This window comes from Drosophila sulfurigaster, chromosome X (assembly GCF_023558435.1).
Source record: "Drosophila sulfurigaster albostrigata strain 15112-1811.04 chromosome X, ASM2355843v2, whole genome shotgun sequence".
Lineage (NCBI taxonomy): Eukaryota > Metazoa > Arthropoda > Insecta > Diptera > Drosophilidae > Drosophila > Drosophila sulfurigaster.
Window position 1 is genome coordinate 20,031,159 of NC_084885.1, and position 144,179 is coordinate 20,175,337.

The 144,179-nt window shown below is 35.7% G+C and overlaps 7 protein-coding genes across 9 annotated transcripts; 1 reads left to right on the top strand and 6 right to left on the bottom strand.

Moving 5' to 3' along the window:
- Positions 1 to 546: 546 nt before the first annotated feature.
- LOC133847761 (regulator of G-protein signaling 7) lies at positions 547 to 7,014 on the bottom strand. Its single transcript, XM_062282969.1, has 9 exons — positions 5,961 to 7,014; positions 5,830 to 5,871; positions 4,836 to 5,799; positions 4,274 to 4,521; positions 4,028 to 4,211; positions 3,678 to 3,964; positions 3,289 to 3,402; positions 3,101 to 3,226; positions 547 to 3,036 (listed from the first exon to the last, which is right to left on the bottom strand). Exons 3-9 carry the CDS (start codon positions 5,718 to 5,720, stop codon positions 2,709 to 2,711), a joined length of 2,172 nt encoding a protein of 723 aa, XP_062138953.1. The 5' UTR covers positions 5,721 to 5,799; positions 5,830 to 5,871; positions 5,961 to 7,014; the 3' UTR covers positions 547 to 2,708.
- Positions 7,015 to 8,265: 1,251 nt separating this feature from the next.
- Positions 8,266 to 64,271, bottom strand: LOC133847758 (protein PRRC2A). Of its 3 annotated transcripts, none has more exons than XM_062282965.1 (5): positions 63,355 to 64,271; positions 44,324 to 44,366; positions 26,614 to 27,125; positions 12,389 to 13,095; positions 8,266 to 11,451 (listed from the first exon to the last, which is right to left on the bottom strand). In XM_062282965.1, the coding sequence occupies exons 4-5, from the start codon at positions 13,093 to 13,095 to the stop codon at positions 8,481 to 8,483; spliced, it is 3,678 nt and encodes a 1,225-aa protein (XP_062138949.1). In that variant the 5' UTR covers positions 26,614 to 27,125; positions 44,324 to 44,366; positions 63,355 to 64,271; the 3' UTR covers positions 8,266 to 8,480. The 3 variants fall into 3 exon arrangements, with proteins under 3 accessions (XP_062138949.1, XP_062138950.1, XP_062138951.1); XM_062282966.1 differs by lacking the exon at positions 63,355 to 64,271 and adding an exon at positions 60,764 to 61,056; XM_062282967.1 differs by lacking the exon at positions 63,355 to 64,271 and adding an exon at positions 60,760 to 61,056.
- On the bottom strand, positions 35,288 to 35,728 carry LOC133847858 (S-phase kinase-associated protein 1). Its single transcript, XM_062283123.1, has one exon. The coding sequence runs from the start codon at positions 35,726 to 35,728 to the stop codon at positions 35,288 to 35,290; it is 441 nt and encodes a 146-aa protein (XP_062139107.1).
- Positions 64,272 to 70,382: 6,111 nt separating the features above from the next.
- LOC133847764 (ketimine reductase mu-crystallin) lies at positions 70,383 to 75,664 on the top strand. The gene is made up of 5 exons (XM_062282974.1): positions 70,383 to 71,390; positions 71,457 to 71,654; positions 71,711 to 71,884; positions 75,421 to 75,567; positions 75,635 to 75,664. The coding sequence occupies exons 1-3, from the start codon at positions 70,598 to 70,600 to the stop codon at positions 71,776 to 71,778; spliced, it is 1,059 nt and encodes a 352-aa protein (XP_062138958.1). The 5' UTR covers positions 70,383 to 70,597; the 3' UTR covers positions 71,779 to 71,884; positions 75,421 to 75,567; positions 75,635 to 75,664.
- LOC133847763 (serine/threonine-protein kinase tousled-like 2) lies at positions 72,614 to 76,241 on the bottom strand. Its single transcript, XM_062282973.1, has 6 exons — positions 75,430 to 76,241; positions 75,080 to 75,258; positions 74,277 to 74,469; positions 73,377 to 73,582; positions 73,088 to 73,307; positions 72,614 to 73,037 (listed from the first exon to the last, which is right to left on the bottom strand). Exons 1-6 carry the CDS (start codon positions 76,144 to 76,146, stop codon positions 72,903 to 72,905), a joined length of 1,650 nt encoding a protein of 549 aa, XP_062138957.1. The 5' UTR covers positions 76,147 to 76,241; the 3' UTR covers positions 72,614 to 72,902.
- A 3,663-nt stretch (positions 76,242 to 79,904) lies between these two features.
- Positions 79,905 to 83,675, bottom strand: LOC133847769 (signal transducer and activator of transcription B-like). The gene has a single exon (XM_062282987.1). The coding sequence runs from the start codon at positions 83,673 to 83,675 to the stop codon at positions 83,121 to 83,123; it is 555 nt and encodes a 184-aa protein (XP_062138971.1). The 3' UTR covers positions 79,905 to 83,120.
- A 16-nt stretch (positions 83,676 to 83,691) lies between these two features.
- Positions 83,692 to 140,266, bottom strand: LOC133847757 (neurogenic protein mastermind). Its single transcript, XM_062282964.1, has 7 exons — positions 139,679 to 140,266; positions 86,519 to 89,524; positions 86,271 to 86,449; positions 85,577 to 85,769; positions 84,441 to 84,646; positions 84,145 to 84,364; positions 83,692 to 84,074 (listed from the first exon to the last, which is right to left on the bottom strand). Exons 1-7 carry the CDS (start codon positions 140,174 to 140,176, stop codon positions 83,814 to 83,816), a joined length of 4,563 nt encoding a protein of 1,520 aa, XP_062138948.1. The 5' UTR covers positions 140,177 to 140,266; the 3' UTR covers positions 83,692 to 83,813.
- Positions 140,267 to 144,179: the final 3,913 nt, after the last annotated feature.

A 144,179-nucleotide genomic window follows, 5' to 3' on the forward strand; every position in this document is an offset into this window, starting at 1 on the left:
TGTTCTTGTTTTGTTTTTTTCAGTTTTGTATATTTTTTTTATAAGATTTCTCTTTCCATCTCTTTTACACTGAACGGTGGGCAATAAAGGAAACGACAACAAAATTAGTTGAAAATAGTTTAACAATATTTTGAGAATCGAAATTAGCATAACATTAACAATGAATTAGCCAATTCAACAGTTGAAAGTTGCTGTAGTTTCTGCTCTATCTTGGCATTTTTAGTGTTGCATCTTTCTTTCATTATTCGCACTGCATTTTGCCTTTGTATTGTTATTTGTTTGTTTTTGATTTGTTTTTATTGCATTCCATTCGCATGAAAATAGATTTAAATTTGACTACCAACATGCGGTTGCTTCTTTGCTACATTGAGATTGTATTTTTGAATACAATATTTATGTTAATATTTAATAATTATGTTTTGTTCGGTTTTCCATTTTTGTATACGTTTAAAATTAGACACCATTTACAATTACAAACATACAATAAGTACAATACAATTACATACACAAAGAGATTTAATTTTATTTTGGTTTTCATTTGCTTGCTTTTGCTTATTTCTTTGGTTTTCTTTGATCGCAGCCTAAAAGCAGGCAACACTTTTTTTCTTTGATCGCGTCATGTGTGAAAGAGGTGTGCACATATGTGTGGGAGTGTGTGTGTGTGTGTGATTGTGTGTGTGTGCGTATACTAGTACGTTTTAGCTGGCTTACGAATAAACTAAATGTATATATGTTGTTGTAACTAGTTCCTAAACCGATTTCGCCTCGACAACAATTGAGAGATATTCGGCGATGCAAATGTATTTTTGCATTTTGTTGTAGTTGTAGTTGTATATATGTATACGTATGCATAAATACATGTTATGCATGTGTGTGTGCGTATCTTGTCGTATTTCATATTTCTTAGCCCTTGTTTTATGTTAAGCGTAGTCAACAGCTGTCGCATTTGTCGAGCTCAGAAGCCGCACTTCAGATTCATGATGCAACTTTAACTACGTCTCTCTCTCTCTGTCTCTTAAAATGTTTTGTCAGTACGAGAGAATTGATTGATTGCCCTGACACATTTTGAATAGCTCCGCTACTCTATCTTTCTCTTTCTCTTTCTGTTCTTCTGCATAGCTGTTGCTCTCTTTTTTGTCTGTGTTACGTCATGGTAAAGCTCTCTTTTGACGATTTTCTCGAAAAATTTGAAATTTTTTGTGTTTCGTCGTCATTCTAACATTTTCCCTGTCCTCTATTGTCTATAGTTCAGTTAACTCTTTCAACTTCCTTATTTCATTACCCTCATTCGCCGTATCCCTATCTCTCTCTCTCTCTCTTATTAGCATTTAATCTGTGTCTGAATGCCGCTTTCTGATCTCAACAAAGCGTGCAACTTGTCAGCAACAGTTTATAATACTTGTATAATGTATATATATAAATATATTTAGTTATACATATATAGACAAAGACACAACAAAATTTGAAAATATTTCATAGCTTTTTAAGTTTAAGAATTTCAAGTTTATCATTGTTGCGTTTAGCGATATGTGAATGTGTGTGTGTGGTAGAAAAATGTTATAACAAAAGTATAAAATATTGTAATAAGCGTCATATTATGAGGAATAATAAGAAGTAAGCGTGTGTGAAACGAGAACGATAATGTTGTGGCAAATGGCGACGAGTTGCGATATAGCGAGTAGCGAGTAACGAGTTAACGGTTAACTGTATATAACGAATAACGTGTGAGAGAATATGAATGTCAGCTTTCGATTTTGTCTGATTCGATTGTTCGTTTGTTTCCTTCTTTGTCTTCATTTGTTTGGTTTTCTTCTTTTGTTTTGTTTTGTTAGTTGTTGTAACATGGCTAATACAATTATATAGTAAGTACTCGTTAGTTAATTTGCTAAGTTGCTTTGCTGCTTGCTTTGACAGTTGCTTGTTGTGGTTAATTTTGTTTGTTAATCGTTTTTTTTTTACTATCATATTTATGCTAATTACCTAAGTAAGTGATTATTTCATATACGTTTGTTGTTTGGTGTTTTCGGTTGCATTTTGACAATTGCATGGTATGGCTTTTGTAACATTTTTTCTGCTTTGTTTTTTCTTTTTGTTATCGATTCATCATCTCAGCTGCATCCTTTTTGCTACACATCCTTTTCGTTTTCACTTCCACTTCCACTTTGTGCATTTGTGCTTCCGTTTCTGATTGCATTCCATGTCGAGAAGCACTTGGCAGTTGTTTTTAATTTAATATTTGTTTTGGTTTCTTTAAATATTTAATATATATATATATAGCTTTTTGTTATATACTTTTTTCAGTGGTGTTTTCGTTACGTTTTGAGTTAGTTAGTTGGAAAAAAGAGTTCTTCGCTTCGTGTCGAATGGGGGGAAAAACGTTTGAGTCAAGGACAGAAGGTTTGTGCGCTTCGTTGCGCTGGGCACATAAGGTTAACGATAAAAACAAAAACACAAAACAATAAACAAAATGACGTTCAGAACACACACGCGACCTAATGGCAATGGGCAAATAGGCAAGTTACGGTAGTATGCATATATAATAATAATAAGTTAACAACGTTAAACACATCGAACACACACACTCAATTTTCTGACTGTTCGATCTCCTCCCCATACATATGTGTGAAGTCTGCCTCAATCCGTAATCCGCAATCCTCAAATCCTCAACCGGAGCCGAGAGCAGCGACCGGCAAATGGCGCAACGTATCTCAACGTTTCACCCCAAACAAATTGGGTATGGACTTGATCTTTTTGCGCGAACAGTTGAGATAATCCTTGTACATTTCGGAGCGTAGATAACGCGAATACGAATCGCTCTTCATCAGGTGATACACATGAGAGGCGGCCACATCGAAGCACCAGCGATTGGGTCCGCTTGGCGAATTGACCGCCTCGCGTGCCAATTCCACCGACTTGGAGTCAACGTTCACCGGACACGGTGCATCTGGAGCGAGAAACTCTTGCCAGATCTTCTGAATGGCTTCCTTAATTTCAGACTGTGGCAGCGCTTTCATCTCCTGCACCGATTCCCAGAATCTGCAAAGGCAAATCGAATGTAATCAATTGAATTTGTTATGTGTTATGTGCAAATTGAGCTCACTTCAGATTCTCGCCGCTGTATTCCTTTTCCAAGAATTTGGTAAACTGATCACGTCCAATGGCATCGTTGAGCAGCTCACGCAAACTAAATGCCCATCGCTTGACGCGACGAACAGGAACTTCTTTGCTGCTTTCAAACATACATTTTGCGTTATTAAAGAATAGTTTACTATTTCATGATGAGCTTACCTATTCTTTTCGGTATCCCACATCTCGGTGCTGTCCGTTTGCCAGGGATTGGGCAGCTCCGGCGAGGTTATAAAGTAATCAAACTCATTGTACTGATCGTAGTAGGCGACCAAACTGAAATGAAGAATGCGAGTTTAATAAACATATTTCATTCAAGTAATTACTCATATTTAACCATCCCAAGAGTGTTACTCATATAATTTGTATTAACTGGTATACGAAAGGTTTTTCATTTGAATAATAGTTGTCAGTTAGCAACAATCAAATACCAACTGACAAATATAATTCAATTGAAAAGCTTTTCGTTTTTTAGATAATACAAATTATATGATGAGCACCTTTAAGAGAACTCTGAATACTCTTGGGCTTATCTTTGGGCTGTTACTCACGCTTCGGCCGCCTTGGACACTTTGATTGTACGCCGCTCGAGCTTCTGCTTGCGCAGGGCAATGATGCGGGTCAGTTGCTCGACGGGATTCTTGGACACGGAGGCGCCAGCGGAGCCAGTGCCGTGACTGGAGCCGCCGCGTCGATACGCCTTCTTGATATCTATTTCGGTGGTATTTACGCAGCCCGGCATCGGTCGATGCACATCCCAAAAGGCCCGCTCCTGCGAGTCCAGCACCTTGCGCTCCAGTTTGTCCCGCTTCTTGGCCACCTTGCTCTGTGATTCGGCCTGTCACAGTAATAGGTTATCAACATTAAAGTGTGTACAATGTGATTGTGCAGTATTTACTACCTGCATGAATATGAATTCCCATTTGCGTGAAAACATCTTCTGCAGCTTGGCCAGATTCTCGGCCTCGTAGTCGGCCAGCTCGAGACGCGTTTTATTCTGCATCGTTCGCTTGCACAGGTACACCGCATAGTCCGTGTTCTCCGGCTCCCAGCAGTTCGATGGCCAAAAGTATGGTGTCTGAAATCTACACAGAGAGAAAGTCAATTTTCGCCTAAATCAAATCTGTGCAACACTTTGGCAACGCACCTGTAAAATGTGCCATCGTTTTTAACGGTCAGCGCATGATCATCGATGGGAAATATGTAGCCATGGGAGCTAAGCAGATGGGCAAAATGCAGCGCCTCGGTCACATCCTCCACATCAAAGTTCTTCAGTATCCAGGCAACCAAATCGGCGCCGGTAAACACCGATGGCACTTTGCTCATAAACGCCTTCACAGTGCGCACAGCGACGCCGCTCGACTCTGCCTGCATCTTCTCGATGATTGCTTCCATCTGAAATGGAGAAATGCATAAAAGTTGATTAAATGAATATATTATACAAGTTTATAGAAAACTACATTCCTATTGCTAACTATTTCAATTGGCTTAAGGGTCGAAAATACAGCTTAAAGTGTGTTTAGTTTGCAAAGTAAATATAAATATAATATAAGCTCATGTTAATCTACACTGTTAAGCTCATGATAATCTACAGACTTATCGATAGGGAATGATTATCTGATCTGAATTCTTAGAAACTGATCAAAGTACAAGATCACTTTGTTACTTAGTTAAATTGAATAATATTTGATTTGTCATGTGTGTTTTACCTTTTTGTAGACAAGAATGTTGGGGGCATCTTCGTTTTTGCTGCCGCGCTGCTGATGATGCGTCTGCTGCGACGCCGACTGCACTGGCGCCGGCTGCTGCGACTGCGACTGAGACGTTGACTGCGACTGCGAGGAATGATGGTGATGATGATGATGATTGCTGCCCACACTGAGCAAAGCACTTGATGATGTTTTAGCTGGCGCTGCTGATGACGATGCTGCCGACGCCGACGCCGCTGCCGATCCGCTGCCACTGCCGCTTCCACTACCGCTGCCGCTGCCACTCGGCGCTGTTGCATCGCGTATGCTGACGCTTCTGCCCGACAGCTGCGGCGTTACGGCTGCAATGGTTGTGTTGCAGTTGCTGCCGCTGCTTTCAACTGTCGTCGGACTAGCGCTGGTTATTGTTGTGATGACTGCGCTGCTGTTGCTTGTTGTTGTTGCTGTCGTTGCTGCAGCAGCTGTTGCCGTTGTTGTTGTTGCTGCTGTTGTGACGGCATTCAATTCACTGTTGCTGCTGCTGCTGCCGCCATTGACATTGACATTGTGCAGCGATGCAGTCTCCGCTGCTGCGTCGCTTGCACTTCCTGCATTGCTGTTGCCATTGGCCAGCGCTGCTGGCGTCGCTGTCGGCGATGCGGCTGGCGTCGCTGCTGCTGTGTCTGCTGCAGTTGCTGCTGCTGCTGCTGGTGACGCTGGGCTGCTATTGTCCGCTGCTGTTGTTGTTATTGTTACAGCTGCCACTATTGGTGTTGTTGCTGTAGTTGCAGCTGCAGCTTCTGTTGCTGTCGCTGGTGGCGATTTGGGCGCGCTGCTCATCGCCAGCGCATTGGTTGCTTGCGTGCTGCTCTGTGTTTTGTCCGCTTCCGAGTTCATTGTTACCATTGTTCACCCAACACGCTGGACACTCGCTTCGCTGCTCGCTGCTCCGCCGCACTGCGAGCTATTTATAAACGCTGTCGCAGTCGCAGTCGCTGCCGCTGTTGACGTAGACGTCGCTGCCTGCTGCCGGCTCCACTCTCAGCACCGTTATATCCTTTTATAAATACACATAGATATTTTATATATAGCAGAAAATATATTAATATAAAGTCGTTCACTGTGTTTTAACGATTCGCTGCCCACCTTCGTCGTCGCAGTCGCCGTCACTGCCTGCTCCTTTGCGTGGGTGTATGCGTATGGGTATGTGTGTGAGTGTGTGTGTGTTTGTATGTATGCTGGCAAAAGTTGCAGCGCTCGTATCTCGCCCTCTCGCTCGCACGCACGCACTCACAGTCCTCTCAGTCGCCTCGCACTTGAGTGTGTTTTATTTCCAAATTGTGTTGTGTCATTTATCCAGCTCCATTTTGTTTCTTCTTTCGCTTTTGCCGCTTTACTTGCTGCACAACAGTGGGCAGGGGGGGTGATGTTGGTGGCGGGGGGCTGCGGCGGAGTTGTCGTTTTGCGCTTTTCGCTGCGTCTCGCGTTATCACAATTTTTTCGCTTGCAGAAAAAAAAAGCGCAGCAGCAATAGCGCTCAATACATTCGCACTCACACACACACGGTCAGGCACACGCACACGCACACAGCGACACTTTTCGTTGCTCCTCCTGCACACAATTTGTTTCGCTCTCAATTAAACTACACAATTGATTACTAATTTTGCCAGGTTTTTTTTTCTACCTTTTTTATATTATTAATAATTGATATTATTTATCTGGCAATTTTTTCCTGCCTGCTGCACGCCGCGCTGCTGCTATTGCTACTGGCTTCGTTGCTACTGCTGTTGCTGCTGTTTCTGCTTCTTCTTCAGCTTTAGCTTGTGCTTCTTCTTCTGCGTTTGCCTTTAGCTTCTTCCTCTTTTTGGCGTTAGCCTGTAATCATTTTAAGGCTACGTAGGGCGCCACGTTAGCGGGTGGATGATGATGGGGAGGGATGAGCCCAAAGTCAATTCAAGTGCCACTGTCCCTCTCCCTCTGACTCTGCCCCCGTCGTCGTCGTCGTCGTTGCCGCTGCTGCTGCCTTCTGCTTGCTTTTTTGTGCCTTAGCTTTGCGCGATGCCGAGTGCGTTGTTCACGTTCTCGTTCTCGTCGCGGATTCGTGTGCCTTATTATAAGGCGCTTCCTGAAGTCGATTTGCTGTTGCAATCGATTTTTGTTTGCCCACCGCCCCACATTCCCTTCAACCTGTGTACAAGAATGTTTCTCGCGCTCTCTCTCTCTCGCTCTCTCTCAGCACACGCACAAACACGAAGAGCGCACCCACATAAACGCACCCACACAATATGTATGACGCGAGCGCTCTCACAGTTGTCATGAAGTGCTCTCGTTCTCTCTCTCGCTCTTTGGCTCTGTTGCTCCCCTTTGGTCACTGTCAAATGCACCAGCTGTTGTTGTGAAAGCATCAGCGTTGCCAATTGTCAAATAAACGATTTATGCACAAATCTGGCCACATTGCGCGCAACAGCAAAGCTTTTTCAAAATTGTAATTGCTTTATTTAAACGAAATACAATATTCAGCTAAGCTTATTAATTAAAACAATATTACATCTACAAAAAAAAAAGAATTTTATATAGGTATAGAGTTGATATACGTAATATATATATGATTATATATGATTATTTGTGCATAAGAGGAATATGCATGATGCATTTAATTCCCTTTACATTTTTATATCGATTTTTTGAAACTTTGTTCCGTTTTCTTAATGTTTGTTTTTTGGTTTTACTAATATATAGTGAACTTATTTTTATGGCTTTTATACAAATTTGCTTTTCAATTTTGTTGACGTGTCGGAAATGGAATTTTCCAATAAATTAAAAAATGATGCATATAATAATATTAAGTAAACCTTAAATGTAGTTTGAATATTTAAATGCTATGCATTTTGCAGCACAGCTAGCTTAAATGATACATACAATATATAAAATAAAAGGTTTATTCTTTTTTTTCTTTTTTTAACTAAGAGTAAAGTAAGTGTAGCACTCCAATAATTCTGCACTCGATTATTTGGCGCACACCTTTATCGTTATCGTAATTGTTGTCGTATCCTTAACGTATTTACACAATTTTTTTGTTGCTTTCAATGTATGTAGTTGTAGTTGTAGTTGTATGTGATGTCTATCTTTTCTTTTTTTTGTTTTATAAATATATGGTATAAATGTGCTGTGAAGAACATTTCGTTATTAGGGAATTTCGAATATTTGATTGGCATTCGAAAATGATAAACTAGGCAGATCTCTGACCAGTTGTATATATAGTACATTCGTGTATTAATTATATTATGTAGTTGAGTCCAGGGCTGATGAAACCGAACAAAAAAACAGATTATTCTTCGACTCAAAACAATGTAGCAATCAATTTCGTTCAATTGTAACTGACTTTTTGTTCCATTCCTAGTCACATTTTTAACATTTAAGGTTTTTTTAATCCAGAAAGCAGATGAAACACTTGAAATTGGAACACTGAATTTTTAACCGGAAAGTAGTTGTCTCGTTGTTCCACTTTCAGCTAATGCCATGAATGATATTTAATATTGCTGTGGTCTTGGACCAAATGGAAATGGAACATTATATTTTATAATCCGAATTTTCAGTTTTTCGCCCTTGGATCACATTTTGCGTTTGTTGACATAGAAACCAAGGATGATCCCTGGGGGCTGGAGATTAAACCTGCTCCTGCAGCTGGGCACGCGACTGTCGCACCGGTCTATCGGACCACAGCGGACCTCCATTCTGCGCCTGGTAGGACAAGGGAGGTGGACCTAGTTGCGCCTGAGGCACCAGCTCCGCTTGGGGATTGAACTGATTGTTGCTGTTGTAGTTAACCAGAATATCACTGGCCAAACTGTGGCCAATGTTCACGCCACGATCCGGATAATATTGCTGCTGTTGCTGTTGCGGTTGGTGTTGCTGTGGTTGCACCTGAATCTGCTGCGATTGCTTGTTCCCATTGCCGTTGCCACTCGGCCGCCAGTGTTTGTGCTGTGGCACGGGCACCAGACGGTACAAGGGCTCCGGACCCGGTGCACTCGGATAACTGGGCACAAAGTACGGTGGATATGAATGCTTGGCGTTGCTGTGTCGTAAACGCTTGAATTGCTGTTGTTGTTGCTGCTGTTGCTGTTGCTGCGGTGGAGGTGGCGCCGCTGGACGTTGCCAGTATTGAAGCGGCGCCGGAGCTGGGGGACGTAACTGATACTTTGCAGGGCGCGACTGCAGCTGATTGTCCAAATAGGCGGCAGGGAGCGGCAGTGGCGTGCTGTAGACCACTTGTGGGGCATCGTAGGGCGATGGTGATTGCAGTTGGAGTTGCAGCTGCAGCTGCTGTTTGCCCACACGTAGTTGGCGCTGACGTTGCAGCAACAACGCATCGGGCAGATAGGAGTCCTGTTCTTGTCCCTGACCCTGTTCCGGAACGGACTCTAGCGCTGGCTCTAGTTGTAGTTGCTGATGCTTGCCCACTCGCAACTGACGTTGTCTCTGAACTGGCTGAGGACTTGGGGATTGCGGCTGATAGACGATCGCCTTGAAAGCGTTCGTATCCTGCTCGTCGGCACTGTAATTGACCATCGGCAGGAATGGCTGACGATCAAAGTCCGGCGCCTGAAAGCGACTTCCTTTCCCCGCTGGCGGTGCAATCAGATTGCTGCGTATAAACTGACCCAAGGCTGCATCGTATTCCGAGTGCAGCTGAACGCGTGGCTTGGGCGTAATGCTGACCACAGCGACATCGTTGACGGGACTCGGGGGCGACTTGTAATGTGTTCGTTTGCCCGGCGGCTTGGTGGCCAGGAAGTCATCGATGACATTGGACTTGTGCGACGATGGCTGCCGCTTGGCCTCGAAGTATTCGTAGTAAATGGGATTGGACTTGGACAATGGTGCCTCCCTGTCTCGCTCACGTTCTCGCTCCCGCTCACGATCCCTGGGACGCTCCACGAGATTGCGTTCGGTGCTGGGCACAAAAACGAGCTGAGCTGGCGGCGGCGGCGGTGATCGTGGCGTCGTTGGCTGATAGTTCACCGGATATATGGGAATCGGCACTGCAACTGGGACTGGGACTCGCTCCACATACTTGGGTGGCGTTGGCTGGCGTGGAGCGGGCGGTGAGGTTGGAGAAGGCGGCACATAGGCAATTGCGTTGTACTTGAGCGAGAGACGCGATGCTGGACGTGTTGTGGTGGAGGAGGAGGAGGAAGAAGAGCTGCTGGGACTGCTGGTAGAGCTGCTTGGACTGCTGCTGCTCGTGGTGGGAATGTAGGGACGTCGAGTGGTTGTCGTCGTTGTTGTTGTTGTGGTTGTGCTCGCTGTTGTCGTTGTCGATGCTTGCTTGAGCTTTGTCTTCGCTGACGGTTCCTCGAGGCGACTAAAGTGATCCGGTGGCGGAGGCAACACTATGCCAGGCACCAAAGGTCCTGGCGGCACAGGATTCGAGTAGTTGCTGCGATACACAAAACTATACGCAGGCGGATAGTAGAGCGAGGGATCATCCTCATCGAAATCACTGAAATTGCCAGGCAAGGAGCCAGGTGCCGTTGCGTTCAGTCCGTTGATCAACCAGGGTCCGAGCAGCGGAGTTCTTAGCAGAGCATTGGCCGGAGGTGCGTGATGCGTATTCGGCTGGGACGGCGTTGGCTGTTGGGATAGCGTCGTTTCGTTGGGATAGAGCAGCCAGGGAGCATAGGGCGCCGGGTAGACGTAACTGGGCTGCGGGTCAGCTGTCTTAGGCGACGCAAACGCTCCCGTCCGGGTAGCAGAATGCGTCCCCTGGCCGTTGGCAGCGTTTGGGTTATGTTGCTTGCTGTGGCCGTTGTGGATGTGCGTTCCATTGCCTTGGCCATTGCCTGACGCCGTATGGATGCTCTCGATTTGATTATCTCGGATAAGCTGCAGTGGCCCATGCGGTTCGAGCTGCACGGGAAATGGAGGCGGCACCACCGGATGGCTTGGCAATTTAATTTGCCTCGCCGGCGCATCATAATCATCAATTGCCGGCCAGCCATCATCATTGCTTCCAATACCGCCACCGCCGCCGGCTTCGTTTTCTGCCTCATTTAAACTGCCACCCTTGATCACGAGCAGATGATCCTCGGCCAGCCAAATATCCTGTTCGTTGAGACCGCCAAAGTTGCGTTCATTGTCCAGCGGCACCTCCGAGTTGCGTGCATAACTCAGGACACCGGGACGCTTCGGTACACGACGGAAGAGTTCCTTCTCGATGAGACCGTATTTGCCATCGCGCACCTGATCCGACAGCGTCTTCTTGGACTCCTCCTTGCTCTGCTTGCCCTTGGCATTGGATGCTTCCGACTCCTTGCCAGAACCGGCGCTCAGCCGCAGTATGCCATTGTCCCAGTTGTCAAAGTCATCCGGCTCATTGAGCAGCGCCTCGTCATCATCATCGTCGCGTGTTGGCGTTGCCGTTGTCGCTATCGATGCTGGCCGGGCTAAGCGATACGAGCTGCTTGCCTTGCGACGTCGGTCTTGTGGAGAAGCTGTCGTTGTCGATGGCGTCGTCGTTGGAGTGAGGCTGCTACTCCGGCTGCTGTTGGCGCTCACGGCGGACACCTCATAAGTGGAGTGGCTCTGTGCGTTGTGAATGTGTCCGGCCACCAGACGCTGGATCATGCGCGGCCTGAAAAGACACCCAAAGCAAAAACAAAACGAGAATGAAGAGTGAGAAGTGAGGAGGCGGGAGGAGAACGTCAGACGTCAGACATCAGACATTAATCAATGGCGGCGCCCAAAATGGGCAGAGTCGCCAAAAGGTAACAACAAATGGTAAAATGCACACGAAATGACAGCATTGCAGCTAGAGATGAGTGCGTGACACGATCACAACAAAATGCGAGAATATATAAAGGTCTTCCGAAACCTAATTTTAGCTTTGACCTGAGTGAACTTGACTAATTGCACACATTCCAAATTGGTTGGGCTAAAAAGTTGGCAGTTGAGGTTGATTTGAGAAAGCATTCTAATAAATGCACTAACTTTAATAAGAATTGAACTGGATTGAGTTCCTATAACAAAAGTTATTTAAAAACGGATGTCAAACTATTTTTAAATTTTCATCTAATTAAAAATATCAAACTGTGATTGAATTTGATTGAACCCGTTTAAAATAAGCTATTTAAAAATGAATTTCATAATACTCTTTGCTAAACTATTTGTTAATTTTCTCCTAAATATCAAATGCAGTGTTCAATGTACTTAATTGTGTTTGAATTGGAATGAATCCGTTTAAAGTAAAAGTAATGTTAAAAAGGGCATTTTCATAATACTAAATATCAAATAGACTGTTTAATGTGCTTAACTGTGATAGAATAGAAACGGGGTCAGTTTAAAATAAGTTATTTAAAAACGAATTTCATAATACTCTTAAACTTAACTTAAAATATCAAATGCAGTGTTCAATGTCCTTAATGGTTTCCTATTCCTTTGTCATCCAAAAGTAATAAAATCAAATAACTAAAAACACATTCCATTGCTTGCGATATTTTAGTTGTTCTCGTGTGTTCATCGTGTCACGCGACCATTTTTAAAAGTCGTAAGTGCAAAAAAAAAAAACTCACGTTTTGAGTGCGCCTGCGCTGCTGCGTGTTGTGGCAGAAGAAGCAGAGAAGGTTGAAGAGGAAGAGGAAGAGGAGGCGGCGGCAACTGGATTGGAGGACGCCGCCGATGACAGCGACTGATGTGGCTGCTGGCGCCGGTTGTTGGCGCTCCCAGCGATGTTGCTGCCACCGCTGCCGCTGCTGCTGCTGGCGTCGAAGTCAACGCTTTGCGTTGGCGTGTCGCGTGGCTGGCGGGCGGCTCTGATGCTGAAGCGATTGCTGCCACGTCCAATGCTGTTGCCTCCAGACTGCAACGCTGGCCTCGTTGTCGTCGTCGTCGGTGTTGTTGTTGTTGTGCTACCACGACGACGTTGCAGACGTTGCGTTGTTGCTGGCAGCGGTGTTGTGCTGCCACTGAAGCTGCCTCGACTGCGAACGCTGCTGGCGTCAATGGGCAGCGTTGTCGTTGGCAGCGGACGTCGCTGACGCGGTGCGCGCAACGTTGGCGCCTGCGTGCTTGTTGTTGTCACTGACGATGTTGTTGTTGCTGCTCCTCTGCCGCGTTGTCCAAAGACACGCGACGCCGTTGACGTTCCTTCTCCCGTTCCCTCTCGCGTTCCCTTTCCAGTTGCCGTTCCAGTTCCGGTTGTCGCCGCTGTGTTTGTGGCTGCCACCGCTGCCGCCGCCAGCAGCGTTATCACTATCAAGTGCAAGGTTAACGATGTCATCTGCAACAAAACGGTAAAGGCATAAATAAGCTTAAGTATCGAAAACGTAATTGCAATAGAGATGCATCAACTGCAGCAACTCGACTAGTCCATACCCTGTATGTAAATCAGTGAAAGTCTCTACGTATTGAAGCGTTATTCTTAATTATTAGTGAATAAGTCATTTGCTACTTAAGGATCCTATATTAATTATCTGTGTTGTCACATTTTAATTAAATGTTCATTAATATTTCATAGTTTATTTTTCAAAGTAGGAAAAAGAACAAATTAATAATACACCTTAATAATTTATAGCTTTTTCAAAGTAAAAAAAAGTAACTAATATGTCTATTCTTATATATCTATTCTTAATTATTAGTGAATAAGGATCCTATTTTAATTTTTGTGTTGTAACATTTAAATTAAATGTTCATAACTTTAATACAGTTTAATATTTAATAGTTTTTGGTCCAAACTAAGAAATAAAACAGTTTAATAATACAGTTTAGTATTTCAAAGTTTTTTCAAAGTAAAAAAAAATAACCAATATGTCTATATATGAACTTTTAAATTCGTACTAAAACTTAAAGGAAAAAATCTATTTAATCAAAGTTTTGCTTTAATTTGTCTAGCACAATGCATATAGAACATTATTTAATTTCAGCAATTTAGCAGCAATTAAATTAAAACGTTCATTATTAAACCTATTTATAACACCCCTTCGGGCTTTTCAATACAGGGTATCGTTATGCAATTATGAAAACAAACAACGTTTCGGTTCGCTGCGATGGCACACAGCGTTCACCTGCCTCTGCCTCTGCCTCAGTCATATTTCATTCCATTTCATTCCACTTAACCCCAGTCCTCTCACACTTGCTCTCTCTCTCTCTTCTTCTGTTTCTTGCTGTGTGAATGCAAGTTGCGCTCAAGCGCATCGCGCATCCAACACAAACAAATTTGTCCATCTGGTTTTTCGTCTTCGTCGTCGTTGTTGTTGTTGTTGTTGCTGTTTGCTGTTTGTTGTTGATTTGCGCACGCGCCAAGCTTCAACTAACAATTGTTGCTCGCTGTTCATGTTAATTATCTTCGCTCAATTGATAAATGGCCAAATGCGCGTCTTTGTTGCCTCCGCTCTTTGTGGCTGATGATTTGTGGGCGACTTTTCAGTTACGTTTTCTGTCTCATTTTCAGTTACTCCTACCTCCCGTCCTCCCCTCCACCTCCCTCTCTCACTCACTCTCTTTATGGGGCTATTAACGAGCAGCGTGGATCGTTGGTGCAATTGATATGGGACTTGACTTGAGTGTTTTGTTTGGAGACCTGTTTCAGTTTGTTTACCTTATGCTTTTATTGGCATGATGAGTGGATTTTTGTCAACAAAACTGTGTCTACGCCTTTTCGGGTTTTTACACTTCAAATCAACAGAGGAAGTTAAATTTTGATAATATTATTAATTGAACCGAAACTTCAATCCAATTTTAAATTGTCACTAGTGAAATAATTTAAATAACAGTAGTCAATAAAGTTTGGTTGGAATAGAAATATTGCGATAACTATTGTTAATAAATTTGTTAAATCCATTCAATAACTTTCCGGGTTTCTACACTTCATATTAATATTAATCATATTATTAATTGAGTGGAAAAAATGTCGCAAGCGAAAAATCTAAAATATAATCAGGCAATTAAGAATGAAGTTGATTTTAATTATCTGAATAATGGGGTCAACGATTGTAAAAGATTATTATTTGAAATGCTATAATAATCAGTGACTAATTCCATTCAATTTTTATTGTGCTCAATTGATGAATAAGAATAAAATGTATTCCAAGAATAAAACAAATTGCTTATAATTTCAGTTGGTAAAAAAACCAAAAAACATGATCAACAATTTCACTCAAATTGCAATTGGAATTGCAATTGGAATTGAAATTGCAATTGCAGTTGAAGTTGATTTAGTGTCTCAAGTCAATCGAGTTAGCAAAACACAATTCAATGCGAATTCCAATTTCGATTCCGCAATAGAAACATTTCGAATGCCTTTTTGTGTGCTGCACACAAAGAACAATTAAATAATAATACTGATACAAACTGAAAGCAACAAAATAGAAAAAAAAAAAAAAATATATCGAACAAAAAAAAAAAATAAATAAAAAATGAATTGAGTTCAATTTAATCTATGACACCATCGCCCGAACTGCTTTCAAATAAACTAATTAAATTGAAGTAAAGCAGCAAAGCAGCAAACAAAAAAGGCGCAGGCCAAGCTACAAAAAAAAAAGAAACGAACAAAAAAAAACAAGCGACTACAAAGAATTATTTATTGCCAATAGACGACGCCGCAGTCGACGTCAACGTCGCTGTCGCCAGTTTGCCTTTCATTCAAAATGCAAAGCGCAGCAACTGCGAGCAAAGCTCTATGGCGAGGCTTGGTCTGGAACGTGGAACGTGGAATATGGAAAATGGAACGTGAAGCGTGCGACTGAGGCGGTCTCTATGACGAATCTGACGCGACTGCGCAGTCACTACAAACACCGTTAGGCTGTGGCGCGCGCGCGCACGCGAATCGTTTCGTTTGGTTTCATGTTTTACGCTACCCTGTACACTTGTTCAAAACGGGGCGTTTGAAAATTAACTTTAGTAACTTCATATTTTTCACTAGCATTTTGAGCATGAAAATGGTGATAAATATTACATCTCATTTAATTAGAATACTACTACTACTACTCATTATAATTTTTCTCATTTCATAAATTTTAATACAAAATTAATCAAAACAAAATAGAAATTTAATTTAAAAAAAAAAATATATATACATAAAAATTTCAAGTTATTAAATGAAATCAAATGGAATTTATATGAATATAATAATAAATGTTAGGTAATAATTTATAATTTATAATTAATTTAAATCAAAAATAATAATCAAGAAACCTACTTCAAAATTTCAAGTTGTGAGTATAATAATTATAACAATAATTAAATAGTATTTGCAAAATAGTTTTAGCAAAATGAAAGAGAAATTTAATTTAAATTAAAAATAATAATCAAGAAACCTACATCAAAATTTCAAGTTATTTACTAAATGAAATAAAATGTAATTTAGAAAAATATTATGTTATGTAGTACATATTTTGAAATTTTAGCTAAATGATATGTACAAAATGTAACTTCAATAAATACAGTTAAAAATATACGTAAATTAATATATGATCCAACAAAATAGAAAATGAGTTTAATTGAATTAGATATACACGTAATAATTTAAGATTTTTACTAAAATGAAAATTAAATTTTATTTAAAACAAACTTGAATTTGCTTTGATAAAAAAATTTTTTATTCCTAATCTTTTAATTATAAGTAAAAAAGAATCTTAATGTTGGTGTCGTTAGTTTTTTTTAATTTAAATACAAATTACATATTATGATATTTTGTATTTCTTTATAAGGAAAGGTGAAACTATTGTGTTCAGCACTAGGTGTTAATTATTGCAGAGTATCTGTAAATCGAGTAACAATCGTTCAAAGCACTTTTACTTGTTGCTTGCTGCCTTGTTTTTGTTTTATCAACTTTGGGTTAAGTTTTGTTATTTATTTCTTTTTTTTTTTTTTTTTTTTGGTGGTGTTTTGGTTTTACTTTTGATTGCCAAACAACAATTTGGTGTTTGCTGTTGTTGTTGTTGTTATTGTTTGTTGTTGTCGCTGGTTCTACGTATTAAAAATTTGGGGCGCTGGACAGAGACTTGGAGGGGGTTGTTGTTGGAGCTGAAACTGAAACTGAAGCTGGATTTGCGGCTGGAGTTGAGGCATTTTTGTGTGCCGCCAATCCAGTTACGAATCACGTTCCATTTGATTGTTTCAGTTTTTCGGTTTTTGGGTTTTACTTTGTTTTTTTCTCGGTTTTATAGCATAATTTTTGTTATTGTTTTTACTTTAGCTATTTGGGTGCACTTTGCATCGTTCGCTTTTAAAAGCGATTACTCTTGCTGCTGCTGCTGCTGTTGTTGTTGTTGTCTTTTTTCTGTTATTATTGGGCTTGGCAACTGCGCCCACAATGCGACGACGCCGGCGCCTGCACTTGGAAACGCTCCAAATCCAACTCCAACTCCAACTCCAAAAATCAACTTAAAGTCGACAGAAAAAACGAAAAACGAAAAATAAAAACTTCAACCTGTCGCTTGAAGTTGGCCAATTAGACACGTACATAGCGCGTATGACTAATCAACAACAACAACAACAACAACAACGACAACAACATCGACAACAACAACGAAAAATTTGACAACAAAAGTAAAATGTGTTATTTATGATTTTGGTTTTCAATTCGTTGTCCTTGATTTGGGTTTCTTGCCATGTTTTTCTGAAGGCGTTAATGATTTGGGCATCAAATGGAGGCCAATTCAGGGGATTGCCAGAAGAGAAGAGAAGAGTGGGGAGGAAAGCAACACACAACATTTAGTTTTTCTTTGAACCTGCCTTCGAATGCATTTAATTCACTTATTCATAGTTCACTCTTAATAGATTTTTCTTTGGCACACTGTTCGCACTGAAACTCAATTGAAGACTGTCCAGATTTACGCAAATGTTTTTCAATTTTACTCAAATATGTTAGAAATAAACATAATTTTGGAAAGCCAAATGAACGATCTGCTCTAATTAGTTTCCATCTGAACAATTGTAATTGTAAAAATACATTTTGTTTTTCGTTGCAGGAAATCGCGCGACATAATATGAAAATTAAGTCAGATTATGAAAACAATATTTGAATTTAAACGCACGCATTTTGTATTGTGTGCAACATTTGGAGCAGATCAAACCAGAAAAAAATTCAAATGTGACACGCAAAATCACATTTGGAGATATCAAATGTCGCTGCTCGATATGGAAAGTTTCGAGTGTTCCCCCAAAAGCGTCAAAAACTATTGTTTTATGAAAGTGGCCCAAAATTAATTGGCTGGAAATTAAAAAGCTGTAGCCACTGATTAAAACTGTTTTAAAAATGTATGTGTATAGTGCAAAGCAAAATCATAATGAAATTTGATAATTCAATTTGATTTTGTAACTATAAGTGTTATGAAAGTTGTAGAACCAAAAAACTGGAAACCTCTAACAATAACAGAAATCTGTATGATTTATGATATTTCGTTTTGTAAGTAAGGAAATGTATGAAAAGAAATAAAAATATAAAACAGGCAAGAAAGTGACAGTCAAGTGTGCCCGCTATACCAAAATTTACCAGAAGAAATACTAAATATAGCTAAGACTATATTTGATATTTTAATATAGTACTACATTGAAAATATAAAATAAAATATACAAATTTAAATTGATTATAATATAAATATATTTCAATTTAGCAATTCTTATATTTTGTGGTGTATTTAGAATGTAATAATACATAAATATACCAAATATATACAATATAAATTTTTTTTGAAGGTAATAGTATATTAATATGCCAAATATATTCATTGGTATATTTTAGTATATTTGTTTTATAACGTAATATAATATAAGAAAATATAAATTTAATTGAATTGAATTTCACTAATAAAATTAAATAATATACTAAAATATAAAATACTGTGAAACATAGTATATTTTGATTGTAATAGTATATTTGTATACCAAATATAGCCTTTGGTATATTTTTATGTTTTTATTATAATGGAATAATATATAAGACACTATGAATATAATCGAATAACTTTTTATATTTCTCTACTTTAATAAAATATATGTAGTATGAAATACTCTAAGCCATGGTATATTTTGAATGTGTTGGTATACCAATTATAGCCTTTGGTATAAGTATTTTTTTTATAAAGTAATCTAATAGAAGATAATATTATATAAATATTGTCGAGAATTACTTCTTATCTTTCTCTCATATACTTTCTAGCTCGCTTTAAGTATCTACAAATGTTATCAAATGTTATACACCGTAGACAAAATATCTTTAAATATCGTGTGTCAATTTCCCATTCAAAATATGTTAAAGAATAACGTCATTTGAAAATTTACAAGCCAATTGCATGTTGTATAACAAACATAACAGACAAAAGAGACAACGCAACGGCCTTTCTAACACAATTATTTATTTCTTTATTGGCTTACTCAAATTACATTTACGAATATAAATATGTTTTCGAGCTGAGTTTGGGAGTTTGTGGGGACTTATTCAATCGTGAATCAACTGCCAACTCGGCTCGTTTCAATAATTTTTGACAAAACCCAGGGCAATATTATTATTGCCACACACACACACATTTGAGAAATGCAATTCGATAGCTTTAACACTTGATCGCGTTTTTGGCGTGTAACTTATGGGCGCATAAACTAAAATTAAAGAGCCAACGAAACGAAATTTCAAATGCAAAATACGATATACAAAATATAAAATGAAAAATAAATTCAATAACAGCAAACACAGAAAGCCAAAAGTAAGTCACTTGCTTATCGAGCTGCCAACATCAGCAGCAGCCAAAGCAGCAGCCACGAGGCGTCGCTGTGGGGGCGAAACTCCCTCCTGGGTTCCCTCTTGGGTTCCCAGCAGTTCCCCTTTTCTCAGTCCCCACTCCCTCCCTCCCCCTTCTCACCACCCACACAATAAGCGACCCACTGCGGTGTCCAACTGTTGAGCTTGAGACATGCCGCGCAGGTTTTGTCCGCGGTTTGCATATATACAATTTTTTTTTTTTTTTTTTTTTTGTAATTTTTTTCTTTGCCGCCAAACGAATTTCTGTTAAATATTTGTGCTCTCGTTGCTGTTGTTATTTTATTGTTGCTGCTGCTGCCGCTGCTCGCAATGGTCTGGAATTTTAAATAAATGCGATTTAGTTGTGCAACATTTTTTTCTTTTCGTGCCCGTCGACGACGACGACGACGACGTGGACGCCACTTGCACCGCAAATTTATGGTAAATAATTAAAGAAACAAAGCAGCAGCAATAACAACGACTAGCACAAAATACAACAAAACACTTGAACGCACTTTAAATACGCTTACAGTAAAATACTTTTGAAAGCATTACTTTCAAATTTGCATTCTTCGATCATACTTAAAATTGTTATTAAAAATAAGTATGGATTTTAAGTATTCGATTATTGCATTGAAATTCATGCAAAGAATTCGAACTGGATTCGTTATTTTTCTTAGTTGCGTTAGAAATTGAAGAAAATCCAATGTCATGTCAAATTTAGAACTATTTGTATGGTATGATAATATTTTGAAACATTTCTTGGTTAGAATTTTGTATTGCTCTTTATTTATGTTCGCTTTATAAGCTGCAGCAAACTCTAAAAATTATTTCGATGGTTTTTTGAAATAATATTTGCTAATACATTCGCTTAATTATCTGACATTATTTTTGGAAGATATGTTTCTTTAAAATAAAAAAAAAATTGCTTCACTGGCTGTAAATTCGAATTAATTATTCTTCAGATTATTCTGCGTTATACTCAAAATTATATTATTTTATTCTAACATTTTCTCAATGTGCGCAACATCAAAAATATGAAAAATAATTGCTCTGGCTATATATAAAAGTTATTTAAATATTATTTTATTTTAGTTCTTTTTCATTAATTGGTATATTAATACCATATATTCTGCGTTTTTGGTATATTTTGGTATATTTTAGTATTTCTGCAGTATATTAATTTGATATATTAGCTTAAATTACTCTCGCTAATCTAAATGGTATATCGTTTTACAGGGTATTTTTGCAGTCTGGTATTCTGCGTTTTTCCTTGTTTTCAGTTGGTATATTTCAGTATTTTTTGCAGTATATTAAGTTGGTATATTGGCTAAAATTACTCTCGCTAATCTAAGTATAATATTATTCTGTTTTACAGGGTATATTTGCAGTCTGGTATTCTGTAGTAGAGCATTTTTCCTTGTTGTCAGTTTTGTTGCTTTGGGTTTTTATTAGTTGCTGCAAAAGCCACGAAAAATCAACGTCGATCAAAAATGCAGCCTTCCACAAAATGCGAGTGCATATGCTCGCATATATGTATATATATATATTTATATTGTATATATATATAGAAATCATAGAGGTATGAGTATGGAGTATATTCTGTGTTCGATTGCTTTGACGTGAAAGCGAGAGTGTTGCCGTGATTGTTGCTTTAGTTGTTGCTGTTGTTGTTGTTGCTGTTGTTGGTGTCCCAGTTACGCGCCAAGCATAACTTAAGGCAACAACAAGCGAAGAGCGAAGAGCAACCGCCAATGGTAGCAACAAAATATTTACAAAATATATATTCATTGATTTCTCGAGCGTCGTAATTTTTTTATAGGTTTTCTTTGTTGTTCGCTTGCTGTTGTGTGGTTTTTCATTTTAGATCATTTCTTTGTGTTGCGTTGTGTCTGTTGTGTGTTGTGTTGTGTTGTGTTGTAATCGAGCCCAGTGATTAATCAATGGCATTATATAACGTGCAACATGTGGCATGTGGCATGTGGCATGCAATAAACAAACAGTCGATGAGCATTAACAAAATGTACAACAGCAACACACACCAAAAATGTTCTCTGCTTGCGTTCTCACTTGAATCATGCGAAGGAAATGCAGCAGCCAAGAGGAGGGAAGGAGAGGGGGGAAGAGAGGGGGCGGGGGAGGGAACATAATTATATATGACTGCGGTTGAGATTCTGTGCGATTCGAATGCGATTGTAATTGCGCAGCTTGCGACGTCAATGGAATGTCGACTGCGGCCAATGCGTCGTATGCGTAATCTTGTTGGATATTCAATATTACGTATGCGCCGCGTTGTTCCGCAGTGCACAGCCCACAATTATGTGGGCTGAAACTGTGTCACTCACAGACACACACACACACAAACCGAGTTGATACCACACAGCAGCCACAGACAGAGCCACAGCCGCAGCTGGAGCTGAAGCCAGGCTGCTGTTGGCCACAATTTCCGCTAACCAAATCCCAAAATCGATTGGCAGCAACAAGCATTAAATGCAAGGCGCACGCGAAACGAGCGAGCAATAAAAAATCACTTGATTTGCATTCGAAGCATTCGACCGCCCGCCCCCTCCAATAACTTCAAACTCTGGGCTCTGGGCGTGGGAATTTGTGCTGTTGAGATTCCAGCTAAATAAAGGGTAAAATCCTCTCCTCCCCCTCCCCTTCCCCTCTTCTTCTTTCTCCTCTCATCTAGTAGACCTCTTCCTCTTCCTCCTTGAATCGATTCAAGTCGAGCGCGCAAACAACTTTATTATGCAAAAAAGCGCAGCGATTTTTTGATGCTCGATTTCGAGGAGGCGGTCGCCTTCCATCATGATTTGCCCCTAATGACAAAGTATTTAACTGCTTAACGTCGCCCTCTTTAGCAAAAGGGCAGCAGCTGTAGCTCTGGCTGTGACTCTTGCTGTGGCTCTGACTGTGGCAAAAGCGTAACAGCATTCCAGCAGCTGGAACCAAACAACACACCCAAAACACTAGAACAGCGTTTAAAGTTGGGCCAATTCAATTCGTTTCAAATTCAACTGAATTCACTTTAAGTCTCTGGAACTAAATCAAACAACATCCAGCTGCTTAAGACAGTGTTGACAAAACTTCAAACGAACTAATTGCAAATATTTAAACAACATTAATTCAAAATACGCTGCTCATAAATCGTTCGACTAATCATTTTACTTGAAGATGATTTAAATTAAAAAATTTAATTCAAAATTATAAATATTGACAATGTTCCAACATTAATTAAAGAATTGAATTCAAATTTATAAACATCAATTTGAAATTATTTCCAATACTGAAAATCGCCAAGAGCAAAATCAAAAGTTTCTTTTAATATCTTCCTAATGTATAAAATATTTTCAATTACGTTGAATCGAATCTAAAAACTTTTGAAAAATATATGAAGTATGTATTTCAAATATAAATTTCTCTAAATAAAGCAAATTAAAATGTGAATAGCCATATTTTTAAAACTACTTTGCAATTATATAGTTGTCTTCCCAAATAATCACTAATGATTTTAAAAATTAAAACTGTATGCATTTAAATTGCTTAGAAATTCTTTGGGAACAAACTAAGAAAACTAAACTTAAAGTTTTGAGAAGGAGAACTTAAGCAAGTCAATGAAAATAAGTTTTCAATCACAAAAAACATTACCAAAAACAAAAAATTATATATAAAAACTTCAAAATAATAATTTTTCTTTTCTACTGCAAAAAGGAACTTGAGTTTTCTTTAAGCTGTCAAAAAAAGTGTCATAAAATTAATCTAAGCTAAAATCCAAAGCTGTTAACTAATTTCTCTTTCTGCCTTTCAACACTAGAAATTGAATATTGAACAAATATCTTTTCATTGTAGTTGCCTTTAAGCTTAGCTTCTTTGGCAGCCACATTTGGCTATAAAAAGGCTAATTGCGTCGCTCTGTCGCTGCCGTCGAACCCGTTAAGCGTTGCTCTGCAAGAGTTGACTGCTCTGGCTCTAGCTGTGGCTCTGGCTGTGGCTCTGGTTATGCGGCTGTAAGTCTGTAAGCCAATAGGTTGCATGTTGGTCAGCCGCTTGATTGACACCTTTTAACTACCGTGGCGCAATTGAAGTCGACGACTTTTGCGACGCTTGTGTTAAATTATTCACTTTGACTGAGACAAAAACACAAGAAAATAACTAAGAAAGCTGCGGTCGAGTATGCTCGAAAAGTGAGATACCCGTAACCCATTCTGAAGAAAATTATTCTTAAAATATACTGAAAAATATACTACAAAAATACTTAAATATACCAATGACTATATTTGGTATATTAATATAAAACTATATGGGGTGACTTCTGTCTAAAAATACTGAAATATACTGAGGGCTATAATTGGTATATTCACATAATACTACATTGATATAATACTATATACTCTACGGGGTTGACTTCTTTTGCCTAAAAATACTAAAATATATCGAAGGCTTTATTTGGTATATTGATATAATACTACATTATTGGAATACTATATACTTCATGTACATCCATGTACATGTATATACCGAAGGCTATATTTGGTATATTGATATATTTCAATGTAGTACATTGAAATAATATATAATTAATGGGGTGACTTCTTTTGCCTAAAAATACTAAAATATACCGAATACTATAATTTCTATATTGATAGTATTATATCAATATTAGAATACTATATACTTCATGGATATATTGAAGGATATAATTGGTATATTGATATACTACAACATTGATATATTACTATATACTCTATGGAATGACTTTAGCTTAAAAATACTGAAATATACCGATGGCTATATTTAGTATATAGATAAAATACTATATACTTAATGGGGTTGGATGATGACTTTATCTGCCTGTTACACAAAGTTATAATACCCTTCTATCCTATGGTTAGCGGGTATAAAAAAAAAACAGGCAACGCAACCCAAAAGCCAAACCCCAAACCCCGTGACATATTTTGTTGTTGTTTCGTTTGCCACACACACACACACACACACACAAACACACAAGAAAAACCTTTCGCAACAGAAACATTTAGCAAAGGATTCAAACTGAGTTGAGAGCTGGCAATTTTCAATTGGCACTTTTGGCCCTTGTGGGTGGCGCTGTCGAAATTGAAAATTGGAAATTGAAATTGCTGTTGATAATCTATAAAACAGCAAAAAAAATATATATATATAATTATAATCATAATTATGCTTGGCCTCTTGCCTCTCGCTTATGCAACAGGAGAAGAAAATGGAAGCTGTCTCTTTGTGGCAGTTGCAGTTGTTGTTGTTGCAGTTGTTGTTGTTGCTCGATGGCTGCCACGCCCAGCTGACGGTTGCCATTAATAGTTTGTGCGATTGAAATATTTGCACGTCGCATATTTAGTTAGCATAATTTGCTCTCTAATTGTCACTGACAACTTAAGAATGCGACTGGTTGTCGTTGTTGTTGTTGTTGTTCGTCATTGTCAACACTCTTTGGCTGCTGCTGCTGCTGCTGTTGTTGCTGTCGATTGCATATTTATTTATTAGCACAACAAGTTGTTGCAATTACACCCACCTCACTTGCCCTGCGAATGCGAAGGAAACGCTAATTAACGGTTACGCTTAAAGACTGAATGTTGTCACATGTTAATCGAATGCATTCGATTCATCTAGTATCTAGTTTATCTATCTATCCAGTCTTCTACTCTGTCTGGGAACCAAAACCTATACTTAAGATCATTTACAAGCGGTCAATTGCGAACCTCTGCGAACCTCAGCGAACCGAACTCAACTCAACCCAACCCAAAAGCCCAGCCCAACCCAACCCAACACAATTAATCTAACTGAAAGCTGAATGTGTTTCACTTCCAGACTCAACTCAACTGGCAATTAATTTTATTAGGTGTCCGATGTACACACACATACACAGACACGCATACACTAATAAGTTGACTCTCTAATTTCCTCCTTCGGTAACCTTTGAGAACTCTGTTCTCGCATTATTATCGCATTAAATTTGCCAATTGATCACCTCATTGATTAGCTAATTACAATCAAACTGCCAATTGATTGCCTCGAATCGAATGAATGTCGAGTAATGATTAAATTGGAAAGAACAGCAGTTTTTTCCTCTTCGAGATTATTGATTAATTAGCCATCGAATGATATGATTTGCTTTGAGTGTAACAAATAATTTCATATTATTCACTTTCACGTCAATTCATTTTCAATGTTTCAGCTCAAGATTTATACAATTTAAAGGTTAGTTTTAAATCGAAAATAAAGTAAAATCAAATAATATTTGCCTCAATAAATGAAAATAAATAATAGAAGGAATTAAAATTTTAGAAAATCAATCAAAAGTTGCTAAATAAACTACAACAAAAAATAAAATGGAATATTATAAATTCAAAACTATTGAGTAACTAATGTATAAATAATATTCATAACCATCTATTTAATAATTTTGAAACTTTAACATAGCAAATTTCAATTCAAAGATAATTTACTTAAAAAAATGAATGTATAAAAGAATCTATTTTTTATTATAAGTTATACTTAGGCAATATTTTTTTTCTAACTTATTTCTCTGATCATTCAACATGACACTTTCCAAGCAAATATGTAAAGAAGAAACTAGCTTTTCTTTTTACTTTTTTCTTTAAAAATTCTTTTCATTACATTATGTTTCCTTAATTGAAACTGTTTCAAAGATTTATTTTTTATATTTCACTTATGTTCATTTGCAAAATTTCTTTTCTTTCGTAGTTGATCTCTAATTTATAAAAATACTTGGAACAAGTAGAAACCCCATTTCACTAACAAAACTTGATGAAAATTTGTTGAAATGAACTGCAATTAAAAGCGTTGTCAAGCTGTTTTCTTCTGTTTTCTGCCTTTCAAATTCTCAGAGAATGGCCAAGAATGGCGACAAGTGTTTGAGGTTCAAAGTAAAGTAAAGTAAAGTAAAGTAAAGTGAAGCAAAAGTGAAGCAAAGTAAATGCATTTCCGTTCCACTGCACTGAATTGGGTTTGGCAGTGGTTATTTTGTTGTTGTTTTGTTTTGTTGTTTTGTTTTATGCAACTCACCTTTGGATCTTAAGATATCACAGAATGGTTGTTTTGCATTAAGAAACGGCGACACTTGTTGTTGTTGTTGTTGTTCTTTTTGTTGTTGTTGGTATTATTATTGTTGTTGTTGCTTCAGCAATTTGCTTGCTACTTTTTCGGTCGGTTCAAAAGTTCCCTCGATGTTGTTTGTTGCTTTAAATTTGCGTTTGTTCGTTCTACTTGCTTCTGGCTATTAACGTGTCTCTCTCGCTCTCTTTCGTTCGCTCTCTCTCTCTCTCTTTTTATATATATATAATTCTCTGTATTGAAAATGTCTTTCTGAGTTTCGTTGTCGAGTTTCTCGCTTTAGTTTGTTTTTAATGTTATTATTGCTCTTGGCCAATTCTCGCAGCCAGATAATTGTTTATGTGCTTCTTGTTGCCGTTGTGGTTGTTGTTGTTGTTGTTGTTGTTTTGATTGTTGTGGTTGTTCTACATGTTGCACAGACAGCGACAACAACATGACGCAGCCCCCAAAGTCGATTTGTAGCACTGCAAAAAAGCAAAACAGGAAGAACATTATTAAATTAATAAACAAAACTTCAATGCGATATATGAAATTATTTTGAAAAATCATTCGCCTCGGGGGAAGTAAAATAAAGTTCTTTATTCGTATCGATGTGTGGAAATCATTAGCCGGAAAAGTCACAAATGCAATTACGTTCAGAACGGACACATCTAATGAAGCATAACATAGAGTTTTGTTTCTGTTTCTGTATCTGTTTCTGCTTTTTATGGCTGGCAATTTACATTAGTCCAAACCCGATTGCCATTGAAATGGAACGCAGACAGAGAGAGAAAGAGAGAGAGAGAGAGAGACAATTAAAATAGTTGAAAATGTTGAAATTAAATTGCTTAAAATGTGTAATTAACATTTTTAATGAGCGTTTAATTAAGAGATTTATAAACGGTAGCAGCACTCGAGGGCTGGGCACCAACTCTCTGCAGCTCTTAATGTGACTTATCAAGGTCTGTCTCTGACTCTGTCTCTGAATCTGAGTCTGAGTCTGAACCTGGGTCTCAATCTCAGACTGAGTCTAGGTCTAGGTCTGATACTGAGACTGGGAGTTGTGACTGTGACACTGACATCGACTCCGAGGCGAAGAAGAGTCAACGTCTTTGACATCAACGTTGTTCGGTATATTTTTGAGTACTGAAATGCGCTTAATGGCTTCAATTCGTTTGACCCAACGAAGCTGAGCAGTTATACTAACTTATAATTGGAAATTGGTATAGTTTATGATAAAATATGAATGAAATATGACATATATTATAAGTAAATAAAGAAAAGAAATGAAAAAGAGCATGGATCATGTTGGCATTTTCAATTTAAGCAGTACGGAATATAATAATGAATTCTTAGAGAAAAAAAAGTATTTATGAAAACTTAAGATAAATGAACTGTATAATGCATCATATACATAATTCAAATACAAATAATAAGAACAAGAAAGAGACACAGTCTATTTTGTTTGGCCCCATTTTGTATAATAGTAAAACAGTGCAGTATTATATTATCTTGAAATACAGTTAATATACCACAAAAATACTAATATACACACCAACGGCTATATAAAGTATCCCGATATAGTATAACATGGAAAATATACCATAGAATATAAAAATATACCATACTGTCAGACAAAGAAGTTATCGTAAATGAACACTTAAGAATTGAGGCTTAAGAATTAAGACTAAATATAATTAGATACTGTTTTACTTGGGGTAATTTGTTTTTCGAAAAATGTTTGATTACTATAAAAATTATTAATGTACATATATTTTTAAGGGTATTATTAATGTGTAAATTAGGATTTTCATCATGTTTTATATATATTTAATTGAGTTGCAAGAAATGTTTGATCAGTGAATAATCACATTTCGGATAGCATAGATTAAAAAGTTGCCTTTTTCCATGAAATTCACTTTTGGTTGTCACAATCATTTTGTCTGTGCTTTAAGAAGTTTTTTTTCCTAATTTTTTTTTTAAGCAAAATTTGTGCAATTTAAGCAAAAGAAAATAGCGAGATGCAGCTAATTTATGCGGGACCTCAATCTGATAATTTACAGAAACAACTAAAGATCTCCTAGTCAAGAGAAATCAATGACAAACTGCGGCAATCAATTTCAACACCAAGTTAAATGCAAATGTGTTCTTTTGTGTCGGTCTGAAACTTCTAAAGCTCAGAGTCAGCGTCAGTATTGATCTTGTCCAGACGTCAACGTCAAAGTCATCGACATCGACATCGTCATCGGCATTGTTATCGTTATCGTGATGCAACTGCAAGCGAAAGGCGGAAATTGCTCGATTCAGTGAGCGCACGCCGCAGGAATTAAGTAAAAGAAACAAAACAGTAAACGTGAACAAAAACAAAACAAAACAAAACAAAAACAAAGAAAAGAAAAGAAAAAACACTTTTCAGGTGGCAAAAGAAAAGCTGAATGGAGAAGAATGTCACAATGTAGCACACAGCACACAAGTGTGTGTAAAAGTGTGAGTGTACTTTTTGATGATTTCTTATTGCCAAGTTGCCAACAGTTGGTCAACACTTGACGCCCAGTTAATTGCTTGCAACACACACACACACACACACACACACAAACTCGCATTTTTCTGCCAGCTGTTTGCTCAACTGTGCGTGCACAGTACATACATCAAAATTACATTAGTTCGCATCGTATCGCATTGGATCGTATCGGGTAACTGAACTATATAGGCATAGGCATAGGCATAGTCATAGAGAGAGAAACATTACCAACAACTATCCAACTATCCAACTAACCAAGTGACCCATTTTTATTAAGTACAACAAACGCGACGTCGCGTCGGCATCGAGTTTCGGTCTCGATGTGTTAATTAGTCGCCTCTTTGCTTTACTTTTGTATTTTTATTTTGCCTCTTTGCCTTTTATTTGCTTTGATGTTTGCCAACTGTTTTCTTAATGATCAACCCGGTGTATGCACACCTCGAGATCGCTTTGCGAGTGCTACCTATTACGATCTCAAAGTTTCACACAGAACTCGAACAACTTTGCTTCAATGGGCAGTGTGTCAACTCAGGTTAAGTCGAGTACTTAATTCTCTTTATTTCCTTCTTTGAATACCGTATCACTAACCTTTCAACTCACCCAAAAACACACAAAATACGGCAAAGGAAGGAAGCGAGCTTACTTGACTGTGAGATACTAGCCATATATGTTGAAAAGGTCAAAACATTGCAGTATTATTCTTAAAATAAACCAAATCGGTATTATCCTTAAATTATCCCTTAAATAATATACCACAAAAATTCTAAAAATATACAAACCGATGTATTATTTTTTTAATATACTGAATTAATATATCACATAATACTAAAATATACCAAAATCGTTATTATCCTCGTTTTATACCATATTATATACCAAAAGACGTATTACTTTTATGGTGTATGAAATAAATATGCTATAAAATTAAAGTACACCAAATAAATGTATCCCAAAAATACTAAAATATATCGAACGCTATTCTTGGTATATAGATATAGTCTATCGCTAAAAAAATGTTCACACAGACAGACAGACAGACATATTTTTTTGCCTATTGACGATGAACAAAAATACTAAAATATATCGAACGTTATTTTTGGTATATTGATAAAATACTACACACTTTATATACCATAGAGTACGAAATATACCAGACTGTCAGCTTTTGAGATAATAATTAAGGTTACAAGAGCTTCTCTAAAACTACAGTTTTTTTTCTTGCTTCTGGCAAATATCTTAAGCGCTAATGAAGTTACAAATCAATATAACAATATTCTCAGTGAAATTGGTAAGACCTTCTTAATGTATTCGTTAAACTTACAACATAATTATGAATTTGTAAGCCGAAGGCTAAGTTAGTGCTAATTTTAATTATATTTAACTTTAATAAATAAAATAAATAAATTATATGTTTTGTCTTTATCAAAATTAATTTAATTAGTTCATTATATGTTCATTAAATACAAAGTATTAATTATTTGTAATTTTGGCATACAACTTTTAATAAACAATGCGTCGGCAGTTCACCTTAAATGCATGTAAATCGGATGAAACTGTTTCTCACTTATGCAATTTCGTATAGTAAAACTGTTATTCTATTAGGTTCAAGCTAAACTCAAAAATCGATCATCATTTTCTCTTACTTAATTAGAAAAGTTATGAACAAATTAAGTAAGAGCAAATGATAATCGAATTTTGAGTTTGATCTGAGCCTTATAGAATAAGTGTTTGAATAAACGAAAATCAAAATCTAGTATATTAGATCTATCAACCTTTAAATTCTGATTAAAATTGTAAGAGTGTTAAAATTAAGTTGAGATAAAGAATTTCATATAATAAAATATAAATGCAGCAATTTATTTATTATTATATTTTACTTGTGCTGAAACCAATTGAACTAACAATTGCATAACAAAGAAATATAACGCATACGCCGCATAGACCAACAGAGAAAACACATGCAAATAAATTAAACACAGGCGCCATCTAGTGTTCAAGTGTGTTTCAATGTTCAAGAGTTCTTTCAAGTTCTTCAACGTTTTGTCATGATTTTGTCAAATGCATTTGTCAAACATGAAGCGTTAAACATCAGAGGCGATGTCACAAAAAAAACCGCATAATAAGAATTGTGTGTGGAAGCCACAAATTGCACTTGAGGACAACTGTCAAATGGTGTAAATACAACAAACAAAAAAAAAACAAAATGAACAAAAAACAACAACAAGAGAAGCAATAAGCGATACAAAGCGATACATTTGCCGCCCTTGAAACATTTGCTGAATAACCGAAACCTTGAAACTGAAACTTCAAATTGAAACCGTAACAGCAAACGGAGACTGAAACTGAAACTCAAACTCAAACTCGAGACTGAATGAATACTGCTGTAAATGTGGATCAGAAAAACGCTGCACGTCGTTGTTGGAGCCGACAAATTTGCTGTCGATTCACGAGAGTCACGAGACCAAAGAGAGACCAAGAAACCAAATTCGAATGCCTTCCGCTGGTGGCAAGTGCTACACATCAACAGCAACAGCAACAACAACTCTATTATGCATGGAACGCCGGCGAAATCAAAGCGCCAAAGACATCAACTAAATGATTGCAGAGGCAGAGGCAGCAGCAGCAGCCCCCAAGCAGCAGCCAAAAGTTGTCGGTGATTAAACAATGCTCGTAAAAAAGAAACAATTATTGAGCGAGAGCAAGAGCGAGACGGAGGAGCGTGAGTTTGGTTAAATGTTTGGCGAGATGCTCGCTTCGTCGCTTAATGAATGAATGAATCGAATGATCAAGCGAACGATCGAAACGATCAAACGAATGCAGTCAAAAGCAAATGAATCGCTGCAGAGACTTGAAGCGTGAGATTGTGCGAGCGGAACTCGTAAATCAACGAGTTGTTGTTGTTGTTGTTATCGATGTTGTTGCTGCCGATTGTCGTCAGCATCTTCCACAGTTGCCACTGTGCAACACTCTTCGCTGATCATCATCAACGGGAGGCGTTAAAATGTTCGATAAGCAGTACACAACAATTTAGTGTACTTTTTGATTAATCGTCTTGGGGTGTGGAGTGTTTGCTTGTTGTTGTTGTTTTTTTTCTTTTGCTTTTTATGCCATTTATCGGGGGCATTAATTGGACGCAAGCTGCAAAAATTCCGACTGCCGTTTAATTGAGGAATCAGCCCGTCAGATCGTGCCACACGCATCTGGCCAAAAACAGTTGCAACATGCAACAACAACAACAACAACAACAACTTAGGGAAATTGCAAAACATTTGGCCAACTCTCGCGACTTCGATATCCGGTTGACTTAGACAACGACTTCGACTTCGACTTCGAGTTCGACTTCGAGTTGTTCAACAACTTATTAAATCATTTTTGTGTATATGTTTTCTTGCACTTTTCGTGGCTGCAAAATACAAAAAAAAAGCGGCACGCAAAATGCATTTTCCAAAGCAACAGCACAACAACAAAATCTGCATAAAAATCATAATATTCAACACACTTGGCTCATATGGAAAAGAGTTGCAAGCACAGCGCAAAAAGGAAATGATAACTCAACTCAGACTTGGGTTGTAGAATTTACAAATAAGAGAACCTGGGATCAACTCCAGAAATGAGTCACTCTGAATTATGGACGACATAATTAATGCTTCCTTATTTGCCAAGTTATGAAACTTTAGAAATTTGCTAAATGTAAAATGTAAAGCTATTTAAGCTTAGAGAGTTGATAACTAAGAACTTATATAATATAGAACTATATAACTATGGAGTGCGTGAAAACACTGTCTATTCAATCACACTCAATTATAAGTAATGGGTGGATTTATAAAGAAGGAGTCATCTCAGACTTCACACAGTGTTAACAGCCAAGACGATATCGAATAATAAGCGTAAAGTTAGAGCGGTGATTTTTGGTACACACAATATTCACTCAAGTATTTAAGATTGCTGAAAACTTGGGTGCGATCAGATAAAAATTGTAGAAGTTATTAAAGAAATGCTTTTGTATGAGCAAAAAGCGGCTACTGAAATCTGAACTTAATTAGTTTGGCTGATAATCTAGTTTATTTTACACTCTATGGTATATTTTGAATGTAGTTCTAGCTCAGCCTTTGGTATATTCTTAGTATCTGTGCGGTATATTAATTTAGTATATTTTCAAATTAATACCGCACAGGGTAGGGGTTAGCCTTTGATATATTCTTAGTATCTGTGCGGTATATTAATTCAGTATATTTTCAAATTAATAGCACAATGTTTCACTTTTATTTACAACGAGTAGCGGGTATCTCACAACTTTCTTGTATTTTATTGATTTTTTTTTTGCAAACTTGTAACTGTTCAATTTTTATGTTATTTATTATGAATAGGTTCATTAATAGGGAAATCATTTATTTTAATTTTAATTATTTTGCCAAGTTCCATCAACGTTGATATTTGCATACATAATTGAATTTAATAATTTGTTCAGTCAATTTTCAAGCCGCCTTTGCTTGAGAAAAGTTTTGGTTATACAAAAGTGAATTAGAAATTTGGAAAACAATATCAACAACATCCTGTGTTTAGCTGATCACAATATTGTGTGATGATCGTCTCTCTCTCTCTCTCTCTCTCTCTCTCTCTCTATCTCTCTCTTGCTGATGATCTACAATATTTATGCCACTCATAATCAAGCATTTGAATTGTCGGTTGCATTTGGCGAACGTTATTTCCCAACAGTTTCACCTGCTGCAACTCTAATGTTATTTCCCATGCTCTTTTTTTTTATTTGTTGCGCGCGCGCACTTGAAAAAAGCTGTGTAAAAGTGTGGCATATGTGAAAAGCAAAACACACGCCCACCAACCAATGCGACCACCATTGTGTTTGATGGCGAGAAAGTTTTCTTTTTGCTGTTTTTATTTGCCACACTCTGCGCAATTGAGGTTGAGGTTGAGGTTCACCACTTGCCACTTGTCACAACAACACTCGCGTTGCATGGCAGCCACATAAATTGCACAGACAAATAAATTGTCATGACACTGAGTGGCACTTTACAACACTGGCTGCCAGAATTTTGAAAGCCAACACACAAGTGGTGAAAATGGCTTTGAAAGTAAATATATTTATACATTATTTTTTGTTGTACCCTAGAAAGTCATTCTAATAATAAATAAATATAATTTTAATAATAGTAAAAGTCTGAAATAAAATCATTTCCAGCCAAATAATGTTTAAATGTTAAATAAAACGCTTGATACGAAAATATTATTAGAATTTCAAAAGTAAAATGCTAAAGAAAACTGAACTGAAAATGTGATATTATTTTTCCATTTCCTAGAAAGTAATTCTAATAATCAAATATATTTTTTTTATGAAAGTAAAAATCAGAAAGAAAATGTTTTCGCAAAAAATTATGCTCAAATGTTAAAATTCAGAATTAACATGTTTTCCGCGAAAAATTATGTTAAATTTATAAAAAATAAAAATAGCAAATTAATGCTAAAGAGGACCGAAAAGTATCTAAATTTTAGACATTATTTTTTCCAGTCATAGAAGAGTAATTTCAACAATAAATATCTTTTTTATGATAGTAAATGTCAACAACAAAATGTTTTCCAACAAAAATGTTTAAATAATCAGAAAAAAACAAATTATAATTGCTAAGAAAAAAGGCTAACTTTGTAACGTGACAACACTGCTCGAAAGTCCATCAAAAGAAGAATGAAAAAAGGCTAACTTTGTAACTGCTAGCTAACACTAAAATTCGCCAAATCTAGCCAAAAGTGACAACACTACTCAAAAGTCATGCAAAAGACGAACGAAAAAATGGCTAACTTTGTAAATAATAGCTAACACTAATAGTCGCTAAATCTAGTCAAAAGTGATAACACTGTTCGAAAGTCCAGCAAAAGACGAACAATTTCTATTTATTTTGGCGAGTTTTATAGCACTGAGCCAACGTGCGTCCACAAAAAGCTGACAGCTACGTCAAACGAGCAGCTGCAATAACAAACAAGAAGAAAATCAACACAAACACAAAAATCAAGGGCTAGAGCAATGTTTTCCTTAGGAAAAAGGATGCCAGATGCGGTAAGGTAAATAAATAAAGCATGTCGCTTAAAACAAAAACAAATGTGTGTACGACAAAATTAATCTAACGGCGAAATGGTTCCCATAACATGCAGATACAGTTCGCTTGAGCCACGAATGCGCAATTTGCGAGCACAGAGCTTGAGCAACCAACGTATTTCGAGATAATCGGCGCCCTGCATTATCGATCGCACAACCGGCAGCTTCTCCCTGAGGAACTCCTTGTCCCAGTCATCGATCTGGTATTCAACGTCTTCGGGTTCTATTTTGGACTGCACCCACTGTGGCTCCTCGTCGTCCTTGTGAAACTCCAGCCACAGTAGAATCTTGAGGAGCTCTTCGGAATTGATGCCATGCATGGCAAGCTTCAGTTCGTTTCCCTCATCGAGGTCGCAGTATTTCAGCATGTTTTGTATCACCATCGATCGCTGCAGCACCTTGAGATCGATGGCGATTACACGTCGATCTCTGGTCTCCAATCGTATGAAGTTCTTCTCCATTTGGTATAATTAATTGTTGAGTTTACCAAATATATTTTTACTATTGATTCTCACTTTATTAACACTACAATTTGACATGGAAATCAGGGAATACTATATAGAAAGTCAAAATTACTTGTATTTCTCATTGTGTTAGGAAGTTAGGAAATATTTGTTTATTTCCAATTGTTGGGATTAACTTGTCTATGTTAATATTTATGAGTTTCTTGCAGTCACTTTCAATTTCGCCTTTTACTCGTAAGTACCGCAAGTTATTTATTTTATTATGTTCAATAAATTTTTAAGTATTACCATCTCTAAAGCACTGCTAATCACTTTGGTGTAATACAAAACATGAAGTAATTTTAACAAATTAACGTAAATGAAGACAAAAAAAAAAGAGTGAGAGAGAGAGAGAGAAGTCAGTCAATCAAGTGATTGTTAAAATATACCGAACTAATATACCCAAAAACATATTTGTTATAACTATATACTGCTGCATTCCAAATATACCATAGTAAGCAAATTATACCACAAATGGCCAACCCAAGCATCTATGAGACTTTTGTTGATGATACCAAATAAATATACTGAAAAACATATTCGGCTTAACAATATACTACTACATAATGAATATACCAAAATATACTGCAAATGTTCAACATAAACAATTAAGCAATGAAATTAGGAAATCATTTCTTGATACTAAATTGAAATACCCCAAAAACATATACGGTATAACTATATACGAGGGTTGCTATTTATATTTCTGGCCTAATAATGAAAATGCGAATATTTATAAAAAAAAATGGATTTATTGTTTGTCACAGTATTCTCCAGCAAGATTTATATACTTTTGAATGCCCTAAAATCAATTTTCGAAGCACTTTTTCCACTCTGATTGAGGCACCTCCAAAACATGGTTTTTGAACGCTTTAACAGCATCTTCTGACATCGAAAATCGATGACCACGCTTTTTTTCGATGATGTGCGGGTATAAAAAGAAGTCATTGGGTGCCAAGTCAGGGCTGTACGGCGGATGACCCATGAATTCCACGTTTGGACCGCAAAAAAAGGCGCGGGATTGAGCTGGTGTGTGAGAGTTCGCGTTGTCATGGTGCGGAATGATCCATCTTTTCTTGTTCGTTTTTCGAATTTCTACGAGGACTTCAGGCTTACAAATTATGGTGTACCACTCAGAATTGACCGTCCTACATTGCTCAAGCGAAACAGTCGCCACATGACCAGTTTTACCGAAGAAACAGGCGACCATTTGCTGAATAGTGCTTCCTCCACGAACAAGGTTCGTTGGATTTGGCTCACCTTCAAAGACCCACACGGTCGATTGCTGTTTTGTTTTGGGCTCATAACCATAGATCCATGATTCGTCACCTGTGACTATCTTATAAATGTCTTTTGAAGCACAGGGAATGTATTTTTTCAAAATTTCTTTGAACCAATCCACACAAGCCTTTTTTTGAGCAAACGTCAAATTGTGCGGGATCCAACGAGAACAATCCTTTTTTACGACCAGGTGTTTATCCAATATCGAATGTATTCTGGTGGAAGAAATGTCAAAGGATGCCTCTATCTCACGATATGTCACATGACGATCTAGCATTATCAGTTCACGCACGGCATCAATGTTTTCTGGCCCAACGTCTGTTTTTGGACGACCTTCACAACCTTCGTCTTCCACCGAGCATCGGCCACGATAGAATCCATTAAACCAGTATTTCACAGGGCTATAGGATGGCACTTCATCGCCTTATAAAGATTTAAGTTCATCGGTGCACTCGTGTCGTAATAATCCAAGTCGAAAGTTGTGAAAAATGTTGGCTCAAAAGTGTTCACGAGTTAATTCGATTTTTCTGCCGAGGTAAGTTTTTGATTAATCGTTTATCGATATCAAACGTGCTCGTACATGAACAAGTTGTATGGAGCTTTTATTGATAAAAGTCCAAACTTTTTTTGGGAAATAGCCAATTGGTCCTAATATGGCTAGAAGTGACCTAGGCCAGAAACTTAAATAGCAACCCTCGTACTACTACATTCTAAATATACTATAGTATACAAAATATACCACAGATAGACAACCAAATATACTTAAATATATTCAAAAACACATTTGACTCAACAATATACTACTACATAATGAATATACCACATTGAGCACAAATTATAGTATACAAAATATACCGCAAATTTTGAACACAAACAATTAAGCAATGAAATTAGGAAATTATTTCTTGATACTAAATTGAAATACCCCAAAAACATATACGGTATAACTATATACTACTACATTCTAAATATATCATAGTATACAAAATATACCGCAGATTGCCAACCAAAGCAATTAAGCTATGAAATTGTGAAATTATTTCTTGATTTTCTACAAAAAAAAACCAAACTTGATCTGCGTGCACTAATAAAGCGAAAAACAAAATTGTTGTCTCTACAGTGTTCATTCGGACTCTAATCACGAATATATTCTTTATGGCGTCGAAGATTTCTTCTACTGCCAGTTGCATGGATTTCCTGTTCGCACAGAGTTATAAAAATGTCAAATACCATTCACTTAAATTACTTGTTGCCCAAGAGTTGCATAGTTTTTAGTTTCAAAGTCGATTCAAATGGGTTCTCTTATTATTATTTTATGTGCAAGAGGGGACAATCTCAAATATGCCAATTGAAATCGAAGTCGCTTGCAAATAGTTTTGAATTATTTCATATTTGAGCGCAGGCATAAATGGGCATATTTATTGGGCATTTACGAGCACAATGGAGAGTTGCAAACGCGACTTCAATCACTTCTACTCCGCCTCACTCTCTGATTGGCTCCACCTGCTGAGCTGAGCTAAGCTGAGCTAAGTTCAGACCCTCGCTTGGTTTGCTTGCTTGGTATTTGTGCACATTTAATGCATTTTTCGCGTGCTCCGCATAAATTTCCATTCAATTTCATTTCGATGTTGCGGCAGTTTTACTTTTGCTTTTGTTTCTTGTCGTTGCCTTTTGTCGCCGCTGCTCAAAACAATTGCAACAAGTGCAACTCAACGCCTCGAACAATTATTTGCTATTGAAGAAGCAGAAATCAACAAGTTGCCTACGATCTGCATTTCCATTTTTATGGTTGTTTTTTTGCTTTTTTGGCCAACTGAATACGCTACACAATCGACACATTCGTCATTCGAATAATTCAGTTGGTTCAGTGGTATAATTAAATCGCATTAATTGCAGCAGACACATTGCATTAATCGTATGTATGTGGCAATTGTGAGAACGAATCAAAAGCAGTTGCAAACTTTGGAATACGGAATACGGAACACGACGGCGCATGGAAAAAGGTGGAATACGGAATTCGGAATGGCTGTGAAACGAGACCGAGGCGAAAACAAATCGCATCGACCAACTATTTGTCGACCTCTCTGATTGCGTATTGTGAGTTATGAGAGTCTCGATGCGAACCTGAATCTCGATCTCAGTATCTCAGTCTGTATCTGCATCTGCATCCCAATGAGCTGACTGACAAATTGCTTGCATTTGTTAGTTATGACAGGTGCTGAGAGGCCCTTAAACCCGTTATCTGCTTACTAACTTAACTTAACGGTTACCTGCTTGTTAACCTCTTGGCCAGCGGCTGACAACAAACAAACAACAAACTGAACTGAACTGGACAGCGTTCGAAAAACATATTTGCAATGTGATTTTCATTTTAATGATCCCACATTAATTCGAGTTCTCCATTTTTAACCCTTTTTTGGAACAGCATTTTTGCATTTGTAATGCACACTTTCATTATTTAGTAATTTAATATGTTATATGTGCATTTTGAACTGTGTTATTGTACTATATTAATATAAGAAAATCTGTCATTTTAATTTTAATTTCTACTTTTTCTGTACACCGAAATATATGACTAAGACTAACTAAATTTTTAGCTGTATTAATGCAGCTCTTATTTCTAAAAAAAAAATTAATTAAAACATCACTAGAAATGTATGATAAACTTAATTAAACTATATCACATGCAAATCGCAAATGTGTTCATAGTTTTATCATAATAACAAGAAAGAAAACTACAGTCGAGAGTACTTGGCTGCGAAATACCCACTACCCAATTTCAATGAAACCATGTTCTAAAAATATACCATATAAATATACCGAAAACACCAAAAATATACCAAACCCAATTCAATGAAACCATATTCTAATAATATACCAAATTAATATACCAAATAATAGTACCAAATTTTAAATATACCGATAAAAATCTGAAATATGCCGAATGCAGCATATATATAGGTACTACATTTTAGATATACCAAATTTATATATAAAAATATACTGAGATATACCGAAGACAATATATAGTACTACATTTAAAATATACCAAATTAATATACAGAATAAAACAAAAAATATTCCAAAGTCAGTTCATAATACTAGATTTAAAATATACTAAATCAATATATCGAAAGTATACTAAAATATACCGAAGAAGAAGAAAAAATCATTAAATTTAAAACAAATCTAATTAATATACCGAAAAACACTAAAATATACTCAAGGCAGTATATAGTACTACATCTAAAATATACCACAAAATATAAAATATACCAAATTGACAGCCAACGCAATTAACACTCGATTGCAGTAAGCGTTTTTTTGGCCATAGAAAAATATTTCAAAAAAAAAGTTCAAATACTTCAATAACAGGAATCATAAATACTGCAGTTATTAATGAAAATTACACTTGCCATTCAATTTTGTTTGCTTTCAATTCAATTTTGTGTGTGATTACTAATTAATATTCGCAGCAAATTGAAAGTACTCTTAAAAACTTAACCCTCTAGAAATAGTTTCTATTCAAATTCGATAAACAAATTGGGAGATAAATTGCATGCACTTGAACGGAAACTAGATGAAGTTCACGTTTATTGCATGCACATAAATGCCATAAAGTTTTGCTATGCAAATTGAGTTTGTTAAACATTTCAATGAACTGAAATTAATCGGCACTAAAACCGAAGAAGAAATAAACCTCAAATGTGTTTTATTGCAGTTTATTCATCTTTTATGACTCGACTTGACTCTTTTTTCAACGGTTGCTTCTCATTGTAGCCAAAGTAAATTGAACAGCGGCAGCAGCAGCTAAGATTGCGCCTTTTTATTTTGGCAGGCGTAATTGAAAAGCCGACAACCGCAGCACGAAGCACGAAAAAAGCGAAAAGGAAAATGAATTTGCTGCAGATGATGATGATAATGATGATGATTAAATGCTGATGATGATGCGCGTGCCGTGGCGCCATTTGGCCATTTGGCGATTTGGCCAAAAAGCGAAACGATCTTTGTGCAAATTTGTTAACGCTTCCGGCCAGGCCAACAAGATGAAGCTAAAGTTGGAGTTGGAGTTGGAGTTGAAGTTGGACAGGTTCACTGGCTGCCCAGCTGAAGCCTTGCTACTGTTAATAGCAACAACAATGGCAATAATAATAATAACAATAATAACAGCAACAGCAACAGCTGCAACTTTGCCTTTTGATAGCTGTCCGACATTCACTTTGCCTTCTCGCTCAATGCCAAGGAAAAACGCGTCATAATTTCCGCGCTGCTTTTCACATTGGAATTCCACGTTTCAAACTCAAACTCTAACTCGACTTGATTTGAATTTGAATTTGAATGGGCAGCGGGTGAAAGATGAGATTGCACTTTTTGCATAAATAATTATGTCTCTTCATTGGCGCTCTATCGAAATAATTGTTACAAAGAATTGCTGCTGCTGTTGATGTTGGTTTTTCCGACAATTTTCAAGTGCCTTTGGCACTTTGAAGCAATTAAAAAAATTAAAAATACAAAATAAAAACAACTTGGCCCGGAAGCCGTACCCAAAACTGAACATTGCTTGGGTTAATGGGCAAATGGTCAAGACATCGAGATCGTGTTATATGTGGTCACAGCTAGAACAGCAGCAGCGGAGACCCGTTAATTATGGCTAATAAATATTAACTGCCAAAAGAGCAATAAACTAAAAGCTAAACTACCGATAAAGACAACCACTGGCAAAACCTAAAAAGACAAAACTGTAACTAAGTTGAAACTCAGTTTAACAGTCGCCAGTCTCTCTCTCTCTCTGGTGTCTGGTGTCTGGTGTCTAATGTCTGATGTCTGATGTCTTTTTGTGGCAGTATCTGTCTGGGATTGGTCGTATTTCATGCCACTTAATTGCAGGCCCACATTGTAGTTCGCTGCAAAGGAGGCACACGCACCACTGTGCACAGTGGTCCACGAGTCAAACAAACTTCGACAGCTTAATCCACTTATTATTCTAAACTTGTTTCTACAACTCATTCGTGTATACATTTCTATTAAATTCATTAAAAATCACTAAACAAAAAAACAAACTCCAAAACTAATAAATTATTCCGAATTGAATTGATTTCTATAGTTTAATTAATACTATTTCTTATGCAACACTATTTTTAACCACTTTTCAGAGAATTTACTAAATTTATGCATCTTTTTTAAATACGTTGAAAGTGAAATTCAATAAAATGTTTAAGCAAAAGTAATATATTATTGTAGTTTCATTTTTTTAAATGGTTTCTTAAGATTTATTTCTACTACTAAAACTGTTTCAATTATTACTTATTAATATTACAATTCAGCAAACAGTAATTTAAGTTTTTAGTTGCAGGAGACTAAAATGAAGAATTCTTTAAATTTAATAAATGGAAAATGTTGAATATAGAAATACAAACTTTTTACTTTGAAATAAAAATTCTAGCATTTAAATGCTTAGTGAAAGATCAGTATTATTTAAAGTATCAAAATTTTATGAAACTTGAACTATTTATTTAAAAGTTAGAACTTTTATCTTGAAGAAATAAAAATACTACAGTTTTAATAAAACTCTTTTTCTATCAATTGTGTGCTTAAATACTTTTACATCTTATTGACTCTATAAGCTATCTTAACACTCTAAGATGCTATTACTTTTTCTGTAATATCATAATATTGAATTTATTTACATCCAATGAATCTGTAAGTTGCCAATAATTTTACTGTTTTTATTATACATAACAATACTAAAATATGTATATAATATAAATATAAAATATACCATATTGTAGCATATTCCATTCTGATGGAGAACGATTCAAATAAAGATTTGAGTTATATTTTTAATTTAATGAATTCAGAATTATATATAAACTTTCTTTCAAGCCAAAGTCACCTTTATAACCTAACATATTTCTAGATTAGCCGTTTAACTAAAAGGAATTTATTTTGCTGTCATGCAAATCGTAGTTGGTTGCACTGTGCCTGTGCTAGTGTACGAGTATGTGTGTGTGTGTGTGTGTGTGTGTGTGCTTGTGCCTGTTACTCGCAACTGGTCATTAAACAACGTTTAAACAAACGCCCCTCTCGCAGTGTCTCGATTATGCTATATAGCCTCTAGCTTGGAATCATGTTATATGCTAGATAACTGAGATTATTTTGCAGCAGTCGCAGCTTGTCTCCTCTATTGGTTGAAGTATTTTTCAGATTCAGTTTCAGTTTGAGTTTGAGTTTGGGTTGCGATTTCCTCGTATGCAAATCGCAGACAATGCTGGCAATTATTTAACAAATATTATAATGGAGTAGTTATCAGCACGTTATAAAGCAATAGAGCTCCAATTAGAACGCTTGACACTCACAGAAAGAGACAGAGACAGCCAGAGAAAAGAGAGGGGGACAGAGAGAGAGAGAGGTGTTGCATGTAGCTGCAATTTGGTCGCATTACAAAATATTTCGTAATAATTGAATAACATTTGTTGTTGTCGATCAGTCGATCGATTGAACGGTCGATCGGTCAGGCCAATCAATATGTTGTGTTGTGTTGTGTGTAGTTGAGTTTGAAATTTGAAATTGAAATTGAATTTAATTAAAGTTGATTATTATGACAAAATGATTAATTAAGCCAATGTGAGACGCCCACTTGGGCCAGGCCAAGCGCAAAAGGCCTAGATAAATGCAACACTGATCGTACTACTATATATATGTATGTATATATGTCTAGCGTACAGTCAGCGACAACAAGCAGCGGCCACAAGTGTCGTTGTTAATGATTATTGAAGCTGGCGACATGTCTGCTCGCTAAATTGTTGCTAATGTCGTGCTATAATTCAATGCAAGCGCCTCATAAACAAACAACTTTGTTAACGACGAACACAATGAGAGGGGGAGGGAGAAGGGGGGGGGGGTCTCCTATCAGTTGCAAGTGTTGAAGTCATAAATCTGCATAACGATCATGCGTGTTTGTGAATGTGTTGCGATCACAATTGTTGGGCTTTAAAGTGCGTGTGTGGGTTTTGTTAACAGTTTTGTTTTTTTCCAGCATTCATTTAACTTGCGAGTCACTCACGTTTGTTGTTACGTTGTGTTGGCCTTTCACCCACTCGGAAAACACAGACAGACAGACGGACAGAGAGACAATTACTGTGATTTAAGAATCGCTTAGTTTCGTGTTGTGGGTTTTCAGAAACTGCATTCGAGTGGGCAACGCACTCATCTTCTGGTTTATGTTCTCTCAAATTATCGCTATTAATATGGTAATCCAAATGTGCTACTTACATTTACATCAATGGTCACAAATATTTGACAAATTGATCAGCGACTGCAATGAAAGAAATAATTGTAAGGAATTCAATAATTGTAAATTGTTAATTAAATCGAATACAAAAATGTATTCGAAATTGTACTGAATAAAATTTGAAAATTCCAAATTTGAAAGGCAATACTTATTCCACTAAAAAAGGCTTATCTTATGTTTTAAACCAATATTCATTAATAAGAAATCATAGAAGAATATGTGTAATTCTCTGGCGGTATTTGTACGACACTTTTAACAATGAAAAAACGTCAACTGAATCAATTTATTAGAACTAATTCTGGAAATTTTTCTGTTTTACGATAATATACTAAATAAAATGTTATTTTTTTTGGTTTGCATACGAATTTGTTCATTTTTGCAATTATATTAAAACAGAAAAATAATTACAAAATCATTCTTACTTCCAATTAAAGTGCTTATCAAGAGCTCCAAGATTCTATAGTCACTTATATATTTATGAAATATTCTTTTTGTATAGGTTTTGGAAACTCAAAATAAAAAAAATAAATAAAATAAAAGAAATTGAAATATATTATGAAGTTCTTAAAATAAATAATAAAATAACTATAAATAATAAAACTAAATTTAATTCTAAAATTCATTAAACATATCTTTAGCATAATAGTTGACTTAGAATGTTAATATGCAGCTAGATTGAAAGTTTCTTTTGGCGAAATAAAGAATTCAATTCAAAATATGTTAATTTTACATTTATTGCAGTTCAACATTTGCTTTGAATTAAGTTAAAAGTGATTTAAATGTACACAAAAATATTTGCTCTAACATTAAAACTTGCGCTGTAAACTAAAAATTCATTAGCGAAATAACTTTTATGCTGCTGTTGCTGCTGCCACAAAATTGAATCGTTTCAATAAATGCGTCTAACCAAATGAGTTTTCTATGGCCAAAGCTCAGTTTCAGTTACACTTCAAGATTTAAAGACTTAAAATTTGGCCAAAAGAAATTAACACTCGGTTTCATAGGCAAAAAAAAAAAGAAGAAAAAATAACGCTCACTTATCGCATTTAATTGCAATTATAATTTGTCTGAGCTGCAATTAAAGCTTATGCTGTCTGGGAGCTGCTTTCCCCCCTCCTCTCTGCTTCTCCACTCCCTCGAGCGACAGAAGCTGAAATTGTGTCTCAGTCTCAGTTTCAGTTTCAGTTTCGAGTCTCGGTCTTCGTCTCAGTTTCGAGTCTCGAGCCGGAGTCTGGTTTGTCTGCTAGCACAAGTTGATTAGCAATAATAACGCTGTGAATGACTTTAAAATGCCATAAAAGACGTTAACACAGATGCCGGCTCGTGGGACACCTCACTCTCGAGCCACGCCCATTTTAGGGGGGATCGAAGAATGCGCAGAGGACCAAATTTAGGCAGCTAAGTAGTTGGCAGCAGCTCAGCACCAAAAGTGGTAAAGAAGCGTGTCACTTGCAACGTGCAACGTGCCACATACTGTGTACTATGTGCAACAGGATGTGCATCAACAACATCGACAATCGAGTGCAAATATAATTAAATTTTTGTGTCTCGTTAGAATTCCACGAAACGTTGACGCTGTTTGCACAAATGTGCGCAAATACTTGGAAATTGGCAAATTGATTGCACAGGAAGCGCATAAATTGAGAACATAAAGCAGCTACAGATATAGATACAGATACAGATACATTTACAGATACGGATACAATTGCCTCTAGAGAGCAAGAACAAATGACAGCAATTTGGCGAATTGAGCTCAGAGCTGTGTTGCTGTTGAATCAATCCCGCGAATCGATGACAAATTTATTGCAGCAATTTAAACAGCTGTAGAACTGCAGCTAAAGATACAGATCAAGATTAAGATAAAGATACATTTGCCGATATAGAGACATATATGTGTTGCATCTGTTAAGTGATTCAACTGTGATCGATGGCGAATGCAGAAGGAAACACAAATTAGCTCAGAACTTGAAATATGAAAATACTTCATCAGACTGCAAATTAATCCATTTGACAAATTGATAGCATCGCTAAACAGCAGCCAATTGAAAACGGAGGCTGGCGATCTTATCGCTCTGACATGTGACAATGACAATGTGATCGGTGGAGTGAGCAGATCGATGGGACCACCAACAGCCCAAAGGCGGCGATTGGCAGCCAACACGACACGAACACGGACACGACACTTTTGGCTTGGAACTTGGCCAACTTAAAGTCCAAAAACACAAACAAGAAGGAAAATTACATTTGAGTGTGATCGACTGTGAGATATACGCTGTACAATTTCAATAAGCACAAAGCAATGCGGTATTATTTTTAAAATATACCAAATTAATATACTGAAATATATGGGACACCGATATACCGTTTGATTTGTCCAAAAAATGTGGTATTGTTCAAAAAATATACTAACCTAATATACTGGAATATATGGGACACCAATATACTTATTCATTTTGCCGAGAAATGTTCTTAAAATATACTGAAGAAATATACTAGAAAAAATACTGAAGTATACCAAAGGCTATATATGGTATATTAATGTATTATTACATTTAAAATATACCGCAGAATACTTAATATACCAGATTGTTAAAATAATGCGGTATTATTCTTGAGGTATACCAAATTAAAAATACTGAAAAATACTAGAGTATACCGAAGGTCTATTAATGTATCAAAATATACCATAAAATACAAAATATATCAGATTATTAAAATAATACGGTATCATTCTTAAAATATACCAAATTAGTATACTGGAAAATATTAAAATATACAGAGGTATGGTATATCGATATTCTGCTACGTTCAAAATATACCATACACTACAGTATATACCACATTGTTAATCGACTGCAGCAACCGTTTTTTTGCCACATAAAATGATTTTGAAATAACTTCTACAATTTTCATCCGATCGCAACCAAATTTTCAGGAACGCTAAAGACTGTTGTTATTTATTGTATGCACCAAAAATCGTTATGGTTTCTGAAATGTAGGAGTTCATACGAACATACAAGCAGATGGACAGACAGATAGACATGATTATATTGACTCAGCTGTTGATGCTGATCAAGAATATACATATTATATATGTGTTACTGAAAGCATAAACTTATAATACCCATCTATCCCACAAGTAGTGGGTATAATAAACACTCACTGACAGCCAACACTGGAATTATGTTGCAAAAAAAAAGAGTCGATGACAAGTGCAACACACACACACACATAAATTCGATTAAAATAACTCAAGTCTTTCTCTCTCTCTCTCTCTCTCTCTCGTGCAATAAACAATTTCCTCATTTGTGCTTTGAGCTCAAATAAATTAAATAATGTTAACATAATTGTAATCTGCAAATTGTTTGGCCCACAGCAAAATGTGTGCCACGCCCCAACTTCAGCCCCAGCCCCAGCCTCAGCACCACAAACGATCCAAATGCGAAGATAAATTTTCAAATAATGTGAGCAAAATTATGCCACATGTTGTCGAACAACGCGACTTTTATTGTGTTGCATCATTGTCGAATTGTGTTGTTCGATAGTTGATTGTTTATTTTCGTTATTGTTGTTGCTATTGCTGCTATTTTGCAAATCAAACAATTGCATAAATTCAACAACAAATTGCCCCCTCCCCCAAAACAAAATAGAGAATGCCAAATATGGGCCAAGCAAACAGTGCGTATACGCAATTACCAGCTCAACCCAATGCCATAAATGTTCGATCGATCAATATGCAAATATTGGCTGTAGAATGAGCTAACATAACAAACGTAATCTGAACTCCTTAAGAACGCACAAACTTCAAAACAGATGATAGACGATCTTTAGTGAAAGGTTTGTTGAGTTCTTAAAGCATCACGAAAACGATATTTGTTCGGAGTGGAATATTGTCCTACTTTCAGACACAAAATGATAACAAATAAAAGTATTGAGATTATAAAATGGTGATTTGTGTTTAATTCTGTTTTACTTTCAAGAAATTTATTCAAAATTTAACAAAAAAGCAACTTGATGCAAATGATTAGAAAGGAAAACAGTAATGTCTAAGTAGAAACTTATTGTAGTACTTTAAAGCAAAATAATAAAAATAATATAATAATACTTTGAGCTGAAGTTAAAATTTCTGTTTCAGCATTCTCATTAATGCTGTTCTAATTTAAAAAGTAGATAGAAGCAACGATTAGAAAGGAAACATGAGATGGCAAATAAAAACTTTTTGAAAAAATATAAAATAAATATGAATAAAATAACACAAAATAACATAATAAATAACATAATGCAAATAATTTAATAGTAATTTGAGTTGAAGATAGAAGTTCTTTTTAAACGATCTCATTAATGCTGTTCTGCTTTTAAAGAGTAGATAGAATTTAACATAAAAGCATGAATTGAAAAGGAGGTTGCCAAAAATTGGCAAATAAAGACAAAATATGAAAAATGCTAATCTTATCATAGAAGCTTAAAAAATCAAATATGAAATGCTACCCTTGCAAATTTGTATTAATAAGTTAATATGTTTTTTTCTAATTTAATCATCTAATCACTTCATAAACTTTATATTATTAATAAGTTAATATACGTTTTTTCTCGAATCTTTCTATTAATTGAATTCAAATTGTGTTAAAAATGATTTGCTATGATTTATCTAAGCTTCACTTTAAAAAAACTTTATATTATTAATATCTTAATATGTTTTTTCTTAAATCTTTCTTTTTATTGAGTTATAATTGTGTTAAAAATGTTTTGCTATGGTTTATCTAAGCTTCACTTCAAGAAACTTTATGTTAATATATTTTTTCTTGAATCTTTATTTTTATTGAATTATAATTGTGTTTAGAATGATTGGCTTTGGTTGTTCATCTAAGCTTTACTTAAACAAAATTTTTATATTATATTATATTATATTAATATGTTAATATGTTTTGTTTTTTAATCTTTCTTTTAATTGAATTATAATTGTGTTTAGAATGCTTGGCTTTGGTTCATCTAAGCACTTCATAAACTTAATATTCCACGCAGTGGGCTGGGTAAACAGTTTAGAGATCTGTGTATTAATTTCAAATAAATTTCAATAAGCTTTTCGATGTTGTCGATGGCAACCCGCTGAGTGTTGTTGCTGATTGGCTGACAACGGGGTGCGCTGACACTCACTACAGATCGGAGAATTGGAATTGGAATTGTAATCGGAATCGAAGAAGGAGAAGGAGATGGAGATGGAGATGGAGATGGAGACCGAGACGAAGTAGTTGCTCGAGTTAGAGTTCGAGTTGGAGTTGGAGTTGAAGTTGAAGTCGGAGAGTTAACCTTGGGTTAGCTTGGAACCCGTTATGACCGGATAGGCATTATCTTAGTGCATATTTTCCAAGACATGCCTACGGTCATAATTGGGTTTTAATTGATACAGCCAAGCGACAAATGGACACAGAAAATAAAATTGAAAATCCGAAACTGAAAACTGAAAACTGAATGCAAGTTGCGATAAACGAAACGAAAAAAGTCAACATGCAAATTCTAGTAAAAGGGAAGTAATTAATCTTTTTTTTTCTTGTCTTGTATTTCGAGTGCCCGTCTAACGGTGTTTACAACACAGGGTGTGTGTGTGTGTGAGTGTGAGTGTGTGTTTGAGTGTGTGTGTGTGCACATATATCATATCGAATTACGAACGGCCTTAACAACACAATTATGACTCGTTTCGATTGGCGGCCAAAAAGCCAAGCGGCCAATTGAATTGCTCTAATGAGTGCAACGAATCTGACAGCACAACCGCAAAAGTATGTGTGTGTGTGTGTGAGTGTGTGTGTGCGAGTGTGTGTGCCCATTTATTGTGTGTGTGGATTGGAGTTAAGAGGCCAATCTATAAGGCAGCTAATCGAAGCGATTGTCAACGATTCGTACTCAAATTCAAATTGCGAGTTACAATTGAATGAAAGGGCCGCCGGGCAGACACATTGTCAACATTCATGAATACTATTCATATTTGCATCCACATATGTATTCATATTCACCTTCTACAATCGACAACGATTTATGTGCGACTGCAAATCACAGAGTCACGCCTATAAAATTTACATAAATATGACCATAAAAACAAACCAAAACTCAACAACAAATGATATCTATTGCCTCGCAGCAGTCTCATGCTCATGCTCATGCTCATGCTCCCAAACGATTTATTCGCATTACAAACAGCAGCGTTTATGCAAATACATACTCTATGCCAGAGAGCACTCTTCACATTTGCTCACAAGCGATTGCAATTCTCTTGAATGCAAATGAAAATCAAATAAAACTTAAGCAAACTAAATAAAATACAATTACAATTACTTTCAGAATGATTTATTATTAAGAAGAGAGAGCAATATGAATGCAAACGAAAGAAATATAATTCAAAAGTAACAAATACATAATTCCAAAAATATTAACATAATAATAATCAATATAAATAATACTATAAATATAAATTAACATAGCAAACACCATACATAAATTATAAAAAATAAAGAAATTTATATAAAATTAAATTAAGTTCCACAAAAAATAAAATAAACTAAGACAAAGTAATAACAAATTTAAAAAGAAGACAAAATCGAATAAAATAAAAATGATACGATATTCAATATAATATTAAAATGAATGACAATAAATAAATAAAAATATAAAAAAGTAAAATTAAATAATAATAAAAAATAATATAATAATATGGAACCCATAATACACAACGAATGTAAGTAATATTCAAATAAATAAAACTAAAATGAATAAAGTAATTTTAAAAATGAAATATTATAAAATAAACAAAATAAAATACAACGAAAGTCAGAAATATTCAAATAAGTGAAATAAAAATAGAATAATAAAAAATAAAATGCAATAAAATAAACTAAAAATAAACTATAAAAGTAAAAAGTGAAATAAAAATAATAATATAATAAAAAACAAGCAAATAGGGTAACGTAGAAAAATAAAATGAAATAAAATACTTTCGAAGATATTTAAATTTTAGTCTTTACATGAATTTAAAAAAATGTAATAAAATATTTAAGCTAGCTAATGGACTCGCCTTTGCAGTAAGGCAGCGGCCACATAATAATGCAATTCATCAGCTGGCAATTAGCATAGAGACATCGAGCAATATACAACGTCTGACTTAATGGAGTCATTTTTGGTCTTTTGCGAGCGACAAATGTTCAACGGCATTCCCAACGCTCCCCCTTCCCTCTCCCCTTCTACCCCTCTCCTCAGTGGACCCTACGAAAAAACTTTAGCCATGCCCCATGGAATGGAATGGGGCGCAGCTCGATGTGTGCAAAGAGAGAGAGAGAGACAGAGAGAGAGACGGAGAGAAAAAATGCTAAAGTTCGTTTCTTAAGTCATTCGTTTTATCGGCGTCAAATTGCGCAAAAATGGGCAAAACAGAAACTTTTACTTTTATTTGGCGTTTCGTGCAGCAGCAGCGAATGCAATGCTTATACTTAATTTAGTATATCAAAATATTAACAGAAAAGTCGAGCAAAATATCTCTAGCCGGAGGATAATTGTTTGCTATCTAAAAAAAACAGAAATATTTTGCCATGTTGCCACACATTTTTGTGTTGTTGAATTTTCTTTGCTTTTGGGCAACTAATAAAGTGCAACAGCAACAGCAGCAGGCAGCAAGCAAGCATGTAGCAAAAATTTCAGGTGGGTGGCTGTTGTTGCAACGAACGCAATTGTTGATTAACGTTAATTGAGGGCCGCCGCAAGCCGAGAGTCCCAATTGTTGTGGATGACGATGGGTGTGGCCTGCCTGCCCACTAGAATGGGGCCATGGCATGGAGAAAGCCAAACCAAAAACATACCCAAACGAAAACCAAATTCCAAATAAAGACGAAAATCGGTGCCAAGGTTGGCGCGAGACACAAATAAAGAAAAAAAAAAAATGAAGAAAAAAACAGTCATAATTAGATCAACAGTCATAATTTTTATAGTTGTAATTGTTGTTACTGCGCTCAGCTCGTTACAGTAGGGCGCCAACAACAACAACAACAGCAACAACAACAAACAAGAGCAAACACCAAAAAGCCGCCTTTAAATTTGAAGCAATAACGAACGAAAAAAAAAACAAGTAAGAAAGCTACAATTGAGTGTGCTCGACTGTGAGATACCCGCTAACCATTGTGAATAGAAGCCAAACAGTGTGGTATTAATTTTAAAATATACCATATTAATATAGCGGAAAAATACTAAAAATATACAAAAGTGTATTCATATATTGATAAATATACTAGATTGTAAACCAAAGAATAATATACCGCAAAAATACTAAAAAATCTACCAACGAGTATATATAGTATATTGTTATACTTCATTCGAAACATACCATAGAGGGCAAAAGATACCATATTGTCAACCAAAACAACTAAGACTAATATACCTCAAAAATACTAAAAAATATACCAAATGCTATATTTGACACACACACACACACAATATACCGTAGGGTGCAAAATATACCAGATTTTCAGCCAAAGCTGCTGAGGTTAATATACCGCAAAAATACCGAAATTATATTGAATACTATCTTTTGTATATTTACATAGTACTGCATTCAAAATATACCAAAGAGTACAAAATATACCGAATTGTCAGTCAAAACAACGAAGACCCGATTGCAGTAGCCACTTTTTGCTTATGCAAAAGTATTTATTAATTAACTTCCACCATTTTTCGAAACCAAATTTTCAGGAATCATAAAAACTATAAAGAAAATCTTTAACTTCAAAATTACGCTTGTAGGAATTATATCACTATCTCTTACAATCTCTGAGATCCAGACGGATGGACAGAAAGACGGACAGAATATTTATACTTTATAGAGTGGGATATTCCTCCTTCTGCCTGTTAAATACTTTTCCTGGAGGCACAAAGTTATAATACCCTACTACCCAATGGGTAGCGGGTATAAAAGAAACAAACCACGAAAAAAAATCACTTTAATTTGAGCGCATTTCATTTTGTCAAGTCGCTTGGCCCGTCGGCTTTTCATTGTTAGCCGCACAGTTGTAGTTGTTGTAGTAGTTGTTTTTGTTGTTGTTGTTGCCAGTTGTTGTTTTAAAAACAAACAGTTACAACCAGCGGCAAACAACAATGGGGGGCACGTTTTTGTAGGGCGGGCGCAATGATTTTTTTTCTCCTTCGTTTTGTTTTTTTTTTGTTGTTGTATTTGCTTCGCTTCTAGCTGCAAATTCGTAGCCAATTTAAATGTCATTGCGCCATTTTGATTTCGATTTCGATTTCATTTGCTTTCCCGCATTTAATTCGAAATTGAATCGACACAGAGCAAACACAAAATGAAACCAGCAACAACAACACAAAAACGGAAGAAAAAAAACTGAACATTGAAAGCAAAGCTTATCAATCGCCATCAATTTATCTATAAACAAGAGCGTTGCAATGTCTGTCAAATTGGAATGGAGCGAATGACTGACTGACTGACTGACTGACTGACTGACTGAATGACTTACTGAGGGCAGGTACAGGAGAGGTCAGTGGCGGGTTCACGAAAGGCGTCAACTGGCCACTCACAAAGCGATTGCCGATCGAATTGCTCAGATAAAGAAAAACAAAAGCCACAACACAAAAGTGAAAGCATCACTAAGTGTTCTCGACACGGACTTTTGTTGCACTGTCGCAACCTTTGACCCAGCGCAAAAAAAAATCAAAAAAACAACAAATGTTTAACAATATTAATTGCACTTTTAATTTAATTTTAGCCCTGCTCAATTTGCTTTAGTAGCTCATTCTTTGGAGCTTTGTCTTTCCCCAATTTGCAATCTCTTTTCTCTTTGTGTCATTTCATGCGCGCTTAAACAAATTTTTAATTTTCAACAACTTTCGCATTTCATTCTCCATGCTTACTTAAGTGATCAATGGTCTACGGACAGATATTTAATATACATTCTAAAAACCACAGCAAAAAAGGCAAATTCTCTCTTTTTTAATGTCACTGAAAAAGTTAAAAAAAATTTGAAATTTCAAAATGTATTTCGTTTTCTATATTTGAAATTTATTTCTACATTTTTAAATTTCCAATTTATTTCTATATTTTGAAATTTATTGATAACTATTAAAATTTGAAATTGTGTTAAATTTAAAATTTTTATAATTTGAAATTTATTTAAAAATGTTAAATATTTTAAAATTTGAAATTTGTTTTCGAAATTATGCAATTGGAATATTTATAGATTTGGAATTTTATTAATAACTAGTGAAATTTTACATTTATTTGTCAATTTTGAAATTTGAAATTTATTTCTCAATTTTGAAATTAATTTAAAAGTTTTGAAATTTGAAATTTATTTCTTGATTTTGAAATTTCATTATAAATTTTGAACTTTACTTTGAAATTTACAAATAAATTTGGAACTTTAAAATTCATTTGTAAATTCTTTGCTTTGAAATTTGTTTTAAAAAGTTATCTTTTGAAATTCTGTTATAAATTTTGAAGTTTGATGTTAATTTATAAATATTGAAATTGGAGAATTATTTCAACATTTTGAAATTTGAATTTTTTTATAATTTTTTGCTTTAGATACTTTCTCACATTATTTTGCATAATTTTTTAATGTGTTTTCAATAATTGCTGCCACACTTTTGTTTTGATTTTATTCCACATTTCACTGCTAATAAAATGTACTAATTAGTTTATAATTTTGTAATGAGACTATTAACAATTTATGGCTGAACTTATGTCATTGCACTGCCAACGATTGACTTCCTCAATTTGTGTCTTTCACAAGCTGAAGCTGAGCTCCTTCAACAATTGTTGTACTTTGGCGAACGAACAAAATCAACTCTTGAAGCTTAACTTGGTCAATGGCCATCGACAGTTGGCAATTGGTAATTTGGTAAGTTGGCAAGAAGAACAACAACCGAATCGAATCGAATTGAATCGAATCGACAGCAAATAGAGCGTGTCCATGCCAGACGCTTGACCAACTGTATCTTTGGCAATTTGAAAGTCGCAAGACAATGCAACAATGTGAGTGCAACAATGTATCAATACGTCATTTGAGACACATGCCCCCGAAAAAATAAGTGTGTGTGTGTGCTTTGTGTGTGTGTGTGTTCTTATGATCGCATTGGGAATTCTCACATTGGATATTCCTTGATGGCCTGTGGTGCGGCGGCTAACATTGCGTATACTGAATGAATGTGGCGCGAGGTCTTGACATTGCACCTTGAAGCGCATTGCTCGCATTTGTATTGTTTTAGTTTTGCCAGTTGCAAGTTGTTGTCATCGGCAAAACGCAAATGAAACGCTGCCACAGCAAATCAAATCTAATTGTTGGCAATCTATATATAGTATATACTATATATAACATATATAATATGCAGCATGTCAAGGCATGGCCAGGCATCAACGACAACCTCACAACACACCCAGTGGGCGTTGCTGTTGCTGTTGCTGTGGCTGTTGCTCCACTTTGAGCGGCAACAACTGCTTCGACTGTGCGGTTGACTCATCGAGGCTGGGAGAAGGCGCTTTTTTCCGGGGCAAAAATACTTTACTTTACTTTACTTCACTTTGTTCAAATATGTATTCAAAGCAAAGTTGTTGCCCAACAGTCGTCGAAACTATTGATAAACCATATGTGATGCGCTTCAGTGGCTGCTGTTGCTGCTGTTGCTGTTGCTGTTGCAACATCTGCCACATTCTCAACTATGAATTGCAAAAGGTGTTGTTGCCAAGTGAGAAAGCCAAGTGTGCTTCGACTGACAAATACCCGATACACATTATATTAGAGCATACGAAACAAATTAGTTAACAATGTTAAAGCTACAAAGTTTACATCAATTTATAATGTTGACAATCTGTTAACTTGTGATAGCATTCAAAAGTTGCACTAATTAGTAATAAAGAATTAAGCGTTTAGCTTGTCAATAATTTTTTATTTTTATTTTTGAATCATTTTTTATTTATGTGATAAATAATCATCATTAATCATAACATTGAAATTTAACCAATCAATCAAGTGCTTGGCTCTTTATAATAATTTATGTTCTTCTTTAATTAGTATTTTTTATGAATATTCTTTGCTTTGTTTCCTAATTAATGTATTATTATTATTATGTTATGCATAATGAAGCAATTAATTCCTATGAATTAGAACTTACTTTAAAGTATTATTATTAATTTATAAATGAAATATAGTTTAGAGAGAAGCTCTTTATAGTAATGCAACTTCTTTTCTAATTATGATTTATTTATTTAGCTCTTTAAAATCTTTTATTTTATTTATGTTGTTTAACTATTTTAGGTCTTTATAACGAGGAATCAAACAATTCTAATAATATATTATAAATCGCTTATTATTATTTATTCAAGTATTTTCAGTTAATTTACAAATCAAAGCAAACTTCATTGGAAAACAATTTAAAAAGCTGTCAACTTAAGGATATCAAATACTTTGCCACTCACTTATTATACCCCTTTTTTATTGATTGACTAACGAGTATATTTACCAATGGAATCGTGAATGTAATTAGCTCGACGCCCTCAACGCATCCCCATATAAGAGAAGAACAAGCAAGCTTCTCGCATTTGCGGCACCTTTGAACAACGAAAGACAGCAGAGAGCACTGGAGAGGGAGTTGACAATTAAACCAGGGACGCACCATATACAGGGTTGCATATTCGTTGCGTTGTTGCCAATTTGCATTGGCATTTGAATGCGATTCAAATAGGGTCCGATGACATGATATATATAGAATTTGTAGCTATTTCACATTCGCAAACACTATTTATAGTCTGTTTGTGTTAGAAAGTAACTGCGATACGATCTAAGAATTCGATTGTTATTAATCATTGCGATTCCGATCGATATCAACAGCTGAAAGCGAGGCTTAAATCTGCGAAAGTATTTGACGTATGTTGAATGCGCAAATTGGGTTTCTGATCTGGAACACATATATATATAGAATGTGATAAATGTATTAGCCACAAGAATCTTTGATTAACGGCCAGCTAACGGAAAAAGTTCAGATCTGATAAACATTCAGTTGATGGCTGATTGATAGAACTTCGAACAACAACAACAACAACAACAAAAATACCAGCTATAAACATGAATAATGCAGCAATATGCTAATAAATAACAGCACAAATACTTTGCACTGATTTTTTGAAATTTTTTGGTCAATGCACTCATTCATATTACGCATACGCACAGTTGCTTGCTTGATTAACAACTGCTGCTGAAGGTCTTTGATGGAAAACTTTCGTCACTTTGACGATTCCCCACCTTGCATTCCCCGTTCCTTTCAAGATCAGCTCGCGCTGCAGTTGTTGTTGTTGTTGCATGCCACACAGTTGCTCAATCAGCTGCCAGTTGCTGAGTTGCAGCAATCTGCTCTTTTTTTCTTGGTACTTTGTCAGCGCGCTGGCATTTGTGCAAAGTCAACAGCAGCCAGGAGTTTTGAGTACAGTGAGTACATTCATACTCGCACTCACACTCATATTCATATTGTGTGTGTGTGTGTGTGTGTGTGTGTGGGCGTCTGACAGTCCAAGTGGACGACAACTGCGATGCATTTCATGGCACGTCTCATGTTACAAGCTTCATGCCCCATGCCTCATGTCGCTTGTCGCCTGTCATATGCTTTGCGGCAGCTCGTCATTTGCCATTTTTCACACTGCTGGTAGCAAAGTACAAAAATCAACATTTGAAACATTTTGCTCGCATAATTACTTCAGTCGAAAAAAACACAAAAAACAAAAGCAAAAGCAAAAGCAAAACTTCAACTGCAACTGCAACTGCACAAAAAGTGCTTACAAATTTGCCAAACAATGCAGATCGCTGGCCACGAAGCAAACGTCGCATTGATGAAACTGTTTTTTTGTCTCTCGTCTCTCGTCTTTTGTCCGTTTCTGCTGCCCACAGCTGCACATTGACTTTCCAACTACCAACTTCCAACTATATAGTAGTTTAGTATATAATAGCCTAGTACACAAATTCAATTCAACGTGTGGCAATTGTGGCCTGGACTCGTGCCACGCGATCAGCAAATTACAACGACGACGACGATCTGCGACAAGAGTTCGTTTTTTCTTTTCTTTCTTGGCCACATCTGCATATAATCTATGCTATAAATTCAACTTTATCTTGCAACAATCACAGCAACCAAATAGTTGAATCCTTATTCAGAGCAACAACCACCAACAATACTTTAGAGCAGAGCACAAATTAGCTTAAAGTATTTCCAATCAAGTCTAGCATTAAGATAAGATATAGACAAATAAAAAAGCTGGCCGCTTACTTCACTCTTAAGTTTTTTGTATAGAATTAAAATTAATATAGAATAGAAACTATTATAATTAAGGATGGAAACAAGCTGAGCGCTATTTACAAATTGAAAATATCACCAGGCTAGAAATATCTTCAAGTTAAAACTATATCTATATAATTAACTAAACTTTGACTGACATTCCTAATGTTAATAATCATAAACTCTTCAGTCTCTGTACATTATTAATTTACAATATTACTGTTTAATAAAAATACTTAATAATAACATAAGTCACTTCGAATTATTCGCCTTTTTTATAGTGTAGGATTATTTTTAAATTATTTCTATGTTGAAGAAATGTCATTCATTCACATTTTTTTTTTGTGTAGGATTGTTTTTTATTATTTCTATGTTGAAGAAATATAATTCTTTTTTATATCTATGTTTAAGATATAATACTAATTTACTTCATGACGTATTATACAATTTATAAGATTATAGAAAGTATGCCAATCGTTGTAATTTAACTTTTACCTTATGAAGGTTTAACCAAATTTAATACACAACATTAGTTTTCAAAAATGTCCAACTATATCAAATATGAAATTTAAAGTTCCAATATCCTCTTTAATTGTTTGTAAAGAGATGAAGTTGCCGAAGTTTCGGAAATTTATTTATAAGAATTATTCTTGTTAAATATTATAAGATGGATTGAAAAATTTAAATGTACGTAAAGTAATTTTAAATCTATCTATAGGAATTATTCTTCCTAAATATTATAAGAAAAATGGAAGAATTAAAATATAAAATTTATTTCTTTTCCTATATGCATATATGTATATATCCTAATATAGATAGCTGTCAAATTTTAAGAAGAAAATGTATTTACAGCTCTTTTGAAAGTGGGAGATGAAATCTCGACTCGATAAATTAATGTCCTCGCAGTGAATTATATGTTGAAGGCACAATGGATACTTTAGTGTAAGGAAAGTGGCTAGTTCCATAAGTAGTTGTGTTAAACAAAAATAAAATCGGACATATTCCGCATGTGTGACAAAGAGAAAAAGGCAACTGCGAAATGGGGCAACTTTGAGGCTGTTACAGTTACAGTTACAGTTACTGTTACAGTTACATTTAAAACTGCGACTGGCGATTTTTAGTCGTTTATTTTTTTTTTTTTTTTTTTTTTGTGTTTTTTTCACTTTTTTGGGGCAGCAGGTTCACAACGAACGCGGCATGCGCTGCACTTGAGATTGGGCAAATGGCCGAGGCAGCTAACTGTGCAACGGTGCAACTGGGCAACTGTGCAGCATGCCACATGGAGCTGCCAAAAAATCGAGTTGTCCATGTGCCGCACGCAGCCGAAAGCAGCGCAATGGAAACGAGAGCAAAAGCTGTTTGTTGTTGTTGTTATTGTTGTTGTTTGTTTGTTGTTGTCGTTTTTACGTTGTTTTTGTTTTCTTAGCAGTTTAGCGCCCGTTGTCGTGCCAATGTTGCCAGTGTCCACGTACCAACAAGCAACAGTGGCCTAATGTTGCACATTGTGTGCTGATCTTGTTTATTATGCAAGAAAGCTGCCAAAGTAAGTCAACGACAACGCCAACAGCAACAACAACAACAGCAACAACAACAAAGCATTAAAGAAAAGTAAAGCAAAGCCGTAACTTTTATTTATGCCCTGCAATAAGAATGAACTCTGCAAAAAACTACATTTTTTATTTTAAATTCGATATTTGAGTATCGTAAGTTATTCTGGGCAATTTTTGATTTTCAACGAACCTTCACTATAAAATATGTCCCTTTCCAGATGGAAATACTTTTAAAAAAACAAACCCCCCTAAACATATTCAAGTATGATAACAACTCTTTCTTGACTACATATATCATTATTATCTTTTTTCATTATATTTTCATCCATTATTGCGTACAACAAAATATTTGTGCACAGTTTTCAGTTAACTGCTGGAAATGCCCGAATTTTGAAAGCTCAATCTCAGCACTTTCACAAGTTCCACTTCCAATTCCAATTCCATGTCGCATATCACATACAAATGCCTAATTTCAGTTACTTTTCATATGCATGCGTGAAGAAGAGGACAACAACAACAACAACGAATATAAAATTAGCGCTGCTTGCACTACTCACCCACCTTTCGTTCGCTTGTCCACTGTATTTCACTTCATTTGATGCACACACACACACACTCGCACTCGCACACAACAAAAACAAAACAAAGGCAAAATGCACACCGAAAATTCACATTCAAGCAGCAGCAAACGAATGGCAACGCGTGCCAAGACGAACGAACGAACGATCGAACGATCGTTGGAAAAGAACCGTCGCGACGCCGCCGCCAAAATCCGCGAAAAGAAATACAGAAACAGAAACAACAACAAATTACACAAACAAAAATAACTGGGCGCCAGGCAAGCTTCAGCTTCAGCTACAGCTACAGCTACAGCTACTGTCTATTGTCTACTGTGCACTGTGCACTGTCGACTGCTACTGGACTCTGCCAAGCGACACTCAGCTGCTGCTGCTGCTGTTGGAAACGAAACGAAATGGAAGCGAAACACCGCACAAAGCACAATACGAAATACGCGCAAGCGTCGCGACGCAGAGCAGAGCAGCGCAGCGCAACGCGACAGCCGAAAAGTGGGCGGCGTGTTTGGCTTAGGTCGCGTGCATGATACAATTATACAAGGTAGTCTCGTCGGAAAAAGCTGTCCGACTTTAAACATAACAATGAGTGCGAGTGAAAGAGTCTCAGCACAGCAGTGTGAGCGAGACGACAATGAAATGCGCATTAACCCTTATACGATGATATTAATATTTACATATTTTGAAGCTAATATTAATGTATTTTTGACATATTTCTAAAATGTAAATTGTTTACGAACAATATTAATAATATATATGAGAATTCTCTAATTCTCGAAATGTTTTAATTCTATCCGTGTCTACGGCATACATTGCAAAATGTCGTTTTCCACAAGGGTTAATTGCAGAAAAAAATTCGTCCGCAGACAACCTCTTGCGTCGAAAAACGAATGCGTACTGACGAAAGCTTTTTCCGACGAGACTACCTTGTATAATTGTATCATGGTCGCGTGTGTGTAGGCCTAGTGCAAATTGAGACAAACTGGAATTGGTCTGCGACAAGAATATGGAACTGGGTCGGGTCAAAGGGTAGCATTTAAGCATTAAGCTTTAAGCCACAACCCAGCACACATTTTCTTTAGACAACTGTCAAGCCCTTCTCATGAGTATGCAGTTTAAGATAGATTAAATAATTTCTTTTATATTTATCAAGTTTAGACTACTGAAAATTTGACTATAAAAGCCTTAAATAACATATTGTGCTTTCTATTGCACTTTTCTCAAATATTAGCAGAACAGGTTAAAAATTTCGAAAACTAGTTGGAAGAATATAATTCATTAATTTAATGATTAATTCTTAATCAAACACAAAATAAAACAACACTACTTTTTTTAAAGATTGAAATATCAGCAAATAAATAAATAAATCACTTTAAACATATTCTACTTTCTAGTATACTTTTCTCAGATGCTGTCGGAACAGGTTAAAACTCATAATATTCGCAACAAGAATATAAATATTTAATTTGCTTCAACTACAAAATGATGTTTAGCTAATTATGAACTTTTAATCGAATTTGAATGAAAACAAATAGCAAAATATAAAATCATTTGTTTTAGGAATAATAAACAAATTTATCAAATAAGAGATTTTAAACATATTTTATATTTAGGACAGACAAAAAATTCATAATGCTCCAAAGAAAAAATACAAAAATTGAACTCAGACCACCTACAAAATGATGCTAACAAATTATTAAATTTTAACTGCTTATTTTAATTCTTATATTCATTCAGAGATCGTAAAAGTACCATGAATGACTTAGTCAAAGCGTCGGCATAGTTATTTAAACAATTATTATATTTTGGAAAGTGTTAATTAAAGAAACTTTCCAAAGCTAAACTAGAGTTCATCAATGCCATGCCAATTTAAAATAGTCAGTTAGTTAGTGTATTATTTGTTGTCTAATTTGAATAGTTATGAAATGTGATATTAAAAAAAAAAAAAAACAATATAACTAGCTAATTTCTAAGTTCAAGATTTAAAGAGCAACTTATGTTAAACGTTTTTTTCTTTTGTGGATTTGCATAAAGAATAAAACGAATTGTGTACTCTGGGACTAGATCTTATCGATCACTCGAAAACAAATTCTATGCTTAGTTGAAAAGAGTCTTTTGCGAGTTCTTAAGCTAACCTTGAGTCATTGCCACACATATGCGATTTTATCATTCACATGACCACGAATTCAATGCACTTCCTGCCCCCCCAAAAGCTGCGACTCTTCTTCCTCACTGAATATACAATTTTGCGGCATGGCATTTGTTTTGGGGCAAGGTCAGTCTCAAGTTGACACCACAAAGTGGCCAGTGGTCAGTGGGCAAAGTGGCCACCATGTGAGGATCGCCTTGATTGTTGCGGTTCAGTGCAAATGGCTCGGAAGTCTTTGTTTTGAGCGCTTCTTTTGTTTTGCACCAACTGTGAGGTTCTTCCTCTGCTGTGCAGCGTTGCAGAAACTTGAGACTTGAAGCAACATTTATCGTAGCGCAACTTGCTCGTAAATTAGCTGAGCTCAATCAATAAGTTAATCGATGAAAAGAATTTCGCGTGTGTTGATTTCGATAAGAATTAATCAGGCTTACCTCAGTTTGAATGGTTTCTCCCGTCCAGAATAGCGCAGTTGTTGTCCAAAACAAAAAAAACAGGTTGCGATCAATTATTTGTTGTACCGATATCGAAATAAGAATAAAACACACTGTATAGCGAGAACAAACAAAGCACTCGAAATGAAATGCGCAAAATTCGAATTATTCGATTTGCATTATCATTCTATTGTATTTCATAATTGATGATCGGGTGCGGTTTAAACGAAAACAACAACAACAAAAATGCAAAAAAATAATATATATAAAACACCAGAACAAAAATGTTTCAAAAATGCACAGCGAACGAAAAAAGTGATGAAAAGATCTTGAACAAGGTAGAAAAAAAAGTTGTCATCGACAAGAAATTAACAACAAATTAGCACTTGACCATTCATTTAACAAATAACTGTTTGGCTGGCGTTTAACTTAAATCATTTTGCCAACGAACAAAAATGCTACACGACCATTAAAAAATTGACAAATTAGCATTTCGTATAGCAAATTCACTTGTTTCTTTTTCAGCTACCGGGCAAACATTCGATTGATTCACTTTCTGTGAATATATATATTTGCTCTTTTAATTTATATTTTTCTATTTTTTATCACATAAATTCTGCGATATTTCACTTCACTCAAGTTCAATGATTGCACTTCGCGCGGGATTTTTTAATTATTATTATTATTATTTTCGAATATCTTTTCAGATTTGAATCGATTCGTCAGTTAGTGTCGGTTTGGTTTTGATTTGTATTTTGTTTTTAGGATCTTTTATTTTGCGGCTTGTCTCAATGCGAGTTCACGTCAGCTCTGGCCAAATGCGCAACACCGACTAACGCGAACGGCGTCCATGTGATAAAGCCAAAGCCAAAGCTCTGAAGCAACTGGCACTTGGAACGAGCGCATGCGACTTAAGCCCCGTTCACACCGCCGCAGCTCAGTTCTCACTTTGCAGTCAGCCCGGTGAGTTAGCTTGGATAAAGTATTGGACTTTCTAAAATGGTCTGCAATAAAACAAATATTTTATTCAATGATTATTAGTTGTATAAAAGTAGGAAATAAGTAAGAGAATCCATTAATTTATTTGACAAATTCTTTAAAGAATCTTGTAACACATTTATCCCACGTTTTTAAGTAAATTTCTTTGCCAAATTCTTTTTTAAGGAATAGATGAATTTTTTAACATATTTAACAGTCGTTTTTAAGTAAATTTCTTTGCAAAATTCTTGTGTAAAGTAAAATATAAATAATGTGACTTATTTAACTGTCGCATTAAAGCATAATTTTGTCACTCCCATATTTATATTTTGCATAAATTTTATTCTTACCCTATACTAAATTTTTATAAATTCTTTGCTCCTACATAACTTTATCTAAATATTTTTACATACATAACTTATCTAAATGTAAACTATAGTATAAAAACTTTTTTATATTAATTATAGTTATGCTACGTTTTAGTTTTTTTTTTTTTCTATTTGTTGCTTTTTTTTAATTATCAAAGAGCATAGTTTTTACATTGAATATGGAACAATAAAGACTATGTCAACCTATGAAATATATGTTATAAAAACCATTTTATAATAATAATAATAATATCGTAGTATTAAAAATATTTCAAGTAACCATAAAGTGTAGTGTGAACGCAGCATTAGCCTTACCCCACGCAACAAGTGGAAACGAAACGAATGTAAAGCGATTAGTACGTTTGCTTTATTGCATTGCATTGTTGCGGGCAATGGGAGGAAAAAAAACGATGGGCGATGGAACGAGGGAACTAGGGAAGGTCGGGGGAGGTGAGAAGTGTGTGGAAGATATATCTGAAATATGCTAATGATAAACATGCAGCATTTAAATACATTTGGTAAACTCTTTTTCCGTGGGCGAAAGGACTCACAAATTGGCAACAACTTTGCACACAATTTATGCAAATCTCATTGTGTGGGCTGCGCTGCGTTGTGGCCAAGCAGTTCTCGCAATACTTGTGTTTGCTGCGTATTGGCCAAGTGCAAAAGCGATTTTTGGGGAAGTCTACTAAAGTACACTTGCATTTACTGCATTAAGTAAAAGTATATTTTTGCTTCAAGTGTAAGCCGAAGGAGATGTAACCGAAGGAGTCTTATGATTATATCCAATAATACTTTATTTTCTAGAATATGAAAGTATTCGCTATTTATTTAATTCGCCAAAAAAAAAACATTTGTTAAATATGAGGATTCTATTAGTTTTCGTTTAATATAATTAACATATTTTTTCATTACCGATTTATTTAATTTATTGAGGTTATAACGATTTTTTTGTATTATCCACAGTGTTAGGTCGATTTAGCAAATTTTAAATGTTTTTAAATTTATGTGTGATATAAGGATTTTATTACTTTTTGTTTTACATAACTAAAATATTTGTTCATTATCGAAATGTGTTAATTTATTTACTATATAACGATTTTTTTTCAATATCCATTAGTCATCATTATCATTAGTCGAGTTTTCAATTATATAAATAAAAAAACTTTTATTTTTCTGACTTTATTTAAAAAATTGTATTTTGCAAGGCTCTAAAAATGAAAGTAGTTTGATAAATACATACATCTTTGTAGTAAAACAGATTTAAAAAAAAATCCGTATATTATTTAAGAAATTCACTTTTCGGAACCGATTTCAAATATGTACTATATTATCAATTTACTATACAGCAATTTGTTAATACTTAAATATAGTTTTGACTAAACAATAAAATGAAAGTAAGAAAAAATAATAAGCCAAAAGATATTCAACAATATAATTGCGACTCGATTATGAATGAATTAATTCAAAATATTCTCATGTGCTATACTTTTCAAATGTTTTTTACTAAATTCAAGCAAAGGCTTTGAGGATGCGAAGCGAGGGAGTGAGACTGTGAAATAAAAGTGCGCAGACGGAAGTCGCGGCAAAATCGAACAATAAACAACTACAAGTATAATCGAGACAATTAAACAAAAGCAAATTGTAAAGCAAATCTATAATAGCAACAACAGTAACAGCAACAGCAATAACAATAACAATAATAATAGCAACAATAACAAAATTGATGAATATGACGGCAACGATTGTGAGTCGATCTAAATCTGACGTTTGGCATGGGCCAAGGAATGGTTTCAATGACCGGGGCGGAACGGGGGCGGAGCAAGGGAAAGGGGCTGGTCAGCTGGGACAGTGGGACAGTGGAACGGACAAAGTTGGGTGCGGCGGCATAAACGCAAAACCTAACGGCACAATTACGCTGATACATGGGCATCCATAAATGTGAGTGTGTAGAATATACACATGCATACATACACACACACACATACATATCGCATAAGTCTAGTGTTTGCATTTGTGCTTTTTTTTCCGCCACATTCTCCAAGGACAAACAACATTTTAGTGAGCGCTGCCGCTGCCGCTGCCGACGCTGACGTCGACGCCGCCGGCGGCTAACGGCAAAAGGCAGTCCGAAGTTAAGTTAAACTCGAGTTCGCGATTGATCTACAAAGCTCACCTCTCAGAGCTCTGGTCGCAAGTCTCCACCACTCTCCACTATTCTCCGCTCACCAAGCCACAAGTCTCCAGCGTTGCCAACTTTCCTTTTTTATGTATGTAGTGCAAGCGTGGCTGTTTCACAGTGTGAGTGTGTGCGAATATATGTATGTGTGTGTGTGTGTATGCACATGGTGTGCGGGCGCACATTAAAACAATAACAATAGTATAAACAGAAACAACAACAACAACAACAACTGCAGCAACAGACAACTGAAAACCCCAACACAGCAAACAGGCAATGCCAATGAGGGCAGCACATTAAAAAGGTGTGGCAACGTTCTGCTGTGTGTGCAACAACAACAGCAACAGCAAAAGCAAAAGCAACTGAAATCACAGCAATAGCAACAACTGCACACCATACGCCAACATTTGCTGCTCAAGTTAAAGTTACAGTTACAAATTCAAAAGCCGCCAGCACCAGACCACCAAAAAAACCAAAAAAAAAAACAAAAAATGGCATAAATAAAAATTGTGTTGGCTTTTCAGCAACTTGAAACAAAACTTCAAGTCTCTTACACACACACACACACACAATGCACACACGCACACTTACTCAGAGAACAAAAACAGAACTAAAACCCCGAAATGGCCAATACCCTTCCACCTTAATCCAATCCAAACAAGTATTTCGCTATCAACATTAATTCATATTCATACTTTTTTAATAAACTGATCAACTAAAAAAAAATTGTCTAATTGGTAATTAATTTAAAGTCATTAGTGAAATGAAAAAAAAATTTTAGTTTTATGTGTCTTTCACTTTCTTAAAAATAAAATAAAATAAATTCTGAAAAGAAAATTTGTAATTTAATGAAAATAAACCTTAAGCACTCATCTCAATAATACATTAAAGCCCACAAAACTGATTTTAAAATGTAAATTCAAAATTTCAATTGTATTTTTCCAAAAATTATCATTTATATGGAAAATAAGTCAAATTTATGATTCAATTTAATGAAAATAATCCTGAAGCACTCATTTCAATAAAAAATTACAAAAAAAGAAAACAAAACTGATTCAAAAATGTAAATTCTTAATTTCAATTATATTTTTCAAAATATGTAAATTTAATATATGGAAAATAAGTCAAATTTATGATTCAATTTAATGAATATAATTCTTAAGCATTCATTTCAATAAAAATTAAAAAAAAGAAAACAAAACTGATTTAAAAACGTCAATTCTAAATATGAACTGTATTTTTCGAAAAATGTTAATTTCTTATATGGAAAATAAATCACCCAAGTTACAAATACACTGTCAAAGTGATTGCAACCTAATAATGTTTATAATACAAGTCGTCTTTTGTAGTAACTGTTATTGGCTGTAAATATAATAACGATTGCATCGCTTTTCATTTTTCGCGTTTTCGCGTTTTCGTTGAAACGTTTTTCAGCAATTTGTGCTCGTGTGTACTCTGAGATATTATTTGGATTTCTTGGGTGTTTGGTTTAAATTAAATTTTGGTATTTCTTTTGGCGCTTGCCAAATCGCTTAACAATTTATTCAAAGTGTTGGCGACAATTCACTTTTCGATTTCGTTTTCAATTTTCGATTCTGATTTTGGGGGGGGGGAAGAGACTCGGATTTGGGGCGCAACGGATTTTGCGCAACGGCAGCGCCAAAATTTATGGCTCGCCACTTACCACAACACAAGGTCAAAGCATTTAGAACCAACAGTGTGGCAAGGAGAGGGAGAGGCGGGAGAGGAGTGTCCTGGACAGCAGGCCAGCAACAGGTCTTAGAGCTCCAGGCTGCCACAGCTCCCAGGGCACAGCCTGAATGGTGTTTGGCTGTAAAGTTAAGTTGGTGGTGAGTCAGCAGCGGCATGCAATTGACTTTGATTTGTGGTGCCCCCCAAGTTGCACAAATAAATCAAGAGGCAAAATGCCATTCCCAAGGCCGTCGACAAGTCACAATGGTTGCTGCCACATTAAGGAGGCGGCTGCTGATGATGATGGGGAGGCTGCAACAAAGGTCAACTCAAGTGAAATTGCACTCACTACTATAGACAAAAGTGAGAAAGCTACAAAAATTATGTCAAAATTTGAATTTGTGGCTGGGAAGAAAAGTGCGGCTAGAGGCTTGAGGCTTGAGGCTAGAGGCTGAGGCTGTCTAAACAATGCAGTCGCATAAATTAATTCTCGTATCAGCGGAAAACGATTTTCACTTTCGCAAATGTGACACACAGAGCTTGGTTTCGTTTCGATATCAAGATGTTGCGCTCTTCAGACGTTCAGATGAACATGTCACTCAACTGAACACCGAGAATTATCTATTGCAACAGCAAACTGTATACGATGCCACCGCATACTCGAACACATGCCTACATACATTATACATACATCATACATACATACAACATTCATAATTTCCCTTTTGTGGTATAATTTCGTGTCGTTTCTTTTGAGTTTTATGAACGCCCTTTTCTGTGGTTCATCATGCAAGCGCACAAAGCACAAGTGAAAATGCTTTCACGCCCCAAACCCCCCATAGCGAAATGTACTGAGAAAATGTTTAGGCAATGAGGAAAAGTGCAGCAATCAAATGAAAGTATTCGCATCACTTGCGCAAATTTTAATGTTCTTGAGCAATTACATTTTTAAATTGAGCTTAAGTATCGCCCATTTGCGGTAGCGTTTATCACTGCTATCGATTGATTTATCGAACTGCACGGCACACGGACATAACAGTAATAACAAATAATAAATCGAACAAAATTGATACCTTCGTTTTATTAGTTATCCCAATAATTAATAAAATAAATAAAAAAAAAAATTCAAAATAAAAGTTATTCAAATATAAACCGATTTGCAGTGACAGCGGCAAGCGTACGCAAATATCGATATATTCGATTTTTTCGAGCGAAACCATGTTAGCAGAATGTTGAAACCAATAATGCAAATAAATTATGTATCGAAAAAGTTCATGTCCATTGATATTGTTGATGTTTTCAAAATAATTGAATAATAATAAACAAAACAAATATTTCATATATTAAATAGGGCAAAGTGAGAACGCCAGCATCAAATGTACTTAATGCTTTAAAAATACTATAAAGTAAACGGCTCTTTTTCAGGTAATTTTCGCGCATAAAAATGCTGTCACTTACCAATCTTATTTTCACCGTTATTTGAGTGAAGAAATGCAGTACTTGTTTTTAAATTGTGTATTTATCCAAAAGCTGTTATTTTTACGTAAATATGAGCAGTGGCAACAGAAGAACTGAATGATGAGAAAGAATCTTCACAATTTTTTAAATACACCGGAATAAAAAACGGCTTTAAGTGACGCGCACAACCGTTCACAATTGAAAAAATACTAAAGAGTTTAATGCAGTGTAACCAGCTGGAACTCTTAAGTGTATTGTTGTGTTAGTATAGTTCCACGCCGAAACCAGTATATTTTTCGATTTTTAACTTATTGGTCACATCCCAACAACAGGTGCGCAATAAAAAAGCTTTTTTCAAGCAATAAAGTGATAATTCATCTTAAGTGATAAAAATGTATTTAATTATAAATACATTTATGTGTAGTGATATGTTACTGATAAGATATGTTGTTAAAGGTCAATTTCAAAATCAATCTGTTGATAATAGCTGGCTGGGCTCCTAGCGTCAAATTGGAATGAAAGCTCTGTTTGCTTCTCTTCTCCATTCGCATCGCATTCATCACATAAAATGAGCGGTCCCATTTACTATGGCGCAGAATTGGTGCGTCGTGTGCTAACCTGGCATCTGGTCAACGAGGCCGTCGAGGAGGCTTTAAAAGCGGTTGCTGCGCAATCAAGGAATGCGCCACAATTGCCGTATGTCGTCAGTCAACCGATGCGCAGTGTGACCATTGCCGGCACAGAGAGTAGCCAACTACTGTTCACCATGCCCGCCTACGTGGGCAACTACCGTTTGACTGCGGCAGGCGCAGCTGGTGATGCCGGCAATGCAACACGCTCGACACTGGCATGCAAGCTGGTCACGTCGTTCCGTGGTAATCGAGAGCTGCAGCCGCCGTTGCCAAGCATTGCGGCCAACATACTGCTGTTCAATGCAGGAACAGGGGAACTGGATGCCATCATGAGCGGCACCGATATCACCACTTGGCGCACTGCAGCCGCCTCTGTGGTGGCCACCAAGTATCTGTACTTTGCTCGCTTCAACGCAGCGATCAGTGAGTTGCCTATCAAGGTGGCCATCATCGGTTGTGGAACTCAGGGCGAGATACACGCTGTGGCCATGTGCGCCAACTTTAAGGTCGAGCAGCTGCTGCTCTACAATCGCACCGCAACGCGTGCCCAGCAATTGGCCGACAAGCTGCGCAACATGACGAACTTGCAGCACACGCCGGAGATTGTTGTTTGCAACTCAGCGCGCGACGCTGTGCGAGATGCGAATGTCATTTGTGTGGCCACGTTCAGTCGGGAGCCGCTCTTCAATGTCTGCGATCTAGGCTCAAAGCGTGGACTACACATCAACGGTAAGATTAATAAGATTCCAATCAGTAATGAATCCCAAACTTATTGTTTTCCTTCTTCGATTGCAGCTGTTGGAGCTGGCGAAGTGGCTTTCGGTGAAGTGGCCACAGATGTCTACCAGCAATCAGAAGTGTTTGTCGATAGTCTGGCCAATGCCGAGCACGAGCTAAAGGGATTCCCCGTGTCCATTGCTGGCGAAGTTGGCGGCGTTATCAATAGAGACTATAAACCGGAGCCAACGTCGACGACACTTTTCCAATCGATGGGTAAATAAATTTTCCTGCGCCTCCTTCAATTGTCTAAACATGTTTCTTTTTTTCAGGAATGGCATCTGAGGATGCCTGCGTAGCCGAAGCCGTTCGCTCAGCTCTTCTAACGATCGACTCCTAATGGAATAAAGCATCTACTTGAATTAACGTTGCTATAACAATGGAATTCGTTAATTGGAAATTTAAAAGCAAGCGTACTTCGCATTATATTGAACTTATTAAAAACGGTAACGATTTTCATTACAATTTCTTGTTGTTTTATCATTTTGGTTTTTCTATGTTATAATTTTCTTTAGTTCTTTGTTTTTGGTTTAGTTTTTTATATTACAATTTTATTTTTCTTTAATAATTTGGTTTTGGTTTAGTTTTTTTGTTGTAAAATTCTTTGAGTTAAATCCGATTATTCAATTTTGTAGAAAATTTCCATTTACATTCTATGGCTACAGAAACTGAGTTCTTCGGGCGGTTTTTTGTTTAATTAACTATCTTAAATTAAACTTTGGAAAGTTTGGTCATTTATATCTGAGTAATGATAATTACAATTTCTTGTTGTTTTGTCATTTTTATTTACAAAAGTTTGAAAAACCAATAATTTGTAAATTTGTAATTTTTATATTATATTGAGAAAGTTTGATGATTACGGCCCCTAGAAAAAACGTGTATTATTATCTCTTGGTTAGTTGAAGAATTGAAAAAGAATAATTTGTTATACCAGTTAGAAATTTCAACTTTTAGTTTAATTTGTCGCTCAATTCAATTTGATTACTACTTAACTTTTAAAAGCAATAATCACATTACTTTTTCGTAAATAAAAAAAACGTTAAGAAATTATTATTATCCCAAATTTGTATTATAAAAATTGCAAACGTCGAGCTCTTGGTTAGGCAAACAGATTTAAATATATAAAATTATGATTAAACTAAAAGTTTTCAGTTTGGAATAAAGTCAGTTTAGAATACTAATTACATTGAAATTTATAATTTAAATAAAAGTTATTACATTAGTTATAATTAGATCTAAAAGAACAATTTCAACAGCATGTTTCTAGCTTTTCTTCTACTCAAGTATAAGAGTATTTATAAGACTTGATAAAACTTGTTGAAAATTCAGCAAACATTATTGTTGTCGTCGTCGATTCCTTTAGTTGATTCTTTCACTGTTTAATTTAGAAACATTCGCATATATTCATAAAAGATTCTGGTTCAAGTTCGTATAATATTTTGCGTTATTGCTTTAGCTGTTGTGTTACTGCTTTGCAGATAAATCAAGTTTCTGCTGTTGCTCTTTCGCAACTCGCGGCTGAATATATTCATGCTGAGCCAGCTCAAACACATTCATGCGATCCTCTTTGCAATGCGTCAGGCAGCAGCGAATGAAATTCTACAATTATCAACAAATGATTAACAATACTATAGAAATTGGAAACTAACCTTTGCCTCGTTGGAGACAGTTGGCTCGTTGGGAAACTGCACTTCGGTGGCATTCAGTATGAGTTTCTCTTTAACGATCACAGCCGGCGATATATTGTGTGCGAATGGCTTCTTGCCGTACAAACAATGATAGAACACAACACCCAAGCTCCAAACATCGACTTTCGAACAGATCTTCGGCGGATCGTCGCCAACAACAAAACATTCGGGGGGCAAATACCTACAAAACAGAATGAAATCTGAATTATTTTTACATATTTCAAACGCAATTTCAATTGTAATCACTCACCATAAGGTGCCAGCTCCTTGGGATGTCAGATCCATGCCGTCATCTGGTTCGTAGTTCTCAATGTCCATAACTTTCGACAGCCCGAAGTCGGTCAATTTGATCGCACCGCAGACATTTCCCTCGCTTAACAATATGTTTCCCGGTTTGATATCGTAGTGAATGACAGGCGGCTTAATCTCATTTAGATACTTCAGAGCAGAGGCAATCTGAGTTGTGAATAAATTAAAGAAAAAACATTAATTAAATGCGGAAATAATTATTGAAGAAGTGTGTTAAATTTGAAAATGTAGCCAAATCTCGTTTAAAGGTCACACATTATAGGCGCTTAAGTGAAAATACTTGTAATGAAGCAACATCTTTGTCGTCTGCTTTCTATAATATTCTTAGTTTTGCAATCCTTGCATTCTCGTGTTTATTAATTGAGTATTATGAAAAATGATACACAAAAAGAAATTCAATCTTTATTTAAATGAAATCTTTTTCTTAAATAAAACATGTTTATTTAAGGGCAACATCATTGTTCTCTGCTTTCTATAATTTTTCCTTAAGTTTGCAATTCTTACATTCTTGTGTTAATTAGTTAAATATTAAGTAAATTTGAAAACAAACATAAATTCAGTTTTCATCTAACTTAAAACTCATTTTTCATATGTTTACTTAAGTGTTTAAAAATATTTCAGATATTCAAGCAGAATATCAAAGTAAAAATAGCTCCAATTATATTATTATTTTATTGAAATAACAAATAGAATTCCTTATTGCATTGAAATCTCCAAAATATAACATAAATTTAACAAAAGTTTGAAAGTGTGAGTGAAAGAGAACAAATTGTTTGATCAGCTTTAAAGTAATCCGATCTTTCCGAGAGTATTGTTCACCTTATTGTAGTTGTTAACTCACCTGCATTATTATTGAGCGAGCCTGACGCTCGGGTATAGTTTTATGCTGTTGCAGATAATGGGAGAGATCGGGTCCATCGCAATACTCCATGACAGTGCAAAATGAATTGGCATCGATCTCAAACACATCGTAGAGCTTTACTATCAGCGGACTATCCATCGACATGTGAATGTTATACTCACGCAATGCGTGTCTAAAGATTGAAATAATACATGAGATATTAACAGTGAATCAAAGATGAAGTTGTTTTTTTAAAAATGAAATGAACACTAACTTATTCCTAAAGATACAATTTAATTTTTTTTTTTTTTAAGCAATACAATCCAAATTTGATAAATTAGAAACTCTTCTAAATATTTTAAATGCAACTAAGTTGTATGTGGCATATATTTTCAATATTTAAATTACATTATCATGGACAATTTATATGGCAAATTCTCCTTCGGAATTTGTCGCTTACGACACTATTTACAGTGAAAAGAACAAAACTACCCAAATTTAAAAAAATAAGTAAACATTTTTCTCTAAGATTCAATTTTAGAAACGTTACTTGTTTTACGATAAAACATATAAATTCGGTCATCTTTTGTTTTTCGAATCAATTCGTTAATTTTTCTCAATTTACCCAATTCATTGAAAGCTCTAATTAAAGTGCTAATCCTATTGATTATATCTTTACTAAAGATTCAACTTTACTCAAATTAAAAACATGTATTGGTATATGTTTTTTCTTGTCAATTTCGCCAGAGAATTAATTATATCTAACTTTAATTTATTCTTTCTGTTTCTTGCTTGTTGCTCACCTGAAATAATTCGCTTTCTTAACCTCCGACCAATTGTTGTTCAATTGATGAATTTTGCATGCTGCATAGCGTTGCTCCTTGAGATCGAATGCTTTGTACACCTCTGAGTAGCCGCCCTTGCCAAGCAGTATTAAGAGTAGATAGCGATCATTTAGCACAGGATTATTGTTATAGATGGACTGCAAAGCAAAGAATAGTTGATGGCAGACATTTATGCTGATATTAATATTTAGTAAAGGAACCGTTTAATTATTTACTTAATGATTATTTGCCGAGTATTAATAATTCCTTAGCGAATTAATAACAGTAATTCAAAATAATTCTATTCTCTATGCTTGCAGTCACCTCACCTGATCTTCGTTTTGAATGCGCTTGACTTCGCGAATATGGATACCACGTTGACACACGAGACTTTCCAACTCGCGCTGCAGATCGGCGTCCTCCTTTTCGAGTGCATTCTGTCGCAGTTTGAGCATCTCATCGTGTTGGTAATACTCTTGTGCTGTATATTCATTTGATTTGCGATCTGGTTTAACAAATTTCACTACTTTGCAGAGATTGCCGCTGTCAAAGCTGGCGAAGCCATCGTTGCCAAAATATCCTGTGCTGCCAGGACCAACGGTCGTGATTGGAAGCCCCTTCTCAGACAATTGCGAGGACTCATTCAAATTGGAATTCTGTTGTTCGTGCTGCTGTTGATGATATTCCTCAGTGCACTGCTGATTGCGATCAAACTCAGATGATCGATGCTTTAACAGCAACTGCTTCAGACGTTCGATCTCTTCACGTTCAGCAACAATCGCTTCACGTCGTCGACCGATCTCCTGGAATGCAGAACCATTTGTCCAGTGTTCATTCAATGTTTTGCCTTTGCGCTGTACAACAAACTGTCCCAGGCGCAAACGATTCTCCATGGATCTCACTCGCACCTCCTTCTTCTCGATGCTGCAACGCTCCGTGAGCAGCCGCTTGATCACATCGATGCACTTGGCAATGTGCGACTTTTGCTGTTCGATTAACGCTAACGTCTGATGGTGGCAACGCTTCGAAAGGAAATTAACCAACATAACTTTGAGTTTCAACAGAATGTTGTCAGATTTGTTGTTATTTATTTGTTGCTTATCAATGTCATTATTCTGTTCAGATTTTATATTCAAGTTGGCTGCGATTTCAACCTCAAAGTAACAATGTTAAATATAACTATAACAGCCTCATATGAATATAATTATTTATATCACATTTTATCGACCAAGCCATAAAAAGTCAAATTGTATTTCACCATTTAAGTACTCCAAAAATTAAAGACATATTTACAGCTGTAAACTTTGAAATAGCAGTGCTTACGAGCTACATGTTCAATATTAAAAAATACTATTATAAACGCAACTTCCACGCAAAGTTTGGTTATAATAACTTCATGTATTTATTTTTAAGTAATTCAACATTTGTTTCGTTTTTGAATATTGTAGAGAGACTATCAAATTAATTTACATAAACTTAAAAACAAAATATAATAAAAAGCTTTGTATTTAGTTAAGCACTTAAATATAAACTTAAAATTATTAGCCAATTGTCCAAAAGACGTTCTGTTGTAGATTAGCACAGATCCTTGCCATCCCAACAACGTATCCTTTGACAAAGCGACAGGATATGACTGAGAAATAGCTTAATTTCGCCAAAAGGACAATCGCTTTTTAGCTATAACACGGTTATATTATTAAGAATCTAACCTTTTTGTAAGCAAAGTAACTAGCTCTAGAATTTTAAGGATGTTTCTAAAAAAAGGACGAACATAATGTTCTCTTACACAAATATAACGCTAAGGACGAAAATCCTTAGAAGAGACGAAAAAAACACTTTTTTGTATACAGAAAAAAGGCTCGCGAATGTCCTAGCATATCCTGCAAGCAATATGTATTAATAAGTCCTATCGCCTGGCCAAAGAACATTTCAATTGTCCTTTCGATTCTCGACAAATTCCAAATGTTGGTTTCTTTTTTGATACTGGATACTTTTTTGATGGGCATCGATAGAGAAGGTCCTTGCAATCCTATAAATACGAGTCCTTTGAAAGTGCTGCAGGATATGACCAAGTTTTAGCTTGTTTCTTAAAAAGGATATTCATTTTCTTGCCATAACTCAGGAAAATCCTTAAGGATCTCGCGAGGACTTACCGTTTACTAGTCAGGGTAACTAGTATTATCGATTTGCATTCAAGGATTTTTATTATCCCCACAAAAAATTCATCTCAAATTTTTTCAAGGGGGTGGCATAGAAAAATTGCTGAAATTTCCAAAAATCCGCCTTATCTCCGCCGTTTGAAGGACGATTGGAATGTCCTTTGGCACAAATATAGTACTAATGTATACAAACCGAATGGCATACCAATAAGGACGAATGTCCTGCAAAAAGCCAAGTTACAAGGACTTTTTTGTGTAGCGAAAATAGCTTATATCTCGGCCATATCCTGTCTGATCCTTGCAAGTTGTATGTCAAACGGCACCTATTAAAGAGCACTATTATCCTGCCAAAGGACTTTCTAATCGTCCTTGTGGCTCTCGAGTTATCCTGGAATTTGTTATTTTGGTCACTTTTATTTGGCTCTGGCACTGAAAAATTTCAAGTGTTGGATTCTTAGATGACCCCATAATTTTTTGATGCCAATCGATAGAGTTCGTTTCCACGAATCGAACGCAGCAAGTCCGGTGAAAATGTGCCAGGATATGGCCGAGCTAGGATCATTTGAATAATGGCTAAACAAGCAAGCAGTGCCCAGCAAATATTTTTTGTAGCATACTTTGCGGGTGCAGAAATGTAAAACGTCAATGCGCTAGCAAGCCATAGATGGCGCCACTAAATCAATGCTGAAATACAAACATTCTCAATGAATTCAATTAGACTAATTGAAAACAGCAAGTGTTTTTTTTTTTTTGTATTTTTTTTTTGTTTTGTAATCATTTTAGTATTTTTTTTATTTTCAATGTTTTGTTGTTGTCTTTTGTTTTTGTTATTTTTGTTTTTTGTTGTTTTTTTTTTTTTTTTTTTTTTTTCATCTTTTTGTGTTGTGTTTTGAAATTAATTTATTTATTAATTTTTATGTTTACTTATTAATTTAGTATCTGGTTTTGCATCGTCATTAAACTGCATCTGCATTTTGCATCTCTCTCTCTCTCTCTGTGTGCTTAATCGCCAGCCCCAACTATCTTTCCTTCTCCTTCTCTCCTTCCATGCAGCTCTTCTCTCCAATTTGCACTCATCCAATTTGGAATATATCGTATCGTATATTCATTATATTCATACATATATCGTATCGTATCATAGACGCTGTTAAGACTTTTGAAACGCGGCCTAGAACCCAGTGGGAAGTATTTTTTTTGGTTTTCTCTCTTTTTGTTGGCTGTGGGATCCACAGAGGTTGCTGATGCCACATGGTTTTTCGTTTCGTTTTCGGTTTCGGGTTGGTTTAAATAATTTTTTAGCATAACTATTAAATAATTTGTTTATATCATATATATATATATATATATATCATCATATATCTTACACACGCATAGAATATGCATATGCTATTCAGTTTTGCTTTTTTCGTTTTTTTTTTTGTTTTTTTCGCTTCTCAATTTAAATATTATAATTATTAATAAAATACTCAACAAATAATTTAATTGGGCTTTTTCATCGTGCGACTTCCGCTGCAAATGAGACAGTTTCTCTTCTTCTTCCTCTTCTTCTTCTCGTTATCAATGTTGTTTTTTTGGTTTTTGATTTTGTTATGTTTATGCTTTAGGTTGTTATCATTGTTGTTATTGCTGTTACTGTGGTTGGTTTTTGTTTATTAAATATTTATATTTTGATTTCTTGGGTTTCGTTTCTTTCGTTTCCATTTCATTTAGTTAGTACTATTTAAACACTTAATAGTTATTACGTTTTTTATAATGCCTTTCCCATTTCTTTTCTTGTGTTGTGTGTGTAAGAAAACAAATAAGAAATAAGAAAAAATTTAAGAAATAATAATTCTAAGAAGAAAAAAAAAAACAATTCACGTTTTTTGAAACATTTTTGCTTGTTTATTTTCTTGTTGATGTTTTTTTCTCAGTTCGCTTTCGCTGTTTTGGAGCGAACCGAAGCCGTGATTTTTTTTAAAAAAATAATAATAAAATTAATAGGTTTCTCATTATGTTTAAATATATACGGATTAATGTATATATATATATATATATTTTAGGTATATATATATAATTTAAAATGTGCATATTACATATAGATTCGCTCTTGCTGTTTCGTTAAAATTAAATCAACACACGCATACAATCGATAGAAGTACAAAAAAAAAAGAATAGAATAGATAATCATAATCATAATTATATGTATCATAGTAATATATGTATATATATATATAAGTATAAGTTTTAAATTACATAATTTATTGACGTCGACATTAATCAAAGGATCAGATAAGTTTACACAAAAAAAAAACACACTTATAACTGTTTCACTAAAATTAAAGGAAAGTACGCACGGTTTTCTTTTTGTTTTTATTTTTTAGCCCGTGTCTCTTGAAATGGTTTTCGATTTTTTATTTTTTATTTTGTTGCTTTTTGCTTTGCTTTGCTAAGCGTTGCGTTCTTCTTCTTCTTCTTCTATATATCATATCATTGTTATTTTCTTTTTTTATCCTGCTCAAAATCTGTTTCATCTTTTGTGGCATATTTCATCGAAATTCATCATTAAATTTTAATTAGGCATAAATTAATAATTATAATTATTATTTTTTATTACATATATGTATATTAATATTTACAATTTCTTTGCTACTTGTTGTGTTCTGTTTTTTGTTTTTTTATGTTTTAATGGGGTTCTTTCTTGTGTTGTTCTGTTTCTCATCCGCATGCTATATTTATTTATTTATTCGTATTCTCTGAATCTGAATCTGAATCGGAATCTGTTCTGTATCTCTGTCTTTGTCTCTGTCGCTAGTTCGGTCTCTGTCTCATTCTTATGCGGGTTTCTCGCTTTGCAATATTTCATATTTATTTGTTTGTTTTTTTTTAGCGCACACTAAAGTCTAATTTATTTATTTTTGTATAGTCTAAAGAAAAAAAGGTTTTGCTTGATTCTTTTTATTTAGCATTATTACTTTTAATTTTTGTTTTTTTCTTTCTGTTTTTTTTTAGCAATCGCTTTATCTCTTTCATTGCCAATCTCTTGCTACCTATCTCGTTCTTTCATGCTGTCTATCTCCCTCTTTCTGTGTTTTGTTTTTTGTTTTTTTGAAGCGCTGTTTACAAATTTTATTTTTAGTAGTTAATTTTAATATATATTTTTTTTTTTTTATTTTTGACTTGCGGCTTGGAAAAAAGCTGTGGAATTTCATGACGAAGACTACGCCCCCCTGCCCCGCCCCGCCCCGAACTTATATATCGATTTGTTGCTTGCAGAAGAGTACGAAGAAGAAGAAGAGTTCTTCTTCGACCTTTTTTTTTCTCAACATCTTTTTTAGTATTTCCTTTTTTTTTGTTTTTCGTTTACTTTATAGCTTTAGGCAGATGTTATATATGGGTTTTACATACATATAGATCTCTATATATTATTGAAACATTTAGCATGGTAGTGTTTTTTTTTTTTCGTTTTCGGTTTTGTTTTTGTTTTTGTTATCCTTTTCCTTTTTCAAATGTTGTGTTTTTCTTCTTGTTTTTAATATATTTCTATTAATATGCCTTTGATATTAATATTTAATACATTGTTACGCAGTAGTTCATTACAATTATGGTTTAAAATTAAAAAAAAAAAAAAACATTACGTAATATATGTATTATATATGTGGTGTGCACATATATATATATATCATTATTATTATTATTAATATTATTATTATTTTTAATAAAAACTATTACATTAGTTATTATTTAATCTGAAGTAATATTTTCTCAGATGTGTGTGTGTGTGTTTTTTTTTTCTTTTGCTGCATATATTTAAATGTATTTCTTTTGTTTTTGTTTTCCTTTTAAGAGATGATACAACTTGTTGAAAATTTTGCATACATTATTATTGTTGTTGTTGGTTTTTTAACTGTTGTTTTGTTGTATTATTATTTCTTCTTTTTCTTTGTTGCTGTTGATAAACCATTTTTTGTTTGTTTTTTTAAACTATTTCCTCCGCATTTTTGATGAAATGATTTTTTGCCAAACTTTTGGGTTCTTGACGTTGTTGTTCGCTGTTATGTGTGTGTGTGTGTAGGGTGTGTGTGTGTGTGGGTATCGCTGCCAAAATAAAAACTATTTCGGAGGAGGGGCGTTGATCAATGTAACTGAATTTTGATACAAAATAAACATGATTTAAATGCAAAACAACGTTTTTCGTCGCAGCGGTTTTCATTTAAAATTTTCTTTCCATTTCTTGAAATTAAAACGTCTAAGCGTGTGTGTGTGTGTGTGTGTGTAGGTGTAGGGGTGTGTGTGTGTGTGTGTGTGTTGCTCTTACAAAATGAAAATATTATTATATTTATGTTTTGTTGTTTTTAATATAGTATATATAAATATATGCATATATATTTAATGTATATACATTGAATGATGCATGTCTAATAATCTATGTATTTATGTGTATTTTGTTATTAAGGCAAAAATATTTATGTACGTATGTGTGTGTGTGTGTGTGTGTGTGTGTGAAGAACAACAAACAAACAAGTCCCAAATTTGTTAAGTTAACATCCAAGTGTGTTAACAACAAAGGCAACGTTTTTTTAATGCTTTTACTTTACGGTTAGCGTTTCTCTTCTTTTGCTTTCTCTTTTATCCTTCCTTCTGCTTTTTGCTTTTTACGCTGTTTTCTACGCTAATTTTTGCTATATTTTCTTTTACTGTTTGCCTGGCTGTTGTTTGTTTTGTTTTGCTTTTTTTAACATTATTATTATCAATTATGAATTACATTTTTCTGCTTACGGCTGCTGTTTTTTTTGTTTTGTTTTGTTTTATATTTAATACAAAGAAAAAACTGATTTTGTATCGTGTTTTTTTTTTTTGCTTGCTTGATTGGTTAACTAGTCACTAATTTACATGTAGCATTTATTATTTTTATTTTTTCTTGTTTTTTGTTGGGTTTTTTTTTCTCGTTTTTGTATTTTGTTGTATTAATTATATATTATAATTATTATTTGTAATATTAACTTTATGCTGCTTTCTCTCTCTCTCTCTCTCTCGCTCTCTTTTTCTCTGTTCTGTTCAATATAGTTAACAAAAAAAAAAAATACACTTTTTGTTTTCTTCTTTTTTTTTAGCAGCCTTTTAAACAACTATGTAGCTCATCATCTTCCTCTTGCTCTTGCTCCTTCTTCTCCTCCGTTTTGCTTCCTGTTTCTGCTTCTGCTCTTCTGCCTTTTGCTTGCGCTTCTTCTCTTGCTCTCGCTTTACTTGCATGCTGCTATTTTATGTGTTTTTCGTTTTTCTGGCATTTCTACAATCTACTACTTATCATTTTCTTATTAATCATTACTTATATTTCTTTTGTTGTTTTTCCTCTCCTCGCGTACAGCATAATCCGTGTCTTCTCTCTCTCTCTTTCTCGGTCTTCCTCTTCTCTTCTCTGTGCTTACCAAATTCTCTCTTCTTTCGCTGTTTTTTCTCGCTTTCAACATCAATGTTTCTTGTTTTTCATCAGCATTTTGCTTGTGTGATTTTCTTCTTCTGTTTATGCTTAGATTTCGTTTTTGTTTTGTTTTTTTTTTTTTTTTTTTGCTTTACGCTTGTTTATCACATTTAATATAATATATATGTATATATATACTATATACATATACATATTCATATATATAGATATATAAATATTGTTTTATATATGCATATAGTTTGTTGTTTGTTTAATTTAAGTTTCATTTTCTTTTTGCGATGCGCTTTTCCTTAAGCAAGTTGCGCTGGAAATTCTTCGGGTTGTTCTTGTGTTTGTTATTGGTTGCTGGCTGGCTGGCTGGCTGGTTGCTGGCAGCAGCAACAGCAGCAACAGTTGTCGATAAACTTGGCAGTGGTGTTGTTTGACAACGCTCAACAAACTACAGCAACTCCTGTTGCAGCAACAACAGCTGCTGTTGCTGTTGCAGTTGCGCCTGTTGCTGCAGCTGCTGTTGCTGCCAACGTTTGTACATGCCCAGATAGGTGCGTGTTGTTGTTGTTCCTCCTCCTCCTCCTCCTCCTCCAGCTGCTGCTGCTGTTCCAGTTCCAGTTGTTGTTGTCGTGCTGTTGCTGTTGCTTGTGGCTGCTATCGTCGTGGCTGTTGCTGCAGTTCCTACGACTGTTGCTGCTGCTGGTGGCTGTTGTTGTTGCAACTGCAGCTGCAGCTGCAGCTGATGCTGTTGCGAGTGTTGCATTGTGGCTGGCGGCGTGGCAACCAACACCGATGGCGGCAGCTTGTAATGCGAGCCATCCATCACAGTCTCGTAGCAAAAGGGTTCGGCATCAAGTAAAGTGGCAGCATAGAAGCTGTTGTTGCTATGCCTGCGATGGTTGTTGTTGTTTTGGTTGTTGTTGTGGTTGTTGTTGTTACTGTTGCTACTATTGTGATTATTATTGTTGATATAATAATTGTTATTGTTGATGTTGATGTTCATGTTGTTGCTGCTGCTGTTGTTGTTATTATTGTTGTTGTTGTTGTTGCTTATCAGTTGCTGCTGCTGCTGCTGCTGCTGTGCTGCTTGACCAGCTGCTGTGGCGGCGAATTATGAATTGGAATTGCGTTTAGTTGGCAGCTAGGATGAGCTGGACTGATTCATATTGCCAAACATGTGGGCTGAGAACGATGTCTGTCCCGCCGAATTCGCTTGCGACGTGGACGACTGTTGTTGCTGCTGTTGTTGCTGCTGCTGTTGCTGCTGCTGTTGCGCCTGCTGTTGATTCAGCGACCCACGGCCATGCTTCGGCACCGGCGGCTGTATATACTCATGCCTTGCCAACGCAAACACATCCATGCGATCTTCCTTGCGATACGCCAAACAGCCACGAATGAAGCTCTAAAGAATGTTCATCGAAAGACGAAAATAAGCAAATGAAATTCCAAATTGAATTGATTTCTAGACTTACCTTTGCTTCGTTGGACACGGTTGGTTTGTTCGAGAACTGCACTTCGGTGGCCTTCAGTATGGTGTTCTCTTCGAGGATCGTGGCCTGCGATTGATTGTGACCAAATGGCTTCTTGCCGTACAAACACTGATAGAATATCACGCCCACACTCCACACATCCACTTTCGATGAGATTTTCGGTGGATTTTTGCCAACGACAAAGCACTCGGGTGGCAGATACCTTCAAGAATAGAATACAATCAAAATTATTGCGAAATCACAATCACTATTATTATTCAATCATCATTCACACTTACCAATAGGTGCCCGCTCCTTGAGATGTCAGATCCATGCCATGATCCGGATTGTAGTTCTCATCGTCCATCACTTTGGATAAACCGAAATCGGTGATCTTGATCTCGCCGCAGACATTGCCCTCGGTTAACAGTATGTTGCCCGGCTTCAGATCGTAGTGGATGACGGGCGGTTTAATCTCATTTAGATACTTCAGTGCAGACACAACCTGATGAGTGTTTGGAATAGATTCATTCATTATTTCAATCCACATTTATTCATTACATATCTTCTTCGATAGAATGGAATATGAACACTAAAATGTTTAGTGCACATTTTAGTTACTTTATTTATATTATTTTTTGAATAGCTTTCAAAATTCGTAGACATGGTATTTTTATGATATAACCTTTTAAAACCACAATAAATTATTTATTTTGGGTAGAGGTTTTTACTAAGCCCAAAAAGCTACTCATTTAAGCCGAAATTATAATCACAGCGTTGAATATGTTTTCAAAAATATGTTGAAATGTTTGTGCTTGTTTTTGAAAAGGAAATCGCAAGCAAGCTTCACAAAATATTCGCAAATTTACATTCACGATTATTGATTCTAAAATCTAAGAAACTTTCAAGGGTACAGCACATTAAGAACTTAATAATCCTACATTGAAAATGTAATTTTACCTTGACAAATTTTGCTCTATTTGCTAAACTTTTTCACTAATTTTCATCATAATCATAATAATCATATCATATTTTTATTTCGATTGGCGAGACAACTTAATAAAAGCTGTACTAAGACATTCAAAAATATAAATAAATTGGACAAGACAAAATAAAAGAAGTATTTTAACATTTCAAATGAATTAAAATAACCGATTTTAGTCAGTGAAACGTTGAATAATAATACGCAAGAAACTAAACTAAATCTTTCATTAGCACGAAAGCATAATGAATGTAATCATTGGTTTAAATTGAAAAAGGAATTTCAGAGATCTTTCTCAAAAAACTGTTGATGGTTTAAACAGATTAAAGCTTGCAAAATTTGCCATCATTATTATGAAGAGCGACTAAATCCTTCAGGCTATACTTTTCATCATATTGATTTCATATATTTAATTCCCTAGAAAAGGTTTTTTTAAATGTAACTGTCACTCACCTGCATTATTATTGAGCGCGCCTCACGCTCGGGAATAGTCTTATGCTGCTTCAGATAAAAGTCCAGATCGTGTCCATCACAATACTCGAGCACGGTGCAGAATGAGTTCGCATCGATCTCAAAGACATCGTAGAGCTTCACGACGCGCGGATGATCCAGCGCCTTGTGTATGTTATACTCCCTCAAGGCGTGTCTGAAGATTGCAATACATCGAAGGAAGGAACATTAGCAAAGTGAATTTAAATCGAAGATGTATCCCACACATTTTTCAAACTAACACACTTCTAGGTCTCTAACACTGTATCTTCAATCTTCAAGTTCAACTATAGCTAATCACAAAACTAATCTAAACTTAACAGATTCGAAATGAATCAATAAAGATTCACAATACATCAAGTTCTCTATACTATTCTAAACAGATTATTCGAAATGAATGAAATCATCAAATGCTCTGAACTCTGGCTAAACTTAACAGTTTGATTGATGTTAAACTAATGTTAAATTAAATCGTATTCTTGTTCTTGTTGAATCCTCAATGTTAATCCTCAGTTTGATTGACAATGTTAAACGAATGTTACACAAATGTTAAATGACTGCATATGGAATTCTACTCTGTTGAATCCTGAATTTGTAGTTTGGTTTTCAATTTCAATTTCGTTTTCGTTTTGCTGCTGCGCTGCGCTCTTCTACTCACTTGATATAATTAGCTTTCTTATCCTCCTTCCAATCCTTGTTTAATTGGTGCACCTTACATGCGACATAGCGTTGCTCCTTGAGGTCAAACGCCTTGTGCACCTCGGAGAAGCCGCCCTTGCCCAGCAGCATTAGAAGCAGATATCGATCGTTCAGCACAGGATGATTGTTAAAGCGGGACTGCAAAAAAGATGGGGGGAGGAGAGATTAGATATAAAGCATAGTTGTTATAGTAATCCAAAGACTCACCTGATCTTCGTTGAGTATGCGCTTGAGCTCACGTATGTGGAGATTACGTTCACGCTCCAGTTTCTCCATCTCGAGCTGCAGATCGGCATCCTCCTTTTTGAGGGCATTCTGTCGCAGCTTGAGTATCTCATCGTATTCGTAATACTCTTGCGCCGTATAAGCTCCCGACACCGGATCGGGTTTGAGGAACGTGCCCGAATCGGAGCAGCTGCCGCTATCGTTGCCACCGATGCCGCCGCTGCCGCCGGGTCCGCCGCTGCCTGGGCCACCGCCGCCGACGCCGCCGCCGCGATCCGAGAGACGATCACCGACACCGCCGCCGCCGCCGCTGTTGCCCACACCGCCACCGCCGGAGCCAGCGCCACCGCCACCGCCGGCGATGCCGCCAACGCCACCGCCACCGCCGCCGCCATTGTGGAGCAGCTGGGCCTGCTGCGCCTGGGTGGAATTGGAGCGGGAGAGGCCACGACCACTGCCAGCGACGCTGCCGGCGCCGCCGACGCCAACGTTGCCGATGCCACCGACACCGACGCCGACGCCCGCATTGCCGACGGCCGTGTTGCCAACGTTGCCGATGCCGCTGTCCAAGCTGCCGGCGCCGGCGTTGCCGCCGAGGCGATCGGTCAGCTGGGAGGAGTCATTGGAATTGGAATTCTGTTGCTGTTGCTGCTGCTGTTGCTGGTGTTGGTTATTCTGCTGGTTGCTGTTGTTGTTGCGCTTGCGTCCGGATTCGGCGGGTCGCTTCTTCATCAGCTGCTTCTTCTGGCGATCGATCTCCTCACGCTCCGCGGTGATCTCCTCCTGCCGCCGACTGAGCTCCTGGAACGCATAGCCATCCGTCCAGTTCTCCTGGAATGTGGCGCCGACGCGTTGCGTCACAAACTGACCGAGACGCAATCGATTCTGCATGCACTTCTGACGCGCCTCCTTCTTCTCGATGCTGCTCTTCTCCTTGAGCAGCTTCTTCACCACATCAATGCATTTGGCAATGTGCGATTTGTGCTGTTCGATGTTCTTCTGATGGCTGATGATCTGGCACTTTTGCTCATCCGACAGTCTTGTCATCTCGTCCAGTTTCGCCTTGCCCGACTCGTGCTCCGCCTCCCGCTCCTGCAGCTCCAGCTGCGACACCTCCGTCTGTGTGCCCTTCGTGTACGTCATGATCGCCGCTGGCATTGGCAACGGCGGCGGCGGTGGCGCCAAGCCACCGACAACGCCACCGACCACGCCTCCAACTACGCCCACACCTCCAACGACACCGACACCGAGGGGATTCAGTTGCTGATGCGTTGTGGCAACCGAAACACTTGATGTCGCCGTGGTCACAACGGGCAACTGTTGTTGCTGCTGCTGTTGCTGTTGCGCCGCCTGTTGTTGTTGCGTCGTCGCGACACCGAGTCCGAGTACACCATGTCCCACGCCCACGCCCACGCCCACATGCGACATAGCCACGCCCATTTGCGTTTGCTGAGGAACCATTGCATTGGAAGTTTGACGCTGTTGCTGCTGCTGTTGTTGTTGCTGCTGCTGTTGCTTGGCCGCTGCCGCAGCTGCTGCTGCCGCCGCCGCCGCAACGGAGCCAACATAATGAAACTCGGCGCCTGGTTGCTGCTGTTGTTGTTGCTGCTGCTGCTGTTGCTGACTGGGCGCCTGCGTCTGTGGACTAGTTGCATGATAGCCGTGTATGGAATACGCATTCGTCGTCTGCACCTGCTGACTGTTAACTTGCTGCTGCTGTTGCTGTTGTTGCTGCTGCTGCTGTTGTTGCTGTTGGCTGGCTGATGATGGCGACTTGCTGCCCGTGTGCTGCCGCAGCGTTGAGTTCGCCACATTCGGTTGCTGTTGCGGCTTGTTAAAGTATTCGTTGATCTTCTTATCCGCGTTCCCAACAACGCCACCGCCTCCACCACCGCCACCGCCGCCGGTGACCATCAAGCGTGCACTCTTGCCACCAGCCCCGCCCCCGGCACCCGATGCGCTGCCACCGCCGCTGCTGGCGACGCCTCCGCTGGGCAAAGCACCGCACAGGCTGAGCGCCAGATTGCCGCCCGCCTTTGACATCGAACTGTCGCGAAATGCCAACGCTTTGCCCTTCAAGCTGCCAACGACACCGCCGCTGCTGCTGCCACCGCCGCCGTTGCCCGTCTCATCACTGTTGTTGGGCATTTTACGTTTACGTTTGCGTTCCGCTGGCGTTCGTGGCTGTTTCCCGCTGGCATTGGTCGCGGGTCCGGGTCCTGGGCCGGGTCCTGGCACCGAAACCGGCACCGGAACTCCGCTGCCTGGTCCGGTATTGTTGTGTTGCTGTTGCTGCTGCTGCTGCTGTTGCAGCAAGTCGAGCATGGAGGCGCCGTTGTTGGAGTGAAGACCAGCCGCAGCGTTGAGCTGCTGCTGTTGCTGTAGACTGCCGAGTCCTAGCATATCGTTGACATCCTTTTCGCTGTGCGAGGAACCAGTGCTCATATTCGAGTCCGGATTGCTGCTGTGACCGCCAGCAGCGGCTCCGTGTTGCTGCTGCTGATGCAGCGCCGCGTGCGGATGTTGCTGCTGCTGCTGCTGGTGTTGCAAGTGTTGCAGTTGCTGCTGTTGCTGCTGATGCTGTGGCGGCAGTGTGCTATGATGTTGCAACGACTGTTGCTGCTGCTGCTGCTGTTGTTGTTGCTGTTGTGCTGCTGCTGCCGCAGCTGCTGCAGCCACCGCTGCCGCCTGTTGTTGTTGCTGCTGCTGTTGCTGCGTGTGTTGCTGCTGTTGTGTGGTCAACTGTTGCAGATGCAACGTGTGCGTTTGCAAGTGTTGCTGCTGCGTCAGTTGTTGTGGTAACAATTGTTGCTGCTGCTGTTGCGCCTGCGTACTGTGATGATTAGCAAAATGTTGCTGCTGTGGCGCCTGTTGTTGTTGCTGCTGTTGCTGTTGTTGTTGCTGCTGTGCTGCCTGACTGCTGGGATGATGATGACTTAGGGTCGATGTGGTCTGTGGGGCCATCTGCAATTGAGCGCCGGCGGACATCTGCAAAGCGAAAAAAGAAAAACAACACACATAAATAAAATATTCATTAAAAATGCATCACAATTGTTCATTTAATAGTATTAACAAAATAATCCATTTAATCGATTTGCTGTTTCATCGTTATCGCACTGTTGTCGAACATTTTGCAACACTGCGACACTTTTTGTTTTGATTCGCTGGTTCGTTGGTTGACAAGCAACGCAGCCAGCGCTGCCAGATCGTCCCAAACGCTGCACAACTCTTGTTGGCGAGGTGGCAACCGCAATAAAACGGAAAACAAATGGCGAAAACGCAAAGAGCGAAAGAGAGCAACGTGCAAAATACAAAATACATGGCGATGTGCGACCACCTTGCATGTGTGTGTGAGTGAGCGAGACGAGACGTCACAGCAAGCGCGTGCTACTCTGCTGGGCGCCGCTCCGCAGCCAAGAAGGCATGCGTGTGAGTGAGCGCAATGCATTCAGCAGTGTATTTGAATATGTCGATGTATATGTGTATGCGTGTGTGTGAGTGTGTGTTTGAAATATTTTATCAAAAAGCCAAGACAATGAGAGAGAGGCGAACAAAAAAAAGAAGAAAAAAAAACGAAGCAAAACGACACAAACACCAAGAGTTGATTTTGATTATTAAAGCACAAATTAAATCGCACAAAAATGTTCTTCCTTTTTTTCTTATTGCACACACATACACATATATGTATTTTAGAGCACTATTTAACTATTTTCTGCTTTTTGCATTTGCTTTGCGTGGCTGTGTGTGTGTGTGTGAGTGTGTATGAATTTGTTTGTATGTGTATTTATGACAAAATGCCGTTCACCTTTTTTAAGCGCCGCATATTTTTCTGCACACACATACGCCTTGTGTGTGTGAGTGTGTGTGTGCGTGAGTATGACGTGTATGGGTATGAGTGTGTTTCGGTGTGTATGTGTGTGTGTGTATGAATTTTCACATTCTATTACAATTTATCACATTCAAAAGCTGTTTATATGTATTTATTTTTTTTTTGTGTATTTTTTTTTTGCACTTTTGCGAAATTTACATGACGATTATTTTATCATCGACTATTTTGCACGCCGCGTACTTAGTTTATGTGGCTCTGGGTATTAATTTTGTATTTTTTCTTTCTTTCTTTCGTTGCTTTTTTTCTTTTTGTCGGTTTTTTTCTGTGTGTGTTTCTCGTTTCTGTTTCTCGGGGCACAGGCAGCAAAAATTGTTATACGCGTATTTGTAATGGTGCGCGCGGCCCGTAACGAGCAAGAAAGAAGGTGAAAAAAGAAGAACAAGAGCAATCAAACGCGTACACAGACACAGAGACAGCGACGACGGCAGCGACAGCGACAACGACGACACAGACAGCACAGCGACAGCGACGAACGTCTCAGTCTCGGGCGCTATTGCTACTATATTTGCAGAGAGCGAGAGCGCGCGCGAGAGACCAACAGAGAGAGAGAGTGTGAGAGACGACACACACACACACGCACACAACATATACAGAGAGCAGGGCGAGAGCGAGTGAGCAAGCGAGCGAGTCACAGGCCAGAGCCAAAGTCGAGACAACGACAACGACAACAACTACTACACAACACTACACTAACACTACTTTTTGCAAAAACGACGAAAAGAAAAGTACAATAAAAATTAATCCGATTGACAGGCAGGCAGGCAGGCGGCAGCCACCGCGCTGCTTTTGCTTTGCTTTGCTTCGTCGTCGTCTGTCGCTCGCCTCGCTCTCGTGTTCGGCCTTCGTTGGTTTGCTTTTGCTGCTGTTGCTTTTGATAAATTTCTGCGACTTCCGCGCGCGCCCAGCCAAAAACAACACCGAAACTAAACTACACAACTACAACAACTATTTGTAGTTGCTGCTGCTGCTTCTGCTGCTGCTGTTGCTGCGGCGACGATTCTGCTGCGCGACTGCGAGCGCTCTTCTTCTTACATTGCCCAGCAGCAGAGCAACCCAGCCGGCGTCTTTGTCAATTCGCGAGGCGTGCGTTGACGCAGGCAGCGACGCTGACGACGCCATTGCCCAAATTATGTTCGTATTTTTCAGTGTGTGTGTGTTTGGAGTGAATGAAAAAGCAATTAAAAATTATAATTTGTATATGAAAATAGAAAAACTATTTAAAGAAAAGCCATTTATAACTATTTTTATATTAAGCAAACAATAATCATAATAAACCGGGTTAAACAATAAGAAATAAACAAAACTTGTACATAATGGAAATTTTGGTACATTTTCCATTTGGTACAATTTTAAACGTTTAACGCCAAGGCAGAGCAGATATTCCCGGTCAGCGCTGCCAACGTCATCTACTGCTGCTGCTGCGACGCAGCAGCGTCAAACAGAGGAAGGAAGCAAATTTTTCGCTGTCGTCGCGTCGCAGCACATCGCGCTGTTTGCGGTTTGCTGAGCACGACGACAACAACAAAACAACAACAACTACAACAGCTGGCAACTCTGTCATGAGAGTGAGAGCGAAAGATGTGACGACGACGCCGCGAACCTACAAAAAAAAAGTGCTACCAAACATGGATGAAATAAAAATGGCATATCAAGTAAATGAGCAGCAAAAAAAAAGGCTACATAAGAAAGTTTGTAACGGACGAACACAAATTTGGCAACACTATAAAGAGAAAAGCGGGAGGAGGAGAAGAGACAACAAATGATAACACACAAAACCTAACAAGAAATGGGCAGCGCTAAATTTTTGGGTTTTGCTCTCCACTCACGTGCGCGCGAATGAGATAAATCTATGATGATGTTGATGTTGTCGATGTGTGGGTGCGAGGGGGCCGGCGATTGAGAGGGGACATCACAAAAGCAAAAGCGTGCGAAAAGGCCCGCGAGACGGGCAGACGACGACGATGGCTATGGCGATGGCGAGAACAAGCCGAGACCAAAACCAAATTCGAATGTGCGTCCCTCTCTCTAGTATGTGTGTGTGTGTACGTGTGTGGGGGAGAGGGGAGCTGAGTGCGAGGGTGTGGCAGTGACATGCATAACGTATGTATGCATTTCTTATTGGCACCATCTGTGCACATGTATTATCAGCGTCGACTGCAGCAGAGGCAGAGTATGAGAGAGAGTGCGAACTTGCAACTGTGTGAGTGTGTGTGTGAGAGAGAGATGCAACGATTGCGAGTGCATTCCAATGCAGCTTGTGGAAAGCGCCGTTGCATATTTTCTTTTTTTTCAAATGCATCATGCCTATCTATCACTCTGCCTCACTCTACGAACAAGTTTTCCTCTTTTCTCTCTTTTTTTTGGCAACGTGCTGTGATAACGCTTTAATGCACATACACACAGATATAAACTTCATCGTGTATGTGTGTGTGTGTGTTAAAACTGGTTGGCAAGACGTTGACATTAGCGCTGCCATTCAACACAAAAACAGTTGCAGCTGTCTGGCAACGCCGTCGCGCATCGTCAAGCATCGCCATCGCATCGCAACATTTCGCCGTCGTCGTCGCCGCGCAGTTTAACAGTTCACATCGATGAGTCAAGGTCGAGAGACGTCACGCAAATTTTCGTTTTCATTGCTTGCCCACAACACAGCACAAAAAAAAATACACACACACATTCACACATATGCGCGCTGTATGCGTTTATTTTTAGCGTCGTGCTTTAACGACGGCGCAACCCGAACGTAAACGACGAATGAATGGGAAGCAACAACGACGACGACGAGAACGAACGTGAAAAGCACGCAAAGCAGCCGCTTGACTATTATAATCTTTTTTATGAAATTAATTAATTTATTATTTTTTTTGTTCCTCACTGGTTTAATTATAGCAGCAGACAATATTCAATATATTTTCGCTTAAATCAATTGAAATTCAATTCATTTTCATAGCAACAGTTTATTTTTTTTGTTGACCTACATATTTATCAGTAAATAGAAAAATTAAAGTTTTATGTTTAAGTTCGTTTCGTGTGTGTGTGTGTGTGTTAATGTCTCTTATAAACTGTTAAATAGGCTGCTGTTAATGGGTTAACATTAATTACTTAACAGCGCGCTGTTAACAACTCGTATGCTGGGCGCACAGCAAATCAGCCGTTGATGCCAACAGCACGTGCACAAAGCGCCGCTAATGTAAACAAAGAGAAACAAACACACGCACACACACAAAACGAACGCAAGAAAAAGGGGGAATGAAAAAAAAATAACAACACTCACGCTCTTGGTTAATTTGCGACCAGCGGCGCCGCTGCCGGCGCTACGCTTGCTGCCGCCGTTGTTGTTGCTGGTGCTGCGACTGCGTTTGCGTGCAGCGCTGCTCGTAGTGGCTGCTGCGGCGCTCGCTGTTGTTGTTGTTGTTGCTGCTGTGGCTAACATGGCAACGTGTGTATTGTATGTACGTACGTATGTGTGTGTACGCTCTGTCGGTAAAAACAGCTGACACGCTTGCCGGCAAAATTGTTCAAATCAGCTGCCCCATGAGAGAGCGAGAGCAATCGAACCTTGTTGCTAGAATATGCTTCTGCTCTCTCTCTCTCTCTCTCTCTGTCTGTCTCTCTGGCAATGTGTTGGTGAGAGCGCGAGAGCGGGCAGAACAAGAGAGCATGCACTACTCTCTTCTGCCGGCGTACTCTTTCGTTTTTTGCACTCTCGCAGTTGTTTTGCGTCTGCCTTTTGTTTTGTGTTTTGTATTCGTATTTTCCTTCTTTGCTTTGCTTTGCTTTTTTTTTTTTTTTGCACACTTTGCTTGTTTTGCACGTTTTGCATTTATGTTACACACACACGCTTTGCTGCGGCATTCGTATCGTCGTTTGCTTTGGCCTCCTCTCTTGTCTGTTTAATTTCGTTTGCTGTGTTGTATTTAGTAGGAAGTTGGCGAATACACAACAAGACGACAACAACAACAAGACAACGACAACAAGAAAAAATAAAAAAGAAAAATTGAACCGCGCGCGTTGCCGACAACAACGACACGTCACGTTACTCGCTCTTTAAGTTCGACACTGTTTTGTGCTAGAGAGCAGCGGCAAGGTAAAATTGGCAAAAATCTACAACAACAACGACAACAGGCTGGACGGCGACGCTGACTGCGACAGAGTGCGCCCGCACTTACATGCATGCATGTGTCTGTATGTATGTATGTGTGTGTGAGTGTGTGAATGTTAACCGAGTGAACTTAAATTGTTTAGTTCTGTCTGCTGCTGCTGGCGTCGCTGTCTCTGTCGCTGCTCTTGCTCTTGCTGTTGCTGTGGCTGTGTTGTTGTTTCTTGGCATTTCTAGCTTGTTCTTTTGTGTACGCGCAAGGCCGCAGCTCAGTAGCTGCTGGCGTCGGCGTCGATGTCGATGCGTTAGAAAGCTCTTAGCATTTGCAGCGCAGCAGCAGCAGCAGCAATTTTAACAGCGACAGCGAATTGTGCAGTCGATTTTGATTTGTGTTTTTTTTGTTGGTGGCTAACAGGCGAGCAGCAGCAAAATAAAATAACATAGCGAGTAGTAGTGTTGGGTGAAAGCAATTTGAATAGAACATTTTTGCTGTTAACAGCAGCTGCTGCCGCTGCCGCTGCCGCTGCCACTGCTGGCAGCGTTAGATGAACTGACTGAATGTTGTTGTTGTTGTTGCTGGTCTTTGCTTTGTTCGTTTTGTGTTCGTCCAGCCCCAAAAGAGCAGCAGCAATAAGAAGAAGCATCAGCTTGCGTACAATTTTCGAGTGCTGTTTAATTATGTGCTCACACACACACACACACACACACACTCATACACATGCACATGCACATAGGCAAGCAAATGCGTGTTTGTATGTTTGTGCGCGTAATGGGCATTATTATTATCCAATAATGGCTTGGGGATGCGTTTGTCTCTGTGTAAGTGTGAGTGTGAGTATGTTTGTGTCTCGTCTGTTTGTGTGTGTGTTGTTATTCACGCACCTGGCGTTTTGCAGCGCGCGACTGAGCGAGAGAGAGAGAGCGAGGGAGACAACGAGGCAGAGGGAGAAATAGAGAACTAACTGTTTTCCAAAGACACACGACGCAAAACCTGTGTTTTGCATGAGTATATCGGCTAGAATACGAATGTAAAGCGACATTCAAATGTACATGAATGTATATACATACGTATGTATGTACATACATATGTACAATAGTTGAAGCAATGGCTGAAGAAGAAGCAGATGAAGAGCAAACTGCGAACAAAGTCAACTTGCCAAATGCAGATGAAGCAAATCAATTAAGCGAAAATTTAAATGAAACTCAAGATGAACATAAAATGACGACGAGCAATAAAAAAAATGTACATACATACATACACACATACATACATACATACATACATACATACACACATTTTACACACTCTTGCAAAGTAAAAAAAAAACAACTAAAATGCAATTAATGACTTGCTGATACCCTGTACTAATTTTCATTTGCTTAATAGAAATTATAATGCAGTCACTAGATTATTTTCTCTGAGTAAATTTTCACTCACCGCGAAATTTGTTGTTGTCTTTTTTTGCTTTTACTAAATTTTATTCATTTTTTTTTTGCTTCTTTTATGGATGAGTTGATTTCGTGTTGCACTTTTTTTCTATGTCTATGTCTGTCTCAGTTTGTGTGTGTGTGTGTGTGTGTATGTTAATATGTATGTATTTCTTTTGATTTTCCCCTCATTTGATTTCAAACTGTGCAACTTTCACCCGCGAGTGAAGGCAACAAACAAACAAATCAACTGAAAAACAAAATCAAACAATTTGCACAGATACACAATTATGTGCATATGTGCGTGTGCGAGTGTGTGTGTGTACACGTGTCTATGTGTGTGTGTGTGCTTGAATATAATTTAATTTATTTATATTTCGTTTTTAGCATTGACATTCGTCCCAGTGACAAGTCAGCTGACGTAATCGCAGCATAAAAACAACGAAACAGCAAAACGAAAATTAAGAAAAACAACAACTACCATTAATACCATCAAAAGTTCAGAGCGAATGAACAAAAAAAAAAAAAAAATAAATAAAAAAATAAAGCACAAGTTATATTGCCGAGTTTTTGGGCGCGACTTGACGACGACATCTCTCAAGTTGACTCAATCAGCAAATATGTACTTATATAGTATATAATGTATTTATTAAATGAATGCTATACGATTAATATATTATATACTGTGGTCTCTGTCTCTCTTTTCACTGCAATTTACAGGGTATATGCCCATTGTGCTGCACACACACACACACACACAAAATGTGGGTCTGTGGGTCAGCGCACTGAAATCTAGCAATCGAATATGCTTGACTAGCAGATACCTCGTAAACATTATATCATAATATATAGTAAAAAATATACATATGTATGTAAAGTGAAGTAAGAAATTACATTTAAGCAAATATTACATTTTTCTAAGAACTGTGATAAAATGTTACATTTTTCTAGGAATTATAAGCACAAATTTATTTGTGGTTGCTCAATTCAATTGAACACTGCTCGCTGGGTGCTAATTGCTTAAACTTATCTACACATATGTATGTATGTAGGTATGTATATGTATGTATGTATATATGTATGTATATTTCTATGTAGTGTTTATATAAAACTGTTAAAGACAAGCTACAAATCCGCAATTCAAGCAGCGCTAATCTATCTACATACATATCATATATGTAGTCATATACATATGTATGTATATAAATGTATGTATATGTATGTATGTACATCCATGACTAACATACATACACACAACTCATATGTAACAGGCGCAAAATAATGTTATCAAAATTAGAAATGCCAAACATTGATTGAAGTCACGTAGCCCTACAGAGATATATATGTATATACATGTATATACCTACATACGTACATACATAAGTACATACATACGTACATATTTCATTGGTATTGCAGATAAATTGTTTGGATAGTAATATTGATTTAAAGTACTATTAAAACAAAGTTCAATTTACGCTGAATTTAATTTATCAAAATGTGAAAATTTGTATAAAATTGAAAAATCCAAGATAGTAAAGATAGTGTAAAGGGTTCAATAAAATATGAAAATTAAAAAATCTTGGATAGTAATATGAAAAATCTGACTTTAGTGTAAAAGATTCATCAAAATATGAAAATTTACATAAAATTGAGAAATAAAGCAAATTTTATCATGAGTTTAGTGTTAAAGACTTTGAATGTTGAAGTTAGTGTAAACAGATTGAGTTTTTATTTTAGTCTGCGTACGAAACACATGTAGTTTGTTGTTGCACAGTGGTTGCTTTCTGTTTGTTTGAAAGCAGTGCGAGCGAACTAATTAAATTTCAACTTTTACATGTGTGCATGGAAAGAAAAAAAAGCGACAGCGACACTGTCGCGTTGCGCCTAACACACCACTTCACCACACCACACCGCACTGCCCACCCCCAAAATCCACCACACCACACCACACACAAATCCCCCTCATTCACCACATGGGCAAGCAAAGATGGTTGTCGAGTAAACAACAACAACAGCAACAACAATAATAACAACAGCACCAGTGGAAAGAAAGAAAGAGGAATAGTTTTGTATTTAGGCAGAGGGAGCAACAGAAATTAACATATGTATGTATGTATGTATGTATGTATCGAAGTGTGTGCACATAAAGGCGAACAAAAACATTGGCGAGCAGCAACAACAAATCTATGAAGCAAACAAAATGTGCAAAATTAAAGGAAAATAAGACGAGCAGCCGACACACACACACATACTTTTAAATGTATGTATGAATGTGTGTACAACAACTGCAATGCGCCGCGTTACGCATACGCAGATTGGCAGCGACAGCGAGATACGGACGATGGCGTCTAATTATGCTGCCGCTGCTGCTGCTGGCATTGCTGCTGCAACAACAACGACGAGAGCGCACACGACCCACTCACCGAGGCGACCGAGCGACGAACGCTGCGACGGCGGCGACCCACGACAACACAAAATGTAAGCGCAGCGAGTGAGTGAAACAAACGAACGAACGAGTTGCTGCTGCTGCCTCTGTGATGCCTCTGCCTCTGCCTCTGCTCAGCCATCGCTCATTCTCTCACAATCTCGAATGCTCTCGCCCACTGCAGCCGCAGCGACCAGTGGTGTCATTTCCGCTTTTTTCCCGTCAGATCTGGGTTTTTTTGAAGCGTGATTGCGGGAAAAATATGAAAACAGCGGGCAGCGGGAATTCTGGCTTTTTGAGCAAATTTACGCAGCTTTTTTTAGTTTACTTTTATTCAAATTTTAGAGATGTTTAAATTGAATTTAACGGCTGAAATGTTAAAAATGTATTTCTCTCGATAAAATATCGATATTTACTTATATCGAGTAACTTCCCTCAAAAGTTCACCCCTAAATTAAAGCTTATTGCATCACTAATGTTGTGAAATTCGGATGCGGCATATCAAGTTAACGATGCCAAAGGAATCATATAAACAAAAAGTGAGAGATGTCTGGCTGCAGAGCACAGAATTTAAGGAGTGGATGAGGAAGGATCCTACAGACCTCACGCGGGTGTTTTGCAGCTATTGCACGTGCAGCATAACTGCAAAATTAAGCGACTTGCGTGCACATGCTGCAACAAAAACACACCAGTGCTATGGAGGGCTTTGTGCAAAAAAATAAAATAAATTTTGCTAAAACGCCTTCGAAAACAATTGAGCAGGAGGTAGCGCTGTGCCTATTTGTTGCTCAGCATAGCGCTTAATTTTTGTACATTATTGTTTTTTTTGTAATGATATCCGTTAGAGAATTACCCATATATGTTATGTTAAGTGGAACTGAGGGTTTATTAGTGAAAAACATACAGTACATTGCCTTATAAAAATCAGTTTTTTCTTAACTTTTTTCTCTGGTATTCCGCTTTTTCAGCTTTTTTTCGTTGATCCAGCTTTTTTTGCTCAGAAAAAAATGACACCACTGGCAGCGACGTCGTCGTCGTCGTCGTTGTCGACAGACAGACAGCGGCCAGGCAACGGCGAGTTTTTGCTTGGTTTGAAAAACAGTTTACTATTGAGCAGAGGCAAACACACACAAACATGCAAAGACAAAACCAAAAGCAAAAAAAAGCAATAATAATAAGCACACAACAACACGAACACACATACACGAGAGATAGAAACGCACACAAGCACAGCGCACAGTGCAAAGCGAGAAATAGCAAATAAGAAAACAACAACAACAAAAGCGGTGTAAAGTAAAGTCAAAAGTAAAATAAGGTAAAGTAAACTGACGTTGACGAAATCGTCGCTTTAGCCGCGTGTGTTTTTCGTTTCAGTTATTATTGAAGCACAAACAAATTGAGACTAAAAATGCGGCGTGAGATTTGATTGTGAGTAAGCGCAAGCGTCGGCGTCGCAGCCGCCTCGCCGCGTCGCGCCGCGCCTCGCCTCGTCTCGACGCTTCGTTCATGACGTCAACGTCGACAGCGACGTCGTTGCGGCGCACTCACATTTAAAATAAAGGCAAAAGTAAAAGCCCAAAGAACGCCGCAAAGCTTATGGCATGGAGACGGGTTTGGGGGAGGGCATGAAATTATGTGTATGTACATTTGTGTGTGTGTGTGTGTAATGCACGTTAGTATGTATGTGTGTGGGAAATGAAGAAAAAAGCGCAAAAAGAACTGCCGGGGAAAAAACAACAAACTAAAGCTTAGCCGAATGGACAGCGAGCGACGTAGGCGCCGCAGTCGCTGCCTGCCAGCGTTGTTGTTGCTGTTGTTCTTGTCGCCAAGTGCAAAGTGTGATGGGCGTGGCAGCTGATGTGGGCGGCGTGTGGCTATGGGCTGCACATGAACATATGAATGTGTGTGTGTGTGTGTTTGCATTCACTGTTCTTGCTGTCGTTGTTGGTGTTGTTGGGCTGTCAACAAATCGAGCATACAGCAAGACGAAGAAGAAGAAGAAGCAAACAATAAGCTGGCATATTTCATATGAGGTAATCGTGGGCAGCACAGCATTTTTTTTGTTTTTGTTTATCAAAACCAGCAGCGAAATAAATACCTACATACTTAGTATATATTTTTCAGCGAAAATCAAAATTGCCAAAAGGCAGAAAAAGGCAATGAAAGCAAAGAAAACAACAGTAAACATTACCGCATCTGGCAGATACACACACACACACACACACACACACAAACGCACACATCTATGTGAGAATTTGTGCTTGGGATGTACACAAAAGCAAATGGAATTTTTATGAACAGTCACAAAAACAGCAGCGCAAAATGCAGCCAACATTTATTTATAGATTGCAAGACAAAGATAGCGACATCGACACCGACACAACCGACAGACAGACAGTCAGACAGAGCGACGAAGCGAGAGAGCAAGAGCGAGCACAACAACAAAAAAAAAAAAGAGAATGTGTTCAAAGGTTGTGGAAGGGGAATGTGGTAGGGGGGGTGGCACACATAAGTAACGGATCGACGTCGAGTTTATGAACTAGAGAAGAGACTAGACGCCAATAGGCTGAGGCGAGACAGCAACAACGACCCTACAAAGAGTGTGGAGAGTAGAGTAATGTACTTGTTGTTGTTGTTGCAGTTTGTGGAGAGCGAGAGCAAAAAAAGAAGCATAATCACAATGTCATGAAATGTGTGCAGACTTTTGGTAAATAGAAAATTACTCAAATGATTTTTGTGAATAAATTGATCGCGTGAATTGTGTAATTTCATTTACTCGATATTTCAAAATGTTTGCGAATTGATTTACACTGAATATGTTCAAATTTATTCTTGATTTCCTTTTTAATGCGTAATACATAATGATTAAGTAAAGTTGGTTGGGAAAATACGCATTTTGTACAAAACAAATGCATTAAATACTTGAATTGTAACAAAATAATCAATTGATTGTACTTGTGCTCTGTTTTTTTTTTTATTGATAGTGAAAGCGCAATTCATGATTCATTGCATTATCAAGCAAATAAATTTCACAATCTATGTAAATTACACACAACTACAAAAGTTATTCAACTCAACTTGTCTAGCACACTCCTTTCTCCCACTCCCACTCCCACTGTCTCCCTCTCTCTCTCTCACGCTTTGAAAGAAGTGTATACGCATTTCGTTCACATGATTATCAGGCGAAACATCATCATGTGATAATCATGATAGTATTAGTATTATTATTATTATTATTATTAACTGCAAGTAAGTGACCTTTGATTATTTCGTTGTCGTTTCGTTTCGTTTTTTTCCTTTTTGTTATACAATAGCTGAAAGTATCGATATATAGATATCTCTATATGGATATAAACACCTCTTTCTGTGTAAGTGTGTGTGTGTGTGTGTCTGACAAAATGTAGCAATAGTTTCAGTTTGGAATTGTTTTGTGCTTTGTGCCCAGCCTATTCGCCAGTTATTGATTTTGCTTTTCATTTTCAGTTGGCATTCGCTAATGTAATGTACATATTGTATAAGCAAACAGTGGGATACCCTGTAAAGCGTTCTTATCCCAATTCTTATTTTTTTTTTATTGTCATTGAAACAATTCTACTTAAAATTGTTTAGATAAGATTTAATTAGCACAAAGAACAACAACAACAACAATAACAACTTCTACTACGATAATAATAGAGCTCGAAACTTGCGGAAAATTCTCTAGTAAATAAAGAAAACAACAACAAACAAAAGTTTTGAATTATCGTCTCCATTAACAAAATTCACTTTTTTTCTATTCTTCTGATAAGGTGTTTTTTTTTTTTCAACAGATTACTTGAATATTTGTGGCCCACATTTAGGTACTATATAATTCGATTAGTTTTGATAGATGTGAATCATTTTTTACTACTGCATTTAACCATTTTCTAATCACAATCAGCATAGAGTAAAATTTACAGGGTATTTGCACGTTAGTTAAGATATCTTCTTCATTATTTTTTTTATTTTTTTTGAAGTCATATCAAAATAGAATTCTTTGCGTCACAGTTTTCATGCAAACACATTTACAGGGTATTCATTAGTAGAATTCTTTGCACAACATTTTGGTAATACATTTACAGGGTATTCATTAGTCACAATCGAATGCATTATTGGCTTTTTCTACATTAATAGCGCAACATTGGTAGAAAAACTCCAATTACAGGGTATCTGCAAGTCGTTTATTTGTTGTTGTTCCTCTTCTAACTTCTATTAATCATATTTTGCATGGCTTTTGACACCTTTTAGGCGGAAATAATGCGAATAAAGCAAATAAATAAAGACATAAAGACGCACAAAATGGAGAGATGAGAAAAAAAGGAAATGAAGAATTCAGAATACAACAAAAACAACAACAACAACAAATACGCGAATGCGAATTAAAACAAACAAAGGCAAATTGCTTTTTTGTTTCTTCAGGCAATTAACAAACCATTTTTATGCCCAATAAATTAATAAACTGTGAGCACAACAAAAAAAACAGCATAAAAAAAATCAAAAAATCAAGTTTTGGGTAAAGAGCAAAAATAAAAATATAAAAATGTTGCCACGCGCGTGTTGAGAAAACAATTAAAAAAAAACAAAAACCTAAAGAAATACAATATACTAAATAAACAAAAATTTACATATTTTTTTTTTTTATTATTTATATGTAATAATTAGATGGTAATAATAATCAGTTAATAGACGCGCTCAGCAAATCTCTCTCGCAAACATTTTTTTCTAAAATAAAAACTCTATAAATAGGACAAGTGGGCGAAGTGTGATTGACGTGACGCATACCCTGGAAATTTGCCAAGGAATTAAGATCATTAAGTAGATTAACATAGTGGTAAACCTGATTCAAATACCCAATTGCAGAGCATCATTGAAAGGGTATAAAAAATAAGCAAAAAAACGAAAAAAATGTCGCCGTGCTCGTAAATATTTATCAGTCACACAGCTATATATACATATATATATATATATATATATTCATATCTATATACATATATATATGTAATTGTGCACACAGACATCGGCAGAACAAAAGCAATGCGTACTTTAATATGTATGTATATACAAAAGAAATACAAAGAAAAAAAAAAAAATCACTCATACGTAATTTCATTGGAATTTGTTGTTGTTGTTGTTGCTGTTTCTGTTTGTTTCTTTGCTTGCGCCTTCTTCTGTTTCTGTTTCTCTTTCTGCTTCTGCCTTCTCTTCTTCTTCTCTTCTTTATTCATTTTAATTTTATTGTTATTTCATTTATTTGTTTTGTTTTTGATTCATTCGATACTGTTTCTTCGTGCTTTGCTTTTGTCTTCTTCACATTTCGTTTCGTTTCGTTTCGCTTGTCTCATTTTTCACTCGTTGCTTTTCGTTCACAAACGAAATCAACTTCATCATCATCATCATCATCATCAACATTATCATCATAAACTAGCAAAATATCATATTGAGATCATAACTTTTCGCAGCACAATTAAAACGAGATAAAACGTTCGGTTTCTCTCAACTTTTTACAACATAACAAACTATGTGAAATACTTTAAGTGAATGTTTTCGCATAGAAAAAGTATTCCAAAAAGTCTACAAAATATTAAAAGCGACCAATATTATAAATTCCTGTTTAATTTGATAATACTTTTGATACTATCGAAGCTAAATTAGTTCCAATAAATACATTTTTTAATGACCGAAACAAAGCTTCGCACAAAAGCTAATATTAAGCATCTATAAAACTTCATTGACTTTATTAGCGTTCACAAGCTGCACTTCATTAATTCAATATTAAGTATATTGAATAAAGATTTCAAAGATATAAGAAGATAATAAAAATTAAGTAAGTGATTTGTTTCTCGTCGCATATTTTAGTTAAGTTAATAAATAAGTATATAGAGATATGGCTTTCAACATTATTCAGCAAATTTTTCTTCAATTTTCTACAATAATATTATATAATAAATCATTTTAAATAGAATTTTATTGGACAAGCTAAAAAATAATTTATAAAATTTTGAAATTTTGGAAAATTTGATAATCGTTTGCAATAAATGATTTTCAAACTATATTGTAATTTTAAAGATGCAAAACTGCTCCAAAATTTTGGAAGACAAGCTAAAGCATAATTTATAAAACGTTGCCTAATTTGATAATTGTTTTTAATAAATGATTTTAAAGTTGCCAAATTATGCAATTATTTAATTGGTGATTTTGCAGAATTTAATAATTTAAACGATTTTATAAGATTTTGCTGAGAAGCAACAATATATTTGATTGAGTTGCAATTATTTGTGATATGTTTTGAATTGATAAATGCCAAATTATCAAAGAATATATTTGATTAAGTTGCAAATATTTGTGATTAATTCTTGATTGATAAATTAAAAAGCTTTTTCATACAAAATAATTCTGATTACTTCATGATTGATAAATTCAAAAGTTTTCTTATATAAAAATGCAGTCTCAACAGTCGATAGTTGTGATGAAAACTATCGCTAGTATCGATAGTTGTAGTGCCATCAACATCAACAGTGGAGTGCAGAAAGGTGAATGAAGTGTTGAGCGGAGAGCGAAAAGAAGAGTGGAGAGTGGAGAATTCACAGTTCCATGAGAAGTTAGAATATATTTAAGTTGTAAATATTTCTAATTAATTCATAATTGATAAATTCAAAAGTTCTCCCATATAAAACTGCAGTCTCAACAGTCGATAGTTGTGATGCAAACTATCGCTAGTATCGATACATGTTGTGTCATCAACAGCAACAGTGTAGTGCAGAAAGAAGAATGAAGTGGAATGGAGAATGAAGAATGAAGGCGAATTAACAGTTGCAGTGCAACTGTCAGTTGGACAGTTGGCAGTCTGTTAAGCAGCTTGTTCAGTTGCAGTTGCTGTTGTAGTTGTAGTTGTAGTTTGCTGATGTCGCTGTTGTTGTTCGCCTGCAATATGCAGACAATTTCCGCCTTCGTCCTCGCAGGCATACGTAAGGGAGGAAGAGCAAAAGGGTGTGGGCGTGGGAGTGAGTAAGAAGCTGCGCTGAGGTGAGATTAAGGGACTAGCTGACTGAGTGACTGACTAACTGAGTGAGTGAGTGAGTGAGTGACTCACTAACTGACTAACTGACTGAGTGACTAACTGACTGCGTAAGTTGGGGTTGAGCAAGGAGTGGATGCTGCGCTAGACAAGGACAGCAAATGCGTTTGCTAGCTCACTCACTTGCTCGCTCGCATTGCATTGCAAAAGTGCTAAACTAACTAAACTACAACAACAACAACAAGTACACAATATTTCAGCTGGAAATATGGAAAGGCTGCCTAGCCTAGCTATACACACAAACACACACACACATGTATACGAAACTGACCCGCAGCCCAATTGCAAATGCCAATTGCAAGCAGCGTGTGTAGAGTGTGTGGAGACTCTCGTGTAGAGTGCGAGTGTGGAGAAGAGGGATGATGGTGGGGTGGGGGGAAGGGGGGAAGGTAGTCACCTGCCTGCCATGCAGATGGCAAAAGCTGTGTGTGTGTGTGTTTGTGTGTGTGTGTTTTTGCCAGCCGCCTGCTGTGTATCAATTTCAAAATGGCGGAGACGCAGCAGCCTGGAAAGCAGCCAATGCTCAAACTGTGATGCGTGTGTATATATGTATATACATATATATATATATGCATGTGTGTGTGTCTCTTGCTGTGCGTGCCTATGTGTGCGTGTGTGTGTGTGAGTAGCTCGCGCTATTTGGCGGCGAAGCGAAGCAAGGCAAACTTATTGGTTGCCAACGCAGCTCAGAGACGAAGACGGAGGGGACAAAATGGCGGCGACCAAAAAAAGAAAAACACACACACACATATACAAACGTTGACATTTGCACGTGCGTGTGTGTGGGTGTTACAGCTTTTTTCCAACTGCCAAACATGCAAAAGCAACAACAACAGCAACAACAACAAGAGTAGAGCCTACTTCACCCCCCGCCCCTAGCCACGCCTCGTCTTGTTACCCTTAGCCTTAACGGCCGCCCCTCGCCAGACAATCGATTTTCTTTGCACAGGCCACAAGCAAAGCAACAACAATGCAAAGAAGAAGAAGCAGCAACAAAAAAGAAACTGCAAATTCTGATGCACAATCTGTGCATTTTCTTTATGCATTTTGTCCGCCTCTCTTTCGGTAAGCAAAGGGGAATGGGGTAGTGAGGAGAGAGGAGCGGAGAAGGGGGACAGCAGCAAGCATACACACACACACACACACACACACACACACACACACGCATTTGTGGGCAACTCTCGTCAGCAGCAAAGTGAAGAAACAGCAGAGAAGAGAACTTCAACGCACACAAACGCACACACACACACATATACTAACAAATACACTCACACAAACACACTCACATACACACACACTCATTCACTCACACACACACACTCACTAAAACTCCCCCCTCAACAAACGCTTTGTGATGATAATGCGAGCGCAGTTTGCTGATAAATACCCTGTAAACGCCAACACTGGGCACTGGGCTATGCCAGACCAACATACATACACAAATGCTGGCCAACAATTTACAGGGTAACTGCCAGTCGTGTTTTGCCTGCTTCGCGCGCTTTCGTCATTAAAGTTGCGCCACGAGATGCAAAGTGCGCTTCTGCCCCCCTCGGGGCTTGTAAATAGGTCGGTGTGTGTGTGTGTGTGTATGTATGCGTATGTGTGTGTGTGTGTGAGCCTGCCACTTGCCACTTGCCACCTGCCCGATTGTCACGAAATGCACTTGCCAAGGCATAAATGCGCCACAGCTTGAGTCAACAATCTATAACAAAAAGCACAAAAAGCAAAAGCAAAAAAAAAACAACAACAAAAATACAACAACAACAACAACGGAGGGCAGCAGCAGCAATAGCGAAATGTACGCACGCAGGCGCCATCTGGCGGCCGGCAGCTGCAGCGATTGCAATCGATATTTGCATGTGATGTGTGTGCAGAGAAAAAGAAAGAAACAACAACAACAAATGGTTCTTGATTGTTCTTAAATTATTTTTTTGAAATTGCTTGAAAAATTCTCTTTGGACATTTTGCTGTACAACTTTTTCCCTAAAAATCTTGCTCCTAATTTCTGTTTTGCTTTATATCAAATATTGTAAAGTAAGGTTGTAAATTGCTTTTGATTATTTTATTATTCATTTTTATTTATTACTTTTTCTTTTTTTGTAATTTTAATCTATTTTTATCTACTATATTTTAAATTAAGGTTGTAAAATGCTTTTGATTATTTTATTATTCATTTTTATTTATTAATCAATTTTTTTTTTAATTTTAATCTAATTTTATTTACTATATTTTAAATTAAGGTTGTTAAATACTTATGTTTATTATATTATTTATTTTAATTAATTTATTATTATTTCTTTTTATATCAATTTTATTTTGATTTATTATTATTTACTATTTAGTTTACATATTTTATTTTATATTTTTTTATATTTATAGTTATTTGAAATTAGGTTAAAATCCTTATAACGATTTTAAAATTTATTTTTATTTTTTTAAATTATATTTTAATTTTAATTTATGTATTATTTATTTTAGTTTTTATTATTTTAAATTAAGTTGGTGAAATGATTATTTTCTTATTTATTTTGTATTACTTTTATTAAATATATATATTAAATTAAGGTTGTAAATTATTTTATTATTTCCTTTGGTTTATTTATTATTGTAATTATTTGAAATTATGTTATGCTGTGTTAAAAATGTATTATATTTTGGATTCATTAAATTGAATTAAACAAATTAAAGCTTAAAAATGCGATTTCAATGCGTTATTAGAATAAACAAAATTGATTAGTTTTTATCAGTTTCTTAAATGTTGAATAATATCTAAGCATCCTAAAACTTTAACTGTTCTCTATTTAAATAGCTATTTGATATAATTCTTGCTTAATTTTAATTAAATCTAACCTTTTTAAATAAATAAATAAATAATTCTTGTTCTTATCACATGTGAGACTTTTGACAAAGTTTTGCCTAAAATGCAAATTGAATAAATAAATTAAAAAATTACGCTGAGCGGCAAAAAAATTTCACTCATTTATCAGCCTCAGAAATTGAGCTGTGAAACATTTTCATTTCACACACACAGAGATAAAAAAACCAAAATTTGCCTGGCGCTGAAAAATATGCTACAAAAAAAGTTGTTACCCAAGAGCTCAGTCATAAAACCCTAAAATAGGGTGAGAGGAGGAGGGGAGGGGGGGAATGTTTCTCTGATTTCAACACAGAAGACGAGAACGAAACCGAGACTGAGACCGAGACCATTTAATATTCACCACACCACACGCAAAAGTGGTGGCAACAACAACAACAACAACAACAACAAGAACAAGAAGAAGAGGAACTTGAAGTTGCTCAAAAAGTGCACAGGGTGACACACACACACACACACACACACACACACACACAGGGCGTGCTAAATTATTTAAAGTTGTGCAAAAGACGCAAGGAAAAAGAAAGAATGAAAAAAACAAAAGCATGTAATAAGTGTTTAAAAGGCGAAATGAAATAGGAAAGCGCAAAAAACGCAAAGGACAAAGGACACGAAGGACGCAGGCGTCGCGACAGACGGAAGCATAACAGGATGAAGCGAGGAGAGAGTGAGAGGGGTGGGGGGAAAGGCGGAGGGGAGTGTGACGGAATGGACTAAACGGAAGGACACGTCGATGTGGCTCGTCTCTGGGTCTCGTTTGTCTGCCAGCTCGCTCGCTCGCTCTCTCTTTCTCTCTCTCTCTCTTTCTCTCTGTGTTGCCGGTCTAAACATTTTCAAAGCACGCGCCAACCCCTCCTCCTCCCTGCACCACTCACCCGCCCACACAAAAAGTGAGCAAACATATTTTTAAAGCAACGAGAAATTGAAAATGAAAAAAAAGGCAGCAAAAGAAAAGCGAAGAAAAAATGAAATGCAAAAATGTGTGTGGGAAAGAGTTATCGCTGGATGCGCTAAGAGGGGGACAGAGAGAGAGAGAGAGAGAGAGAGAGGGAAGAGGAGAAGTGGGGAAGTGGTAGAAAGGAAACATCAAGTGAAGCACAAAGTGCGGAGGCAGCATTGGAAGCATTTTGTGCTCAACTCCATTTACAACACAGCTCTGTGTATCTATAACAAAATTGTGTGTGTGTGTGTGACGGTTGTGTGCGTGTGTGTGTGTGTGTGTGGTGGCCTGGAATTATGAAATTATTTCATGGCTTGTCACGCGATTAAAGTTTTTCCGAGGCGAGCCCCAGACACCAAAAATATACAGCAAATAATTCCTTCTTGGCCATTGGAAAGCAAAAATACGGCATTGGAATGAAAGTGGGCGGCAACAGCTGCAGAGGGGAGTGTATATTAAGGGAGGGGGGGGAGTGGAACGTGGCCAGCTGAAAGGCCAAATGTGGCAGCAACAAACGCCGCTTGGTGCTCATTTTTTTTGTCCAGCTTTTGGAGTTTAGCTTCAAAGTTACAACTTCAAAATTTTTAGTACTCAGTTTTTAGTTCTCAGTTCTTAATTCTTAGTTATTAGTTCTTAATTCTTAGTTCTCAGTTCTTAATTCTCAATTCTCAGTTTTCTCTTCTTAGTTCTCTGTTCTTAATTCTCAGTTCTTAATTCTTAGTTCTCTGTTCTTAGTTCTTAAATCTTAAATTTCAGTGCTCTGTTCTTAGTTCTTAATTTTCAGTTCTTATTTATTGATCTTAATTTTTAGTTCTTATTTCTTGGTTCTCAGTTGCCAGCTGCTTCTTCTTATCTTTTACTATACAATCACACATACATACACTCACTCACACACACATAATGTACTGTTATTCAACACATGCTGCTTTCTCTGCTCTGCTTCTTCCTAAGCACAGCTCTTCTATAATTTCTACTTTCATATTCTCCTCTCCTCTATTTGTTTCGGTTTCCTCGCTAAATTTACTACAATATTATCAAAATGTAATAAAAAAAAATAACTTTTTGAAACCAAGTTTTTGAAAATATTCATTTATAAATTTTATTTATTTTTAATTATTTTTTTAATTGCTTGTTGTTATACATATATATTTTTTATTTGCAGCTTATTAAATTTGTAAACTTATTTGCTTTTATATATATATTTTTTTATTTATGTATTTGATTTTATATTTTTTGTTGTTTATTTACTTATTTATATTTTTTTTTCTTTATTTGATTTTTTACATTTTTGTTATTTATTTAGTTTTTTATATTTTTTTTTATTTATTTGCTTTTTTATATATTTTTTTGGATTTATTTGCTTTTTTATATTTTTTTGATTTATTTCCTCTTTTTATATCTGTTTTCTTTTTGAGTATATATATATTATTTTTTTTATTAGTTTTTTTGTGTTTTCTTTTTTAATTTATTAGTATTAATTAATAATTTCGGATATTTCACAGTCGAGCACACTCGACTGTAGTTTTCATACTTGTTATGAATCATCTTTACTTTAAGCAATCATCATTACACATCACATGTTATTTTTATTTCAAAAATTATTCAAAACTTGGTATTCAAGATGTTACTATATCCTTCCATAAAGCAAATTCTTTTATTGAACCTATTTTTATTATTCATCATATTATTAGTTCTTTAAAGCCAATTCTTTTATTGAACCTATTTTTATTCTTCATTATATTATATTATTAGTGCTTCAAAGCAAATTCTTTTATTCAATTTATTTACTGATAAATGCTTCATCATATTATTATTATTTGTTTAATTCGTCAGTGTTTTATTTTTAATTTACTTATTTTTCATTCTTTTCATTATGTTGTACTTTTAATTAAGTGTCTCACAGCATTCCCAAATTTCATTCATTTATAAACATTTCTTTCGGTGCAAAGTAAATCGCAAAGAAACGCTTAGAACACATAATTTTTTAAATTCTTAAAATTATTCCCTTTCGATTTGTATATTTATTTTTAGTATTCGAATTTAATTTTATGCCCATTTAATTTTTAAATGCCTTCCACACTTAAATTTAAGCTTTAAATTCTTTTCTAAGTTTTAATGACGTTGAATCTCGTTGAAAGTTGCTAATCGATTAATTCAGCTTGAAGTTTGCTACGCTTTAAATTTGGTTTACTTACATTTTGTGCAACATTTTAACGATATTTGTTTTGTTGTTTGCTTGTTCTTATTGTTGTTCTTATTGTTATTGTTGTTAGTTAGTTTAGATACTCACATCGAAACGATGCAGCAGCATTTCTTTAAGTTAAGTTTCTTTTGCTTCACTTGCAGTCACCACACGAAAAAAAAAAGTGATATTAAATAAGCGACAGACTTTCAATTTGTGTGTGTGTTTTTTTTTTTATATTCGATGTCAAGACAGCCACGCCCAAGACACAAAAAGAAATAAATAAGGGGAGAAGGGGAAGGGTAAGAGGAGGGTGTGCAGTCTGCTGTGCTTGTTGTGGAATGTGGCGTATGCGTAACGCATTAAGTATACGCCACGGCAACGCACGCAACTTCAATATATTTCCAATTAAAGCAAACAGAACATAGTAGAAGAGTAAGAAGTGGCAATAAAACACAAAGTATAGAATATTAAAATGTATAAATAAAAATGCCAAGGCAGCAAAGTAAATCTAAAACTCGAAGTCGAAGTCGAAGTCAAAGTTGAAGAAGGAGTTTTTGTCTGCCACACTCACTCACTCACTCGAATGTAAACAACGAACGAACGAACGAGCGAAGGAAGCGAAACGATAACAACAAGAAGAAGAAGTAGAAGTAGAAGTAGAAGAAGAAGCAGAAATGTTGAAGGCAACCGTTACCAACAAAAACAGGAGAGAAAAACACACGCGCGATTTTCAACTCCCCAACTCAAAAGTTCCGAATAGACTGAAAATGTCCTTCGCACGCAGAGGCCAAGCGAACAACAACAACAAAGTGCTCAACACACACACACATACACACACACACACACACACACACAAGACAAGCGTCAGCTGCGACGTCGACTGCGACTGCGACAGCGACAGCGACAGCATCAATTTCCAAGTTGCGCTGATAAAAAAAGCAACGCAAAAAAAAAGAAGAAAAATAATAAAAATAAACGCCAACACACACACAAACACACACACACACACAGTTATATACAGCTTATATACATATACATATTTATATATGTATGTATTATGTATTTGTGTATAAGTGACTAGGCAAGGACTAAAAGGACACGCCGCCGTCGCTGCCAAAAGCTCTGTCATAAAGCAAACAACTGATTGAGTTTGTTTAGGCCATTGCCAGTGGCTGCTCAAGAGGGCCAAAAGGGATTGACACGGCACGACTAACGGCTAATGTGGCAGTCAGCAGAAGAAGAAGAAGAAGAGGCAGCAGTTGGGGGCAAGTGGCAAGCAGCGGCATGTGGCATGTGGCAAGTGGCAAGTGGCAAGCGGGGTGGTTGATGGTTTTGCTCTCTGTCTTATTAGCTGCTCTGTTGCCTTTGCTTTAGCTTCAGCTGTGTGTGTGTGTGTGTGTGTGTGTGTGTGTGTGTGTGTGTTTGTGTGTGTGTGTGTTTCGGTGTGTGTGTGTGTGTGTGCGTGTTTCGGTGTGTGGCTCATAAATATTGTTTGGGCCCCGGCGCGCTGTTTTGGCTCTTTAAATGGATTACATGGCTTAGAGGACACAATATCGTCTCGTGGCTCGTGTCTCGTGTTTTTGAGGCAACACACACAACACATATGCCCCACTAAATACCCTGTAAACAAAGCAAATGCTCTTAAGCGAACTGTAAACTTTGATGAATAAATTAAAATTCAATTTTAAACTTCAGAAAATGCAGTGCTCTTAAATGAGTTTGCAGTTAATTGCTTATAATGAGCTCCAGCTTGCTTTGCCGTAATGTTCTGAGTGATGAATAAATTCAAATGGAATTTAAACAAAATTTAATCATTAGTAAATTTAATGCACTTATGCGAGTTTGCAGATAATTGCAGCTCGATCTAGCTCTTTATTAGTATTCTTTGTGATGAATAAATTCAAATGGAATTTAAACTAAATTTAATTAGTAAATTTAATGCACTTAAACGAGTTTGCAGATAATTGCAGTTAATAAACAGCTCGATCTTGCTTTTTATTCGTCTTTATTCATCATCTTCGCGATGAATGCATTAAAAGTGAATTTTAACTAGATTTTATCAAGTTAAATTAAATCGAATCAAACACATCAGAAAATGCAGTGCACTTAAATGAATTTGCAGTTAATTGCATATAATGAGCAGCTAGAGTTTGCTTTGTATTAATATTCTTAGTGATGAATAAATTCAAATGAAATTTAAACTAAATTTAATCATTAGTAAATTTAATGCAAGCTCGCTTAAGTTTGCAGATAATTGCAGTTAATAAACAGCTCGATTTTGTTTTTTATTAATATTCTTAGTGATGAATAAATTCAAATGAAATTTAAACTAAATTTCATCTAGTTCAATAAATTCGAATCTAAAATACCAGCAATCTCAATGCACTTAAAAGAGTTTTGCAGGTAATTGCTTTTATGAATAAATTAAAATGGAATTCAAGCTAAATGTTATTCAAGTAATTAAATTCGAATCTCGCACAACAGAAAATGTAATGATTACTTCAACAAGTTTGCAGCTAATCAACAGCTCGAGTTTGTTTAAGGGCCTTAAATGGCAGCTAAGACAAACAATGAGTACATCTAAGGGCTTTAATTGTTAAATTAGTCGTTAAGGGAAAAATTGTTAATTGAAAGAAATGGAATTTATTTGTGGTTTCAGATATTTTCGTGTTTTCTTTGAACCTTATTTTCGAAATTTAAATATTCTTTTTTTACTGAGGCTTTATTTTAATGCAAGCAATGACATTTTAATGTGCTTTTTAAGCATTTTATTTATCTTTATATTTTGCTTTAATTTATTAAATCTCTTTTTTGATTGAGACTAACAAATTAATGATAACATTTTAAAATGTATTATTTTTTTACTTGATTTTCTTTTGTTTGATGAGAAAACATGCCGCTAAGTGCACTTTAATGAGAGCTACAGCAAAGTGACCGCTAAGCGAGGTATTCAAAGGGTATAAATTTAGTTTTAGTTAGACATTAATGAACGCAATACATTTTATTTCCTATTCAGCATAAGCAAAGGTATTTTAATGATAAACTGCACTTAAGTGCAACTCTCGAAGCGTAGCAAGTACTAAAATGTATTATATACATTTGTTTTAACAATATTTAAAGCCTTTTCTATACATTTATTAATGAGAGACATTAGTAGCAAATATTTTCTATAAGCACTTTAATGATAAAATGCACTTGAATGCAACTCTTTAAGATTAACCTATGCCAAAATGTGTTAAATACATTTTTAAATCACTATTTAAAACAATATTTCTATACATTATTTTTTGTTTGAGAGTAACTGTTTGCTAGAAAAAAAAACTGCAACTCTGCAAATTACGCAAAGGTTGCGTAAACAAAACAAAATTTGCCGATGCAGCTAAATGAAATATGCAAATTCCCAGAGCAAAAATGATTAGAAGTTTAACTCAAGCGAATAATTTCCTTATTAAAGACAAGTTTTGAAGGTATTTAAATATATTTTATGGAAAATTAAAGTTGTAGCTAGAGGAAGAAATCATTAAAATATACAATTAAGAAATAATGAATTTGAAAATGTATGAATTAAAACCAACTGTAATACATTGCTTTAAGTTTTCGCTGATTATGTCACGATTGCACTTAGCTGCAAAGAGATTTTTGCATCGATATGAGAAGCTCAAAGTGCATTTGGGAAGCGAGAGACAACGAAGCAGGGCAGCAAAAGAGAGAGAGAGAGAGAATGGGAGAGAGAAATAGAGAGAGAGAGAGAGAGAGACAGAGAGAGAGAGAGAGAGAGAGAGAGAGAGCGAGTGTAGTTGCATTTGCAAAATGAGGGAGCAAAGAAGGGAAAGTTTGATGGTTTGTTGCTCGGGTCAGGTGAGAGCATCAAAATTGAGAGCCACGCACGCGTCTCACTGGGATGCTGCATTGGGCGTTAAATAGTGGGCGGTGGACACGCACAATCACACACACGCGCACACACGCACACACACCTACGCACACCACAAAAACAAGGAAATAATTAATGAGGAAGACAGACGAAAGGACGAAACGCTTTGCTTTGCTTTGCTTTGGTTTTGGATAATGTGCTCTTCTGGTGGTTGGATTAGCGTCGTGTCTGGACTTTGCCAGGGTCGCACATTATGTAACACACCCACACACACACACACACCCACACACACACACACCCACACACACACACACCCACACACACACACACGCATACATAAGCAGAGCCTCAAACAAAGCGCTTCCTTTTCTCCTTCTTCTCCTCTATTTTCCTATCGAGATTTAATCAAATTCATCAGGCAGAAAATAGATGAATCGAATTAATGACAAATTTTGCTGGCTGGCTGGCTGGCAAAAAGATTTTTCAACGGCATTTCGATTATGCAAATGCGATACACATTTAATGTGACAATTCTATTGCGAATTTTATGCACATTCATTTTGCATACACATCGATTGCATCGATCCCATAAATATTTAATGCCAATCAGTCCAACCTTTTTTGGTCAAGGACTCCTACAACAAATACCCAGCAAAAGTTTAGTTCAAGGGAAATTGCAAATATTTTAAGTAGACAAAACTTTGAATTTCAGTAAAATGTTGAAAAATGTTGATTTATAAAATTAAATCGTTTTATCGAACAAATTTCTTTTGTATTACATTTTTTTCTATCTACGTTTTTATCATTTTATCAAGAACATTAAACAATTTTGTGTTGCAAAGAAAATGAAATAAATTTTAAAATATTTAGCCACATTTTTGTATTAAAATTTACATTGAAAAGCGAGTCTGAACAAATGCAACAATTAAATTAAATATGCATTATATTTTTTAAAGTATTCTATTGCAAATAAATTAAAATAATTTGTAATCTACATTTTTGTATTAAAACCAACATTAAAATAGGAGTTTAAACAAATGCAATAAATGCAAAAATGAAATTAAATTTTATTACTTTTTTTGACAAATTAAATACAAAAATGTGAAAAATATCTAGCTACATTTTTGCATTGAAATATACATTAGAAAAAGTATTAAAATCAACATTAAAATGGAAGTTTAAACAAATGCAATAAATGCAAAAATTTAATAAAATTTGCATTGCATTTTTTCTAGTCACGTTTTTAACGTTTCATCAACAACTTTAAACAATTTTTTTTGACAAATTAAATACAAAAATGTGAAAAATATCTAACCACCATTTTTTTTATTGAAAATATACATTAAAAAAGTATTAAAATGAACATTTAAATATATGTCTAAACAAAATTTCCATTGCCTTTTTTCTAGCCACGTTTTTAACGTTTCATCAAAAACTTTAAACAACTTTTTTTTTTGCAAATTAAACACAAAATTGTCAAATATATCTAACCACATTTTTGCATTGAAATATACATTCGAAAAAGTATTGAAATAAATGCAAAAATTGATCCAAATTTTATTGCATTCTATTGAAGATGCGTTTTCATTGTTGAAAGTTGAAACTAAGTTAATTGGTCTTTAGATTTAATTATGTAGACTTCAACTTAAATTGAATTGCATTTCTTTTGTGGTTGTTGTTCGAGAAGATTATCGATTCGAAAAATGTGTGTGTTTTTGGCCAGTCAAGGACAATGGGGCGTATGTGTGACATGTAACACATACGTCGTATTACGCATACGCAGCGTAGACACAAATGAAAGTAGAGAGCAAAATGGACTTTCAGTTCTGATTGTTGTTGTTGTTGGTGTATTTTGCAATCAACGTTCAAGTTATAAATGCTAAATGCTAAATCAATAATGTCAAAAGACACTTGCACTCAAGAGACAGAGAGAAAGAGAAAGAGAGAGAGCGAGAAAGAGAGAGAGAGAAAAGACAGTTTCAGAGTTATACACGTGTATATACATATATATAAGTTTGTGTGTATGCAAACGGATGCTTAAATATTTAAGTAGTTTGCTGTGGGACCTCGGCAAGCGGGCAGAGAGAGAGGGGAAGGTGGCAAGTGGCAAGGGGCAGGGGCAGGGGCAGCGGGGGGGGAGGCACTTCGGGGTGACTCGCGTTGGGTTAAGGGCGGAATTTTGGCGTGCCCGTAAAATGCCAATAGTACAAAAGTCAGTTGAGGCAATGAAAGAAATGGCTAAAAGGCACACACACACACATGTATATATCTGCGTATGTATATATATATCTGTATATATATATATATATGCATGTACAGTCAGGAGGGCAGAGGACAAACAGACAGCGCAACCGATTTCGCCTTTTATGCCTGACACGTAGGTCGAGACTGTTGTTAAAACCTTCTTTCTTCTTTCGCCTTTGCCTCATCAATATTTTGGGCGCCCCCCTCGTGCCACGCCCACTCACACACACACACTCACACGTAGTATATACATATATTTATTAAGAGCGCTCACATTTTTGTTGCCTTCGCCTCGCTTTTTCCGTGCGCAATTCAAAATGAACGCTTAGCCCTTTTTTTTTTGTGCTTGTTTCAAGTGTTGGCCATAACAACACACACACACACACAAACACACACACACACATACAGACACACATACACACATACATACAATCACACACACTCAGCAATGAGCAATCCCCGACATATTGATTTGTAACAAAAACAAAATACTATTCTATAAATAAAAAGTAGCAAAAACTAAACAGAGCCTTGAACAATCATCTAAGCTGACTAAGCGACTTGCAACTCACAAAGTTCTCATTTATATTGTTAAGTTTTCAACAGTTAAGAAACTTCAATTCTTAAGGCACTTATTAAAACAAAAATATATATTTTTACAAAACAAAAAAAAGTATTTTAACAGAAACCAATTTTTCAGCATGTTTAAGCAATCAAAATGCTCGAATTTATGTTAACCAAAAATTAGTTTAAAGTCATCTTCGACAAACATAAATTTAATAAATTCATAAATTTAATGTGTGGCAAAAACATTGAATTAATTTCAATTTAAACAATAAAATATTCAGCTCTATTTTATATTTAATTTTTGTATTTAACAACATATCAAAAAGTTGGACAAATGCTCAACACTGAAACAAGTTCGAAATGTGTTTTCTAACTTTAAGATTTTCATGTTCGTCACGCACTTTGTAAACCAAAATTTTGAGTACTGAAACCAAAAACTGGATTGTATAACTTTTTTATTTTCAGTATAGAAAAAAACAGAAGAGTTGAGTGTTTCTTTTAAGTGTTTAAGCTTTTAACTGCCTTGAATTGTTGCTAGCCAAAATTAGAAAAGAAACGCCTAAGAATTTAATATACGCCAAATATAAAATTCAGCTTCAAATGTTTGTGGTTTATTTAAATTATAGTTATATTTACTTATTTGTTGAAATATCTTAAAAAACTGTTAATTTTGTGCCAAAAAGGAAATATGAAAACTGGAAGACTCGAAGGTTCTTAATTGTGATGTATTTGACAAAATTTGTAATTACTTTATTTTCTGTTTATTATGAAGAGTAATTTAGTGTTATTCATAATTTAATTTGCAATCTGTGTGTTTGACATTGAATTTATATAAACATTATATTTTCGAATTATTGAATCTCAATTTAGAATTTGCGGTAAACTTTTGTAATTCGAAATACGCAAGGAAGTCGCAGAATTTCAGCATTATGATATTGAAATGTGACCACTGAGAATAGATTTATTTTTGACTGACAAATCTCGATATTTCTCGAATGCGATTCGTAATTGTGTGCTTATGAAGCATCGAAAGCAACATCATGTGACAAATTCAATGATGATGATGATGATTATGGTGATGATGATGATGATGATGCGGAATGGCGAATGCCGATGAAATCATTTTGCAGTTGTGTTGTGAAGAAAGAACGTGAGATCAACAAAGCACAACATGAGTTTACAGCAGCCATGTTTTCTGTGTATTTGGCGCACATTGCGTATGAGTAATGAGTTATTAACTGGCGAAAAATTCCCTCTCTCTCTCTCTCTCTCTCTTTCACTCGCTCTCTGCGTGTTTCCCTTTCTCTCATTAGCAATTAGTAGTAATTGACTGTTTACTTATGAAATTCCATTCAAGTGATTATGACAAGCAAAAAAGAGAAAGAAATGAACGAAGAAAAGATGATGGCAGAACGATATAAATACAACTTCGACACGATCTGTATTAAAACTGAGCTGCATTAAAGAGTGAATAACTTGATTAAAGTTTACTTCATTCCAATTGCGAATAGCGAAATAAATTCAAACCACAGATTGAATTAGTTGGGAGAGAATAGAATAAGCACATTAAAATAGGAGCTAGCAAAAACTCTTTCGCATATCTAAGTATTTTCATACATATATAGTATATTTATACATATGTAGCATATTTATACATATATAGTATATTTATACATATGTCGCATATTTATACATATATAGTATATTTATACATATATAGTATATTTATAAATACGTAATATTTTTATACATATACAGTATATTTATACATATATGGTATTTTCATACATATATAGTATATTTATACATATATAGTATTTTTATACAAATGCAGTATATTTATCCATATATAGTATTTTTATACATATACAGTATATTTATACACATACAGTATTTTTATACACGTAGAGTATATTTATACATACATAGTATATTTATACATATACAGCATATTTATACATATATGGTATATTTATACATATATAGTATTTTTATACATATATAGTATATTTATACAAATGCAGTATATTTTTTCATATATAGTATATTTATACATATATGGTATTTTTATACATATAGAGCATTTTTATACATACATAGTTTTATTATACAAATACAGTATATTTATACATATATTGTATATATATACAAATTCAGTATATTTATTCATATATAGTATATTTATACATACATAGTATTTTTATACAAATACAGTATATTTATACATATATAGTATATTTATACATATATGGTATTTTTATACATATATAGCATTTTTATACATACATAGTATTTTTATACAAATATAGTATATTTATACGTATATAGTATTTGTATACATATACGGTATATATATGCATACATAGTATATTAATACATATAAAGTATATTTTGACATATACAGTATATTTATACAAATACATTTTTATACGTATACATACATATATGGTATATCCATTTAAAATAGCTCGCTGTCATGAATTTAGCGCAAGCATTTCGTAACTCAAACTCTATTTTTGCTCTTCCACGCTTCGCTATAAAGTATTCATTACGATTAACGATCTGACCTAGCCCCACAATACACAAAAAAAAAAACACCGAAAAAACGAAGGTGAACTATTTATAAAATACATTTTGTTAAAAACATACTTGCAACTCCTTTTTTGTTGTGAAAACCAAACAACAAACAAATTTCTTGAGCTCATCTTTCATACAACATTGTGAATCATTTCACAAACTGAAAACTGATTCACCACAGCTTTCGATCGCAGCATTCATTTTGTTGTTCAGTGAGGAAAGGAAACAGAACTTACCTAGAATGAGAAAGAAGACAATAATAATATTCGCATTAGAAACATACTAACATACTAAACAAAATGGATATTTTTAGACTTAATTTTCTACGAAATGAATATTGTGTAAAACCATATAAAAGTGCGATGATAAATTCACAATAACATATATTCAGTTCAGTTGCAGTTCATTTTGTGATGTGTATCGAGTTTCGGTTTCTTTGAAGCATATTTATTGCCATACTCTGTAAATTGATTGCAACTGTTGCAGATAGCATAATAAACAAAGTAGCTGACAAAATAAACTATTTCCTGCTCATTTTTTGCATGTTTACTTTGTACTGTGTAAAATATTATTGTATTTGAAATTCGATATTTTAGATATTAAATTTTTTCATTTATTATTTTTCAGTCAAAAATATACTTTTGATTTACTCTTGAAGTAAAGTTCTTAAAGTTTTACGCACATTTTTATATTATTATTATATTTATTTACTACTAATTCAGTATTTATTTATTAATATAACATTTATTTATTATTGTTATATTTATATTTTAATTCAATTGGGATTTTGTATTTTATGGGGTTTTGTGGGACTGTACAAACTTTTCTCCCCTAGAACTCAATGAAATTATGTTCCCTGTGCTTTTCTCTAAATTTATAGATTAAAAGTAAAAGTAAAATAAAATTTAAAAGAAGTATATCAAAATATATAAATGTCATTTATATTTTCTCCAAATAATGTTTTTCATTTCTTTTGCTTTTAAATTTTAGTGAATTTTAGTGATGGACTATTTTGAGAAGGGTATTTGCAAGTCGATCATGCTCGCTACACAAGCATTTAATTGTTGCTTTCGCATACAAATTTTGCGCATTGCATATTTTTGGTTTGGGCATTGATTGCATGGCATGACAAATGGGGCAACAACAACAACAGCAACAACATCAACAACAATCACAACAACAATTCAATAAAGACTGTGCATTGTTTTGTGTGTATGTAAATTGCCTTGTTTATGGCTAAGCGACACAGATATACGTGTGTGTGTGAGTGTGTGTGTGTGAATGTTTGTTGCACATGATATACATAGATAAGTATGTGCAGCTATATGGAATAGTAGTATATATATATACTATAACATACACACATACATGCATAAAAATGAACGAACGCGCCTCAGATTATATAAATACGAAACGAAATTCAATTGAAAGTCGTTCAAGTGCAAAATACGCGAAAGAAAAACAATAAAAGCAACAACAACAACACGAGCAACGAGAGCACAAAAAGAAAAAACAATTAAAATCAAAAAGCTTTGACTGTGATTGCAATTGTTGGATTAAGCGCAGCGGAGAGAGCGAGAGAGAGAGAGAGAAGACAACAGGCGGAGAGAGGGAGTACTATAATTGACAGGCAAGAGAGGTGAGAGGAGAGGAGAGAGTGAGAGCAATAGAGAGCGAGCGAGCGAAATGTGTGTGGGTCTCAGTTGGATATACACTCACACACTCACACACTCACACACACACTCACACACACACACACACACACTCACACACACACACACACACACACACACACACCAATGCATGCCTTGTGCAATTGCATGTGCAATTGAAATTGTAAACAAAAAATAAGCAGCGAAGAATTGTGTAAACTAGAAAAATTGCAAATCGCAAAACTCTTTTCTTCACCATTAAATTTCGATTGAGATAATATAAAGATTGTTGAACAGCTCAAAGTGATTCATTTTGTATTATCTATGGCAATTAAACAATTGCTTAACGATCATTCACTAAGTACAGTGAAATGTCCTTAAAAACAGTCAGAGATGTAGTTTGAGAACTAGCTAACTACACAAATATTTAATAAATAAATTAATAAATCCATATAAACAAAATATGAATGAGTAAATCAAAAAATAAGACTGAAGAAATTTTTATAGAAACACATTTGATTGGCAAAAACAATATGGTATATTTTGCACTTAATGGTATATTTTGAATCTAGTACTATATCAATATACTAAATATAGAATTTGGCATGTTTTTTTTGTAAAGTATTTTGAGTTACATTAGTGTTAGTTTCTTTGACCATCGACTTGGTATATTTTGCACTTAATGGTATATTTTGAATCTAGCAATATATGAACATACCATCTATTGGCTTTGGTATATTAATGGTATATCTATTTGTGGCATATTAATTTGGTATACTTTAAGAATAATATCGCGCCGTTTTGCTTTCAATTCAAAAAGAGTAGCGGGTATTTCGCAGTCGAGCATACTTGACTGTGGTTATTAGATTATTATAAAGAACATGATTAAATAAATTAAATGATAATATTTGACAATGCGGCTTAATTTATAATCAAGTCAAATAAGAGTAACACTTTGCTTAAAATGTTTTTGATTGGAAATATTTCTAGAAATAAAATTGTAATAAAATCAAATAAAAGAAACTGTGCTGAAAATGTTTTTGATTGGAAATATATAGAATATATAGAAATGAAATTTGAAAATGTTGAAAATTTAAAATATGGAATATAATGAAAAATGAAAGGGAAACCGAGACACATTTGGCAATTGAAGCTGATCGCTGATCGCAAAATGCACTTCACACTAATTGTTTAGAAAGTTTCGATAAGAAACGTATTAGCTTCCCTCTAGTTAAGACTTATAGGATTTTGTTTAATGCAATACATACAGAGTGAGAGAGATAGAGAGAGAGATAGAGAGACAGAGAGGGGAAGAGAAGTTGCTTAGCTTTGTCGTTTCTCTTATTTGAGTTGCTCGCGAGTGAAGCAAAGTGATTGCAAAAAAGTTGTTTGCTAATGATGAAAGACTCGCGCTCGCATTCGATTTCTCCATTTGTCCTCTATTTCTCTAATGTTGCGAAAAGCGCAAAGCACAAAAGAAAAAAACAAAATCAAAAAACAATGGAAATCGCAATAAAATAATGTAAAATGAAATAAAAGTAAATGAAAATGAAAACAGAAAACAGAAAAATTGAAAACCAGTTTCTGCACTTGTCAACAACAACAACAACAACCAACGCAGATACATTTAAGCGTTTTACAGATACAAAGATACAAATTTACAGATACAATGCGCATATTTGTTGTTGGCTGGCCTCATGCAATAATTAACAAAATGCAAATACACAAATGATTTCAATTGGGTTACAATTGCAAAACAACGCGGCGTATGAGTAATTTACTTACTATATTACAAATAACAAAACAAATCAAACACACACAAACACACAGCAGCTGACGCTAATACCAATTCCAATTGAAACTTATTTATGAGTGTCGACTATTTCTCGCTTTATTTGGCTGCCCATTTGCTCAGTTCTCAGACGACGACGACGACGACGACAAAAATGGGGAATTGAATTGTATTACACACAACATACATACATTCCATACACACACACACACACACACATACATACGTACTCGCTGGTATGTAGCGAGTGTATCTCTCGTTATAAATAGAAACCGCTGTGAAAATAGCGAGCACAGTCAACTGATAAGCGCTAAATAAACATATTTACTTTATGCATACAACAACAATAAGTAGAGCCAGTTAGTTAGGGGTTCAAAAGGGGGCTGCAGAGGGGAAGGTTAGGCTAGAGACTAAGGTCTGAGGTCGGTTAGTCGCTCGTTGTTCACCGTTGATCTGCTCTGAACGAAACGTGTTGGCAAATTATAATAGTCACAATAGTCGCAACAAAAGGTAAAGCACAAAAGACAAACAGAAAGAGATAGATAGAGAGGGAGAGAGAGAGAGGGACGGAGAGAGCTGCACTTCAGTCTGCTCGACTTGCAATTACTCGTTATCCAATTGAACACACCGATCAACCCGATTGCAATTTATTCACTAGTTTGAATTTGAGAACCAAAATTTGGATATTCTGGCATTAAGAAACTTAATTCAACTATTTTTATTCTAAATTGAAAAATTTAGACCAGAAAAGAAGTAAATCTTTTTAAGTGAAATGTAACTGCTTTTTCATTGTTTACATTTATTTTCTTAAGCTACAAAATTGGAAAACAATTGAGAATTCTAATACCACGCAAATCATTAAAAAATTTAATAACACGCTAAATTTAGAAGCGAGTTTTGGTATATACGATAATACCGATAGTCTATGTAATTTGTAATTTGTGAACATTTTGTTGTTACTCCGGGTTTAAATTACTTTAGCTAACAATCTGGTATATTTTCCACTCTATGGTATATTTTTAATGTAGTAATATATAAATATACCAAATATAGAATTTAGCATATTTTCAGTATTTTTTGCGGTATATTAGTGTTAGTTTCTTTAATTGACAATTTGGTATATTTTGCACTGTGGTATATTTTCAATATATATTACCCATATAAATATACCAAATATAAAATTAGACACATTTTCAGTATTTGTAGGGTATATTAGTGTTAGTTTCTTCAACTGACAATTTGGTTACAAAATACAAAATATTGTATTCTATTGTGTATTTTGAATGTAGTATCCATATAAATATACCAAATGATGCATTTGGTGTATTTTAGTATGTTGTGGTATATTTATTTGGTATATTTTAAAACGAATACCGCACTGTTTTGCTTGTCTTACAAATAGGTAGAGGGTATGTCGCTGTCGAGCACATTCGACTATATTTTAATTCTTTCAAATAAACTTTATCTTTATATATGCATATCATACACATTAATATGTGCATATTCTAAGTTTTTATACCCGCTACCCATGGGGTAGAAGGGTATTATAACTTTGTGCCGACAGGAAATGTATGTAACAGGTAAAAGGAGGCATCTCCGACCCTATAAAGTATATATATTCTTGATCAGCGTCAACAGCCGAGACGATCTAGCCATGTCCGTCTGTCCGTCTGTGTGTCTGTGTGTCCGTCCGTCTGTCCGTATGAACACCTAGATCTCAGAGACTACGAGAGATAGAGCTATAATTTTTTTTCGACAGCATTTGTTATGTTTGCACGCAGATCAAGTTTGTTTCAAATTTTGCCACGCCCACTTCCGCCCCGCAAATCAAAAAAATCGAATAACAAGCGTAATTTTAAAGCTAGAGTTGCGAATTTTGGTATATATACTAATAACTATAGTAGTTATGATTCCTGAAAATTTGGTTGCGATCAAAAAAAAATTGTCGAAGTTATAAAAGAAATACTTTTGTATGGGCAAAACGCCTACTTACTAGGGGTCTTAGTTACTTTGGCTGACAATCTGGTATATTGAGCCGTCTATGGTATATTTTGAATGCGGTACTTTATCGATATACCACATATACCATTCGGTATATTTTTAGTATTTTTCCAATATATTTGGTATATTTTGAGAATAATACCGCAAAATATATTGCTTTTATTCAAAATGGGTAGCGGGTATCTCACAGTCGAGTACACTCGACTGTAGCTTTCTTACTTGTTATAATTCTAATTGCTGTGGAAATACGCATTTATCAAAATGAAATCAACTAAAAATCGCAGCTGATATACCCCATTTATAGGGTAATGATGGGTATTCTATTTAGTTTAGATTTACAAATCCAAAACTGTGTTCGCTGCTGCTGCAATTGTAACACAATTAACGGAGTAAGTATGTATATCTCTATATATATATGCGATATCTGTTTGTATATATGTAAACGTAACTGTTTATTTATGTGCACACGAGTAAAGCACATTCATAGTTGTGCATATAAATCACATTAGCTGCTGACATTTTGTTGTTCGCAGCAATTTTCTGGTTCCCCCTTTTGTTATTCTCAACTATTATTGTTATTATATAATAATAATAATAATAATAATTATTTATTTCTATAACTTTTACTATGCCCCAGTGTATTGTGTGGTATCAATTAAATGACGTCAACGTAATCGAATCAAAGCTAAATATTTATACTTATATACCACATGCTCATTTGTTTATAAATAGCCACCAAAGAAACAATGTTCATATTATAATGGATCGACACATTGCAAGACAAAACAAGCCCAAAGGGAGCCCAGCAAAACTGGTAAACAGCTTATCGACTAATCGATTCGATTGATTGCCAGACGACACAAGAATGCTCTCGACTTTTGCTGGGCAGAACAGAAAAATCGATTTTATTACCACACTATAGTTATGTATGTGTGTGTGTGTGTGTGTAGTTGCCTAATTACCCTGACAGCGATAGCACTTGTGATTACCAGATAATCGATTTATCGATAACGCTATTGCGATTGTCTGTTCTGCACCTGATGGCAAATCTAAACTTAATTTTTGTCAAGTTATTAACTAAAACTATCGATTTGCCTTTATCGATAGGTGTACCGAGTTATTGATAATCGATAAAATGTTAGCGTTTTATCGACAATGCTTAAACTGATCAATTTATACTGTATATCGCATACGCTTATGCAAAAGATATCGATATACATATTGCTGGTAATCGATAATGCTTTATCGATAGATTTCATTATGCTTAAAATGTCAAATTACATGCATTTATGCCGTGCCTGTAGGTATTTATGTTATCGATAGGTAGATCGATCGATTATGGTATAAATATATAAAAAGATAGATACATGTACTCGATGGATAGATGATTATTTCATAGATTTTTATTAGCAAAATAAAGCAGTTTAAACCTTATTGGAATGCTACGAAATATAGCTAGATATTGTTATCGATATTGACAATCTACGAAACATCGATAACATACAATCTATTTATCGAGAAAGCTTAAAGCAATGAAAATCTATGAATTCAAATCCAAATGTCTATCTATAGATATTTCGTATATTTCCAATTAACAACTGCTTCACTTTGCTAAAGCTATCGATATTACTCTTAACGGTAGTCAGTAAAGCCATCAAGCTACTTCAACTATCGATATCATTGACAGTTCAGCGACAGGCTTTCCTTTCAAGTGATTTATCACTTGCTATCGACTTGCAGACAGCGTTTGGGCTAACTTGGCCCCCTCAACAATTGCACTCCAAAGGAGACAGAGACGCAAAGAGCAAAAGCGAAAGAGATAGAGATGGAGATTGAGAGTAAAGGAGGTCGCTGGCCATTACGCAGCATCTTGTGCAAGACTCGCATGTACTCGATACTCGATACTCGGTGTGCTCTGTACTCAGTACTCGATGCTGAGAGCAATTATGGCTATGCCATCGAATCGTGTTCAAACACCAGCAATATTTAAAACAAAAGACGAAGCACTGCAAAAAGTGGAATACACAAATGAATGCGCGAATGAGCGTTAAGCAGAGCAACAAATGAAGAACGAACACACACCAAAAACAGATAAAAAACCAAAAAAAGAAGTGTGGAAAAAAACGAAGCAAATTCGTAGGCATGACAACAACGACAAGCACGACGAAGAGAACCCATTCCCCATTTGCAAACCCAAACCCAAACCCAATCCCATTCACATTCACATTCACATTAACCTATCCCCCTTCCCCTCTCGCTTTGCTGCTGCTCCGCCCCCGCGCAAAACCATTCTTGTCGTCGTTTTGGGCATTTTTCGTTATGCATCTCTCGCCTTTTGAACACAAAAAAACAACTTTTGGCTCAGACGACGTCGCGAATATATTGATTTTTTGTGTATGTGTTTCGTATTTTCTTTTTTTTTTTTGCTGTTTTTTTTGTTATAACATTTAGTTGTAGTATCTCTCTCAGTGGTGTTAGATACAAAAGGCAGCGAGAGCAACAACGTAGCCAGCATGGCAACAATGTTGAAATGTATCTGCGATGCATGAACATTCGGAGCCGGGGCCGCAACGAGTGCCGCAACTTTTCGGGCCAGTTGCCTATGCAACTTTTCGTGGCACAAACCAAAGCCAAAGCCAAAGATAATGAAATGGAAAATCATAAAAAAAAATCCAAAGGAAAAAGAGCAGTTTATGTATCTGCAGCAAAGAGGCAATAGCAAAAAAACGTAAGACAGGAATTGCGATTGTTGTTGTTGTTGTTGCTGTTGTTGCTGGTCGCAGTTTGTCGCCGCTTTGCGCTGTATTTGTATCTACAAGATACACTCGTATGTACGCTCGCTTATTTACATACATAATGTACTCGGAGACTCGGACTCAACTCAACTCACAACTGTACACAAGGCTCAACTACAAAACACAACTTTTTTCTTTTCTTTTTCCTTTTTTTTTTAAGGAAAGCGCCCCAGCAACAACATCAACATCAGCAGCAGCAACAGCAACAACAACACAAACAACTGTCAGATGAGGCTACCCAAAGACTCGAGGCTCGTTGCTCGAGTCCATGGCGTAAGCAGTTAAATCTCAAAAGACGATGACAACACAAAGGCACAAGCAAGGCGCACACACAAACACACAGACACAGAGACACACCAACACACACAAGAGCTTGGTAGTTATTCAAGCAACCGACGAAAATTACAGGTACCATTGAAAGTTTCGCAATCCAATTAAACTTGCCAGCAAATTGAATTCAAGAACTTGCAGCTAAAGAAATGTGTTTTTATCATAACAATATTGTGCGATGCTTGCAACTTGCAACTAATATAGCACAACAAACATGGCCAAGGGAAAATAAAGAGTAATCAGCTGTTTAATTTTACATATTTACTTAAAATATATATACTATAAGTAACATATAAATAAGTGAAACGTAAATTGCAAAATACCTCAATAAATCATCTTGATACAAAACAAATAGAAAAATTATGAATAACAAAAATAAATATAAAAAAAAATCAAGAAAAAATATAGATATATAAGAAATGAATATAATATAAATAAATAAACTACAAATTACGAAATACCTAAATAAATCATATAAAATACAAATAGTTCAACATACAATATAAATAGAAAAATGATGAAACAAATTATTTATATATATATGAAAATTAAAAAAAAAAACAAAAAATAAAATAAACTTATGACTAACTTAATAAAAATATATAAATTAAAAAAAGTGATAAAACAATTCAAAAAGAAATAAAAAGAAAAGAAAATTAAATTAAATAAGAAATAGAAAAAACTAATAAACACACAAATATACAAAATTATAATCATAAATAAAATAAATTTAAAAATAAGCAAACACAAAAATTTAAAATATTAATCCATAATAAAAAAAAACATAATTTTAATTAATAGGAAATAGCAAATAATTATAAACACATAAGTATATAAAATAATAATCATAAATAATGTTTAATGTATAAATTAACACCAATAAACAGTTAAAAAAAATAAACAAAATAAATCAATAATTAAAAAAACTAAAAAAAAAAAAAAATTATATTTCAAAAATAAATAAATTAAAAAAAAGTATAAATAAAAAATATATAGTATTTGCTTGTACATATTTTTTATACTAATTTTGTACCACACTTTTTTAGTCGTTTTTATTTAGTCCCTATGATTTTTATGGGAGTTCAAGAGCACCCATATAAATAGTTTAAATTGTTGTTTTTTTATTTAAATTCATTTATTTATATGTGTGCACCTTAAAAAGGGCATTTGATAGAAACGAAACCCTTAATTAAGCTGCCTATGATTATTTCCTTTCTTATTTGTGAATAGTGTGTGTGGTGTGTGGCCTGGTCTCTAGTGACAAACTTGTCGGGTGGATTGATTTGGTTTCGGCAGCCTCAGCATGAAAGCTTTTGTATGCTGCAGAGCAACCAGACAGCAACAGCAACAGCGACAGCGACAGAGCAAGAGCAGCAGCAAAAACAACGACAACGACAACCGCGACAGCGACAGCGAACGCGACCGAGACAACAGAAGCAGCAGCAGCAGCAGCAGCGACAGAAGGCAGAAGCTGCGCCAGCAGCAGCAGCTGCTTATTGCTGTTCCTTTTTGTGCTCGCGAGGAGCATACTTATGCGTGTGTGTGTGTGTGTGTGTGCGAGTTTATTGGTTGCTAGCGACGTTGGCGACGTGCAATCGTCGCGCTGTCGCTGTCGCTGCGAATGCAGCTGCTGCCCGCTGTCGACAGCGCAGCTTACGCATGTGCGTCAGCTTGGAAACCACTCGAAGCTTTGAGCCGTTGCTTGAACATCAGCAGCAGCTGCGGCAGCGGCAGCGGCAGAGCAAAGTCTCCAAATGGAAGCTCTGAAGCTGCAGCTGAAAGTCGAAGCTGTCGCAGTGCGTGTGTGTGTGTGTGAGTGTGCAATTTGATAATATGCAAAATTTAAGCATGTAAAACAAATACAACACACAAAAAATATAAAAGTGTGGGCGAGGTTTTTTCCATTCTGCACCTTCCACCCCGCTTTGCACCTTACAAACACATGAAGCTATGACAACCGTCTCAAAGGAGTGAGCAGCAGCAGAAAACTCGAGTAGAAGCGTCGAAGCGAACGCAAGTGAGAAAGAGACTGTCAGTGTGTGTTCGTGTCTGTGTGTGAGTGTGAGTGTGAGTGCGTGAGCAGGACAAGTTGAGAATGAAGTGAAATTAAAAATGCTTCAACATTGAATTGCTTAACCTGTAGCATGACTCACAGGAGTCCAGTTAATATTGCGCATAAATGCACTGCGAGAAATTGCAAGCGAGTTGCGTACGAATTTATATTGATTCAATATTATTATATGATTGTTTATGTAAATTAATTTTGATTTTAGTGAAATACATGTATATATATTTTTTTTTTAATTTCAAAGTAAAAACTATGGTAAATTTTATTTTTTTTTTTGTAATTTACCTTAACGATAATTATTTTATTTACCACAATATTTAGTAGATACACTTTAAAAAAATACCAAAAAAATGTACATGAAAATTGTTTTGAAATTCTATTTTTTTTTTTTTTGATTTATTTAGATTGTCGAAAAATAAAAATAATGTTAAGAAATTATTGAATTGAAATAAAATTGAAAATGAATAACAAATAAAATATAAATAAAAATGAGAAATATAAAATAGCACAAGAAAATATGTAACTCAAATGCATGACAAATAATATATAATAAAAAAATATATGTATATGATACAATATGAAAAGGAAAAAATTAACAACAAATAAAATACAAAATAAAAATATTTATGATATAAAATTTAACAAACAAAAAAAAAAAAAGAAAATTAACACCAAATATAAATGAGAATATGAAGAGAAAAACAACAAATAAAATATATAATAAAAATATTTATTATATAAAATATGATACAAAAAAGAAAAATTAACAACAAATATAAATGAGAATATGTAAAGAAATAAACAAATAAAATAAAAACAAATATAAATGAGAATATGAAAATAAATAAATTAACAACAAATAAAAATATTTCTGATATAAAATATAATAAAACAAAGAAAAATTAACAACAAATATAAATGAGAAACAATTTCATCGAAAAATGCATAATAAAAACGAATAAAAAATAAAATATAATGTAAATAATAGGGAAAATCCTAAAGTAGAAGGCGATTATAAAGCAATTGTCGATTGTCACATTTTAGATGCGTTATTTCTGTATCTGTAAGATATAGTAGGGCTTATCTATTGTGCATTATAATGCACAGTATGCGAGAGTTTTAATTCACATTTCGCACTGCACGTTTTGTTGTGTGGGGCAAGTGTGGGTTGCAAGTGCAGAGCGAGAGAGAGAAGGAGAGAGAGAGAGAGAGAGAGAAAAGGGATACGGTAATATTCGCTGTACTCGCATGACGCACTGCGAAGAGGCGGCACAACATTTTTTTATACGCTTGTTTTTTTTGCGCTCACTTCTCGTAGGCGCTAACTGCCACACAGATGCGCCGCAAATTGTGTCCCTGCCTCATCATTGTATGTGTGTGTGAGTGTGTGTGTGTGTGTGTGTGTGTGGAAAGGGGTTTCTTTCAGCTGCTTCAGCTTCTTGCGTTCTTCTTGTTTTTTAATTTTTTTTAACAAGGGGCTACTACAAACAACATTCGCCCAAGCGAAGAAAAATTAAAAAGAATGTAGAGTGAGAAGGAGAGAGAGAGAGAGAGAGAGTTGTATGTGTGTGTGTGCGCGTGTATATAAGAGCTTTCTATGTATTTGCATTATGTCGTTATATACTTAGTATAGCTGTAGCTATCTTGTTGCTGGGCTTTACTTTTATGTAAAAAAGAGCTGAATAAAAACGCAACAAAAACAAACAAACACACACACGTATATATAACTGTATGTGTGTGTGTGTCTATGTAGCTGTATCTCTGTGCATCTCTCAATGTGTAGCTTTGTACTTTGCACGAGGTCAGATTCACACGAAACGTTAGTGGAACACAAACACACACACACACACACACACACATAACAGCGGCAGGAACAACGCGAGTCAAGTCAAGTCTAGGCGAACTTAAGAGTAGCAAATGGGGCTCATGGGGCATATTTTTGACAACGCCAAAGTTGATAGAAGAAAGAAAGCGCAGCTACAACTAATAACTGGCAAATGCAATCAATACTTCTTGCGTTGTGTTTGACTCAAAATATACCACAAAAATACTAAACAAAAAGTCAAATCATTTGGTATATTTATATGGTAATACATTCAAGATATACTAAATAGTGCAAAATATACCAGATTGTCAGCCTAAACAACTAAGAACCTTACTACAAAAAAATACTAAAAGTATACCAAATGGTATATTTGGTATATCAATATACTACCACATTCAAAATATACCATAGACGGCACAATGTACCAGATTGTCAGCCAAAACAACTAAGATCCTTAGTAAATAGGCGTTTTTACCCATACAAAAGGATTTCTTTAATAACTTTGACAATGTTTATCTGACCGCAATAATATTTATAAATCGGACTTTATTATTATTTACACAATTTAATACTAAGCTACAATTACCTTAAATATTTTGAAAATAAATCTGAAGTCCTCAATCCATTTGAAATTGAAGGTCAACCAGCTACTTTAACTGTCTGTATAAATTCTTACACTTCAACTAGATAAACAAATAAGAAAACTACAGTCGAGTGTGCTCGACTGTGAAATACCCGATACCCATTTTGATTAAAAGCAAAACAGTGTGGTATTTTTGTTTAAATATACCAAATAATTTACTTCAAAAATACTGAAATATACCGATGTCAAATTTGATATATCGATGAAATGCTACATTTAAAATATACCAGAGTTAAAAATATGCCAAATAATATACCACAAAAATACTAAAATATACAGATGGTATATCGATAAGGTACTCAATTAGAAAGTTACCATAGAGGTAAAAATATACCGGATTATATACCAGATTATAAGGTGTAATTCGCCATACAAAAGTTCTTCTTTGATAACTTTTAAATTTTTTCTCCGATCAGAACCAAATTCTCAGGAATCATTGAAAAAATTTGCTGAATTCATTTTCATTTCATTCGTCATTTATTTTATTTACAATCTCAATTTCAGCATATTGGCAAAGTTGAACCACACCTAATAACCTTGATAGATTCAATTTTAATTTCTTTATTAAGTATTGTGTACTATAAAAACACAGAAACTTCCATCTATGATTCAAAGTTGGTTCAAAATAGGAATTCAGGAATTTTCTGCATTTATGTTGATCTACTTTATATAGAGCATTTCTTTTCTGAGAATGCGATTTCCTAAATTCCTCTATTGCAGTAGTTTTTAATAATGTTTCACAAGCGTGTATCTATTATCTGGGTGTTTGGTGAGGCGATAATAGAGATAGATAGATAGATAAAGTACCTTTTGCGTACACATTTGTCGTACGTCATTTGGCAATGGGGAAAACTGAACGGAAATGTATGTGTGTGTGTGTGTGTATCTAGATACAAACATGCATATACTATATATATATATGTGTATATCGGTATATCTATATACAACAGAGTGGCATGTGTGTTATTGTACTCATTTCTGCGTATCTGTAGCTATTTAGCTGCTGACTTCTATGTATCTGTATCTGTATCTGTATCTATGCAAAGTATCTCTGTAGCTGTATCTGTATCTGTGAGTGTGTGCGTGTGCCTATTACCTTGTGTGTATTTGTATATTTTTATAAGCGTGCATTGAAAATAATTGAATGAGTAAAAATTGACTGACTGACTGACTGACGACGTTGCTTGCTTCTCGTCTCCTGATTCTAGTTTTGCCCAATTGCTCTCTTTTTTTTCGGGTACTCACAACATCGAGGGGTAAAATAGGAGAACATCAGCAATAGAAGTAGAACAAAAGGCGTTGGAGAAGATGAAGATGGAGGATGGAGACACGAGATGAGAGGAGAACAACAACCCTTGAAGCAACAAACATTGAAACGTAAACCCAAAAATACTTTTCCAAAAAAGGGCAAATAAATGAAATTAGATTGCAAAGGCCAAGGCAAATGTATGTGTGTGTGTCGCTGTGTGTGAGTGTGTGTGTGTGTATCGCTGTGTGTGTGAAGGGGTGTAGAGGTGGTTGGTTTTTGGTCGACAACGACGACATGTTAATTACGCATTGAATATTTTGCGTCGACTTTCGAGTTCGTGTTCGTATTTACAACAAAACTCGCCACAATCCAACGGATACGCAGTATCTCAAAATGAGTGGAAAGAGCGTGAGCGAGAGAGAAGAGAGAGGGGATTGTAGGTGGGGGGAGGTAGTCAACACTAGACGGGGGTTAGTTTCAGGGGCTTCAACTGCGCATCGAAGAGAAGAGCAGCAGCTGCTGTTGTCCCCAAAAACAGAAAAGCAATCGAAGTCCAAATGGAAAATGCCTGCACATAGACAACAACAACAATAGCAACAACAACAACAACAACAATAAAATCGACAACTATATCCAGGTTTACTATATAGAGCGGACAACAGTTTTACGTTTTTGGTTTGTGTGTTGTTTGTTTTTTTCTTTACGACGACGATTTTACGTTGGGTTCGCTTCGTTTTTGTCTCATCATCATCATCATCGTCATCAACATCATCATCAACATCATTATCATCATCATCATCATTATCGTCATCATCATCATCATCATCATCATCATCACGTGGCATCGTCGCCCAGGTTCTGCTTCGGTTCGATTCGGTTTTTATAAGTAGCTTTGCATTAGTCTAGTATATATACATATATATATATTTATATATACATATATATCTATGTGTGTGTGTTTGTGGCATTCATTGATTGAAATGACATTGAGCTAATCAAGCGAACGGAATCATCAACAAACAAGACACATGAACTAACCAAACACAATCCAAAAGCCACCAAGCACCGCAATTTGTTTATGCCCAATTATTTAGTAGGTGTTAAATGGACACCAACAACAACAACAACATTTTTGCGCATTTTTTTTGCGAAGCAGCCAAATCTAATCGGAAAAGATCACCAAATGCTTAAACTCAATTTAGTTAAATGCTATTTCTGGAAATTATTCAAAGTCAAAGCAAAATAGCATAAGTAAATACTTATATCGATCTCGGCATTTTGCTGATTTTCATTTGATTCAAATATTACTAAATTTGATGTTAAATATACGTGTATCAAGAATTGGAAATCTATCTATTTTTTATGTTTTCTATTAAGTGGAATAATGGTTTCTTAATATTGTTTGTAAGCTGGTGAAATTCGTGTAGTAATAATTATTAAATAATACTATTATGGAGCCTTCATTTATGTTTCATTTTAATGAAAATATCCGTGAAGCATCTTGATACCATTTATCAAATTTCTTAGAAAATTTAAACTACATAATGGTATAAAAATATACTATATAAAAAAAAATATATGAGAACAAAATATTATATTATATTTCTACAAAAAATTAAATGACCGACATTGAATTGGACAATAGTATAAAAATATACCATATTATTTAAAATTGAATTTATACTATGCAATAAAATTATACCATATTAAAATACTAAATGTACACCTTGTTCTATATTGTAAACATAATAATATATAATTTTTTATTATTATTATTGAATACCATATATTGAATAAGGCTGTAATATAAAAGTTTACTATATAAAAAAAAATACATAGTATAATATAAAAGTATAGTATGAATATACTAAATACATACTCCATACTAGTATGTTTAGTATATTCATTTAGCATATATTACAGCATGTATACTTTTATTTTTATATAGTACACTTTAGTAGTATTTTTATCTTTATATAAAGTATTTTCATACTATTGTCTAACTATACTATGAACTATAAATATACTATAAAAGTACACAATATGAAAATACTAGTAAAGTATGTATATTTTATTTAATTCAACAACATTTTCAAACACAAATTGTTAAAATAAAAATTAAGTTTAAGACACCAAATGGAATTTCTTAAAAAGGGTTTGAGAAACCTTTTTGGAAATCGCAAAAAAAAAATAGAAAACCGTGGGTGAATCAACCACCCAAATTGGCCAGAAAGAGAGAGAGAGAGAGGGAGAGAGAGAGCAGGTGGTGATGGTAATGCTTGGTAGTCGTAATGTGGCTATATAATATAAATACGTGTATGTGTATATAAAGTTCAGCCATCGCGACTTGTATGTAAATATTTATACTGCAAAGATGACGCATATATATATTTTTCTTCTTTTTTTTGGCAAGCATGTAAAATACATAAATGTATCTCTCATTTTGGGTGTTGCACATAACGCTGAGATACTTGTATATTTATGCATTTTATTTCATTGACATTGACATTGAAATGCATCGAGATAGAGCGATATAGAAAGAGAGAGAGAGATGATCTGACTAATACGCACTTAAAGCTATATAGAGAAGACAGAAAGTGACTAACCGAAAAGTTGCAAGTTTGGAATTCGATTGTTCGGTTGCGTTGTTCAGTTTGTTTTTTTTTGTTCGCCTTGGTCCTTCGGTTTCGCCTGATTGCCACAATGTATACTATATACAAATAAATATAATATATAATGCGAGGGGGTTAAAAACAGGAAACCAGCCGGTGACGCACACACACGGACGGACGGACGGACGGACAGACGAACGGACGGACAGTCAGATAAACAGACAGAAAATGTTTATTAGGTGCCTGGCCCCTCAACCAACAAAAATTTGTCATGCTTAAAGTGGCGCAACGCTATGACGCACAGCTTAAAACAATTTAGCTGGCAAACAAAAAAAAAAAAAAAACAGAAATAAGGAAATGGATCACACGAAACTATGGCACACATATCTTTCGATTCTGACATACTTAAGAAATGTTAAAAATAGCATTAATGCTGCCAAAAATAATTCGCAAGTATTTCATAATTTTGTTAAAATATTTTCAAGTATTCCTCCCAAAAATTGTATCCGAAATCGTAGCAAACTTATTATCTGCAATTTATTTGCACCACTCAACAACAATAATAATTGTCAAGTACTTGGTGTGCTATAAAAATAACTTCTGTGATCTCATAAAGTGCAAACTAAAAATAAAAATCGCACGTCTTATCAATGAAATGTATTCCAAGAATTCCAAAAAAAAATTTGCTGTCGTTTCGCATAGTTTTCTTTGGAAGATAAGTGAAAAACCACACAGAAAGCGAAAGCGAGTGTTTTGAATAATCATACTCTTCATTTAGTGATAAGCATTCTACGATAAGAGTGCATAAAATTAACTAAATCAATCGAGTGTGAAATATACGCTTTTAATTAAAGTCGGGTTTCACCTTAGCGGGTGTTTACTGTATTGTGGCATATTACCACAGCAACGAGAAATCGCATTGAAAACTAAACCAGCTGCTGTTGTTGTTGCTCCTTCTCTTTCCTCCTGTTCCCCTTATTTCTACCCTTCTTATATACAGGTAAAGATCCCTTAAATATTTGTAGCAATCTCAATGCTAAAACTGCATGAAAATAAAATTAAAATTTCATTTAAAATATGTAGCTAGCTAATTTTAAATACTAGAATTATTATTGTCTGTACCAAAATTCGCGACTCTAGCTTGCTATTCGATTTTTACGCAGGCGGAAATGGGCGTGGCAAAAAAATTGAAACAAACTTGAGTTGCGTGTAAACATAACAAATGTTGTCGAAAAAGAATTATATCTATAACTCTTATAGTCTCTGAGATCTAGGTGCTTATACAGACGGACGGACAGACAGACAGACAGACGGACATGGCTATATCCTCTTGACTGTTGATGCTGATTAAGAATATATTGCTTCTTCTGCTTGTTATAATACTTTTCTATCTATAAGGCATACAAATTTTGTTCATATGAGAGCTAAAAAATTGTTTGAAAAGTACACTTAAGCATTTTTAAGGGATTGTTCTTCAATATTGCAATCAATAGAAAATAAATATATAAATATGTATATAGAGTATATATTAAAAATTTTGTGTAGAATAAAGTTGAGTTAAGCTAAGTTGCTAACCTTAATTCTCAGTACCCCAATTAAACCAATATTCATCAAAGCCTAAGATAAACTTTCATCATTTTAAATGTTTAATCTTCTACAATAAATATGCATATCTTTTTAGTTTTCTAAATTATTATGTTGACAGTTTCCAAACTTGCCAAAAATTTTAAATTTTCTAGTATGTTAATAAAATATTTCTCTAACACTTGATTAAATCGCTTTGCAAATTTGTTTACAAATTCCAAACTTTTTGTGTGTAATTTATTTGCTGCGATTTATTGAGCAAATAGAATCTCAAGTGTTGAATGTCATGTGAGATGAAATCGTTGAATTAAATTGTTTAAATATTTTGAATATTAGTAAAAATATGTTTCGATTTGATTGTTGTTTTAGTTTTGTTATTGTCATGGAAAACTTACATAAAAATCTTTGTAAAACAAATAATAAATTTCATCATCAAGATTGTTGTTGTTGCTGCTGTTGTTGGTATGTGGTTGTATTTGTTGTTGTTGTTGCTGCTGCTGCTGTTGCAGCTGATGGTTGCTGCTGTTGTTGTTGTTGTAGCTGTAGCAATTGTTGTTGTTATTATTATTGTTGTTGTAGGTGCTATAGTTGCTATAATTGTTGCAACTGTTGCTGTTGCTACTCAATTGATGATGTTGTTGTTGCAGCTGCAACGGCAACGGTTGCTGCTGCTGCTGCGCGACTAGCAATTGTTGTTGTTGCTGTTGTTGTTGTTGCTGATGTAACTGTATTTGTTGTTGCTGCTGACTGTGTTGTAGCTGCTGCTGCTGTGGTTGCTGCTGCTGCTGCTGCTGCTGATGATGATGTTGCAATTGTTGTTGTTGTTGTTGTGGTTGCTGATGCTGCTGGTAATGTTGTTGATAGCTTTGCGCTTGCAATTGCCAATTTTGCATTGCACATGTATATTATGTATACACACATAGGCGTCTGTATTTTGTATTTGTAGTTGTGTCATGCGTATGTATTTCTTTTCTATTCTTATTCTTTGCGCTGCGAAACGAAAATTACAACTTTCTTTCTTTACTTTACTTCATTCGCCAACAAAATTATAAGCACACACACTAACAAACAACACACACATTAATAAAAAAATAACAAAAAACAAAGACGCGATTTTCGAATTCGAATTCTCGATTTTGCTTCGCTTTTATATTTTATTTTTGATTTGATTTCATTTATTTTTTTTTCGTTTTGTGTTTAGAATTTTTTCAATACACGCACACACAGACACACTGTAATTCTCGCACTCACTCACACACACACACACATACAGCCACATGCACTAAATGAATACACAATTTATTTTGCGTTTTTCTTCTTTCTTTTTTTTTTTTTGTTGTTGTGTGTTTTACGCGCTTTCCTTAGGCACCAAATTTTACGCAGTTTTTTTTTTTGCACGCACTTTTTGTTTAATTATTATCGCAGTTGTTGTTGTTGCTGCTGCTGTTGTTGTGTTGTTGTTTTTGCTGCTCTTTTCTTTTAAAGATTTTGTATTGTGAGTAGAGTACGTAAATTTTTCGTGTGTTTTTTTGCTTCGTTTGTTTAGACTTGAAATGAGCTCAAGGTAAAAATTTTGTATCAACGACCGACGACGACGACGGCGACAGCGGCAGCGACGTTAACGGCGACGCAGGCAACTCTGAGCAGCTGCTGCTGCAGCAGCTGATGTTGATGATGGGCTCTAAGCGCAGCTCGTAGATCTCTTTCATGCACACACACACACATACTCACACTCACACAATGCGCCCTTTAAATTGCGTTTTCGAAACACACACCAAAGAGAGGAAAAAAAATCGTTTTGCAGTTTTGGCACACTACAAATAATTTGTGTTATTGACAAAACCAAAAAAAAATACACAAAAAAAAGAGACTAGATATAAATTTAAAACAAAGCAAAGTACAAATATGCACATACATGTGTGTGTAGGTGTATGTATGTATATAGAAATTAAAATTGCCGCAAACAAAAATCGCGCGTTGTTGTTATTGTGTTTGTTATTTTGACTGAAAGCAACGACGACAAATGTGTCGCCCAGCAAAATGTCGATGACGATGACGACGCAGCAGCAGCAGCAGCAGCTGCTGGCAGCGGCGTCGACAGCAGCAAACATGCATATACTGGGCACATACATGAGAGTGAGTGAATGAACAAGAGTATGTGTGTGTGCGAGAGATGAAGGCACAGGCACAGTCACAGGCACAGGCATTTGGGAGGTAAAGTAGGGAGTGAGTGAGAGAGCGAGAGACGAAACAAGACATAGGGCGCACAAAATACACGCGTTCGTTGTAGTTCTTCTTGTTGTTGTTGTTGTTGTATTGCCGGTGTGCTGTTGTTGCTGTTTGCTGTTATTCATTCTTCTGCCTCCTTCTTATTGTTGTTTTTGCTTTTTGGCTTTGGCTTTGCATTTTGCTTTTGATTTTGCAGCTACTGCTATTGTAGCTGTTGTTGTTGTTGTATGTACATGGGCAATCGCATTGGCATTGCCTCGACATGACCCTGTTGTACACACACATACACACACACACACACAGTGCTGAGCACAAAAGGTATAACAACAACTGCATAACTAGTATAACTGTTCTTGTTGTTGTTGTTGTTGTTGAGAAAGCGGAAATAAACGAAGCGCAAATTGCAAGCAGCAATTGCCAGCTGTGGGCGTTCAAACGCACTGAGGGCGTGGCCCACAACAGCAACACAATAACAACAATTGTAATTACACCATTAAAAAACAACAACAGCATCGACATCAACATCAACAATATGTCATTTGTTTGCACACAATGAAAGCAGAGTATAGAATATTCTCCACTTCGTATCAAATCACCACAATGCCTAATCAGAATGTTATTTAGTGTGGCCAATAAAAACACTTTTTATGCATGGCGACTTTTGAATACCCTGCACTCTAAAATATTAAATTCTAGCAAACTCAACAATTTTATACGAAATAATATAAGAGACTAGATATAAAATTACTTGAGATTCTTATATCGAGAAAATCTTTATAATATTATATATAATCTAATTCTCATTAATTTACTCTAATAATTACTTTAAAAATTGATCTAATGAAATTTTTTTCGATAGTGTTAATCTAGAACATTAACATTAGATCATTTTCGAAAATTCTAGAATTCCCGAGTCTAGTTTTTCGTTTGTATATAAATCATTTTTTTTTTTAACAGATAATTTATTTTCGAGAATATTCTTTAATAATTATTGCAATATTCCATTCAATACAACAAAATTTCTTGGTAAGCTCGAAGAACAGTTTGGAAACTTTGTGAATGAAATTTCATAAGTGCTGACTCATTGCTGACTCCATGAACATTGTATGTATATGGGTCATGATCATATCGTCAGATCTCAGTCGACCCTGTCCAAAAAGCAAAACCGAAAAAAAGCTTCTGGAAATCAAAAGCAACAACTAGAAAAGTCTTATATTTTAATCCCTTCAAAAAAAGAAAAAATGAGATTGAATGAGATCGCTAATTGAGTTAGTTTTTTTCAGAAATTTAATACTACATTCCAATTGGGGGGAACTTAATGAAGAAAATAAAAGTATACACATACAACAGTTGAATGAACTTCTTGAACGGCAGCGATTTCAGATCATAAGTAGCACCAATTGAACAATTAGGGAGCACACACATTCAGTTCTCTGACCGAAAAATATGTGAAATGTGAAGAGCTCAAAAGAAGTGTCTTTGGTGGCACAGTGAAGAGGCGCTTTAGATCTATGTAGATCTATCATTAACAGAGATGAGAGAGAAGAATAGATATTTCTGAGAACGATGATAAATTTCACAAGTGAAGTTATAGAGCAAAAAAGTGATATTTTTTTTATTAAATAGATCAGAAATTGTAGTTTTCATAAAAAACTATTATATATAGAATGATACAACCTAATTATTTTACTATAACAACTCAGAAATATAAGTAGATTCAACTTTTATCAGACAATAGATAGAAAATTAAAATATTATTAATATATATCATTGAATACTTTTTCAAAATAGTGCAGACAACAATTACTCATTCATATGTCAAAATCAAATCAAGAAATTTCACTTTTTTATTTATTATATTATAATTATATATTTTGATATATAGATGAGAAATTGTAGTATTCAATATTTTGAGAAAATATTCAATATAATACGAAAACTATGGATTAATATAGATATATTTGCATACATAGTATGATACAACCTTATTACTTTACGAAGTATAAGTTGCTTTACATTTTATCAGATAGATGGATTTATAATTGAGGATTGACGAAACTTCTGGATGTCAAAAGAAGAAAACTTTTACATATTTATTACGATTACAATTATTGGAAAAAAAGCTGTTTTGTTTGGTTTCGGTTTTATTGTATTCTTGTTGCTCGTTGGCTTTTGATTATTTTGTTGTGTTTGGTTTTATTTATTTTTTTTTATGTGCTGTTCGGTTCGGGGCGTAGAAATGAACTCAAAGCGATAATACTACTTGTATTGTATGAATGTGCAATACATATGTGTAAGTATGTAGAGTAGGTAAGTATGTATAATGAATTGTTAAAGTGTAGCCATGAGAAGCAACAACAGCAACAACAACAACAACAACAATCTGTGGCTAAATATACACGGACAGACAGAACCCCAATGTGTGTTTGTATGTGGCAGACGTTGTCGTCAACGATGTTGTTGCTGCTGTTGTTGGGTTGCCGTCGTATCAACAACTACAGCAACAGCAACAACAGCAGCACTTGGCATGCTCGCCTTCTGTACATTATGTATCTGTATCTGTATCTAAACATATACACTTAGATACATAGATACATGCATACCGACATGACAGACTGACAGAAGGCAAACCAAACCAAGCCAAGCCAAGCCGAGCCAGGCAACCAT

What these genes read in the sequence shown, in the direction of transcription:
- LOC133847761 (XM_062282969.1), bottom strand. Translation starts at nt 5,720, where the DNA reads ATGGTAACAATGAACTCGGAAGCGGACAAAACACAGAGCAGCACGCAA. An exon ending in GGGAATTCATATTCATGCAG is followed by an intron (nt 3,965 to 4,027) that starts GTAGTAAATACT and finishes TTACTGTGACAG; the next exon opens with GCCGAATCACAGAGCAAGGT. An exon ending in TACAGCGGCGAGAATCTGAA is followed by an intron (nt 3,037 to 3,100) that starts GTGAGCTCAATT and finishes TTGCCTTTGCAG; the next exon opens with ATTCTGGGAATCGGTGCAGG.
- LOC133847758 (XM_062282965.1), bottom strand. Translation starts at nt 13,095, where the DNA reads ATGACATCGTTAACCTTGCACTTGATAGTGATAACGCTGCTGGCGGCG. An exon ending in AGCGCAGGCGCACTCAAAAC is followed by an intron (nt 11,452 to 12,388) that starts GTGAGTTTTTTT and finishes GTGTCTTTTCAG; the next exon opens with GCCGCGCATGATCCAGCGTC.
- LOC133847858 (XM_062283123.1), bottom strand. Translation starts at nt 35,728, where the DNA reads ATGGAGAAGAACTTCATACGATTGGAGACCAGAGATCGACGTGTAATC.
- LOC133847764 (XM_062282974.1), top strand. Translation starts at nt 70,598, where the DNA reads ATGAGCGGTCCCATTTACTATGGCGCAGAATTGGTGCGTCGTGTGCTA. An exon ending in GCGTGGACTACACATCAACG is followed by an intron (nt 71,391 to 71,456) that starts GTAAGATTAATA and finishes CTTCGATTGCAG; the next exon opens with CTGTTGGAGCTGGCGAAGTG. An exon ending in GACACTTTTCCAATCGATGG is followed by an intron (nt 71,655 to 71,710) that starts GTAAATAAATTT and finishes TCTTTTTTTCAG; the next exon opens with GAATGGCATCTGAGGATGCC.
- LOC133847763 (XM_062282973.1), bottom strand. Translation starts at nt 76,146, where the DNA reads ATGTTGGTTAATTTCCTTTCGAAGCGTTGCCACCATCAGACGTTAGCG. An exon ending in GCATTCAAAACGAAGATCAG is followed by an intron (nt 75,259 to 75,429) that starts GTGAGGTGACTG and finishes TTTGCTTTGCAG; the next exon opens with TCCATCTATAACAATAATCC. An exon ending in AAGAAAGCGAATTATTTCAG is followed by an intron (nt 74,470 to 75,079) that starts GTGAGCAACAAG and finishes TTCAATCTTTAG; the next exon opens with ACACGCATTGCGTGAGTATA.
- LOC133847769 (XM_062282987.1), bottom strand. Translation starts at nt 83,675, where the DNA reads ATGAACATCAACATCAACAATAACAATTATTATATCAACAATAATAAT.
- LOC133847757 (XM_062282964.1), bottom strand. Translation starts at nt 140,176, where the DNA reads ATGCAAAATTGGCAATTGCAAGCGCAAAGCTATCAACAACATTACCAG. An exon ending in TGTTTTACAAAGATTTTTAT is followed by an intron (nt 89,525 to 139,678) that starts GTAAGTTTTCCA and finishes TTCGCTTTGCAG; the next exon opens with ATGTCCGCCGGCGCTCAATT. An exon ending in CCGTGTCCAACGAAGCAAAG is followed by an intron (nt 84,075 to 84,144) that starts GTAAGTCTAGAA and finishes AACATTCTTTAG; the next exon opens with AGCTTCATTCGTGGCTGTTT.